Genomic DNA, 130,548 nt, shown 5'->3' on the forward strand with positions numbered 1-130,548 from the left:
GTTGTTTAAAAACACTAATTATACTCTGTCTGTTCCTCCTTTTATCCCTGCTTTAACTGAATCATCTGTGGGAAAAAGCTGTTTTTCAATGGAGTTTAGGAAAAGCAATGAGAGAATACGCAGATTATTCCAAGAACTTACTGTTTCTCGTCCAGCCATAACACTTTATTGGAGCCGTTATATCCCAGATATTCACTGGAAAACTGTTTGGATGATCCCCCATAAATATTTAATTATAAACAAGGTGAAGGAAGTGTCATTTAAAATTCTCCATAAAATTTACCCTGCTAAACATTATATGATAAAATATAAACGCGACATAAACACTAATTGCACTTTCTGTGAGGGCCATCCAGAAACTGTGACACATCTTTTTTGGCTCTGCCCTGTTATACAAAGGTTTTGGTCTGAATTTAGCAGGTTTATTATTGACCATATTTTAAACAATTTTTCTTTATGCTGGGAAAATGTTTTATTTTGTTTCTATAGATTTCATAGAAAGGTTGCTAATCATTTCTTTATAATAAACGTACTAATACTCTTTGCTAAATATTATATTCATAAATGCAAGTTTGCTAATAGGACACCTTGTTTTTCTTTTTTCATTAAAGATATGGCTCTATATGTCAAATCAATAACAGACTCTACAAATCAAAAGGCTCAAAGGACAATCTCGATATGTACGTCTTTGCATGTTCTTATCTAATCACCCCTGGTTGTATTGCTTGAATGTTGTATTGTTCATTATGCTGTTTGTTGTATACTAATTTCCTTTAAAATAAAGTTCATTGGAAAAAAAAAACAAAAAAAAAAAAAACAAAACAGTATTTCTGACATTTTGAATAGAAAAAGCTTCCTGGATGAGAAGAGAAACGTCTTCAAACTTGGAAATTAAGTACAGTGGATTTTTTTTTTTACATTTTTGTCATGACCTGGATGACTGGGAATATTCACCAGCATAATGCAGAAAAAACATTATAAAATGCTAAGGGAACTTTTAAGTTTGTTTTTTGCACTTATTAGAAATATTTGAACATGAAAATAAAGTTTCCTTCTTTAAAAAAAGATGAGTTTTTTTTTTTTGTTTTTTTTTTAAACAGTATCAGATGTCAAATAATCGACCTGATTGACAGAAGACAAAGCAGCCAAAGATGTAATCATCCATCATTCCATTTTATTCACAGCAGGATTGAAAATCACGGCGGTTTGGACTCTCATACGTGCTCCTGGACTCAGGCGTTCCCTCTCCCATGCAGACACACAGTGGTATGGTAGGCACTCGGCTCTGATGCGTGGTCTCTAACAGCCGTTCGTAAAAGAGGCACTTCTGAAGCAAACAGTGACGAGCGTTCATGCTTTCAGCGTCAAACAGGAGACAGATGTGCTCAGATGTTTTCCAGTTCACCGATTTCAAACTGGCAGCGAACGCACAGCAGCACACATCCCCGTCAAATTTTGAGTAGCTTCCTCTCCCTGGATTTCGATGCTTTTGTCTTTGTGGGAGAGCGAAGCGCCTCTATTTTCCCTCTCACTGATTGTTCAGAGGCAGCTGAGGCAGGGAAATGCTCCGCTACTGAACTAAACGCACCGAACCATAAAAATGTGGGGATTTAATCCGACCCCATCAACTGTTTCACAATTTTCCAGTGAAAAGCTGCTAACAGCGGCCGCAGACGGAGTTTTTGTCGGTGTGACAGTTAGCCCTCACCTGTGACTGATTACTCTGCCTTCTTTAAATTTCTGCCAACATTTTAGCCAGAATAGCAGCCGGCTAAAAACCCTGCTGAATGATTGGTTACGCAGCAGAATCCCAACATCACTACACTGTTTTGCTTTGGTAAAAACGGGGCGAAGCTGAGGTTTCTGATGCTTTCACAGTCGAGATGTTTTAACTTCTTCAGGTTTTTCCCCCCCAAAGCTGCTTGTTTGTTAGTATAAAAAGTAAGAAAATCCCCTTTACCGTCACAGCCAGTTAAGAAAAAAGTCAGAAAAATAAATTAGCCCACCATCCATCCTTCCTTCCTCCCATTAACCCGCTCCAATAATTTACTAGTATTTCTGTTGAACTGCACACAGTGGGATGAGGTGGTGATAGTCTGCAGGAGGCTCCAGCCTGCTGCCTCTCCGCTCCTACAATAGTGTTTTTGGTCCCTGCAGGGGGCCTCGTCCACCCCCGCCCGCTCCCGGCCAAGGTCGCCCCTCCGTTCTGGGTGCGGGCGAATTGTTTGATCTGGAGGTTCCGATCCTCCATCACCTCTTCTGCTCCCAGATCTCAGCCATGTTTAGGTCGAGTCTTTCGAGGCTCTTCAGGGCCTGGATGTTCTCGGTGTAGAAGGCCACGTCCACAACAACAAGCCTGCAAACAGTTTACACCAAGATTATTCCAGGAAATCAGGATTTATTTCCAATGAGCTACTGAAAACGCTAGAAATGTTTTTGCACTGAGGCAACGTAAACAGTTTTCTAGCAGACAGACAGACAGAGACCCTTGAGGCTAACGCAGCTGGATGGTCTCAGGCTAGTTTGTCCAAACAGAACCATGGAAAGTTCAGACATGAAAATGGGTCACGGGGGAAAAAGGTGAGAAGGGTAGCTAAGGCGGTAATCACGAAACGCCTGTACCGTTTAGTTTAAGAGCGCTCGTCTAGTTCGCCAATAAAATAAAGATGCTGGACAGGATGATGCAAAATAGTAATACATCAGGGAGGAATTTCTAACCAGTCGCTCCCTTCAAAGGCAAAGAAAATCTTTATCTTAAGACTATATCTGATCTTTTCAGGCTTTCCCTCTTTTTTTATCCTTTTTTTCTCACATTTAATGATAAAATACCCCTCCACCACTTATGGTAAAAATTTTGCCAGGTATAGTCACTTTCTTTTAGTTAATTTATTTCTGGCTGCTGCAACAACTTCAGAACTCCTTGATGTAAGATATGAAAAAAAAAGAAGAGAGCAGTTATTTGAACTCTGGATGAACGAAAAGTAAACTTATTAATCTACTGATTTTGCAGAAAATGTTCATGGTTTTATTACTGTTGAATTGCTTTCTGAGCGAGCAATACTCAACATCAGGCATGAAAACAACAGATCCATTTATTATTCTCCAAGGAGTTACACAAACTTTAACCATAAGTGGACAGCAGCTACGTGTTTCTAGTTTTATAGTATTGGAGATTTTAGATATTCTGATACTCCTCCTTTGGCTGATGTCTGATATCAATATCGGATCAGGAAACCCCTATGAACTTTCTTGAAAAAAAACAAAAAAACATGTAAGCTATGAAAAGAAACAAACTAAACACATCATGAAAATACAAAACATTTACATCTAATTTGATTTAACAGAAATAGAGAAACTATGAGTGAGAATAAGTAGAGGGAGGTCTGTCTTTTTCATATTGGTTTATAATTAAAACTCTACAGTAAAGTAATTAAATATTTTAGATAAACTGCAAGTATTACTTTGGAAGAAATCAAAGTTTTGCATCAATCTTTATGAAGAAAGAAAAGAAAAAAAATCAGAAAATGAGAGGTTGTGAGTTCGAGCCCTATTCACACAGACTGCCACTCTGTGTCTCTGAGCAAAGACCCTTAACCCCACACTGCTCCCCACGGGGAGGGGTTAGATGCAGAGGAAAATTTCTCCAATATGAGATCAAAAGAGTTCAATTATTATTATTATTAAAGCATTTCTCCTTCCTGTCTGGTGGCGTATTTTGTTTGTCAAGAGGCAGGTGCAGAGAACTGAGGTCATAGCTGATGTTAATGAAGCCTTCAGACATTCAGGGCAAAACTACTCCCATGATGAAGGCTGGACTCTAACAACAACCTTTAACAACAGAGGCAGACAGGATGCCATCTCTGAACATACAACCGTGAAGCTGATGAGCTTCAGCAGCAGAGACTCATTCCGCCTGAATCATTGGCTGTTCGGTCTGATGAGTCAATATTAGCTGCTGGATTCAGATCTGATTGTTAAAAAATGCAGGAAAACAAATCAAAACTTAGCATCAGTGGATGGATTCAAAGACTTAAGCATGGTTTATACTCAGAAACCAGGTCGTCTGCGTGTGTGTTGCAGTTAACACACATAACCCCCCCACCACCACACACACACACATCCGCAGACTCTCTGGTGCACCTCCCCAAAATTATAGGTGACTGCAGACAGTGCTGCAGATAGCATAGCAGGGAGGAGATAAAGGGGGCCTCTGATTGGTCAATTCTAAATTCGCTCTACACTATGCGTGTTTCCTGTTTGGTACCTAATGGCAGAAACTCTCAGACACTATCCCACACACCAAGTTTGTAGCTCTGTGCGACGGTCTGTTGGTTTGCATCTGAAGCCAAAACGCGCAGGGCCACGGCCGGTCTTTGGGGAACACTCACGGGTGAACTGTGTGTCGTCCGGCGTTGGATGAAGGGTTGTAGACGGCGAACAAGCTCGTCAAACCGACACACTGACATCCACAATCCTAACTAGTTCATGATTGTCCCTCTTGCATTTTGGGGTGGAATAACATATCGCCACGCTTCAAAATTGGGCATAAATCAAAAATATCTGCATCATACCTGCGACAAGCTACTGCGACACACCGCTGTGGGAGGATAAGCATCACTTTAGAATAGTTAAAGCTGGGTTTGCCTAATAAAGAGGCCAGTTTACTGAGATTCACCTGTAACTGTAAAATATGCTCCAGTTTTAATGGCTAAAGAGAGAGAGAGCAGCTTGGATCTGTCTGACCCGACCAGGTTAGAAGAGTAAAGAAACAAAGATTAGTAATAAGAATAAGGTGAGTTTGTTACCCATGCTGCGGTCCTCCATCATTACTGACCCCGAGTCGAGCCAGCTGCCTCTTCAGGTGCGTTTTAAAACTGGCATTGATCCTCAGAAACAACATCTGTGCAGAAAGCAAAACAAAGATGTCTCCAGGTTACGCCTCGGCTGACTTTCGTTCCTTTAAATGTTTGGGGGAAACATTTAGGATGAACAGAAGCCAAGTCTCACCTGCGTCTGTTCTTCAGGCAGAAGGTCAAAGATGGCTTCATGCATCTTGGCCATCTGCTTGCAGATGTTCCTGAAGCAGACTGATGGCATCGGGGCCTTCACTTCATACTGAGGAAAAAAACAAATACACCTGAGCTTCAGGTTCTTCCACCCAGCAGATCTTTTTTAAATAGCATCTTTGCTCACTCGCAGCAAAGCTCAGTGGGTCTCTGACGATGATAAAGGACATGCTCACTAAATGAGAGGAATTTATACACCAAACAAACATGTTGGAGGATCTGTTGATAGATTCGGGGTTTTGTTTGTAAGCTGCTATAATTCAGAAGGCACCAAGGAGAAACAAAAACAAGAGACTACTTATTACAAAAAAGTTAAAAAAAACAATTCAATGGACTTTATTTCCAAGTTTGAAAACGTTTCGCTTCCCATCTAAGAAGTTTTTTCAATTCAACATGTCAGAAAAAGTGCTGAGTTGCTTTATACAGAAGAATATTAAAAGAATGTCCTTTGTCAATAAGGTGTAGATGTCTACACAGTAGTCTAGTTGTATAAAAAAAAAAAAGAAGGGGGATGGATGAATATTTTTTTGAAGCATACATAGCCAAAATAATATAGTCTATTAACAAAAAGAAATATGCATGGTCTGGTTGTTCCATGTCAGGTACGCCGGTCACTGACCTTTACCAAGTTAGCATGGCTATCGCTGCCCCTACATAGTTAGCATGGCTATCGCTGCCCCTACATAGTTAGCATGGCTATCGCAGCCCCTACATAGTTAGCATGGCTATCGCTGCCCCTACATAGTTAGCATGGCTATCGCTGCCCCTACATAGTTAGCATGGCTATCGCTGCCCCTACATAGTTAGCATGGCTATCGCTGCCCCTACATAGTTAGCATGGCTATCGCTGCCCCTACATAGTTAGCATGGCTATCGCTGCCCCTACATAGTTAGCATGGCTGTCGCAGCCCCTACATAGTTAGCATGGCTGTCGCTGCCCCTACATAGTTAGCATGGCTATCGCTGTCCCTACATAGTTAGCATGGCTATCGCTGCCCCTACATAGTTAGCATGGCTGTCGCAGCCCCTACATAGTTAGCATGGCTGTCGCTGCCCCTACATAGTTAGCATGGCTATCGCTGCCCCTAGATAGTTAGCATGGCTATCACTGCCCCTACATAGTTAGCATGGCTATCACTGCCCCTACATAGTTAGCATGGCTATCACTGCCCCTACATAGTTAGCATGGCTATCGCTGCCCCTACATAGTTAGCATGGCTATCACTGCCCCTACATAGTTAGCATGGCTATCACTGCCCCTAGACAGTTAGCATGGCTATCGCTGCCCCTACATAGTTAGCACGGCTATCGCTGCCCCTACATAGTTAGCATGGCTATCACTGCCCCTACATAGTTAGCATGGCTATCACTGCCCCTACATAGTTAGCATGGCTATCACTGCCCCTACATAGTTAGCATGGCTATCACCGCCCCTACATAGTTAGGGACTCATTTCCCACTGATCAGCTTCATAGTCATGGTCGGACACTTCTTTGATTTTATTTATTTTGCTCAGACTACTTGTAGGCTACTTGTCCGCCTGCCAAACGTCGAAAGGGCAATATTATTGTCATTACTGTTAATATATAGTAGAAATTTTACACATTCAGTGACAAAATATCACAGGGGATGGTATGGGGGAATAGTCATTTAAGAAGGGGGGATGATTTTTAAGAAGGGGATTTCATTCCCCCCTAAACTCGAGTACTGTGTCTAAACCTTATGGACAATGGACATTCTTTTAAGGACAAGAATATTCACATTTTGGACAAAGAAAAAAGGTGGTTTGAGAGGGGCGTGAAGGAAGTCATCTATAATAAGAAGGATAACCCAACCTTAAACAGAGGGGGTTGACTCAAGATTTCAGCTTTCAAAAACCTACAATGCAGCGATGAGTTGATTCCTTCCAGCTATCATCGCAACCCCAAACCCTTTATAGGGGAACACAAGACCTCGCCTATTTTAGCCAGGTCAACAATTCCCTTTAACGACCACCCTTTCAGAGACATAGACAGGTATGGGGCATTGCAGGCTAGCAAAAGAAGCCAAATGACCCCCATTCCAAAGGGGTGGACCCGTTCGTCCGTTTCCATTTGCATGTTTTCTAAGAAAAAACAATGTTTTGTTGGGCTACTGTATAAAGCAACTCAACGCTATTTCTGACATTTTGAACTGAAAAAGCCTTCTGGATGGGAAGCGAAACGTTTTCAAACCTGAAAACAAATGACTGTTGATAATCACCAGGATATAAGACACTACTTATTAATTACCTCATCATAAAAGTTCTTTATTGATGTTGTTAGCTTAGGTTTAAGATAAAAATCTTTCCAGAGAAACTATATCTCACAGGAAAAGTCGTATAGTGGAACTCAGCTGCAGGTAATTAGTTTAGCTTCCTGTTTTTCTGCTTAAGCGTACTTCCCCACTGTGAAAGCCGTTATGTCATCTGATCTCTGACGGAAATTATGTCGTTTATAGAGCACTCTAACACCGACTTCCTTTTAAAACCTCACTGGACATTCACACTAGTGCGTTCACCAACAACCCCAAGAACATCTATATATAAAATCATTCATAAATAAGGCAGTTAGAAAATGTCCCCAATGTTGGAACAAGCTCAATAACAGTGTCTAGGACCAGAGCGATGAAGAGCCGGGGTTAAATGAGCAGTACCTGATCTATCAGATTTCTGTAGGAAAAAACAAAAAAAACAATTGCTGTTGTTACCTTTGATAAAAACTTCTCAAACAAACTGTCCATGATGGCCACCAGCTTTGCAGAGATTTCCGCTATGTGATCGTTGTAGTCCTGCAAAACAATAAACCTCCTCAGATGTCGTTCTTCCTGAGATCTTTGGATCATTAGAACAGCAAAGATTTGGTCTAAATATAATGTGTAACGTTTTGTTACCTTGGTGATGTGGTCAAAGTGTCTGAGGACACTGAACTGTTTGGGCTGCAGTTTGGTCTCAAAATGAGCTCTGATGATGGGAATGTAGTGAACCACCAGCTGTAGACAGCGGGATGCTAATGCTAAAAGCACATAAAGAAAGAAAACTCCTTTAGTCAAAATCGGATAGAAAAGCTTCAGGAGGAGTAAAGGGGAAACTGCAGTGTTAATATGCACCAAGGTTTTTGGTAGTGATGGTTTTGAGGCCGACGACCTGCAGAGCTCCTGCTCCTAGAACCAGCTGGCAGCTGCGGGAGTTAAAGTGCTGAAACAAGACATTCAAATCAGTCACTGATCTACCAAAAATCGTCACGCTCTGTTAAATATGAACGCTAGAAAAAGTAGAAAAACAAAAAACAACTTTCCTCTGGGGTTGTCAAACATATCTACACTCTATAAAGTTTCTTAACTCAAAAACTATCTAAATACAAGACTGATTTGGCCTTCTACTGATAATTAAGTGTTGTTTGCAGATTTTTGCTGCTGTTTATTTTAGATTTCTGAATTATTTGCACATTGAAAGAAAAACACAGTTTTTCTTTTATTTATATATTTTTTTATTTTGCATTCATTTGAACACTTACTTAACCGCTGCCCTTTTCTTATGACGTCATCATATGGAAACTCCACTCAGACAAACTTTATTGCACCGTCTTAAAGATCAGATCCTTTTTTGGAGTCTTAAAGGAATAGTACACCCAAAACATGATTAGCCTTCATTTTCTACTCACCCCCATGCTGAACAACACTCTGGAGTACTTTTTTGATATCTCAAATGCATCTGGAGATCTGGGAGGCTTCTTGCTGTCTGCTGACATTCAAATAATGGAGGTCTATGGCGCCCGAGACAGAAAGGTCCATAAAAGTCCACAAAAAACGGGTCAATATTCCTCCATACTGCTCGTCCAATGTATTCCAAGTGTCCTGAGTGGGTAGCATCCAGAATTTACTCGAAACGAAGTCATTTAGAATGCTTTTAGAGCATAAACAGTAGTGTATAGGATTTCCTGAAAGCGCGCACATGCGCGCTCACGAGTCTACGGAAGCCGGCAGACCAAACCAGATGAAAGTGCGCATTCAGCTCGGCAAAGAACTCATGCTCTTCCTCAACACTGAAGTCCTCAGACATTTTTCTTTCGTTGTTTCTTTCTTTGCACAGGTAAACAGCACATTTCTTCTTCTACGCTTGCATTATTGGCAGAGCAGACGCTGAATGCGCACTTTCATCTGGTTTGGTCTGCCGGCTTCCGTAGCGTCGTGAGCGTGCGATTGCGCGCTTTCAGGAAATCCTATACACTACTGTTTATGCTCTAAAAACATTCTAAATGACTTCGTTTCGAGTAAATTCTGGATGCTACCCACTCAGGACACTTGGAATACATTGGACGAGCAGTATGGAGGAATATTGACACGTTTTTTGTGGACTTTTATGGACCTTTCTGTCTCGGTCACCATAGACCTCCATTATTTGAATGTCAGCAGACAGCAAAAAGCCTCCCAGATCTCCAGATGCATTTGAGATATCAAAAAAGTACTCCAGAGTGTTGTTCAGCATGGGGGTGAGCAGAAAATGAAGGCTAATCATGTTTTGGGTGTACTATTCCTTTAACATATTATTACTTATATTTGCTACTATTTTACATTTCAGCGGCCATCTAAAGTAGCCGAAAATAGAAAACAATCATTGTCAGTCTTGAAGGAAAGTACTGCGTTCTAAGACTGAGCTCTGCTGTTTAAGAAGGTGACAAAAAAAACTCTCAGCTTATTTTTATTCTTTTTATTAAGATCTGAGGGCAGCGGAGGACCAATGGGACACCTTAAAAATTATTTTCGTAGAGATTTTAGACAAATAAAACGTTTATTCTACTTGTAGAAAATGAACGGTTGTTGTTGACACAAAGTTTAAATTAGTGTAGCTTAATATGGCTAACTGACCGAGCTAAAAGAGGCTAACCTGTTAGCTACAGAACAAGCAAGCCACAGCACTCCCCGTTTGTTTTATTGTCATGCAGTTACATGGTTCACAATAAACAGATTTTTTTTTTTTCAGTTTTGTAATCAATCAGGTAAAACTTCATCGGTCATTAGACACGCTAACGCTACAGAAGCTCCCGACTCAGCACACGGACGCTGCGTGATGTTATTATCGTTGTCTGGGCAACCACAATGTTTTATATCATGTGGCAACGTTCAGCCAATCATGTGGCGTAACGTCACTGCCATGAAGCAGGAGCCGAGCAGATCTGGTACCTACAGCGGCATCTCTGAATGAGAGAACATAAAAAAGGGGGAGATGCCTTTAAATATTTGTCATTTTTTCTCCCCATGGTTTCAAAAATGGTTAAATAATCTAAAAATGTTAATGGTATCGATAAGAGTTTGAAATTTTAGCTTCATTACCCTACGTCCCTCCACACCCTCTAATTGCTTTGATTATATTTCTGATATATTTTGTGCGGCTGTATCTCTGATCTCTCTATTTGGTTCTGAAACGTTTGAACCATCTGTACAAACATGCTTGAACGCCACGAGGTCAGGAACCATCCCCGCTTCCACCCGCAGGGTTTGGTGCTTATTACCTTGAGCAGGTCAGACAGACGAGTTAACATGTCTGTGGTGATGGACGGGATGTCGGTCACACACTGACAGTATTCCAGAAAGATCCGGATCAGCAGCAAAACAGTTCTGAAAAAAAAGAAAAGAAGTGTCAGTTGGAAACAAACCAGCGCGTGTTAAAGTCTCCATGGTGTTTACTAACCCTTACCCAACGACAGCATATTTCTGTCCGTTAACGAGCAGAAACTCTGCAGGTTTTTTTTCCTCTTGGCCTGTGGAGTAAAGAGCTCTTAGCCTTGGAGTTTATCTGTATAAGCTAGTTCCTTGGTTTATAGTTTCAGTGTTTGGAGGCAGAGGAAATGTTACAGAGAGAATGGCTTAACGTGTGCCTGGATGGAGCAGACTGTAAACGACTGCAACCAGCTAAACCGACCTGACATTTTGCGCTCAGGTAGGGATATCCTGCCGTCGGCGATGGAGTTAACCAGATCCTGGAACTCTGCTGGAACCTCAGCCTGCTTCCAGCGCTCGTTGTCTAGGAGGAGGCTGCATAACAACGACATTAACCACAAGCCATCAGGAAACCATTCAGAAGCAGCAAACAGAAAGAAATTCAGCACTGGAATAGAACAGCAGTGCAAAAGACATGAGATGCCAAACCTATTCATCTCACTTCTCTAGATGTAATATAAAACTATGCAAGAAATTAAAAGGGAAGTAATCTGGATAAAATTGGGAGGGACGAACAACGGAAAGAGCGAATGAACCAAGGAAGGAAGGAACGAATTAACCAAGGAAGGATGGAAAGAACAAATTAACCAAGGAAGGAAGGAAGGAACGAACGAACAAAAGATGGAAGGAACAAACGATGAAAGGAACAAACAAAAAAGCAAATAAACAAAGGAAGAAACGAACAAAGGAAGGAACAAATGAACAAAGAAAAGAACAAAGGAATGAACAAAGAAAAGAACAAAAGAATGAACCAAGGAAGGAAGGAAGGAATGAACACAGGAAGGAACAAAGGAAGGAAAAAAAAAGGATGGAACAAAGGAACGAACCAAGGAAGGAAGGAACGAACAAAAGATGGAAGGAACAAACAAAGAACAAACAAACAATGAAACGAACAAAGGAAGGAACTAATGAACAAAGAAAGGAACAAAAGAATGAACCAAGGAACGAAGGAACAAAGGAACGAAGGAACAAAGGAAGGAATGAACAAAGGAAAAAAAGAAGGATGGAACAAAGGAACGAACCAAGGAAGGAAGGAAGGAAGAGACTAATTTTAGAAACTGATTTAAGCTTAGAAATATGTTCCACAACTTATCCAGACCCTGAACGTAGCTCACATGTAAAGGCCTGAACACACTGGACACAACTTAGCCTCCAATGTGACTGAAAATCAAATTGAATGATGAGGTCGTACTTAGAGCTCATTGAAAATGTGTAAAACTGGTCAGACTGAACATAATCCTCTGTACCTGTGCTTGAAAAGCTCCAACTGTGGACCCCTGGTCTATTTTAGTAAGATCAACACAGTGGCAAAGTGAAACCCATCCACAGTGGGGAAATACTGAATTAAATCTCTGAATCGCGAGTTAAACCATATTGTTTTAATTTAAGACAACTGTGTGCAGGCTGGTCATGAAGTCGGGAGCTGCTTCCTATTTTTCCTACCATCACAGGTCCACCTATCAATTGGTTATTAATTGCACTGGAGCTTGCAGAGTTGGCCTTGAGGGCAACAAACCCATAAATAAATCAGATTTAGTCATGGTAAACTCACCTGACAGATTTAATATAAAAACCTAATCAGAAACAAAGCTAAAATACAAAGATGAAAAACCAATTCATAAATCCGGAATCGCTGTTTTCAGGTTGGTTCATTTCAGAAAAGAGGTTACATTCGCACCGCAGAAGGAGTACCTTAGTTTGGTCTTTCTCTCTTCATGAAAACGGTTGACAAACCGGTTAGCCTGGCTCTGCAGCGCCCCCCTCAGGGAGACGCTTCGCCTGCCACACAGCTCCTCTGTATCCCTGACGAAGCGCTCCACCGCCCGAGACAGAGACACAAACTCTGCCGAGCTCAGGCGCTCCAGGGAGCCGTCCTGTTAAAGGGAAACGTGAGCAAAGTCGTCGTAAAATGATAAAACCCTCTTCCTGCCAATAACAATGCATGATACATCGTCTGGACGCGGCGTACCTTGGCTCTCGCAGTGAGGACTTTAACGCAGCGGTCGTGGCTGACGTCGGAGGCCATGTGCAGCAGCTCCTGGAGGCCATTGATCAGGCGGTTCAGCTCCGCCTCAGTGGGCATCAAGTTGTCTCCAGATCTGGACAGACAGTCAACATTCACTCTTTTCTTTCCTCTGATCATAGTTCTGTTACCAGTAGTTTAAAGGTAATTTCTGTCTGTGAGTCTAAAGAAACGCTTCTTCCTAAATAAAAAGTAACATACATGAAGCTGTGTTCTCTGCCGGCAGACGTCTCTGTAAATCCCATGGAAGAGTCGCTCTCTGCCGCAGGTTCAGTCCGGTTCTGCTGGAACCTGCAGCCCGCTGCGGAGCGCTGATCCTGACCCGCAGTCGCTGACTCCTGCTGCTGGGCTTCACTTAACGCGTCACTGATGAACAAACCTTCATGGGTGAGATAAGCCAGCTCAGCTTCCCCCTGCGAGCCCAGCGGACCCTGGGAGGCTTCTGGGCCCGCCGACACCAAACTACTTTCTGCAAGGAGTCGATTTTTGTGGTTCGAAGAGAGAATTTGAAGAACTACATTCCTGATCACGTTTAAAGTGTCCTAGCAAACAAAATAAGGAAATAGATTGCTTCACTTTAGTGCATTGACCCAAATGAACAAGAGAAACGGTGAAACTGAGTTTTCCTGACCTTGATTCTCTGCAGGAAGAGAAGGAAACTCTCAAAGATGTTTTCCAGCACCTCGAACCACTGAGGGAATGTCATCTGACGCATCTGGTCAGCTAGCCTTAAACAAAAAGATGACAAAACAGGAAACAGTTTAAGAACTAAGGGATTCGGAGCATATTCAGACAAACAGTTTCAGGTTTTTCTTTCAACATCCAAAAACATTTGATTCCGGTTTTAATGCAACAGACAGAAGCTCCTCATTTATGACAAGTTTTAAATGTTGTTTTTCCTCAAAAAACACAACATCAGGGCGAGTAGAGCTGAACTAAGGCTAGGGTAATAAGCCGAGTTTATTCATTAATCAAATTTTACGTTTAAAAAGATTTATTTCTGGATAATCTGTATTTTTTCCACCTATCCACTCCCTGGGCTTTCATATCTCAGAGTTAGAGCAGTCCATCTCTTTTTGTGTTTAGATGAATATTGATACCTGACAAACCAGCTCGCTGTGTGACACGGCTAACAGAAAACCAATAGTTTGTTTCAGGGTTCCTACAGCATAAGGCAAGTTCAATTCAAGACTTTTTAAGACTTTTTAATGCCACTTGAAATAAAAATTTAAGACCAAATTCACAAGAAAAACCTGATTGCGACAACTTATATATATTAGGGATGGAACGGTTTATGAAATCCATCCGAACCGTTTGGTTCGACTGTCTCGGTTCGGTTTGCGTGTGTTGCGTTCGGTTCATGCGCTGCTCCTTTTTCTCATAGGTGAAGCGTTTACACTCCAGAGCAGAAGGTGGCGGTACTGCGACCAAAGCCAACCATCAGTAGTAAAGAAGACGAAGAAGAAGAAGCGAAGCAGCGGAGCCGGGTGTAGCAGAAAAAAATCAGTTGTGGAGAATTGTGTGGGTATGGCGAGTGGGAAAGAACAGGAGTTGGAAGACGCGCCAGCAGCACTTTATAGGTCTGCTGTATGGGACCACTTTGCATTTAGAGTGACCTACGATGACGGCGGAAAGAAAGTTGTGGATAAAAACAGTGTGCAAACATTGTGCAACACATTTTGTTTATGCTAACAGCAGCATGACCAACATGTCAGGCTAACCTCGAAATCCGCGGATCCGCAGATCATTAAAAATAATTACAATTCATTAGTTTTTTTAGATTTTCTCATTACTTTCATAAATTTTTATTTTTTCATTAATTTTTATTAAAAAAAAATATTTTTCGGTGTAACAACATATACTGAACCGAACACCGTGAACACGATACTGTGAACCGAACTGAACCGAGAAGTTTGTGAACCGTTCCACCCCCAATAATAAATAAAATATATATATATATATATATATATATATATATATATATATATATATATATATATATATAAACACGGCCAAATCCTTCATAATCTTTACCATCGACAGGCTGCAGCCATGTCCCGAATTTCTTCTTTTCCAGCCACTTATCTTAAAATTTGCATTTTCCCATTCTCTAGCTGCTTCTGTTCTGAACATACAGCTTTAGGATCAACCAGGAGCAGTTCCACGCAAACACGTGGAACCAGCTAAATCTGATATATTTGACAAAATTTGTATTGTCAGTCTATACATCACTGAGTGGCTTTGCTCCAAAATGCATTACAGATTGTTGTCAGTGGATCAACAGCCAGACCTTTCAGGTCTTCTGGCTCCAATATCGTCTCCAAACCCAGAACCAGATTCATACATGGAGAAGAAGTCTTTAGTTCTTAGGCTGAAATAAACTCCCAGTGTCCTTTGACTGTGCTATCCAAACATAATTCAACTTTTTAGTGCAACTTTTCCTTTCTTTTTTTAAATCCACAATTATATCTTTTAATAGAATCATCTTATTTTATTTTCCCTTTTTATTCTCTTTATTTACGTTGCCTTAATGCCACTTCATGTTACTTAGGTAAAGGTAAATAAACTCACCTTTACTGTTAAATCCAGAGTTTTACAGATTACTAAGTTGCTCTTATAAAAGATTTGAGCCGTTTATGCAGTAATAAGTTAGACAGCAGTTGCTTAATAGATCTAGAGACATCCAGCTCCAATTTAGGGTCAGTTTAAGCAATTAATTGGGAGAGACGCTAAAAGAATCTTTGCACAGATCAGATGACTTACTTAACGATAACTTCAGTGTCAATTTCCTCCATGTGCACAACACAGTCTGCAACACACTACAAAAATAAAAAATAAAACACAAAAAGCACCAATGAATCAAAGAAAGAAGAACACTTTGGTCTGAGATGCAGTTAGAAACCAGTCATACCTGTGAGACGATGGCCTTAGCAGCTGAGATCATCTCATCGCTGTAGATATCCAGGAAGTCCAGCTTCCTCTGCCGCAGCAGACCCAACGCCAGCGACTCCAGACGCTCCTTTGAATGCAAGAGAGAAGCAGGAGATCCTGAGTCTATAAACGACGAGCAGGACGATGAGAGCGGAGGAGGATGTTTAAATCACCAATACATGCTGGGATTATATTTAAAAGATCAAATTAAATTAAAAATCATTAAATTAGGTGTATTCACCCTTAATTTGAGCAGGAAAATAAGACGATTTGCCAAGGAAGGAAAATTTTTTACCCTTAAAATAAGATAATTAGATATTATGCACTAGAAATAAGAGACTGCAGTTGCTTTTTTCTTATTTTAGATGTAAATTGCCTTGTTCTATTGGCAAAGTGTCTCACTTACCTCCTCAATTACAGAAAAAAAATGCACTTATTTTAAGAAAAGCAATCAGGGGTGTTATGATGAGCACTGGCGCTGCCCTCAGCAGTTAGCTCCACCCACAATGCAAACACTGACAATCATCTTCAAGTACGTTTGATTCGCAAACTTGGAGCCCGATTTCAGCGACACAGGAGATTTATTTCAAGGATTGGAAGAATTTGATTCAACTTATCAGCTCTATGTGTGTGTGTGTGTGTGTATGCGTGTCCCACCTTTTGAGAAGCAGCATTTGATAGATGGACCTGTGACGAGCACAGCATCCATTAAAAACAGAATCAACCTAGTTTTTGAAAACCTTCAAATAATAATAAAAACTAAAGAGCAGAATAAACTAAACAGGCCAGACTAATTTATCAGTTGGAGCGCAGACGCCAGACCTAAAATCCTTCTTTTAGTTTTTATATTTTCAAAGACGACAAGAGAATAAATACATGCTTGGCAGAATTTAAGTGGGAAATTCAGGCGTGAGGGGGGGCCTTGAAACTGAACAGCTACCACAGTGCTGGTACTATTGGACCTCAGGTCAGCATTCGATACTGTCGATCACTCCATCCTGTTAGAACGCCTGGAAAACTGGGTGGGCCTCTCTGGTACAGCTCTCAACTGGTTTAAATCCTACTTAAAGGACAGGGACTTTTTTGTGTCAGTAGGCAACTTTACATCAGAAATGACAAAAATCACATGTGGGGTTCCCCAAGGGTCCATCCTGGGTCCCCTCCTATTCAATATCTACATGCTCCCTCTTGCTCAGTTAATAAAAAACAACATCAGCTACCATAACTATGCAGACGACACACAGCTTTACATCACCATGTCACCAGGTGACTATGAACCAATTCAAGCACTGAGGAAGTGCTTAGAAGAAATCAATGCCTGGATGTGCCAAACTGAAGTAATAATCTTTGGACCAATAGAGGAGAGATCTAAAGTTGGCACACAGCTTCAGTGGCTTCAGCTAATAACCACTGATCAGGCCCGAAGTCTAGGTGTATACTGGATTCAGACTTGAACCTCCAAAAGCATTTAAAGACAATTACAAGGTCTGCTTTCGATCACCTGAAGAACATTTCCAGGATTAAAGGACTAATGTCTCAGCATGATCTGGAAAAACTAATCCATGCGTTTATTTTTAGTCTAATTGATTACTGCAACGGTGTTTTCACAGGTCTGCCTAAAAAGTGGATCAGACAGCTGCAGCTGATCCAGAACGCTGCTGCCTGTGTCCTCACTAAGACTGAGAAAGTAGAGCACATCACCCCAGTTCTAAAGTCCTTCCACTGGCTCCCTGTATCTCAGAGAATAGACTTTAAAATACTTGTGTTAGTCTATAAATCTCTGAATGGCTTAGCACCTAAATACATCCCAGACTTGCTATCAGTGTATCAACCCTCCAGACCACTCAGGTCTTCTGGCTCCAGCCTGCTCTGCAGACCTAGAACCAGAACTAAACATGGAGAAGCAGCATTTGGTTCCTATGCTCCACTTATCTGGAACAAACTTCCAGAAAACTGTAAAAGTGCGGAAAGCCTGAGTTCCTTTAAATCAAGACTAAAAACACATTTGTTTAGGATTGCCTTATTTTTTTATTTGTTTCCTACTTTCTTTGATTCTGTTTTATCTTCCTGTATTTTAATCATGTAAAGCACTTTGCATTGTCTTTGTACTGAATTGTGCTATACAAATAAATTTGCCTTGCCTTGCCTAGCTTTGGTGTCAAGAACGCTGAGCTGCTGTAGGGATAAATGTCAGTTAAAGCAAACAGGCGTTGATGACCGACCTTCTCCAGCACCTGCGGCTCCTCCCTCAGACTGCGGTTCAGGTCGCTGCGTGCATACATGCTGAAGTCCTCCACCATCATCTTGTCGATCAGCTTCTCCAGCTCACACAGCTGGGAGCCCAGATGTCTGAGGGACAAGCACAAGGCAGGGCAGGGCAAGGTTAATACTAATTATTGACTGTTTAAGCTTAAATCTGCAGCTGTAATATAAATAAATCCACGCCTAACGCATAACTAATGAGAAGCTTTCCTACCTGAAGCTGTGGATTCCCTGCAGTTCCTGCTGCAGCACCTCCTTGGTGGTGGAGATGAGCTCCAAAGCTCCCACAAACTCAGAGGTGGAGAGGAGCAGCTGCACGGTGGGCTGCGTTTGATGGACCGCCGCCATCAGCTTCAGTTTGTTGTGCAGCTTCACGCAGTTGTTGCGAGTCAGTGCGGTACGGAGGGCCCGGAGGGGCCCCTGGCACATGACCCGGTCGATCGCCGCCGTCCGGCTCCGCAGGACGGCCACCGCCCGCTGCGTCTCCTGCAGCTGGTCCTGCAGCTCGTGCTGTGAGGACATGGCGTGGAAGAACGCCTCGGAGCGCAGCGAGATCTGCCGGGCGATGCTGACCTCCACTACGTCCAGGTAGTGACTCAGCTGGAGGAGAGGAGAGAGAAAATAAACATCAACATTTAAGAAATCGCTTCAAGACACAAGAAAAAATTCACATATTTGGTAAAATTAAATGATTCTATAATTTCACTAAGGAAATAAAGTTTAACTAAACTTTTAGCATAAAGTCCCAAAACTCTAGACAGGATTGATAGCCTCGGACGGGTGTGTGTGGGTTCACCTTTTCCTGAAGCAGTTTAGAAGAAGCCACGTCTCGGCTTTTCCCCCCCGCGCTGTGAAAGTGTGACCAAGGCAGCACAGTGTTGAAAGTAGCCGGATCCTCCAAAGCAAACTCTGGCCTCATAAAAATCTAAAAAGAAATAAATCCACACATAAAAAACAGAACAACCAATTTATCGTAGATGACTTACTGAATACATATGGCTTCATTTGAGGACTTTTACCTGATTACATTTTAATCTCTCTAAGAAAAGTGTTTTTAAATGGTCATTTTATTGAAATAAATTACTTTAATTTTTTTATTAAAGCATTTTTTATTGTAGGCTTCTAACTTTAACGTTACAGTTTTCTCTGAAAATGGAGTCGATTCTGTAAAGCTTCTCGTTTCCCATCAGGTACTGAGAGCATTTTTTAATGTGGGATGTTTTAGTTGCATGCTTCTTGTGCACAAAGAAGCATGGCGGCCAACAAGTTGCTATACTCCTACTAGCTGTTTCTGAATATGCAGCTAAACAGCCTGAAAGGATCAAAATGGAGGAAGAAGTCAAAACAAGGGCAGCAACTAAAGATTATGTTGCAAATTTATTAAAGTGTCCATTATTTTTTTAATTAATCGATTAATAATTTGATACCCAAAGAGTCTTTTTTATGAAATTAAACCAGGTGAAATTAAAACTTTTCCTCTTGTGGAGTTCTGGATAGAGAATATTAAAGGACAATTTTTTTTTTTATCTTAAATGCAAAAAGTTTATTTTTATTTTATTTATTTTTTACAATCTTGGTATAATTGCTGCTCTACGTGGGTTATTCTATCAGCTAAAGCATGTTTTAGAGTCTCTACATTTACAGTTAACGATTAATCGATTATTAAATTAGTTGACAAATTTTTACATAATTGATTAATCATGATTAATCCGATTGTTTCAGCTCTAGTTGAAAAACAAGAACGACCGAAGAAGGACTCAAATCTGGCTGTAGTCTTCTTAGACAGGAACCTTTTCATTAATTTTATTAGGAGATGTGCAAGTTATCACCTGCATGTGGAGTGAAAGGAAAGTGTCTCAATGGGCGAAGGTTAGGGGCGGGGCTTACTTTGCAGAATCGGGTACAGCGCCTTTAAATAAAACCTTTCCAGAAGCTGGTGAAGATTCTCAGTCATCCAGGTCATAGTAATTCCAAAAAAGTAAAAAATAAAATAAAATAAAATAAACACTGGACTTTGTTTCCAAGTTTAAAGACGAGCCCAACAAAGCTTCGTTTTAGTTTAGAAAAAACATGCAAATCGAAACGGAGGAACGGGTCCCCCCCTTTAGAATGGGGATCGTTTGGCTTCTTTTGTTAGCCTGCAATGCCCCATGCCTGTCTATGTCTCTGAAAGGGGGGCATTTAAGGGAATTGTTGGCCTGCCTGAATAGGCGAGGCCTTCTGCTCTCCTATAGAGGGGTTGGGGTTGTGTTAATAGAAGGTAGGAATCAACTCAATTGCTGCATTGTAGGTTTTTGAAAGCTGAAATCTGAGTCCATCCCCCTCTGTTTAAGGTTGGTTTTTCTTCCCCAACATAGATAGCTTCCTTCACTCCCCTCTCAAACTATTTTCTTTGTCCATAATGTGAACATTCTGGTCCTCAATTTGCAGTTTTTCAAATAAAAAACAAGGCTTTGTTGGGCTGCTGTATAAAGCCTTAAACTCAACGTTATTCCTGACATTTAGAATTGAACAAGCTTCCTGGATGGGAAGCGAAACGTCTTCAAACTTTTTTGGAAAACCTTTCCTTATGTGATAAAAACCTCCCAGAACCAATTTCTTCAGGATTTAAAGGTTAACCTGTCTTTTTTTAAGTTTTAGGTAACAATCAAACACTACAAGATATATTAATAATAAATGAATAAGAAACTAGCTTCTGATCAGGAGGATTTGTTGGTTTAATTTCCACAATGATTGTTCTCCTTCAGAGGATCAAATCATGACAAAAACTGCATATGATTCCAGCACAGTGCTGACATCACACCTTGTAAACTAACAGACAGCTGGGCCAGAAAATAAAAAGGTCAACAACACCTAAAATATGAAACAGTAGCTGATAGTAAAAAAAAAAAAAGGATGTCTGACCTTTGGAACTTGTTCTAGCTCGGCTCTGGATTTTTCTGCAACAAAAACAAAACAATTTATAAGTTACATAATTGCTTTGACAAAAAAAATCATTGGTGTAAAACAGGACTTAATGTAAACCCACAAAATATATATGTACAGACAATTCTCCATTTAACCTAATAAAGATGCTCATCTAGGATGTGCATTTGGTCCCCTGCTGGTTGCATATCTACCGTAAAACTGAACCAACCAATTCAGTTCAAACCTGCTCACTTAGTTAGCAGGTTATACAGAGTTAAAGAACTAATGAGCAACAAAAGATTAAACATTTAAGTAAGTAAGCAAGGAATTGTCCCCACATTTTGTTTCTTTGTTGAAGGTTCGGAAACTTGATGGGAACTTCATAGCACCCTCAATAAAGCAAGCAACCATTTTATAAGTGAATTAATAAGTGTTCATAAAGCATTTCCCAGTAGAAAACAGGTCAAAATGAGATCTACTAAATAAAAGCAGCGTAACATATTTTAGCTGAGTGTTAACAGATTGAGCAATGTTCAGAGCATAGATATCAAAATAATCAAATGGAAAAAAAATATGTCTACCTTAGTCACTGTTAGTAATGTAGAAAACAGACTTTATGCAACAGGAAAATATGACTAGCTAAAACAGATTACAGGGAGAGGTTTTAATTATTTGCTTCTTAATAACATCACCACAACAGCATGCTCTGCTTGTTAAATTGTCAAGATAAGAAATGTTGAAAATGATGCTAATCTGAGCTAATGGCTGCTATTAAGTGAAGCCCAGGCAGCACATTCAGACAGAAGTATTCCCACACGCAGATGATCAGCTCGCTGACAATTACTGATTAATAACCCACGGGGAGGTACTTCATATTTTAAAGTCTTAGAGAAACGGCGTTTCCAACCGTTATATTTCTGAAGTGGTGCCCGACTTTACACGAGTGAATAAAGTGAAGGTGATTGGTCGTTTATCAAGGGGGTGGGATTGTTGTGGCGGAAGGTCAAAAGCTCTAGGGCTGGGTATTTTCGCCAAAGTCCTGAATCGATTCGGTTTTGATTCATACAGTTCTAAATCGATTAATTTCGATTCGATCTGTTTTTACAATAATGAAAGTGGTTCAACTCATGCATTTTATTTTTTCCTGTCACATTAAACACAAAGTGCAAACTTGTAAATCAGACAGTTTAAGCTTGAGACGTGAACAAAACTGTCTCATGAGTGCAAACCTGTTTGTGAAAAGTGAAGCCGCAGTTGTGACACGGCAGAGACACAGCAGACATGCATGAGCTGCATTATCTTCAATGCAAAAACTATATTTGCAGCGTTGTCTGTAACAACTACAGGGTGTTTTCTGGTCAGCCCCCATGTCTTCAGTCAACCTATTGGCTATATTTGCAGCTGTCTGGCTTGAAGCCATCTTGAGAGCATCTTTCCTGTTTATTTGAATGTGAACGTCACGCGGGTCACTATAAAACTAATCGATCTCATTCCCTAGACATCGATTCTGCAAAAATGTAAAGTATTCGATTCAAAATCGATTAAATCTATTTTTTTACCCAGCCCTAGCAAGCTCATTTGGTTGTGGGTTGGTGTCTCGGAACCATCTTGCTAACCAGTTAGCAACTTAGTGCTAGTAGGTTCCCAATGGGAAATTCCATTGGGACCAAGTAGCACTAAACTGGTGACTTAGAAACGACACTGTCAAGGAACGCTATGGACAGCGGAAACATGCAAGAGGAGGAGAGTTTAGTGTCGGAGGTCGTGGATGAGTCTCCTCCTTCATCCATTTTTCTTTTTAAATGGGGGAAATGGGAACCAAGTTGTTGTGGAAGAGGACATATCTCAATAGTAAAGTAGATTATTCTTATTCATTACTTCAACTGTTGCATATATTAGCTGTGACATATGAATCAAGATGCAATGACCAAAAAAATGTGATTGACAGATTACTGTTGATATATGATTGGCCGAATTTAGGTGTTCAGGTTGACGTATAACTAACTGGCCTGCATTATGCTACGTTCACACCGGACGCAGCAGGCGCAGCAGAAGCAGCGAGTTTACATGCAAAGTCAATGGTTGACCACGTCAAGGCGCAGCAAAATGTACCGCATCGTCTGAGCCGCTAAAGCAGCGCGTCAGGCGCATTTAAGCATCTGACGCGCTGCTGCTCGAGATGGAAAAATTTAACTTTTGCTGCTCGACGCGCCGCGCCAACCAATAAGAGAAGCTGATCTGGGAGCTGGCAGAGAGACAAACACATCGCTGATGATACAGAGCGCTGTGATCACTCCTCTGAAACAGTTTATTGATGCATAAATTAACTTCAAATGCAGAAATCTGCCGGCAGAATATGTTCGCTTTTATTATCCTGCTGCCTGCAGTTTGGATTATTTAGATGAAAAACACCTACCAGCCGCCGCGGTGAACCGCGAGGAGGCGACCCGGCCAGAGGCTGCTGATGAAGGGATTCCTACTGACAGCGCACCGCTGGTATGTGGGGGTCTGAGCGTCTCCCACAGAACTAATATTGGAAGGCAGGATGGTAATCTGGATGAACTGACTGCACTGATGAAGTTTTCCGGTGGATTTTCTCACTTTAAAACATATTAAAACTACTTTATTCCCACTGATCACAGCAAGGCAGAGAAAGGATAGTGAAGCTCCGCCCAACGCGCGTTAGACCTACTGCGCAGCCAGAGCAGCAAAGCTGCTTCAGCCGCGCGTCAGAACTAACTGGTACAAGCAGCAAAAGTGAAGCAGCAGACGCGATTTTGCTGCCCTTGCTGCGTCCGGTGTGAACGTAGCATTAGATAACGGAAAAAAAAACACAGATTTTAAGACAGCATTTTTTTAATAAATAGAAATTTTCTAAATTTTGGGAGAATATCATCGGATAAAGAGTACGTTTTTATAGATGTTTAAGCCAGAATGATTTGACATTTAAATATGACTTGCATAAGATTTTAGTCACTATGTGGGTGAAATGGAAAGAGCGTTTAGTCGGTTAGCGATGCTACTTCAGTCCAGCATCCAATGATACTCATGTTTAACACAGCAGTGATGTGCTGATTGGTTTATGGACTATATAATGGGGGCACTGGGCTGCAACAGCAAATTAATAATTCATACCGCTGTTGGATGTGACACTGGAAACTGCATCCACATCGTCTTTATTGGGACAGATCGTCTTGCAGCGGTCGTGGATTCGTTCTCTCTAAAAACAGCAAACAAAGAAAACAGAAAAGGTTATTTATGAGCTCCGATGAGCTAAAGCTGTATGTCGAACGAGATGGGAAAGGAAAATGGATAAACGTCAGCAGCTGTAAAGTCTGAAAGTCGACTTCTCCTTGTGAAACCTGAGGGAGGAAATAAAACAGCGCTACGAGGTTGGCGCAGGGTCATGTGATTCTCTTTTGAACTGCAGGACTTACAGAGACAGAATGTGCAAAAAAAAAAGTAAAAATGAAATTAGAAAATGCCTCACTAAATAGTATCTTTTCCTTTTTATATAGAAAAAAAAAGGTCAAAACTGTTTCCTTATACGCTACATGAAACTTACTAAAAACTTACCTACAAACCTGCTGAATTAGCCAGAAGAAGAAAGCAAGATCCTTTTTAGGTTTCATACTAAACATTATCTGGATGTATGAAGTAAATCTGCTGCTAAAAGACCAGGATTTATTTTCATATCACGAGGCTCTAACTTTAAATAAACCGTTTCTGGAAGGGCCAGCTCACACCATGAATGGGTGGAACAGGTTTGTCAGCATGTTGATTCCTGCTGCTGAAATCCTTTCACAAAGATATAGAACAAGGAAAAAGGAACTCCTTTATATTATACATTACCGAAAAACAGTTAATCAGTCGTATTAGTCTGATACTGCAGCCAAAGTAGTGAAAGTGAATGTTTACATGTTTAACAACCCCCTCTTTGATTTGAAAGCTGATGCTAATTTACAGGCTGGTGCTAACATGCATCCTGCTGACTCAGTTAAAACTTAAAACCAATGAAGCACAACCATATGAAACAGCTTGACTGAACAGTTTCCTTCATGGGGAGGACTAAAACCTTTCTCATATAGAACATCTTCTGATCTACTGAGGGTTCTGTGGCATCCTTTATATAAAATGCTTAAACTACAAAACCTTTCCGATTCTTCACAAACTTTCTACAAACTCTTAATTGTGCAGCTAAAGAGACAGAGAGTAAATACTGTTGGAATGTAGAATAAAAAGTTAATTATCCTGTTTTGTAAAAATGAAATGAGTCATAGGTTCAAACATGGATTTAAGCCTTGTGTAGATGACTTATGAACCGATAAGTCAAAAACGTGACTCATGGAGTCAGCCGCACCATATTAGACTTCCTGAATCAGTGCTTATTCTGAGAAACAGACATTTGCTCTTAGAGATGTAGCTTTAAATTAGGGCTGGGCAATATGGCAAAAATAAAATATCATGATTTTTTGATTATATTATTGTGATCTCAATTTATCCAGCGTTCCTACAGCATAAGGCAAGTTAAATTCAAGACTTTTTAATGCCACTTGAAATAAAAATTTAAGACCAAATTCACAAGAAACAAGAAAAACCTGCTTGCGACAACTTAACCCAAAGGTTTATTTTAACATAAACCACTGCACTAATGTTTCAAATGTTGAAAAGCTTCCCATACAGGAAGCTAAAAACACACAAATGACAGATATATTTTAACAATTATTTAACTGAATTCACAAACTTTGTTTTAGCAGGGAACAAAACAAATCAGTTTTAAAGCCCCAACATAACCAGTGCTAAGTCTTTTTTGCAGCTATTTTTCTTTGTATGGTTTTCTTAGTATGTTTGATTTGGTGATAAGTGGAGGCGTTGCAGAGACAAGGGTGGAACTAAACTGAGAAATACCGGCTGTTTCTCTGTAACTCCATTTTAACGCTTTGTGTTTCGTGCTTCGCATGTGCGACTCCACTGCATTAATTCCCATCGTTCTGAGCTTGAATGACTTCTTGCACTAAATCCACTGAGCCTCATGTATGTTCCCTGGTTTTAGCCATGGAGAAAACTCTTGGCTGGAGACAATTTTGGTTACATTTACACTTGCTCATATTTTCCAGACAATAAGTTAATGGCGCATCTCCCAAATGTCCTGGCAGCAACAACGCTTTATTGGTTCCGCTATTGGGACGGAACCAATAATGGCGAGCCGTTATTTTTTTTAAATAAAAAAAAAAAATTCGTCAATTTTGATGTTTTATTTAGATTACAAAAATAAATCGTAATAAAAATTATCCTATTTATGATGTTTTAAAAATTAAGACCTACGAAAGACTAATTTAAGACATTTTAATACCAATTAAGGCCTTAGTTTTATTTTGAAGAATTCAATGCCTTTTAAGACTTTTTAAGGACCCGCGGGAACCCTGTCATCACGATTTTTTAGATACGACCAACATAACCTCAATGACATGCAAAGAAGGTTAAATAAATTAACAAGTTTATTAAAATTAGAGAATCAAAGCAGTGCTAACAAACTTATTTTTTTAATGTCTATATTGTAAACACACCAAAGAGTATAAAAATGTAATAACTCCTGAGGAAAACAATTACAAATTAGTTACATTTTTCAAGTAACTACAGTCAAAATAAATAAAAAATCTAACTGTATCTTGACTGGTCTAATGAAGATAAAAGAAAGCACACAGAAAGAGTTTTAAAAAAATTATTACATTAAACAATAGATTTGTATAATTTCTAAAGTCTTTAGAAACAAAAACTATTATGGAACTGCAAATATAGTGCAAGTCAAGATGTAATCTGTGCAATCTATGATGATATGATCAGGAAAATAGGCCGCCTGCAGTGTTGCATTACATAGATCCCAGATCAGAGGTCGCTTGTGGTGGCAAAGAAGTGCAAATTTTTTATATTTTGTGAAACTTTCTCTCTGCATTCAGCGTACATACGTTGAAGAGCGGTGTTTGAAAAATAAGTGCGGCTGGGCAACTCAAAGCGAGGATCCAAAACGTTTAACATTTTATTAAATCCTACTCCTTCTACGGTTCGTAGAGGACATAAATCTTTCACCAAGTGAAACATCACCGCTTCTGTCACGCTGTTCCACCATTTACTGCCTTTATCTTAGGGAGCAAGTTTTGTAAATTAATCTGTTAGCGTTTTTAAACTAACGGACGGACGTCAAACCCTCATTATATTCTAGCTGTGAAGGTTTTTTTTTAGTAGAAATACAGCAGCACTGCAGTTCTGGGGATCCTGATAAAACGGTCTCTTAATAATGACAGATCGTAACACGATCTTAAATCGCCATATCGCCCACCCCTACTTTAAATGTGAACATTTTTCCTTTCTGAGAAAAATTAAGCTCTTAAAAATATAGCCTAGAGGTTACCTGACTCATTTCCTGCGAGTATGGCCCGAAGTGTTCCCGGGTGATGTTGGGCAGGTGGAAGGAAGGCATGACTTCGGTCTCTGTGAAGTCCAGCCCCCATGTCTTGGTGAAAAAGTCCGACTCTCGTTTGGCCAGCCTGGGATCATTTAGCGCTGCGGGGAGGTTGACCTTTGAACTGTACACCGTCCATCGGTCGTGTTCCGCCACAACGGAGGGACCGTTGCACAGGCTCCGCCCCTCACCTGCAGAAGGAAAACACCACATTCAATTAATAAACTACTAATCTGTATGTTAAATTGAATGACACCATTTTCATAGAGGAAAAAATTATTACAGTAGGGATGCACGATATTGGGATTTTGGCCGATATCTGATATACCGATGTTAAAGCTGGACAAAAATAAGTAGTCATTGAAAATCGCAGTTTTGTTCTCCATATCTGACACTTTGAAAAATAATATACTCAAATATATTTTCATATGCTGATATCAAATTGATTTTTAAAAACGGGGTATCGATCTATTTTACTTTCAAAATCTCGTGAAATTTCATTGTTCTGTTACAAACTCTCGTGATATTTAGCAAATTCTTGTGAGATTTTGTTAGTAAAATAGATTGATACCGCGTCAATATATCAACATATAAAAATATGGCAAAATTTCGTGAATTTTCGGGGGATTTCGTAGCATAACGATGAAATATAGCAATATTTCATTAGTAAAAGAGATTGATATGGTGTTTTTAAATGGCAATATATCAGCATGTGAAGATATTGTGATATTTTAATGTATCAATATTTTTTCCTTCGTCTTTAGAAGTTTTTAAGTCTGTAAAAAAGAGGTTTTTGAGGAAGAAGAAGAAGTAGTGGTATATATTTTTTTTATAGACTTTAGAAACTCAGAAGCTGATCAAATATCGGGTTAAATATCGGTGGGGTGGCCGATGTCCGATATTCAGTTTTAAGGCCAATACCGATAGGGGGCCGATTATATCGTGCATCTCTAAATTACAGTAAACAGTAACAGTGGACTATTATTTACATTTGCATGAGGAGAAATATCTTGAAATTAATAAAAAAAAAAAAAAAAAGAAATACAAGAAAATAACTAGAGTAATTAGGTGAACTTTGTTGAGTGGATATTTAAACAGACAAAGAAGCAAAAAACATCAATTAGCTCATAACAAAAGAATGTTTGTAGGCTCACAGCATCACACGGTGACTGAAGTGGGAAAATAAACAATTATGCTGCGTTCAGAACGCAAGAGCTGAAAGCAACTTTGTCGCCCCTGAAGCGCGTCCAGTAAACTGTCTCCATCCGATACGTCTGCTGCTGATGTGTTCAATCAATGCAGAGAGCGGCTTTGCTATATTTGCTGTGGTCAGTGGGTAAAAAGTAGTTTAAATATATTTTTAAGTAAGAAAGTCCACCTGAAAATTTCATCTGTGCCGTCAGTTCATCCAGATTACCATCCTGCTTTCATATATTATTTTGCTGTCAGAGCTGCTGAGACCGGCAGTTCTCTGTCACTGTCAGCAACAGCCTCTGGCCTGGTCGGCTATTCACGGTTTTCCGCTACTGTTTGCGGCGGCCAGAAGGCGTTTTTCACGTACGTTATCCAAACTGCAGGCACCAGAAGAATAAAATCAACATATCTTGCCGGCAGTTTTTGACATTTTAAGTTAATTTAGGCATTAATAAAATATTTCAGAGAAGTGATCATAGCGCTCTGCATCAGCAGCGCGTTCTCCGTCTCCCTGCCAGCTCTCAGATCAGCCTCTCTGATTGGTGGATGTGATGCGTCGTGCAGCAAGAGTAAAATCTATCCAACTCCAGCAGCTGTTGCTTTTGCAGCGCATTGCGTGCTCAGAAGCTCATGATATGCTGCTTCAGCTGCTTAGACGTGCTGCAGGACCTTTTGCTGCGCCTTGATGCGCGTCAAGCATTGACTTTGCATGTAAACTACCTGCTTTTGCTGCTCCTGCAGCGTATGGTCTGAACACAGCATTAGGTTTTAGGGAGGCAGGAATTAAGGCTGAAGTTTTTCCCAGTTTCCAAATTACAGACTATTAACACAAGATAAAAGACATGCAGACAGAAATGTAGACCAGGCTGGGAGCAATGAGGAGGGTTTTTTTCTGCTCACCCGTTGGTTCCTTGGGGCAAACGTCCGGTAAGGAGCGAACGGCCCGGCAGCGCAGAGGCGAGGAGCCATGCTCCTTCCGGTGCATCCCATCTCGACCCCCACCTGCAGGGCGAGGCACTGGGGAGGAGCTGTTACTGGAGGCCATGGCATTGGGGCTCGCCTCCCAGGAGGCTAGCTGGAAATCCCAAACAAACACTGAGATGAAGGATTTCAGAGGAAGAAACGATTCTGCAATTTTCAAATCCTACAAATCTTGACCACGGAAAGCAGGTGAGTAGTAGATTCAAGGTAAACCAAACTAAGCATCGTTAGAGTGAAAAGTTCTGGGAAACCTGCAAAAACATTTCTGCTTTACGAAATCTGGCTCTGCAACCCAAAAAGATGAGCTCCAGAGTTTTCCCCTTTACCTGTTTGTATTACTCCTTTGGTCCATCAATATTGTCAATAATGGACAACAGCTAACTTAAAGAAGATCCTGTCCTGTCCTTTTTAAAATGGCAGAGGTCATCCTGACCTGAATAATCCTCCATGGATCACCTTATATCTGAGCTGCCCTTTATCAGGATGTAATAAGAAAAAGTTCATGAAACCCAGCTTAGATCTTGGACTGTTTTTCTACACCAGAACTCCACTGAGACGCTTCACAAATTGTTTGAGATTGTAATGGCAGCGGATAAAGGGACATAGTCAAGAGTCGGTCCTGCTGGATACCAGTGCAGCGTTTAATACTGGTGACTACAAAAACTAAACTATGGGAGAATTATCCTGCCATAATGCAAGAGCACATAATTTCAATCTGAGAAAAGAATTTCATCTTCTTGTACTCAAAACTTATAATGCTCACACTCAAAACATGCGCTCTCTCTCAAATATTTTCTCTTCTCTCTCAAATCTTTGTTTCTTCTCTCAGATTTAATGCTTCTTGCACAGATATTTTCTCCTCTCGCTTGCCTCCTTCTCTTCGCGCACAAACCGCGCTCTGCTCGAGTCTCAGATACGCTCACAAACCCGTAGGCTCTGCTTGCGCATTTTTTTTGCTCTCTCTCGGATTGCAGTCGGATCGTCGCCTAGCAACCTTTCCAGCCAATAGAACGACAGCCTCAGAAAGGGTGCGCTTGTTTAACTCTACTGAGTTTGCCTGTGATAAATCTTACCGACAATAAAATGGCTTTTTAAATTTAAAAGCTATTAAAATAAGAAGCTGAAAAACAACCACGATCAGGAAAATAAAAAAAGGAAATAATAAAGGGCATTTTAAGAATCACCAATGAAAAGTCACTTAATTTCTGCTAGACGCAGCATCTGCCCTGACTAGCAAACTACTAGCAAAACTACTGTAAATAGCAGTTTTAGCTGACGCTCTTATAGTAGCACAGGCACACTCAGTAGGGTTAAACAAGCGCACCCTGTCTGAGGCTGTCGTTCTATTGGCTGGAAAGGTTGCTAGGAGACGATCTGACTGCAATCTGAGAGAGAGCAAAAAAATCTGCAAGCAGAGCCTCAGGTTTGCGAGCATATCTGAGACTCGAGCAGAGCGCGAAGAGAAGGAGGCAAGCAAGAGGAGAAAATATCTGTGCAAGAAGCATTAAATCTGAGAGAAGAAACAAAGATTTGAGAGAGAAGAGAAAATATCTGAGAGAGAGCGCATGTTTTGAGTGTGAGCATTATAAGTTTTTGAGTGCAAGAAGATGAAATTCTTTTCTCAAATTGAAATTATGTGCTCTTGCATTATGGCAGGATAATTCTCCCATACTAAAGGCTCTGACTGGCATCTATGGGTCTATCTATGGTGTCTGGTTCTCTGATCCGACTCTCAGGACATTCTGATCTCTGGGGTTCCACAAGTGTCGCTTCTGGTCCCTTTTCATTTTTACATCCTATTAGCCTGTATAATTCAGGGTTTTGCTGATATTTCTTATCACATGTATGCTGATGACATCACACTGTATGTAGGGCAGCATCAAACAATAGTTTTGCTAATGAATTTTATCTGTTGATAATTTTTTTTCAATCAATCAAATAATAATCAGATAGCAACATACACTATATTGCCAAAAGTATTTGCTCACCCATCCAAATTATTGGAATCAGGTGTTCCAATCACTTCCATGGCCACAGGTGTATAAATTCAAGCACCTAGGCATGCAGACTGTTTTTACAAACATTTGTGAAAGAATGGGTCGCTCTCAGGAGCTCAGTGAATTCCAGCGTGGAACTGTGATAGGATGCCACCTGTGCAACAAATCCAGTCGTGAAATTTCCTCGCTCCTAAATATTCCACAGTCAACTGTCAGCTGTATTATAAGAAAATGGAAGTGTTTGGGAACGACAGCAACTCAGCCACGAAGTGGTAGGCCACGTAAACTGACGGAGCGGGGTCAGCGGATGCTGAAGCGCATAGTGCGAAGAGGTCGCCAACTTTCTGCAGAGTCAATCACTACAGACCTCCGAACTTCATGTGGCCTTCAGATTAGCTCAAGAACAGTGCGCAGAGAGCTTCATGGAATGGGTTTCCATGGTCGAGCAGCTGCATCCAAGCCATACATCACCAAGTGCAATGCAAAGCGTCGGATGCGGTGGTGTAAAGCACGCCGCCACTGGACTCTAGAGCAGTGGAGACGCGTTCTCTGGAGTGACGAATCGCGCTTCTCCATCTGGCAATCTGATGGACGGGTCTGGGTTTGGCGGTTGCCAGGAGAACGGTACTTGTCTGACTGCATTGTGCCAAGTGTAAAGTTTGGTGGAGGGGGGATTATGGTGTGGGGTTGTTTTTCAGGAGCTGGGCTTGGCCCCTTAGTTCCAGTGAAAGGAACTCTGAATGCTTCAGCATACCAAGACATTTTGGACAATTCCATGCTCCCAACTTTGTGGGAACAGTTTGGAGCTGGCCCCTTCCTCTTCCAACATGACTGTGCACCAGTGCACAAAGCAAGGTCCATAAAGACATGGATGACAGAGTCTGGTGTGGATGAACTTGACTGGCCTGCACAGAGTCCTGACCTCAACCCGATAGAACACCTTTGGGATGAATTAGAGCGGAGACTGAGAGCCAGGCCTTCTCGTCCAACATCAGTGTGCGACCTCACAAATGCGCTTCTGGAAGAATGGTCAAAAATTCCCATAAACACACTCCTAAACCTTGTGGACAGCCTTCCCAGAAGAGTTGAAGCTGTTCTAGCTGCAAAGGGTGGACCGACGTCATATTGAACCCTATGGATTAGGAACGGGATGTCACTTAAGCTCATATGTGAGTCAAGGCAGGTGAGCAAATACTTTTGGCAATATAGTGTATGCTTTATAGCAGTTTATACCATCTAAAACTATGCTACTTTAGGAATTCTTATTTACTGTTAAAGAATGTTTTTTTTTTATCTTTAATCAAACTTTACATATATTTTGAACAGTTTTGGCTAATATTTCTCCTTTGATCAGAATCAGAATCAGAAATACTTTAATAATCCCAGAGGGAAATTACTTTTGTTACACGCTCCAGTTACAGTTTTACATGATATATACACACATCCAACTATACAATATAATAAAGATAAAAAATAAGAATAAAAGAGATAAAATATATACACATATAGCTCTTCTGTATATATATATATATCTGTACGTATATCTATGCATATGTAAAAACAAAATCCAAATAAAGTGAAAAGTCCAAGTAAGGTGATAAATCCAAGTAAAGTGATGCGTGGCGTGCAAAAATAGTGCATAAATGTCAATTACGGGGGGGGCTGAATCACTTGAGGGAGGCGTTATATAGATTGATGACGTGATGTGTTCCTTTTTTAGTCTACATACTTCACTTATTGATTAAACGAAAACTGAGTTAATGATTCAATAGTTTATTAATTACGACTCAAATGAAAAATTTTAATGCATTTTTAAGAAATTATTTTTTTTGTATTTTTGTAAGCCTAAATGAAAGACAAAGGTTTCGATTTGTAACTATAATACTATTTATACAGAGGGTGTTTTTTATCACAAAAACATGGTTATGGATGTTTCAGGGCTCTAGAAACTGTAGATTTATTTAAAATAAGAGGAAAAAAAAAATAGTATTTCTATTGGTTATAAGTTGCTGACTCCTGGTCTAGACAGAACCTCAGTTTCACACCTCGAAACTTTCCACAACAAATCAGCCAGACCTCCAACTAAATATAGAAGATTTTTCACATATAACTCCAGTTTCATGCTCCTTGAAAAGGCCGCCATTTTAGTGTTAAATCTAAAACTCTTGTTTGTACCTAAAGGGCTCTAAAGGGGCAGGTTCTAAAATATTTGTATCAGTATTTATTTAAACTCCACTCTGTAGACTTCAATCCTAAGCACCAAACCTCTTAGATGTTATTCATACTCTGTTAAAAACTAAAGGAAGGCCGGGTCTGTGGCTCCTAAAGTATTTGATATTTTACCACTGCTCTCTGTAGAAATGTTTAAAAATCAAACTGAAATCCATTTTTTTCTCCATGTTTTTTATTGTGTTTTTGATTGGATGCATTTTGCTTTTTACAGATGTTTTTTATTTTAGGTTTATGAATGACACTGACCTGTTCAGAGCTTCAGGATTTAATGTCTGCAAAATGCATCTAATAAAAGAACCTTAGTTTAACATTACTAGAATATATTCTCACTTCCACTTGACAGATTCATCATGTAGCTGCAAAGGAAGTGACTGTTGGCGTTTGCTTTTAGGGTGAAGCTTGCATTGATCAAAGCTGCTACATCAGTCACAACTCAACCCAGCATCCACTCAACCCTGGAACATTTTAATAATGTGTAAGAATTAAAAAAAAAAAATACTGCTGCCATCTTTTCACAAATTGTGCCAGAGGGTTCCACTTTAGTCTACTGCAGTTTATTTGGTCCAGAGGCATTTTTTTTTTTTTTACACAAAGTGTGTATTTGTGGGGGTTAATAAGCAGCAGTTTTAATCTGCCTTAGGAGGTGAACGACCATCTGCTGCTAATCTCATCACAGCAATGAAAGGATTACATCAAACACAGCATCAGGACTACTGACTATTAGAAATTAGGATGGGCTTCTGACTGTCAGATGCTTTAAACTTGCTTGTTTCCATCAGATGCTAATTATGAGAAGTACCAGATATAACTGTTTCATTTCTATTTTTAGAAACATATCAAAACTTAGACAGGTAGGGTTATTGCTTTCATTTGGGGAACTTAATGCAACACATTATCTTAAAAAAAAAAAAAAAAAAAAAATCATTTTCAGTCCCAGAACAGGAGTAATACACCAAATTATTGAGAGCAACAGATTACCCAGGAACACACGCTTGAATGGGTTTTCAATAAAAGCTTTAAAAAAAATCATTTCCAATCTAACTGCAACTGTGAAAAATGCAGTTTTCAAATTGAAGAGGCACACATTTTTTTTAATCACAATACATTTAAGAATAGTAAGACACTAAATTACTTCCTCCAGCCCTTAAGGTGTCGCACAGATGGGAGGACAGAGTTGGTGGGGTTTTTTTTGTTGATTCTTTTTTAAAGGACTAAAGCCTCCGTAAATGGGTTGTGTGCGCTAACCACTGTGCCACCAAAGCACATCCAGGAGGACAGAGTAGCAGCAAGCGCCTCGATTAATGCATTATAGTAGAAATAAGAACTTTGTTTGTGCAAGTTTAACAGCAAAGTTTTACAACACTGCACTCTGCACGAGCAGGCTTTCAAGGTCATGAAAAAAACTGAAACCCTGGAGTAAAACATCTGCATGCTTGTGCTTATTGCCGAGGAGAAAGATCGCAACTACATCTCAATCGCAATATTGGTTAAAATTAATTGTAATTAATGTAAATGGAAAGGTGTGTTTTTTTTTATCAATAATGACAAGTTATACTATTTCCATAAACAGCTCTATTCAATACAAACACGAACCTCTAAAGATTATTTCAGCTCATGTTAGTATAGTTTTATATTAGAAATATTGCTGAAATAGTGGCATCTTAATTTTACAACACCTTCTTTTACTTACACACGACATATTTTCTCTACAGCTTAACTATCAGTAAAACTTAAGGGAGCTAACAGTTTAAAAGGAGGATTAGATATTTTTCATTTAAAATGTTCATACTTTCAACCTACAGGCAGTTTGTGCAAAGAAAATGTTATTTTACCTATTACTTTTTGCAGACAGAATTATCTGTTGAGACATAAAATAAAAACAATATTTTTAATAATTGGTCCATATATGACGTATTATGTAGAGATGTGGGGAAATATATAATTAATACAAATTCTATTTTTTAATACAAACAAAAAGCTATTAGATTTATCAGTCAGAAGCTTTACTAGGGCTGCAATTAATGTTTGGTTTTTTTTACAAATCGATTAATCTGTCGCTTTTTTAATAAATATTAATAATGGAATAGCAAAATATATTTTTTATGAAATTAAACCAAACTAAAACATTTCAATTTGAGGAGTTCTGGACAGAACAGATTGATAGAGATTTTCTTCGTGTTTTTGTTTTTGTTTTTGTTTTTTTAATCTTAAATGCAAAATATGTGTGTGTATGTATATATATATATATATATATATATTTTTTTTTTTTTTTTTTTTTTTTTTTTTTTACAATTTTGGTATAATTTCTGCTCCAAGTGGTTCACTCTGAAAGCTTAAGACATATTTTAGCATCTCTATACTCCAGATAACAATCGATTACTAAATTAGTTGACGATTATTTGAATAAGGGATTAATCAGGAATAATCCGATTAGTTGTTTCAGACCTCAACTATACAGTGAGCCAATTAATCAATTAAACACACTAAAATTCAGAGACTTGATATATTATATACCAAAACAAATCATGTATAAAGCAAAATACAAACTTCTATCAAATCATGAACATGTTCAAAATAAAGGAATGTAGGAATTTTATTATTTGATAAACCAAAGACTCAAACTACAGTAAACTATGACTATATTAAGTACGTATTTGGAATAGTTGTGCTGATATTGTTACTTTCAGATGTTGTTGTTGCTATTGAGTTCTGAAGGGCAATCCATTGATTAGTTTGGCATGTCTCTGCCTTTTGGTGTACCTTAATGCAGAAGGAGTAGATGTGTATAATCAGTGGATTTCAGTAACAGAAAGGGTTCAGATTAGAGCTGAGAAATCAGTTTTTACCTTTGAACCGAAATAAAACTCTCTTTCTCATAAAAAGCAGCAACATTCTCATGTTGTAAACAAGCCCCAAATAATAACAGCTATGTATCAGAAACACAACAGATTATTTTTAGATTAATATCCAAACCAAAGCTACTATTTCCCTGCCACAGTATTAGCATTTCAGGTCACCAGAAGGTAAACTGTGACAGGATTCAGCTTGGTCCACAAAAATATATAAATAGTTAATTATAAAACAGCTGGATTTAAATGCAGAACATACAGATACTAATCGTTGAGCGACAATACTGACATGTTTCCTGGTTAAAACTAACTTTTTTATGAGATGTTGTGTAGTCTGGTTGAACTGTCAGTTCATTGTTTAGGCTCCATTAGTGACGGGAGCTAGCCAGCTAGCTTTAGCTCGCTACGCTGTTCACTTGTCATGTTTACTTGTCATATTAAGGTTAGCGCGGCTGACAACGAAGCTAGAACAACATAAAAATGCATAACAGACAAAACCGTGTATCTGTTTGACACCACACGAGAAACGGTGCAGTTTAAATGCTGTCTTTGCTAATAGCCGTGGCTAAAGTTTATGCTGTCAGCTGCGGTTACACGTAGACTGGCTAATGCTAACAGGCTAAAAGAGCAACCATGGAAATATAGAAAAAAGAAACCAATTGTTATGAAAGTGGAACTTTCGACATGTCTTTACCTGACTTGTAAAGCGCTCTGGTCGATATATCTCCTCTTCAACATCACATGAACACTGATGGGACTGTGAGCAGAATAACACACATTCATACCGAGCAGGATAGCACCGGCACAACGACCATCATGCACTGCGGCAGCCAGTACAAATTTATTTTTTTTCTTCATCTTCTCTCTGCCATGTTGTTGCTGCCACCTGCTGGCCACAACTGTCCTTTTTATATGTCTTGTCGTGTTAAAGGAATAGTACACCCAAAACATGATTAGCCTTCATTTTCTACTCACCCCCATGCTGAACAACACTCTGGAGTACTTTTTTGATATCTCAAATGCATCTGGAGATCTGGGAGGCTTCTTGCTGTCTGCTGACATTCAAATAATGGAGGTCTATGGTGACCGAGACAGAAAGGTCCATAAAAGTCCACAAAAAACGTGTCAATATTCCTCCATACTGCTCGTCCAATGTATTCCAAGTGTCCTGAGTGGGTAGCATCCAGAATTTACTCGAAACGAAGTCATTTAGAATGTTTTTAGAGCATAAACAGTAGTGTATAGGATTTCCTGAAAGCGCGCACACGCGCGCTCACGACGCTACGGAAGCCGGCAGACCAAACCAGCGCATTCAGCTCGGCAAAGAACTCATGCTCTTCCTCAACACTGAAGTCCTCAGATATTTTTCTTTCGTTGTTTCTTTCTTTGCACCGGTAAACAGCACATTTCTTCTTCTATGCTTGCATTATTGGAAGATCAGACGCTGAATGCGCACTTTCATCTGGTTTGATCTGCCGGCTTCCGTAGCGTCGTGAGCGCGCGTGTGCGCGCTTTCAGGAAATCCTATACACTACTGTTTATGCTCTAAAAACATTCTAAATGACTTCGTTTCGAGTAAATTCTGGATGCTACCCACTCAGGACACTTGGAATACATTGGACGAGCAGTATGGAGGAATATTGACACGTTTTTTGTGGACTTTTATGGACCTTTCTGTCTCGGGCACCATAGATCTCCATTATTTGAATGTCAGCAGACAGCAAGAAGCCTCCCAGATCTCCAGATGCATTTGAGATATCAAAAAATTACTCCAGAGTGTTGTTCAGCATAGGGGTGAGTAGAAAATGAAGGCTAATCATGTTTTGGGTGTACTATTCCTTTAACTTCGACAAACCCGAAGGAGAAACAACCGAATGGATCCTCAAAAACAGTTTTCAAGCATTTCATGTGGAGATTTTTAAGGTTTTCTTGACCAAAACTGTTCCCCATGGGCAGTTCTAGAAGGAGGCCAACAGGGGCCAGGGCCCCTATGGGGACTTGTCCTGGCCCCCAGTGCTACTCATTTTAAATATAAGTAAATTTTTCTTGAAATTCAATGCAATTCAGCTTATTTTTATTGCACCAATTCACAACACACTTCAACTCAAGGCACTATATAGAGACAATTCAACCAGATCATCCAGTCAAATTGTTTCAAAGTTTTCTATCCAAGGAAAACCAGTTGATTGCATCGACTCATTGACTCGAAGGCAATCCCTCACACTGAGTATGCTTGTGGCAACAGTGGCAAGCATTTAACAGGAAGAAACCTCTAGCAGAATTGGGCTCAGTGTGAGCGGCCATCTGCTGAGGCCGACTGGGGTTCAAGGAGACAGAAGCAGACATAGAAAAAAAAGCATAGATACAAAAGACAACTAACAACCAGGGCCACAGGCGGCCCCGTCTACAGTAGGAAACACACAGCCAGGCAGACGAGCTCCGAGCCAGCTTCCCCGTCAGAGGATGAAGAGAGTACATCCAGCCAAATAGAGGGTCTCAGGTTATCCTGAGCTATCGCTATAGTTATGCTGCTATAGGCTTAGACTGCTGGATGACATAGGGACCCTTTTATCATCATTCTGCCTCATTCCATCTCTATCTCAATTCTGCAGAATCTATTAGTTCAATCTCTAACGTTCTGCTCTCTCTGCTTTTTCTCATATTAGCTTCATCTGGTCTGTTCCTGTTTGGCTGTGACTCCATCCTGGAGAGAAATATCACCTGTGCTGCTGCCATCAACACCTTTGTTTGTAGATGTTGGAGCTTGGCCTGTTTTTCTGTTGTTGTTCCCATTCTATCATAGACATAGCTATGCGCTCAACTTTTACTGTGACTAACTGTATGTGGTCTCTTTCATCCCTTTAAAATGAAAACCGGCTTAGATCTTGAGTCACCAGCAGAGATGGCAAAAGTACTCACTTTCCGTACTTGAGTAAAAGCACAGATACTTGTGTTAAAAAATACTCTGGTAAAAGTGGATGTACTGATTAAACTTCTTTACTCAAGTAAAAGTAACAAAGTACAGGCATGTAAATTTACTAAAAGTAAAAGTAGAAACCACTTTTTTCATGCCGTTGCCTATATTTTAAATGGATGTCTGCCAATAGGACTAGATCTCCGTTGTGTTCATTTTCAATCATCTCGTCGTCCATGCTACTATGCTAACGCCACCGCCACCAAGCTGCAATGATTTGCCGCCAATGAATACCGCCGAATCTGTCGATTCATCTTGTAGTGGTGCGTCAAATGCAACGTAGATTCCCATCCAATTAGATTGAATTTGGTATTGATGACGTGAAAAATAATAACGGTAACTCCATTGAAATGATTCAAAACTAAAGTAACGAGCCAATTTTTTAAAATGTAAGGAGTAGAAAGTACAGATATTTGTGTAAAAATGTAAGGAGTAGAAGTAAAAAGTCGGCATAAAAATAAGTAGTAAAGTAAAGTAAAAATAGAAAAATCTACTTGAGTACAGTAACTAAGTATTTGTACTTCGTTACTTCCCATCTCTGGTCACCAGTGGAGCTCGTTTACTGTTAACCTTTCTAACATAGAAAGTACTTATATATTTGAGCTTCTGTCTCCCTAAACCCCAGTGGGCCTCAGCAGATGGCCGCTCACACTGAGCCCAATTCTGCTGGAGGTTTCTTCCTGTTAAAAGGGAGTTTTCCTCTCCATTGTCTCTGCATGCATGCTTAGTGTGAGTGATTGCTTTCGAGTCAATGATTCGATGCAATCAGCTGGTTTTCCTAAAAAAAATTTGAACCAATCTGCCTGAATCATCTGGTTGAATTTTCTCTGTGCTTTGAGATGACGTGTTGTGGATCGGTAACAGACAAACTGAATTGAACTACTTTAATTTATAAAATGCTAAGATGGTCTCCATACTATTCAATCCTTGGCTAAAGTCTTGTAATTTAAAATATTGCAATATTTAGCAGCAGGTTTGGGCTATTTCATGTTATTTTTGCAATAGAAAAATAAAATCTTTGTTTTGAATTTTAATGTTCCAACCAAAAAACAGAGGCAGCCAGTAAAGAGCATCAGAGTCTTTATTATTTTGGACAGTACAAAAACAGTCAAAAGAACCCAATAAGAACAACGGTGACCAAACATCTATAATGACAAAACATTAGTCATTAGAGTGGTAACAGATTATTCAGAATAAAAACATGTTTTCCCAAAAAGCCTGTAAACTAACTTTTAAAAGAAAACAGATAAGATAGATATAGAAAAGCATTAAAAAGCTAAATAAAACATTTTCTTAGGAGTAGATAAAGCAGATATTTAAAGTTATCTCTTACATTCAAAAAGTGGTAAATTCAGCCACATGGTGGCGCTGCAGAGATAAATGTTGCATATAATTTCAACAATGGTTTGGTAAAACCTTATTGCTCACATTATGTAAAAGTGTAGTTTTACAGTGTCTGAATTAAAGATTTTTGTTTATAAAAAAAAAAAAAATTGCTGCTATAAAGGTCACAGGATCCAGGTTTTTAAGTTTCCCACATGTACATTTGCTTGCATTAAGTTCAAAATATAATTTCTCAAGACAAAGAAGGACTTGCTTGTTTTTAAAGTAAAAATAAAAGATTCCCAGAGTTTTTTTTTTAATCCAGTGTTTTAATAGGAAAACTTGAGGTTAGCTCTAAGGTCACACCTGAGTGCTACTGCAGTTAATCTCTGCTTTAGAAAAACCCACTAAAGAATAAATAGAATAAGGCAACTTAAGCTTTTCACCACCTTCCCAGAGTTTTTCTGAAGCTGCTCCATGAGATAAAACCACCTCTAGAGGAGATTGCTGGCAGACACACATTTAATTTTTAAAACAGTAACTGGAATTTACCCAATAAATGCACTTTGTGTTTAATGAAGTCAGTTTCAGTTTTATAAACTGTTCCCCTCCGTCTTCAAACAGAGGTCAAAGGGGCGTCTAGTCCAGTGGGCTCTGGAAGATGAGTCTGACAAAGCCGGTCTCTCCGCTGAGAGGATGGATGCAGAACGGGCAGGCGGCGTGGAAGGCGTGGGTGCCGTGCGGCAGCGAGATCTGACTCCAGTACGCCGTCGTCTTCTCCGAGCAGACGTGCCCACAGGGGACGAATGCGTGGGTGGGAGGCTCGGCGTCCACGTAGAAGGCCGGCTCACAGCCCAGCCACAGCGGCACGTAGGGTCCCGGAGCTCGACACATGGGACACTCCCTCTCCTGGCACTCCGCTTCCACCTCGGGATCCCGCCGCCCTCCCCAGCAGTGGTAGCCGTGGACATGGCCACAGCGCAGGTACGCCCACGGCTGCTTCTCATCCAAGACGTCCTTTCGGCGCAGGCTGGGGAAGGCCAGGGTGTTGAAGCCCACCGGGCACTGCGGCCGCCCAGCGTTGAAATCCTGCCGCAGCGCCTCCAGGTGTTTGACGGTGGGGGTGCGAGCGAGGCCCTCTGCCGTACGCCACAGGAGGGTGGCCCCACAGAGGTCGATCAAGGAGCCGTCCACAAGCTCGTTGTACTCAGAAACAACCTGCAAAGCAACAACATGCAGCGGGAAAGATTATCCACCCAATCATTTTTTGATTTTTCATTCTTTACTTTTAATTCTATTTAACTGATTATGAGACAGATATAACGTTTAGAATGACGAAAAATCATTAATCTGTTTGTCCTTCTGTCCAACTCTTAATTTTGTGCAGAGCAGGACAGAAAGACACTGAACAAACTGCTGAGAAAGACCACTTCTGTCTTAAAGCTGGTTTATGCTCAGAAACCAGGTCGTCTGCGAGTGTGTCGCAGTTAACGCAGACACTCTCCTGCACCTCTTCAAAACTGTAGGTGACTGCAGACGGTGCCGCAGACAGGAGGCCTCCGATTGGTCAAATCTACATCCGCTCTACTCTAAGCATATTTCCTGTTTGGTACCTTACCAGCTTGTTTTGTTTGTTTGACCGCCATTGTGGAAAACGACTTGTAAAGATGGACCAGCTATAAGAGCGAGATGCGGGAGAACGCTAGGACCCTTTTTCCACCTGGATCCCTGCTCTTTTTCGCCCTCATGTGCCTCCGTTCTCACTAGAGACTGACATTTTTTCGGGAATCCCACGGGTCACGGGATTCCCGTGGGATTCCCATGGGATGGGAGTCAGTATTAGTAACGATCACGGGATTGGGACGGTACAGGATTAAACATTAACGGGAGCAGACGGGAGCGAGAGCAAACCAATAGTAACTAAAAAAAAACTAGGATCGATGCCAACAAATAAAATAAAATAGAAAGATATAATAAATCCAGTACTGCCGCCGCCATTTTGTAGTTTTTTTCCTTGAGGCCTACACTATAATGCGAGTCAAAAAAACTACACGACCCAAAAACCAACAGTGCTTCCGCTCTGAGTTTTTCACCCGCGCTCAAAAACAACAATGGAGGGACCAACAGTTACTACAGTTAGAAACAGGAACTTAACTGACCCTTCATAGAAATCCAGATTCAATGTATTGGCAGAAATCGTATTGAAGACAACTAGAATGGGAGCAGTGCAGGAGTGGGAGTCATTCTGAATGGGAGCGGGATGGGAGTGGGAGTAATTTCACCAGGAGCGGGACGGGACAGGAGTGAAAATCCACTCCCGTGTCAGTCTCTAGTTCTCACACGAACTTGCCCCCACTTTCTCACCGCCTCGACTGTATCTAGACCCACAGCTAGTTCGTGAATAACAGCGCAGACCACGCTTTAAAATTGGCATAAATCAGAAATACCTGCAACAAGCTCACTGCGACACACTGCTGCAGGAGGATAACCAGCCCTTAAGGCAGGGTTTTGGACTCAGTGGAGGAAGTGACTGAGGAGAAAGCTGTCCAAGCTTCCATCCATTATGGACAACACCATCCACCCTCTGCTTTACTGAAAGACTTTTACACCCAGTTTGGTATAAGGAGCGCTACCGCAGGTCATTCATCCCTGCTGAAACCAGACTCCACAATGCGACTCTACAACGGTAATAACTTGTGCAATGTTTAATATGCAATTACCATTTAATACCTTGTGCACTAACCTGTTTCTTTATATTTGATGCCCAGTGCAATATATATAAATAAATACTCATGTAAACACCCTGTGCAATAACACTGGACAATGATCCTACTAAAAAAAGCTTTCATATGTGGACACACTGTCTATATCCCATGCACCTTTTTCTTCTTTGGCACCTTCTTCTTTTTCTTTTTCTTTTTTTGACTATTTGAGCTGATGTAACAAGTACATTTCTGCACTCTGAGATAAATAAAGTCAATCAATCATTTATTTATTTATTTTTTAAAGGTCAATAAAAAATTTTTTTAAATGCCACCTCAACAAACTTTGAGCAATTTGTGATTCCAGTCTCAACTTTGACAAACAGATCAGCTCTGTACTGAAAAGATTAGTTTTTAAAACTTGTTATCTAAAGTTTAGCTGTATTTTATGGTTTTAGCCAGGCTAGCCTCTCATAATTGCAGGTGGTTTCAAACGCTGCAAAAAATAACAACATAATCATAACTAAGCTCCTCCATTCTTTTTATTTATTGACTGTGCAATATTCTTTGCAATATGCTGAATGTGCAATATTTCTACACCTGTATATAAGCCATCCGGATTGTACATATTTTTATTTCTCATTTTTTTATTTCTTATTTTTATTTTGTTTTTCATTGTGTGCGATACATGTACACTTGCACCTTAATCCTATTTATCTTGATATACTGTATATACCTGGATATACTGTATGTTTATTGCTTATTCTTAATGCACCTTTTTCCTCCCTGTTTGCACCTTCTGTAACTTCTATGCCAATATGTGACGGGTGAATTTCTCCGCTGTGAGATCAATAAAGCTCATCTAATCTAATCTACTTCCTGATCGTTTAAGAATCGATGTCTGATCTCCAGCAGCCTCATGTGTGATCTAGCTGCCATTGATCTACAGACTTAATGATCACTCATCTCTGCTTAGCTGCCCCAATGTCCAGGTTGGTTTGTCTCGATATGGTCGGGCCTTTTCAGTTCCAGCCTGGAATCTGCTCCTGCTTCATATTACATGGCTTGAACTTTTTATGCTTATAAATTACTTCTTACAACTTAAATCTTTGCACAAACTGACTTTTAATACAATGTGATTCATCCGTTGACTTTTTTTATGTTTCTATTTCAATGTTATCCTCTGTATTTACTCTGATTTTGGAATTACTGTCACTTCCTGTGTAAAGCACTTTGGTCAAAGAGGAAAGTATATAAAAAAACCTTTTCTTGTACTTTTTGTTTTTAACCACTAGATGGGGCTGTTTGACCTTCGGATGTTTCTTTTTTTTGTTTTACCTGAATTGCTAAAGAATAACACACACACACACACACAAAATAAATACATATTGAGTGCACTAGGAAGGAAAAAAAGAACTTTAAAGTCCACAGAGGTTCCTTTTAAATACTATAAAGTCATATTCAGTGAATTAGAAAACGCACAGAGACACATTTGTCAGATTAAAACTACCTTAAACAGGTATTAACATACTTTCCATTAAACCCACATTTTTAAATACAGGGCTGCCAACTTAGTTTTAACAGGCCACAGATGTCAGGGTTAGACTGAAAGGCTATGAGGATGGGTGCAGCTATAGGTTGTAGGTTTTCAGATGATTTTACTAAAACTAAGTGGCAAAATGTGGAATTTTCTTACAGCACAGTAAATGTTACTGAATAACAATAAGTGGTCTGTAGTTATGTGGAAAATGTTTCACACAATATAAATTATTTTCTATATTCTGGTGATTTTCAGAGAATTTAAAGGGGTCGTAGAATGAAAAACCGAGTTTCCATTGTCATCGATGAATAGTGATAGTTCAGTGGTTGAAATGGACGTGCAGGGAAGTTCAAACCCCATCACCTCCTTTCTCTGCAAATCTCACAATTCTAAACTTCCACCATAAAACGGGTGAATCCAAATGAAGCACCGAGTTGACGTAAGCTCGGGGATGTTGCCTTATTTGGTTCTGGCCTGTACTTTTGTCACGCCCCAAAAATGACATACAGACCAGCCCACTGGTTCACGGCCCAAGAACATGAATAGAGGTAGATGGAAGACAGCAGTTTAGCTGTTTAGCCTACAGTTGGGTTTACTTCTACAAGAATTACAAAGCAGGCAGTTTCTTTACTGAAAATGAGCCAGAAACACGGGCGGAAATGCAGTGTTCCAGGCTGACCAGTGAAAGGGGAACATTTTCACAGTCTTCTCAAGGATCCGAAGACTTGACAGGCGTGGATTATTTTTGTGTATCAGAAGATCCCTGCAAAGTTTGATGCTCAGCTGTTCATTTGCTCCAAGCATTTTACCGAAGACAACTTTCAAAATCTTGGACAGTTCAAAGCAGGATTTGCTAAACTTCTTTTACTGAAACGAGAGGCTGTTCCGACCGAATGGCGATCACAACCGCAAGCTGGAAGTAGCATCAAAAAGGTATGAAAAGTAGGACATGTCCGGGAAAAAGAGGACGTCTGGTCACCCTACCATATCAGCAATTTCATTTTCCAGTGAGGCCCCGTCCACACGAAGTCAAAACGAACACGAAACGCTAATATTTTCCAGAACGTTTGTCTTAAAAACGGAGACGTAAAATAAATGTGATCGTCCACACGAATGCATGAAAACGCTGCAGAATGTATGCAAGGCCTGTAAGTGGCGCTGTGGTGCCAAAGCAAAAATAGGCGAAAACAGGAAACGAAATGTTGGGCATGCGCACTAATATTTATACATGGTTGCCCTGCGGGTCCATTTTCGTGGCTCAGTCAAATTCAGGTGCTGAACTATGAAGTCGATATTGCTCTGTTCTTCCTGGAGATATTCCAGAAGAAGAAGATTCTGTTGTAAGCCCGACAGCAGGGTGAGTAGCATGAGCAGCAACCATTCAACACAGTACGGCGCTACGATCTTTTTTTTATTCAGCCTTCAGAGTGGGAAGATTTTGAAACGCCGTTTTCGCGTTTCCATCTTTAAGGTCTGACCGCATTTTTTTTTCTTACACGCATGCGTCATAGCGTCGCCTCTAAACACGCATGCGTGTAAGAAAAAAAAATTCGGTCAGACCTTAAAGATGGAAACGCGAAAACGGTGTTTCAAAATCTTCCCACTCTGAAGGCTGAATAAAAAAAAGGTCGTTTACAGACCCCCGAAACGCCGGCTTCATATGGATGAGAGGCTGGTTTGGGGAAAAATTTGTGCGTTTAGGCCAGGGTTTGACTTCGTGTGGACGGGGCCTGAGTGAGCGCTTGTTGCTATGATGCATCTTTGCTCAGCAGCTTCACTCGTTGTAAACCAACCAATCAGCTCATCTAAAAAAACTGTTGTTTCATTCTAGGGCTTTTAACCAGGCTGCATTAGGGCTCATAGAACAGCAAATATCCCATTTTCAGCCCAACCAATGTTACACACCCTATTCAGAGACCTGAAGGACCAGATACCCTATAGAATCGTTCTATGACCCCTTTAACTAAAGAAGAATGGGCCCTACTAAAATACTTGCATCTTAAATATACTGTAAACTAAGAATTTCACAACTTTGTTTAGTTATTATTCTATACAGTTCAAGTAAAATAAACAATGGGGAACCAATAAGTTATTACTGGCACTAATACAGGCACCGATGCAATCGAATCACGTGCAAAGCACACTGTGTATGAATATCTGGTAATAGGCTAAGGATTAAAAAGCTTAACCCTTTGATACGGGCTGTCAGGTCCCTGTATGACCGGTGTCAGAGTCTGGTCCGCATTGCCGGCAGTAAGTCGGGCTCGTTTCCAGTGAGAGTTGGACTCCGCCAGGGCTGCCCTTTGTCACCGATTCTGTTCATTACCTTCATGGACAGAATTTCTAGGCGCAGCCAAGGTGTTGAGGCGATCCGTTTTGGTGGCCTTAGGATTGCGTCTCTGCTTTTTGCAGATGATGTGGTCCTATTGGCTTCATCAGGTCGTGATCTGCAGCTCTCGCTGGATCGGTTCGCAGCCGAGTGTGAAGCGGCCGGGATGGGGATCAGTGCCTCCAAATCCGAGGCCATGGTCTTGAGCCGGAAAAGGGTAGAGTGCCTTCTCCGGGTCAGGGGGGGTGTCCTGCCCCAAGTGGAGGAGTTTAAGTATCTTGGGATCTTGTTCACGAATGAGGGAAGAAGGGAGCGGGAGGTCGACAGGCGGATTGGTGCAGCGTCTGCCATGAAGCGGGCGCTGTACCGGTCCGTCGTGGTGAAGAGAGAGCTGAGTCAAAAAGCGAAGCTCTCGATTTACCGGTCGATCTACGTTCCTACCCTCATCTATGGTCATGAACTCTGGGTCATGACCGAAAGAACGAGATCGCGGATACAAGCGGCCGAAATGGGTTTCCTCCGTAGGGTGGCTGGGCTCTCCCTTAGAGATAGGGTGAGAAGCTCGGTCATCCGGGAGGGACTCGGAGTAGAGCCGCTGCTCCTCCACGTCGAGAGGAGCCAGTTGAGGTGGCTTGGGCATCTGTTTAGGATGCCTCCTGGACGCGTCCCTGGTGAGGTGTTCCGGGCACGTCCCACCGGGGGGAGGCCCCGGGGAAGACCCAGGACACGCTGGAGAGACTATGTTTCTCGGCTGGCCTGGGAACGCCTTGGGGTTCCTACTGAAGAGCTGGAAGAAGTGGCTGGGGAGAGGGAAGTCTGGGCCTCCCTTCTTAAGCTGCTGCCCCCACGACCCGACCCCGGATAAGCGGAGGAAGATGGATGGATGGATGGAACTCATTACCTTAATTGACAAAACAGCTAAACAAGTCAGACCTTCTAGGAGGCTGTAGATTCTATAAAGACAGGACTTCTCTGGATGTCTCATTTTGGAAAATGTGGATATGAAGTTTTTAAACATATTCAATGGACCAAAATAAAGATAAATGAATAAGTAATACATAATAAATAATACTAGAATGAGAACATCCCTCTGGTTCCTCCGCTATTCTTGTGTTGAAAACGTGGACTGGATTTTTATCAGCATGGTATTTCTTTGATGTAAATAAGTGGAATGGAGTTAAGTTTTTGTTATTTTTTAGCGTGAAAAATAACCGATAATGAGCGAGTTGACAGTCCTGGAAATATGTTTCTGTTCAGGTCTTATGCAGTATTTTAATCCTAAATGTGTTTTTGCTGTAGGCAGAAAATCATCATAATTGACAAAAATAACGGTTTTAAAATGTGCGAAATTAAACCATTAGTACTGTGTAACTGAAAAAAAAAAGCATCCATTCAGTTGTTTTCTAATTTACTGAATAATTCTGTAAATCAAGAAGCAAATAAAATCAGATCATGTAAAAAAAAAAGTTGCCCACCATTTTGCCTCTCTGCTGAGCAGACCTGGTTTCTCGCAGCATGAAGACGTTTCCGCAGACAGAGATTTCCCTCCACACACCAGGTCTGGAGCCCTTGGTGAAACCCTGCTGCGGATGCATCACCAGAACGCCGTTTGTGGTCAGTCCGTCCATCTGACCATCTTGCATTCTCCATTTGGCTGCCTTCTCCTGCACAGAGATCAGCATGCCATTCTTGAAAACTCAATGAAGAACAACAGAGTTACTAAATCTTTGCACTAAATAGATCTAGCTATAGAGGCTGGTGAATCCTACCCCGAGGAAGATGTTTTTGGAGGAGTCGAAGCCGGCGGCGTAGATTCGCGCAGAGTAAGGCGGGTGCCTTTGGCAGATGATGCGACAGGCGAAGCGGGAGATGGTGCTCTGAATGGTCTGACCATCGGCGACGCTCTGGCCAGCAGGAACCGTGTCGGTGACCACAAAGTCGATGGGGCTCTCTGTGGAACGGCCAATCTGTAACCAGGTATGGAAACACAACGGGAAGATTTAGAAAGAACATGAGATTATTCCTCTCCGTTTCATCTTTTTATGTTCGATATCTACTGCCTACTGAAGATAGTCCAACACCCTCGACACTGGTGTCTTTTTTGTTACAAGCAGTAGTCCATCACAATCGCTGCTCTTTAATGTGTCTCTACCAGCTTTACCAAGCTCAGTCCAGAGCATAGAAAGGTCTGCAAAGAGCCATTCTCAAGACTCAAGTTAAACTAGGTTTAAACTTTGACTGGGCCACAGTCACACAGGATCTGAACCAGTATTTTCCTTTATTTTATCCAACCCTGGTTCTCAGGACACACTGCGCTGCATGTTTTAGATGTACTCATCTAAACTGAATGCCTTAAAGGTGCAATAAATCTTTTCTGACGCATTTTTTACCATGTGGCTTAAAGATCTCCCCACAGCCGCTTAGGAAACCGTGAAATAGAAGGTCTGGAAGGGAAACTAAAATAAATGCTCCCTGCTACAGTGAGAAATCAATGGATAACCCCAACCAATCACAAAAGACGGTCCGTTGTAGATGATTTGTCGTCTGCTATGTACGCATACCCTGACACATAAACGAATTGACCCCCCAATGCTCGCGCAGGACGCCATGGCTGGAAGCTAGCCACTATTATGCTATGTTCACACCTAAAGAAGCAAGAGCAGCAAAAATGCATGTGCTGCTTCTTTTTTGATGCTTGTACAAGTTTAGTTCTGATGCTCGGCTGAAGCGTCTTTGCTGCTGTAGCTGCGTGGTGGTGAAGTGGGTTTGATTCGCGCTGGGCGGAGCTACCCTGTAGCTCTCTTCACGCACCACAGACACAGGTCGATTCTTTGAAACGGGCGTTTATTCATTGAAGCCCATGCAGAGACAGCCTCCTCATACCATAACATCATGGGACATCGTGCCTCAGGATGCCGTAAGAACTTTAAGTGAACAGAGAGGACATGAAAATACATTTCACCAAAATGTAAAGGAAAATATGAGGACTACATGTCCAACCAGCTTTAGTTCTGATAAGCCACACTAAACGTACCTCATTGGCTGCTTGTCATGAAAAGAGGTAAAGTTCTTTAAAGGAATAGTACACCCAAAACATGATTAGCCTTCATTTTCTACTCACCCCCATGCTGAACAACACTCTGGAGTACTTTTTTGACATCTCAAATGCATCTGGAGATCTGGGAGGCTTCTTGCTGTCTGCTGACATTCAAATAATGGAGGTCTATGGCGCCCGAGGCAGAAAGGTCCATAAAAGTCCACAAAAAACGTGTCAATATTCCTCCATACTGCTCGTCCAATGTATTCCAAGTGTCCTGAGTGGGTAGCGTCCATAATTTACTTGAAACTAAGTCATTTAGAATGTTTTTAGAGCATAAACAGTAGTGTATAGGATTTCCTGAAAGCGCGTTCACGAGTCTACGGAAACCGCGGCAGACCAAACCAGATGAAAGTGCGCATTCAGCGTCTGCTCTGCCGATAATGCAAGCGTAGAAGAAGAAATGTGCTGTTTACCTGTGCAAAGAAAGAAACAACGAAAGAAAAATGTCTGAGGACTTCAGTGTTGAGGAAGAGCATGAGTTCTTTGTCGAGCTGAATGCGCACTTTCGTCTGGTTTGGTCTGCCGCGGTTTCCGTAGACTCGTGAACGCGCTTTTAGGAAATCCTATAAACTACTGTTTATGCTCTAAAAACATTATAAATGACTTTGTTTCGAGTAAATTATGGACGCTACCCACTCAGGACACTTGGAATACATTGGACGAGCAGTATGGAGGAATATTGACACGTTTTTTGTGGACTTTTATGGACCTTTCTGCCTCGGGCGCCATAGACCTCCATTATTTGAATGTCAGCAGACAGCAAGAAGCCTCCCAGATCTCCAGATGCATTTGCGATATCAAAAAAGTACTCCAGAGTGTTGTTCAGCATGGGGGTGAGTAGAAAATGAAGGCTAATCATGTTTTGGGTGTACTATTCCTTTAAGACTGCTCTGGTTCAGTTTCTTAGTCTTCAGCACCCTTCAGGTTCACCTTTACAGTAATAATCCCGCTGCATATTTCCTTAGTAACAGTCAGTTATTTTTTGTTCGCCAACCGCTATAAAACACAAGAAGAAGAAGACGAAGAAGGAGGGAATAAAGCAAATCAAAATGGTGGCGCCCGTCACATTCAGAAAGTTATGCTTGATTATTATTGCTGTACTTCGGCGCTATTATTTAAAATGTTGCGTGGAGAAGATTTCGATTGTTGTTTATAGTTATTCGTCTTCTGTTTTGTGTTGGTTGGCAAGCAAATTCCGGAGGGGCATTACCGCCAACTACTGGAATGGAGTGTGAATCAGGATGTGCAGCCAGACGGAGATAACGCGTTCTGCTCATGCGCTCTTGTTATCAGAGAACCGAGCCAGGCCCACCTCTGGAACTGGTCTGCAGTTAGCTCGGTCCAGTTGTGTCTAGCTCGGTTCGGTTCAGTTTGCTTTCCATTTACACACGATAAGTTATCTCAGTTACTGAGCTCGGACCGGTCTCGGCACAGTTTTTCAAGGGTAGTGTAAATGGGGTACAAGTTAAGAAAAACATCAAACCAGAGAAAAGCTTTGCCATCTAGAAATCGGTCTTTATTGAATCTCAGAGCTGATATAACCCCCCCCCATCAGAAAACCTCAGTAGGGAGGAGAAAAATCGACGCTACCCACCTGAAACATGTCTGTGTCGCTGTCATGGGTGTACTCCACCACTACGGTCTGCGCCCTAGACAGCGTGTAGGATATGCTGTGCTGCTCCTTGTTGCTGACAGCCTTTAAGAAAAACAGGAGCGGTTACAAACATCTAAAGCTTAAAGGATTCGTCAAAAAACTTTAAAAGCATTCAGTTCAAAAATCCTGAAGGGAAATTAGAAGTTGTAATTTTGCTGGAGACATGAGGATGAGAAAAGAAAGAGTGGAGGTGTGCTCTCTCATTTCCATAGTTATGTTAGTATCAGGGCCTTTAATCAGTGAGATGCAAATAACGTGTGTGAACTGTCACCTTGGCGGCCTGAGGCGTGCAGGATGTGTGAACGGTGCTGGGTTTCACTCCATTCGCCTTGTTTCTGCGACACAGAGAAAAGCGGCTTTTTCTCCTCCCCTTCTCAGACGGCAAAGAGCCGTTACACCTGGAACCAAAGAGAACAGGAGCCCGTCAGCTCATCGTGAAAAAAGATGGAGAGCTTTCATTGATTTCCTCGACCAATGGAGCCGCGTCTGTTCAGGTGTACAGAGTCGACTTGCTCAGTATTTTGGTATCATTCCCGTTTCTCAGATTTGGTTTATTCGCAGTGTTGGGCACGTTACATTGAAAAAGTAATTAGTTATAGTTACTAGTTACTTCTCCCAAAAACAAACTGAGTTACTCCACAATAAAAGTAACTAGTTTGTAGTAAAAGTAACTATCGCGTTACTTTTGCGTTTCTCGGCCCCGTAACCCTCATCACCCGGCCCCCAACTTCTCGCGGTGTGTTGAGTTTTGAATTTATTGCATCTCAACATAAATGACATCATGGGGGAACGCTATCTGATGGGGTATATATATATATATCAAAAATAAAACCAGTAGATTAATATTTTAACTTTTACAGCAGTATTGGTGTGTTTTATAATGTTTTATGGTAATACTTAAAAGGATAGTGGCAATTAGAGGCGATAAAAGGTGGTGATTGAACAATCAATTCAAATTTCTAAAATCAATTAGATTCTAATTCTCAAGATTTAAAGCAAATTTTATTCCCAAACTGATCTCAAATAGGATTTTTGTTTTAAAAAGAAATTAACATGCAAATATATTTTATCTGATTTTGTAGTTACGCAATATATAGATATTAGTATTAAATTAACAATGATTAATGATTAAAACAACAAAATAAAAAACTCCTCTTTGGTTCTTTAAAAATATAAAAATTGATTTACAATCGTAATACTTTTTTTTTTTCCTTTTAACAGAGTAGGGCTGCAACAACGAATCGATAAAATCGATAAAAATCGACTTTTAAAAGCGTTGGCAACGAATTTCATCATCGATTAGTTGTGTCGCGCGATTAATGCGTCATCCGCCGCGCCGTCATCACATCCACTTGACTGAAGCGGGGGGAAAAAAAAAATACAGCAGAGCGAGCCAGCGGCGCTGGTGCAGTGTTGCCAACTCAGCAACTTTTCAGACCCCTCCAGCGACTATTTTTCAAAAAAGCGACTAGCGACAAATCTGGCGACTTTTTACGGTGTCACTGGCGGCTTTTGGAGACTCTTACGTGAAAGCATGTATCGTTCTTACTCTGCCGTGGGGCGCCTCCCCCATCCCAGCCCCATTCTCCCGCAGGAGTCCCTCTCAGCGCTGCAGTCAGAGCCTCAGCGTCCAGACTGCAAATGAAGCGCGCATGCACCGGGATGGACGGCGCAAATTGATCACAATAATTAAAATAGCCTGCGCTTTGTAAAGCGAAAAAAGTGATAACATGCAACTTTTGTCAAAACAAATTAACATGGCACGGAAGCACCATGTTTGTTTGGTTTTAAAGTGGGGAAACGTAACGTTAGTTTCTCAGGTAGCTCATCTGATGCTTTCCTTACCGTGTTAGTAGGTTACAGACAGGGATAAGGTTGGCTACTTATTTTACTTTTAATTTCATTTGAATTAGCTTAAGCAGCGTTTACATTTACTTTATAAATAAATTAACTTGCAAATTATGAGGGCAAGGCTTTTAAAGTTTAAATCTTTTGGCAAAGATAAAGTAAAGAAGATCCTGCAATTTATGGAAGTAAAGCAGAATAAAATCCAGTAAGATCAGTAATATGTCAATTAATTATCTGCCACATTCCCATGTAAATATCTGTCTTTGGAGGATGTGTTTTTTAGCACCCCTAGTTCTCTCATTTTTATTCCAAATACAATTTATAATTTGAATCACAGGGCTATTTTTATCTCTATGGTTCAGTATTTTCTCAAGTAGCAACTTTAACTGCTATACTTTCCTGTCTTAAAAGGCAGAACTCTTCTAGTCTAAAAAAAACTCATTTGTTGAAATGGGGGGGCCTATTGTTTGAACCCCTTAGGGGCTTTAAAAAAAAAAAAAAAGTATTTTTTTGCACTTTATGAAACAAAGAAGCCTATATTTTGTGGATGTACAGCTACATTTCTCATGTAAGTTTGCGTAGTTTTAACACAAACATTTATTTTTCATATTACACCAGTACAGTTAATGAGCAACCTGTACTTGTGTGCTTGTTTGTTCTGTCTAAAATGTTTATTTTGGAATAAAGAGTATAAAATATAAAAAATATTTTTTGTCCGATTCATCGATTAATCGAAAAAATAATCGGCCGATTCATCGATTTTTAAAATAATCGTTAGTTGCAGCCCTATAACAGAGCCTTTACAAACTGGTATTTATCAGCTGAAAATGATGCAAGAAGAAAACACAAAACATTTTGGCCAGAAAAAGTCTTTCTATTCTATATTTAAATTAGCGTTAGATGCCACAATTTCATTTTAACTCCCAGTATTTCATTGGAAGAGAAACAGGCCCGCAGTATCACGCATCATCCACCATGCTAGACAGATAAGAAAGGCTACTCTAAATCATTATGATTTCCATTTTTAATGTATAATTAATTTCATATATATTTCTATTTATTTTAATAGCGGCCTATTTCTTTCTGTCTCTAATGTAAGGGTGAAAACTTTCAAGCACAACTGTACTGATGGTTCTGATCAGAGGCGCCGCATGTGGAAGGAAGGAGCAGCCAGAGCAGACTGCCTGCGTCAGCGCAGACAAAATGAAGACGAAGCAATGGAGAGAAATCCTGATAAAACTGATCTCTCACAAAACTATCACCCCCTTCATTGCTCTCCATGTTTTATAACCCCAAACCACACACAGTCCTCACCCATCTCCATCAGGTTTGATTTTAATCACCATCTTTCAGCTGAAGTAAGGTTCTGGTATCGGTTGAGATGATTTTTAAGGTTATATTTGTCAATTTTTTTTTATTTTAAATTTAACCTTGAGAACACATCTGTTGCAGAGGCTTCCCATGAATGCGTTGGTGTCAGAAGCAAACTTAAATCTGGACAGAGGATTGGATTAGGGCTGCAACTGATGGTTATTTTGCAAATCGATGAATCTGTCGATTATTTTTTCAATTAATAATCAGATAGCGAAAGATTCCTTAAAGAAGATTGTTTTTTTTAACAAAGTTAAACCAGGTGAAACTAAAACAAATTATGAGCATATTGAGAGAAGAAAACTTTTTTTTTTTATCTTAAATTCAAAATGTTTATATAGGTTTTCAGAATGTTGATATAATTACTGCTCTAAGCGGGTTTCTCTGTCGACTTAAGGAATGTTTTAGAGTCTCTATATTCCATTTAACAATTAACAGATTACAAAATTAGTGGGTTATTATTTCAATAATCGATTCATCACAATTAATCCAAAAATGTTCAGCCCTAGACTGGAAAATAATGTGAAAATATAAAGTCTGCAAAAAAAAATAAAAATCTCCACCTAACCGAAACTTATAGTTAAAACTGTTGTCAGCATATCCGTTTCTTTCTGCTGCTTTTTTTGATCTTTTAGAAGCAATTTCTTCATGGTTAAGTCAGAAACATCCCCACTCTGTTGCTTTAGGAGGGGAAGAAATAAATACTTTCTATCCTCATTCGTAATCTGACCACTAAAACCATCCAAACACCAAACAAAACCAACTTTAATTAGTTGGTTTAACACCATGAAGAAGATTACCGTGATGAAGAACTCCATGACATCTGGGATGATGGAGGCTCTCATTAAAAAGCCTGTTTAGTCAGAAGTTATCGTCGGAACCGAACTTTTAGCCGCAGGTCAAGTAAACAGGAGTTGAATGAAGCAATCTTTTAATGCATAATGCACACTTCCTGCAATTCAGATCCAGAAACACCTCCCTCCTTTCTAAGACAAGGTCCCCCCCCGCCTCCTTTCTAATGTGGCTCCAACGCATGACACAATACTCAGCTTCTGTTTGCATAAACTATATGGCTCTTTAAAACGGAGCCTTATGAGCAGAATAATTGCCGGGTTGCACAGCCTGCCAGACTGTTTAATTTCATATGTGGACACCACGATGCAAAAGCAAACAAAAGGGCCGACGCCGCAGCAGCCCCGACTTTCCCGACCTGCTTGCACCACAGGCTGCCTCTTGCGTCCGCGGCGAACGGCTCAGAGTCAGGAAGTCAGCTGAAATTCTTCCCTGTGGTCGAGTTTCCCAACACTTAGCTGGATTTAATCCGAGTTATGCAGCAGCTGAACAATAAACGGAGGGCCGAGCTAAAACCCGGTCCTGCCAGTTATGATTAGATGAGTGTTTTCATAAACACTGCGTGTCAACACAGCTTTTTTTGTCTGCAGGATGCTCTTGTCTCCCAAACATATCTAAGAAAGATTAGGTTTGAGCGGAACTGGTTGATAACCAGAACATCAGATTTCTATTTTAAAGTTTTAAAAACCACATTGACAACTTATTTTCCCAACATTAAATCTAGCATTAGGCAAAAACTAAACAATCTAAACTTGATAAATCTAAACACATTTTTGCGAATCCTATGGTTCAATAATTGATTTAGAAATGAGTTACCAAGAGTCCTCAAGAGGATTTTCTCCAAACATAAAATCCCAGTACATTTCAAACCTAACGATACCCTTAAACAGAGACTAGTGCATAAAGACAAAACCCCCAGACCAATCCCCTCCCTCCTCAAGTTGGCAATCCAACGACCAACCCGTCCGTGGAGGATCAGGAATCGCAAAGGTACCCGATGTATTCCAGCATCCAGCTGCCATGCACTTGGGCATTTGTCAGTTTCACTATAGCTCTGGTGAATTTCAATGGTGAAGTCCTCTGGAAATCTTGAATAATTGTTGTTGATTGCAGATGTGTCTAGTAGTTCCCATTGATTTAGCTTGGAAAGCGGGGAGAATGGCGCTACGCTTACCGCACCGTGACATCACTGCCGGAAGATGGCAGGAGGGAGGGGCTACTATATTTGGGCAAAAATGGCCGCTCCCAGACTCCATGATTGCAATGAAAAATTATTATGATTTTTTTTTTTTTTTACATAATTACACTAAATTCATTAAATCACCGCTAACGTATTAGTTACACTGGAAAAAAATCGAAATCTAGATAAGCTGTTTTTTCTTAAAATAAGTGTATTTGTTCTTGGATTTAGTAGGTAAAAGAGAGATTTTGCCAGTTGAACAATACAATTTACACTTACAATAAGAAAACACAATTGCATTGTCTTATTTGAGGTGCATTTTATCTAATTTTCTTATTTTAAGAGCAAAAATACTCATTCCACTGGCAAACTATCTCATTTACCTACTCAAATTAAGCGTAAATACACTTAATTTAAGACATTTCTACTTATTTTTTTATCCTTTTTCCAGTGTATAGATAATGATCCGAGAGGTGCCAGTTTGCATAATTGGGACACATGTTTCCTGATTTTTATGCCTATAATTGGAGTTTATGAACAGCCCCATATTAGCATCAAACCTCTTACCCCAGCACGATGAGCTCTCCATATCGGACTGGTCCTTTGGTGGAAGCAGTGGAGGAGAAGTTTTCCTGACCCAATGAAAACATCTGTGCGACGTTCTGAGGCGGGACGTTCGACGACTTTCCCACTTTCACTTACAGCTTCAAACAATGTCAGAGCAGCTCCATCAGCAGAAATTATCTAGAGACAAAAATAACAGAAATGCCCTTAAAGCCAATCATTAACTGAACACACATTCAGAATAATAAAACCAAAACACATTCATGTAAAATGCGGCAGCTCTCTCTGCTACAATACACCCCCATACGCCGACATGGTCTTTGTACTCGGAGCAACAATGCATGTATTCTCCCCAGCACACTGAGTAGGGTTGTTAGGTGTAAAATGGAGGCCGATTGCGTCTGCAGCAGGGTGACTCACTTAGCCTCACGCTGGTATTGATGTAAAAAATGCTTTGTGTCAAGTAAATGAAAAGAAACAATCTCAGCATTCACTCCTAAAGCTTATTCATGATGTTGTGACCCACAGAGGATGAACAAGCAAGCTACACTGCTGGCTAATGGGTCAAATTCTGCTATCAGAAAAAAATAAAAAAAGACTAGCTGCTTCTTCTGGAGATTTCTCAACTTAAGGAGTCAAAGATGTTCATGTTTGCAAAGCTTAAAAGTTGAAGCAAGAGTCCAAACAATATCTTCATGGTCACGACTTTCACTATATCAGTCAGTCGATTTTTAGGCACAAATACTCTGGTATATCAGAGAGAAGAACTGTTTTTATTCAGACAGAGTTTTCTGGGTTTCTACCCACTGTAGAAGTCATTAGCTGGTATTTTACTCATATTACTTTCTTTAAATTAATGTTTAATCATTTCTAGAAGAAAAAATGTTTAAATAGATCTCAATTGGACCCCCATTCGTACCCAGTAGATCAGGGGTGTTCCAACGTTTTCCAGGCCAAGGTCCTCCAAACTAAGATGGAGCGGGGACCACTTAAGGCAATGCAAGGTTAATTTATTTGTATGGCACAATTCAGTACAAAGACAATGCAAAGTGCTTTACATGATTAAAATATAGGAAAATAAAACAGAATCAAGCCAAGTAGGAAAAAAAAAAAAAAAAAAAAAGCAGAAACAAAAAAAGAATATTAAAATCAGTTTGACTAAAGAAAATACTAATGATGTTTTAGTTGAACTGTTTAACTAGAACAGTGGAAGGCAATCCTAAACAAATGTGTTTTTAGTCTTGATTTAAAGGAACTCAGGCTTTCCGCACTTTTACAGTTTTCTGGAAGTTTGTTCCAGATAAGTGGAGCATAGGAACTAAATGCTGCTTCTCCATGTTTAGTTCTGGTTCTAGGTATGTAGAGCAGGCTGGAGCCAGAAGACCTGAGTGGTCTGGAGGGTTGATACACTGATAGCAAGTCTGTGATGTATTTAGGTGCTAAGCCATTCAGAGATTTATAGACTAACAGAAGTATTTTAAAGTCTATTCTCTGAGATACAGGGAGCCAGTGGAAGGACTTTAGAACTGGGGTGATGTGCTCTACTTTCTTAGTCTTAGTGAGGACACGGGCAGCAGCGTTCTGGATCAGCTGCAGCTGTCTGATCCACTTTTTAGGCAGACCTGTGAAAACACTGTTGCAGTAATAAATTCGACTAAAAATAAACGCATGGATTAGTTTTTCCAGATCATGCTGAGACATTAGTCCTTTAATCCTGGAAATGTTCTTCAGGTGATAGAAAGCAGACCTTGTAATTGTCTTTAAATGCTTTTGGAGGTTCAAGTCTGAATCCAGCACTACACCTAGATTTCGGGCCTGATCTTAATTATATATATTATATGGATTGTGTTCTATCAAACTGGTCCTATAGTCTCTCTATTACAGATGGAGTAATGTAACGAAAGTAATTTAACCCTGGCATTAATAAATTATTTCTGATTCTGATTCCTGGTTGATGGGACAGGTGTTGTGAATGAAACGGTGCCCAGCTTGAAAGAGCAGACAATATGTGAATGCGTTAGTCCGCCTACCAATTCCTATCCACTAGTAAATTATTTTTTTTTCTATTAACGTTCCTGTTTTGTTTAAATGGAGACTTGTGTAACATTTATTATTTTTATTATGCAGGAAGAAAAGCAGTATCATTATAAAAATATTTAAAAAAATAAAAATCAGCAGCACATATTCAGGAATGAGACTGATGTCAATAATCTGTATCAACACTGGCATTTAAAAAAAAAACTTTTCAGTCTAATACTAAAACTAATGATTACTTTGTTTATCCGTTAATCCTTCAATTAATTGATTAATAATCAGATTGCAAAAAGCATCCTTAAAGGTTTTAGACAGAATTTAAACCAGGTGAAGCCAGTTCTGGAACAGAGTTTTTTATTTTATCTTAAATGCAAGTTTTTTTTACATTTTTAGTACAATACTGATGTGGGTTTTTCTAATTTATAATGGCTAGTTTTATAGTGTGCTCCAGTTAATGAATAATCAATTAGTTAATTGGTTGATAATTATAATTAAGACTCGATTAATTCTGATTAATCAAATTAATTGTTGCAGCCCTATTTCAGTCAGTCTCCAATTTGACGGCATGTTTCTTCCAACTAGAAGCACCATTCAAGTTCAGGAGTCATCCTATAAACTCCAGACATATAAGCTGCTAAAAAAGTAAAAATTAAACATGTAAACAAGACAATATAACTCCAATTAAATCAATCTTCTCTGAAATCAAATTGTCAACTTAGGAAGCAACTGACTGACAATTTCCCATGTTAATGTGCAAACTGAATAGACAATAGGTGGTAAATATTAGCAATTAGCAAAGCACACTCAATAAAGGAGAAGTTCCGCAGGTGAAGGCCACAAACCACTTCTCAGTACCTATAATTTCTGGCTGATGTTTTGGTCACTTTTTGGTAGTGTTGTTTCCAAACTCATGGTAGCATGAAACAGACTCTACAACCCACACAAATGATCAGGTAGTGCAGCTTATCCAGGATGACACATCAATGAGATCTGCGGCAAGAAGGAGGCACTACCAGGAAACAGGCCAGTGCACAAGGAGATGTGGAGGGGAACAGGAGGAGCACTGCCATAGCCCTGCAAAATTACCCTCAGCAGGCCACCAATGTGCATGTGTCTGCACAAGCAGTTATAAACCGACTCCATGAGGATGGTATGAGGGTCCCATTTCCACAGATGGGGTTATGCTCACAACCCAACACCATGCCGGATGTTTGGCATTTCACAGAGAACACCAGGATTGCCAAGCAGGTTCACACTAGGCACATGTGACAGAGTCAGCATACACAGTGGAGAGCGATCTGCTGCCTGCAACATCTTTCTGCTTGACCGGTGTGTTAGTGGGTCTAATGGTGTGGGTGGCATTTCTATGAAGGCCCACACAGCCCTCCAAAGAAATTAGGGGTGGGTATTGCCAAAGAAGTCACGATTCGATTCGAATCACGATTCATAGGCCACGATGCGATTCTATCATGATGCATCACGATACTTGAATTATTGCGATGCATTGCAATATTTTCTTCTCCATGTTTTGTTTTTGAATGCCTCGGCGCAGTATCCCGCGGCCGGAAATGCTTGTGACACAAGGCAGCGTGCGTCAACACATCCGCAGCAACATCTACTGGACTGGAAGTTGTATTACACTTGTTTTTGGCTGATGTTCGCCAACCATTCATGCAATTTTATTCGTTTTTTTAAATTAATAATCGATACTTGGCGTCAAGAATCGATGCAGTAGATCATGAAAATTAGAATCACGATGCATCATCATGACGATTATTTTGCACACCCCTAAAAGAAATGTCATTAGGTACCGAGATGAAATCCTCAGACCCCTTTTGAGACCATATGCTGGTGCCGTTGGCCCTGGGTTCCTCCTAATGCAGGACAATGCTAGACCTCATGTGGCTGGAGAAAGTCAGCAGTTCCTGTAAGATGAAGGCAATGAAGCTATGGACTGGGCCGCCTGTTCCCCAGACCTGAATCCAATTGAGCACATGCGGGACATCATGTCTCGATCCATTCAACATCACATAAGCATTTTTTTTAAGTCAGAGCTGTGATTTTAATACTTTTTTTTTTTTTTTATCTGAGCTAACAACAAGCATGTAGATGTTTCACTTCAGTGTTTTATTGCATTAATTTGTCTTGACTTTAGGGGTGTAAATGATAATCGTTTTGTATCGATCCAACAGCAGACGATCCAATGAATCAATACGCCTGCAAGAGTATCTATTCATGTTTTTGTTCCCTCTGGTCTCTTTTTATCCACTTGCTCCTGGACGTAATTCTGACTCCTGTGCTGCGGTGGCGCTAAACCTATTTTGCCCTCCTACCTCGCTTCCTTTAGCCACTACCCTCTTTCCGCGTGCACACACACAGTCGCGTAAACGGTAAACAAGACAGACATGAAGGAGAAAAAAGAAGATGGTGTATTCTTGAGTATCTAAAATAATCGAATCGTTGGGTCAAGAAATCGATACTGAATTGAATCGTGATTTACACCCCTACTTGACTTTCTGAATTTTTTGGGTTATGAATTGTCTTTTATTGGGCACCAAATTACTGGTGGCGCCCCTGGCTAAATTTACCAGAAATTTCAACCAAGTTAAATTTAAAAAAGCAACCAGTTGTAATAAATAAGTGTTAATCAATTGATTGACTGCAAATATATATATATATATATATATATATATATATATATAGAGTTCAAAATGTAAATAAACTACACACTCCTGTAAAAGCACCAGGGGAGAACCTGCGTTTAACCCTGCAGCCAGCCTGCTTTTTTGTAGTTGCTGAGCATCAAATTTCAACATCTGCAAAGGAAAAAATAAATAAAAAGCTTATTTTAGGACTCTGTAACAGCCAACTCGACAGATGTAACGCGGTGGAAGGTTTCATCCTCTAAATTATTTATCCATAGAGGCAGCAAACAACTTGGCAGAATGGAGCTTCAGCCCCCGGATCAATTATCTGCATGACTACGCCGCTAAAAAGCTGAGTCATCCAAAACAATCCTGACCGGATGCGCGTCATGTAAACCCACTTTAAAACATTAAACAGATAAATGTTTTAAGAATTTCTTTGGATCCACATTCTAAAACGGTCATTTTATGTAGTAAGAAAAAAAGTAATATTTATTCATCCCATAATCTGTGCTTTTTCACCAGGCCTCACTATTAAATCCAGGAAGCGATTTGGCCAAAATATGACAAACCGCAAAATGTAATGAGAACTGTAATGAATGAGAAGCAGAGCATGTGAGCGGAGCGCTGCGCAATTCCCGCTCCCCAGTCAGGTGGATAATCAGCCATTTGCTCCGTCGCTTAAAGTTGCGCCAGGACACTCAGCTCAAAATCCGCTTCGCGCTCACCTTAAATTTCCTGCTGATCTGGGGAAATCGCTCCACGATCGCTCAAATTTTCAGGAGAAGGCATTTTCTGACATTTTTCCTTCCTGTCATTATGCCAGGTCCCTGGGACACACGGCGTTTGAGTTAATGTCTATTGTCTTATTTAAATGACTGTTCAATTATCGCTTCCCAGCTGTGAACGTAACACCTCGCTCCATTCATGTTGCCCTTTGTTTCCTATTTAACTATTAATTTATTTTACTAGACTACATTAAAAAAGGTCACTTTGCATCCCATTGCAAATTAGATAACAGCATATAATGCATGTATGCGATCCATTTTCAAAAACAGGCTCTTACCACAACAATCATTTTATGTAAACCCACTCTGTATTAAGTATATATATTAGGGATGGAACGGTTTATGAAAACCGTCCGAACCGTTCGGTTCGACTGTCTCGGTTCGATTCGCGTGTGTTTCGTTCGGTTCATGCGCTGCTCCTTTTTCTCATAGGCGAAGCGTTTACACTCCAGAGCAGAAGGTGGCGGTACTGCGACCAAAGCCAACCACCAGTAGTAAACAAGAAGAAGAAGAAGCAAAGCAGCGTAGCCGGGTGTAGCAGAAAAAAATCAGTAGTTGTGGAGAATTGTGTGGGTATGGCGAGTGGGAAAGAACAGGAGTTGGAAGACGCGCCAGCAGCACTTTATAGGTCTGCTGTATGGGACCACTTTGCATTTAGAGTGACCTACGATGACGGCGGAAAGAAAGTTGTGGATAAAAACAGTGTGCAAGCATTGTGCAACACGTTTTGTTTATGCTAACAGCAACACGACCAACATGTCAGGCTAACAATCAACATATACCGAACCGAAAACCGTGACCACGAAACCGTGAACCGAACCGTGGATTTTGTGAACCGTTCCACCCCTAATATTTATTGTATTTTTTTTATGATATTTTATCCCACTTTTTATCAAACAATATGCAATCCTCGTCTCAGCGATTCCGTGGTAAAGTTGAAACATACACTATATTGCCAAAAGTATTTGCTCACCTGCCTTGACTCACATATGAGCTTAAGTGACATCCCGTTCCTAATCCATAGGGTTCAATATGACGTCGGTCCACCCTTTGCAGCTAGAACAGCTTCAACTCTTCTGGGAAGGCTGTCCACAAGGTTTAGGAGTGTGTTTATGGGAATTTTTGACCATTCTTCCAGAAGCGCATTTGTGAGGTCGCACACTGATGTTGGACGAGAAGGCCTGGCTCTCAGTCTCCGCTCTAATTCATCCCAAAGGTGTTCTATCGGGTTGAGGTCAGGACTCTGTGCAGGCCAGTCAAGTTCATCCACACCAGACTCTGTCATCCATGTCTTTATGGACCTTGCTTTGTGCACTGGTGCACAGTCATGTTGGAAGAGGAAGGGGCCAGCTCCAAACTGTTCCCACAAAGTTGGGAGCATGGAATTGTCCAAAATGTCTTGGTATGCTGAAGCATTCAGAGTTCCTTTCACTGGAACTAAGGGGCCAAGCCCAGCTCCTGAAAAACAACCTCACACCATAATCCCCCCTCCACCAAACTTTACACTTGGCACAATGCAGTCAGACAAGTACCGTTCTCCTGGCAACCGCCAAACCCAGACCCGTCCATCAGATTGCCAGATGGAGAAGCGTGATTCGTCACTCCAGAGAACGCGTCTCCACTGCTCTAGAGTCCAGTGGCGGCGTGCTTTACACCACCGCATCCGACGCTTTGCATTGCACTTGGTGATGTATGGCTTGGATGCAGCTGCTCGACCATGGAAACCCATTCCATGAAGCTCTCTGCGCACTGTTCTTGAGCTAATCTGAAGGCCACATGAAGTTTGGAGGTCTGTAGGGATTGACTCTGCAGAAAGTTGGCGACCTCTTCGCACTATGCGCGTCAGCATCCGCTGACCCCGCTCCGTCAGTTTACGTGGCCTACCTCTTCGTGGCTGAGTTGCTGTCGTTCCCAAACACTTCCATTTTCTTATAATACAGCTGACAGTTGACTGTGGAATATTTAGGAGCGAGGAAATTTCACGACTGGATTTGTTGCACAGGTGGCATCCTATCACAGTTCCACGCTGGAATTCACTGAGCTCCTGAGAGCGACCCATTCTTTCACAAATGTTTGTAAAAACAGTCTGCATGCCTAGGTGCTTGAATTTATACACCTGTGGCCATGGAAGTGATTGGAACACCTGATTCCAATAATTTGGATGGGTGAGCAAATACTTTTGGCAATATAGTGTAGACTATAACAGATTATAGGCACAGACTACAGCATAGGCATTGGCCTAGGTTTTAGGTCAAACAGGAATTTAAATGAAGTTGGAGCGAACTGGAGCAGAGCGAAATCCTCGCTCTAACCTTTGAATTGAAAACCGCTCTACGCTCCGCCATATTTCTTCCGCTCTGCTCACATGCTCTGATGAGAATGATGATAGAATTTCTAAACTGGGATATAAAATATAGCTGGACAGTAAGCTGCATTTGAAAAATATAATTTCCAAATCTGAAAGACATTTGATATTTTCTTCAACTAGGTGCACAATATGGCGGCTACTAACTTCCGGTCACAGGTTGTGACGTTTGGAACTTCCTGTTGCTTCCCGGTCCTGCCAATCAACCTGGAATGTTGACGGATAAAGCTAGCGAGCAGAGAGAAAATGAGTTTGTTTGGTGTCAAAAAGAGATTGGCTTATAAATGGGTTTGAGGATCATCAGTCTAAGCAGGGACACCTGATTATGCAGCAAGCATTTTTTTACCCTATGATATTGTTTTTACACCACGGGGTAAAAGGCTGCTAAAAAAGCTGGCTGCTCCTGTTCTTTTTGCTCGGGGTCAAATCGTGCAGCTGCAGCGCACGCTTTGACGGCTCAGATGACTAAATCTGCCGCCAAACCAGGTAGGTTTGTATTTTATATTCTCTATATAGCTATAATCATATGTGCATGTAATATTCCGAGTTAAAGGAATAGTACACCCAAAACATGATTAGCCTTCATTTTCTACTCACCCCCATGCTGAACAACACTCTGGAGTACTTTTTTGATATCTCAAATGCATCTGGAGATCTGGGAGGCTTCTTGCTGTCTGCTGGCATTCAAATAATGGAGGTCTATGGTGCCCGAGACAGAAAGGTCCATAAAAGTCCACAAAAAACGTGTCAATATTCCTCCATACTGCTCGTCCAATGTATTCCAAGTGTCCTGAGTGGGTAGCATCCAGAATTTACTCGAAACGAAGTCATTTAGAATGTTTTTAGAGCATAAACAGTAGTGTATAGGATTTCCTAAAAGCGCGTTCACAAGTCTATGGAAACTGCGGCAGACCAAACCAGATGAAAGTGCGCATTCAGCGTCTGCTCTGCCGATAATGCAAGCGTAGAAGAAGAAATGTGCTGTTTACCTGTGCAAAGAAAGAAACAACGAAAGAAAAATGTCTGAGGACTTCAGTGTTGAGGAAGAGCATGAGTTCTTTGTCGAGCTGAATGCGCTGGTTTGGTCTGCCACGGTTTCCGTAGCGTCGTGAACGCGCTTTTAGGAAATCCTATAAACTACTGTTTATGCTCTAAAAACATTCTAAATGACTTAGTTTCGAGTAAATTCTGGATGCTACCCACTCAGGACACTTGGAATACATTGGACGAGCAGTATGGAGGAATATTGACACGTTTTTTGTGGACTTTTATGGACCTTTCTGCCTCGGGCGCCATAGACCTCCATTATTTGAATGTCAGCAGACAGCAAGAAGCCTCCCAGATCTCCAGATGCATTTGAGATATCAAAAAAGTACTCCAGAGTGTTGTTCAGCATGGGGGTGAGTAGAAAATGAAGGCTAATCATGTTTTGGGTGTACTATTCCTTTAAGTCAGTGTTTCAACCAAAACAATGCTTAAAAAATGCATATTTTGTTTTGTTTGTGTTTTTTTTTTTTTTTTTTTTTTTTGCATGATGCGCCCACAGTTCAGTTGCTAGGTTCTTCACGGGTGCGCGTTTCATTAAAATTAAGAGTTTAAAATCTTTATTTTTTATTTTTTAGTTAAAGCCAGTTGCTTGTTGTTTGGAGAGGAATAGGCTGCCATGAAACGGGGTATAAGAGAGGGGGAGAGACATGCAGCAAAGGATCTGTCTCCTTGAACCCCAGTCGGCCTCAGCAGATGGCCGCTCACACTGAGCCTGGTTCTGCTGGAGGTTTCTTCCTGTTCAAAGGGAGTTTTTCCTCTCCACTGTCACTACAAGCATGCTTAGTGTGAGGGATTGCTGAAGAGTCAATGCAATCAACTGGTTTTACTTAGATAGAAAGAATCAATCTGACTTGATGATCTGGTGAGCTGTAGAGCCTTGAGATGACATGTGTTGTGAATTGGAGCTATAGAAATAAAGTGAATTGAAGTAAATTAAAGCATTTCTCCGATGGGTTGACATGTCTATGGGCTTTTGATATGACAGGGACAGTTGGGACAAAAAGGGCAGAGATCCAAGTTATAAATGGGGAACAAAAGCAGCGTCTGCCGGGGCAGATGCAGTGGTAGTGGGATGCTGCATGCTAATCAGTTTGTGCTGCTGAACAAAGAAATGCCAGCTGGTCAGTTTGAATGAGACAGACCAGTGGTGTCAACCAGAACCACTGAAGGGGACACAATTGATGAAGTCAAGTTCAGCCATCGCCACAGGCTACTTAAAGGACCCGTGGTGAATTTAAAAGTCTTTGCAAATTCATCTCAACCCAAAGGAGTGTTTTATGCAGCCTGTAATTAAAGGGTCGGATCATCATTTCCAGTTACTCTGGATCAAAAGCAAAAGTGTTGAAATGAAAACCAACAAAAAGTGTGAGCTGGTTAAAAAACTGAGAGATTAAACTTTTTTTTTTTAAATAAAGGTGACAGAAAACAAGTGGGAGGTTAATGCAAAGAGCTAAAAGTCTAGACAGGTGTTTAAATTTATCCTAAAGCTGAAGTTTTAAAATGTTAATGCTAACAATGTTCACAGTTTACAACAAGCAGCTAGCTGAAAAGGCTAGTTGCCGTTTAGAATAACTCCTGCTAGCTATTAAAAGTTTGTTTTGTCAGGGTTAAACTTAAGCAGCTGTTTGTTTAGAAACACGTAGCTTGAAAGAATGAGGAAAAACTGCTCCTTAAAAAGTAAACTCACCAAAGTTAGACTCGTGGATCCTCTCTCTACGGATGGTTTTGTTCCAAAACCGAAAGATGTTCTACGAAAAAGAAGACAAAGCTGACTTTAAATTAATAAATGTAGGAAAACGATGCTTTCCTCCGGTAGATAAATTAGTTTCTAAACTTTGGAGAGCATGGAGGGGAAAAAAGAAAAGCTCCTAGAGGTCTCGCTACGTCTCTAAAACTATCTCTGGCTGCGTTTTGACGAAACAAGTAGTCAAAAAAAAAAGATCTACATCCGGTGAGGATTTCAAAATAAAACCGGAAATTACTCCTTGCATTCTTTTTTTTTATTTTTATTTTTTATTTTTTTATTATTTTATTTTTTTAATGTTTTATTGGCAATTCCGTGTAACATTACAGAATAACTCAAAAATCAAGCACAGATATACAACAGTTGGTGACATAACTTTAAGAAAAACGAGACATAGAAGGTAAAAAAATAAATAAAAATAAAACAAGGGAAACAAACAAACAAATAAATAAGATAAACATAAAATTATAATAGCTAGGGGTTTACATTGAGTTTACGGTAATTTACAAATGTGTATAGTTTTATACCATTTTTCTTCTTTATAAATTGAAGTGATTGAAAATACAAACAAAAGTTCTTTAAGAAAAATGTTGACGCTTGGCTTGGTCCTCATGTATTTGTTTTGTGAATGTAAAATATTCCCATCATGAGTATAACTCCTTGCATTCTATCGAATAGATTTGCATTGGGTAGAGTATTTAAAGAGGTATACGGAAGAGGATTAGGGCCACTGAAAAAAAAAAGTTAACCAATTTTTTTATTTTACTTCAGTTTAACATGGGAAAAAAGTCAGAATTCTGACTTTTTCTAATAATTCCCAGAATTCTAACTTTAATCTCAAAATACTGACTTTAATCTGAGAATTGAGTTTTTTTTCCTCAGAATTCTGACTTTTTTCTCAGAATTCTGACTTTAATCTCAGAATTCTGACTTTTTTTTCAGAATTCTGACTTTAATCTCAGAATTCTGACTTTTTTCTCAGAATTCTGACTTTAATCTCAGAATTCTGACTTTTTTTTCTCAGAATTGACTTTAATCTCAGAATTCTGACTTTAACGTCAGATTTCAGAATTCTATTTTTTTTATATAAATTATAATAAAACAACAAAAATAAGTAAATCAAGTCATAAAAATACCAATTTACTATTTATAACATAAAACTTTTTTAAACAAGTAACTTTAATGACAATACTTACTTCTTCCTGTAAACTAAAATGACCTTGAAATGTCATGGTAGGAGCAAATAAAAGAAGACGTTGACATAAACATCAACAGTGTGGCTTTTTCTGGAGCACTTAAAAACAACGCAAAAGCTTGTTTGTTATTCAATGAAGTAGGCAAACAATTTACTTAAGCAAAATAGTGATATTACTCAAGTAAGGGTAAAAAGTAAAAAGTTCAGGGCAGTAAAACTACTGTAAAAATTATTCAGTAACTGTAATTGAGTAAATCAAACTAGTTCCTGCCAACCTCTGAAGTTAATGCATGTCTATGAGTCACTTTGCATGAATTTATTTTCATATGAAAACTGTTTTTTTTTATAGAAAAATTCTTGGGTTCTTAGGTAAATATCTCCTTAAGAGTGGGAATAGATTTACTCTATTTCTACGGGTTAACATGTATAAATCCGCCATACACAGAGATCATTCACACATTTCCATGATCCATCCTTTACTACATATTCATCAGGTTCAAGGGAAGCTGGTGTCTATCAAGAGCAGTTTTGGAAAAAACCATGACCATGTAATTCCAGAACAGGTTTCCAGTCCATCAAAAGGCAACACAGAGACAAACAACTAGGCACACACACCTAAGGGCAATTTAGTGCTACCAGCTGAACTAGTCATGTTTTTGGACCCATGCACTCACAGAGAAACATGCAAACTCTGCTAAAGATCCTAGTCCAGAAATTAAATCCAAGACCTTTTTGCTGTAAGACAAAAGGGCCACAAACTGCACCACTGCGCAGCCCTATAACAAATACAACAGAATTTAAATTCATTTTCACTTTTCCCATTCAGGAAACTGCTTTTATTTTCCGATCTATGTATAAAGTAAGCCGCATCGATACTTCCAAAGAAAAGTATCTTCATACAACAATAATGACTAAGAGTCGCCTTGGGGCAAACTTGCTGGAGTGCTGAGCAGGAAGGACCAGACAGAAAATGTATGAGTCATTTTTTGCACATTACATGTTCCAGATAAGTTAGCTGCATGTTAACTGGAAAGCAAAGTTAGTTTCTATTTCAGTTATTATCACAAAACTGATCCTCTCCTTTTTTCAGACATTCTGTGGTAGATTTGCTTCGTGTTTACGGTCAGTTTCCTGTTCTCTGACCCCATTTCAGTCATGCTCCAGCTGTTACACAAACAGCTTGACATTTGTCTTGTTGTAAGAACAAGTTAGTAGACACTCAGAGACTGCAAGGTGTTTACTTCCCAAATTGTCAACCCACCATGATTGACAGGTGTTATGCAATGTTTTTGCTGATCATTTGCATCCTTCAACTTCCCCTTTATATTCTTTCTAAGGCTGGTGAACAGCAATACCTTCTACAGTCATTGCTGGTAGTGTCAGGAACACAAGTTCACCATTAGTGATTAGCAGAGATGGGAAGTAACGAAGTCAAAATACTTCGTTACTGTACTCAAGTAGATTTTTCTGATATTTTTACTTTACTTTACTACTTATTTTTATGGCGACTTTTTACTTCTACTCCTTACATTTTTACACAAATATCTGTACTTTCTACTCCTTACATTTTAGAAAATTGGCTCGTTACTTTAGTTTTGAATCATTTCAATGGAGTTACCATTATTATTTTTCACGTCATCAATAACAAATTCAATCTAATTGGATGGAATCTACGTTGCATTTGACGCACCACTACACGATGAATCGACAGATTCGGCGGTATTCATTGGCGGCAAATCATTGCAGCTTGGTGGCGGTGGCGTTAGCATAGTAGCATGGACGACGAGATGATTGAAAATGAACACAACGGAGATCTAGTCCTATTGGCAGACATCCATTTAAAATGTAGGCAACGGCATGAAAAAAGTGGTTTCTACTTTTACTTTTATACTTTAAGTAAATTTACAAGCCTGTACTTTGTTACTTTTACTTGAGTAAAGAAGTTTAATCAGTACTTCCACTTTTACCAGAGTATTTGTTAACACAAGTATCTGTACTTTTACTCAAGTACGGAAAGTGAGTACTTTTGCCATCTCTGGTGATTAGCCTTCTGAACTGTTTACTCTAAACATACAATGTCACAAGCTTTCTGTTTACAGAGGTGATGATAGCAGAGCGCCATCAAGTGTTCATACTAAGAAACCACACTTTAGTTCTGCATTATTCAGCTCCAAACAGCGATTAAACAGTGGAATGTGCAATTTCACTGGTTCAAACAACACAAAGTAACGTGGGGAAAGAACCCGGATTGTGAAAGAGGACGTGGCCCTAAAGGAACTGGTAGACCTCTAAAAATATCAAGCAGCATAGGGTCTCCCAATTAAAAGTACATAGGTAGGTCTGGCTTAAAATGATCAAACAGAACTACTGTACAAAATATATTTTATTTTTACATTCTTTTACAATTAAAAATATACTTTATTATTCTTATTTAAAACCCAATAAGGTACAGGAACCCGTGACAACACTAGAAACAATCTGAGAATTTAAAAGTACACTGCAAACTAAATTAGTAGCAACACACGTTAATAACACAAAATAATGTTAAACCACAGAGCTGTTCCAAATCAGCTAAAAAAGGTTTTCCCCTTTAATCTCTGAGTTTTTCTTTTTAGTCCTACCACTCCGACAGGAAGATGAATGCCAGGAAAAGGTCACCTTCAGTCCAAATCCTCCTCTTGAGTCCGAATCCAGATGTTCAAACGGTTGGCTCGCCATCTCCCTTCTAGGAGAGAATCCAGAATCCAGGGTAAACCCAGCCGGGAATGGGATTTCTTTCGCTTCACAAAACCACTCTTAAAACGGAAATAAACCTCTGGGATAAAATAAATTAATTAAATAAAGGATGAAATAAGGACAACAATTATTAATTAAATGAAAATTATACTCAGACCCAGAGTGGCAGTCTGTGGGAGTGGGGCTCGGACTCAGAATCTCAGGATTTCTCCAAAATAGCTTCAACTATGCCGAGCTGAAAAAAAATAAGAATCATGTTTGCTTGAAGCAAGGAAGGAAAAAAGTAACTAATTTAAAAAATATATCTAATGGTTATAATTCACTGTGTTTTTTTTTTAAGTTAGATTGTTAGATTAGAAAGAATACAATCTGTAAGGACAAAAATATGTACTTTTTTTTATATCCAAACAGTTTGGTAATGAACCCATGTGGAATATTAAAAAGCCACCCATTAAAGAGATATTAACTGTTTTAAGGTATACTCTGAACTGCCAGAAAATATTGGCAGTATAATTCTTTACTCTTACTTTTACTTAAAGAAGAGTAGAAGGTAGTCCTCCAACAAATTACTCAAGCAGTAGTAAAACAAGTAGTTTGTAAAATGGTTACCTAACTACATATAGATAACATGATTACAAAATAATTTCTAGCTCTCATGAAAAGTCAGCTGAGTACAAAACATAGAGAGGAAAACAAGAAGAAAAGGGACAAAACCTAGAACAAATAATGTTTGTCTATTCTATTAACATTTCTCTATCTGTATAATGGGTCTGTTTTATGTGTTGTCTTCTCAATTCATAGGCCTAGGGCCCCAAATTTCCTAACTCCGCCCCTGTGTGGCGCACCACGGAAGTCAGTGTACAGGTGCGCACTCACCTGTCCTACTAATGAGAGTCAGGGTGGGGCTTCTGTAAATTTATTTAACCGCTTCATTTCACCTTTTTTTTTTTTTGTATTTATTCATTTTCTATTTTAATCAACTGGTTTCATTTGTTCGCTATATGGAGCGGCGCTGTCATTACTTGTGTTTGTGATAATAAACCAAACAAAAAGCGTCCTAGATGTCAGATTATCCGAAATAAATCCCTAAGAGCGATACAAAAAGGGCAACAACCGAGGACCAGACTCAACTCTCAGCGGCTAAAAGGATCTGGTTGGAAGCAGCAACAGTTTTGTCAAACAAAAAAATACTTTTTATGGAAATAATATTCATCTTCATCATCATCGCGCACACGCGCAAATAGACTTCTGTTCTTCCGGAGCAGTGAAGCCACAGCTGAGTGCCACATCATACGTTTGATTCACCTGGAAACAGGTAGAGCTGAACCTGTTGGCTTCTGGATGAAGGAATCTGCTTTGATCGATTTCTGGCAAATCAGAATAATTCATGGAATGGACGCTCCGTTGGATACATTGGCGCACTGATGATGGTGTAAGTTCTCCGTGTTTTTTTACCTGATGACTTGGAGGCATAAACTATGTGGTGGATTCCTGCTCATATTGGTACGGAAGAGGATTTGGGCCAATGGAAAAAAAAAGTTAAGTAAGTTTTTAATTTAATTTCAGTATGAAATTAGAAAAAACTCAGAATTCTGACTTTTTTTTCCTCCCAATTCTGACTTTAATCTCAGAATTATGACTTTAATCTCAGAATTCGGACTTTTTTTCCTCCCAATTCTGCCTTAAATCTCAGTATTATGACTTTTTTTCTCCCAATTCTGCCTTAAATCTCAGAATTATGACTTTTTTTCTCCCAATTCTGCCTTAAATCTCAGAATTATGACTTTTTTTTCTCCCAATTCTGCCTTAAATCTCAGTATTATGACTTTTTTTCTCCCAATTCTGCCTTAAATCTCAGAATTATGACTTTTTTTCCTCCCAATTATGACTTAAATCTCAGAATTCTGACTTTAATCTCAGAATTATTACTTTTTTTTCTCCCAATTCTGACTTTAATCTCAGAATTATGACTTTAATCTCAGAATTATTACTTTTTTTTCTCCCAATTCTGACTTTAATCTCAGAATTCGGACTTTTTTTCTCCCGATTCTGCCTTAAATCTCAGTATTATGACTTTTTTTCTCCCAATTCTGCCTTAAATCTCAGAATTATGACTTTTTTTCCTCCCAGTTATGACTTAAATCTCAGAATTCTGACTTAAATCTCAGAATTCTGACTTTAATCTCAGAATTATGACTTTAATCTCCCAATTCTGCCTTAAATCTCAGTATTATGACTTTTTTTCTCCCAATTCTGCCTTAAATCTCAGAATTATGACTTTTTTCCCCTCCCAATTCTGCCTTAAATCTCAGTATTATGACTTTTTTTCTCCCAATTCTGCCTTAAATCTCAGAATTATGACTTTTTTTCTCCCAATTCTGCCTTAAATCTCAGAATTATGACTTTTTTTCCTCCCAATTATGACTTAAATCTCAGAATTCTGACTTTAATCTCAGAATTATTACTTGTTTTTTCTCCCAATTCTGACTTTAATCTCAGAATTATGACTTTAATCTCAGAATTCGGACTTTTTTTCTCCCGATTCTGCCTTAAATCTCACTATTATGACTTTTTTTCTCCCAATTCTGCCTTAAATCTCAGAATTATGACTTTTTTTCCTCCCAATTATGACTTAAATCTCAGAATTCTGACTTAAATCTCAGAATTCTGACTTTAATCTCAGAATTATGACTTTAATCTCCCAATTCTGCCTTAAATCTCAGAATTATGACTTTTTTTCTCCCAATTCTGACTTTAACCTCAGAATTAGGACTTTTTTTTTCCTCCCAATTATGACTTAAATCTCAGTATTATGACTTTTTTTCTCCCAATTCTGCCTTAAATCTCAGAATTATGACTTTTTTCCCCTCCCAATTCTGCCTTAAATCTCAGTATTATGACTTTTTTTCTCCCAATTCTGCCTTAAATCTCAGTATTATGACTTTTTTTCTCCCAATTCTGCCTTAAATCTCAGAATTATGACTTTTTTTCCTCCCAATTATGACTTAAATCTCAGAATTATGACTTTTTTCCCCTCCCAATTCTGCCTTAAATCTCAGTATTATGACTTTTTTTCTCCCAATTCTGCCTTAAATCTCAGTATTATGACTTTTTTTCTCCCAATTCTGCCTTAAATCTCAGTATTATGACTTTTTTTCTCCCAATTCTGCCTTAAATCTCAGAATTATGACTTTTTTTCCTCCCAATTATGACTTAAATCTCAGAATTCTGACTTTAATCTCAGAATTATTACTTTTTTTTCTCCCAATTCTGACTTTAATCTCAGAATTATGACTTTAATCTCAGAATTCAGACTTTTTTTCTCCCGATTCTGCCTTAAATCTCACTATTATGACTTTTTTTCTCCCAATTCTGCCTTAAATCTCAGAATTATGACTTTTTTTCCTCCCAATTATGACTTAAATCTCAGAATTCTGACTTAAATCTCAGAATTCTGACTTTAATCTCAGAATTATGACTTTAATCTCCCAATTCTGCCTTAAATCTCAGAATTATGACTTTTTTTCTCCCAATTCTGACTTTAACCTCAGAATTAGGACTTTTTTTTTTCTCCCAATTATGACTTAAATCTCAGAATTATGACTTTTTTTTCTCCCAATTCTGCCTTAAATCTCAGTATTATGACTTTTTTTTTCTCCCAATTCTGCCTTAAATCTCAGAATTAGGACTTTTTTTCTCCCAATTCTGACTTTAACCTCAGAATTAGGACTTTTTTTTTTCTCCCAATTATGACTTAAATCTCAGAATTATGACTTTTTTTTCTCCCAATTCTGACTTTAATCTCAGAATTGTGACTTTTTTTCTCCCAATTCTGACTTTAATCTCAGAATTCTAAATTAATTCTGACAGCTAACAAACGTGTTAGCATCAAGTCGTAGACATGTTTGTGTTAGAGACTAAACTAGCTCTCTTGTTTTAATCACCTTTTGCTCTTCCATTAACGAAATAGCATCACTTTTTACATGCCCTCGCCTAATTCCATAATAAATGTGTCACTGTTCCTCCCAAACAACTCACATCTTTGTCAGTGAAGCTGAGTGCTCCACATCTCCTCCTTCATGATGCCCATCTACATTAAAATCCAAAATTCTGAGATTCAAGTCAAAAGTTTGAGGAAAAAAGTCAGAACTCTGACTTTTTTTCCCCATATTAAACTGTAATAATATTTAAAAACAAATCTAATCTAATCCTGTTTAATTTGAAACTAAATACTTTGAACCATCTGTAAAATAATAGCAATTCTTAATTCTGTCATTTAGAAAACATACCCAGTTATTATCATTATTAATCTGCATATCTTTACAAACCGATCAACATTCAAATATGGAAAGAACCAAAAAGGTGTAACTGGATAAGGCGCCGCAGCACAGTATCCCTTTCCCTGCACACCTATTTCCCTAATGACTTTATGTGCTGCCCATGCAAAACAATCTATTTTAGCTTTTCTACTCTCCCAGCAACGTCTCTGGATTCTTACTGTTGGATTATTCTCCTCCTCATGTCCCTGTAAACTTCCCCAATAATTCAGCATAATTTGTTTTTGTTTTAAATATAAAGGAATCTCCCCAGTTTCCACCTGCATCGCAAAGAGGAAGATATCTTCATAAATGGAAATGTTTTGCACAATGTGCCTGGTTAGGAATGTGTGTTGTGGAGACTCAAATGGAGGTGGGTGCGTGCACCACGGAAGTAAGTGTGCTTCGTTTCACTTTGTTTTTCAGTATTCATTCATGTTCTACATATTAATCAAGTGATCTCACATCATTTGCTTTATTCAGCTGTGCTGTCATAAGTTGTGTTGGTGCTAATAAGCCAAACAAAAGGCCTTCTGGATGTCAGATTATCTGTGATAATCTATTAAGAGCGTCACAAATAGGGCAACAAACGAGGACAGACTCAACTCTCAGCGGCTAAAAGGATCTGGTTGGAAGCAGCAATAGCACGCATGTTAGAAAAGGATAAAAAAATGTAGCAGTAGTGATACTCTCAGAAGAATATAACTTAAATACATGTAAAAAGTACACCTCAGAAAATTAAAATTTGTTCAAAAAATTAATCAAGTAAATGTAACAAAGTAAATATACCATAGCCAAAGGCACATCTCTTCACCTATAAGAAAAGTTAATATAGGAAAACAATCCTCAGCAAAACAATCTGGCTTTTATGAGCAACTTTGTACACGGGTCAGTATAGTTTGGGACTGTTGCATCATTACAGCTAACTTAACAAATGAAAAGATAAATAAATATATAGATGGTCTATACACAAACGGACTAAATTATTGCTACTCCTTGTTTAACAGAAGAAAAACCCACAATGGTCACAGAAACATAAACTGAATCTGACAAAGGTAATAATAAATAAAACTTCTATGAAAATAAAGAAAAGAAACAAAATCAGACATCCCTGCTCATTGCTTTGCTGTTTGTGGATAAACATCATCCCATGCTGCTGAGTTCTTATTATATTGTGGCATTTTCAAACTATTTTGTCAAGAACAAGTGGCGCTGCTGTAGCCACACGAAATTCTGCAGGCAAGGGTTTGGAAAGCTCAGTGACAGCAGCAGGGGGTATTTCATCATAAACCCGCCAAATTATTTCTTGCTGGGAGGAAAAAAAAAGATTAGGTGTTTTGCATGGATTATTAGTAAAATAACACAAAAATTTCAAATACACAATTTAGAAATAAGTTCAATGTTACCTTTATCACTTTTTACACCCTATATTTTACTAGAAGTAAAGGTAGATAAATTAATAGAAAACTGATAAGAGACATTGTATTTAAGTATGGCATAAACAAACGCTGGAGAAAAAGTGATAGAAAAGGTGGGATAGAGGAAGTATAGGAGGAGAAATTAAGAAGAAATGGAAAGGAATGATTAATTACAATATTAAGATTTGGACATACAGGAGTTAACTCCACACTCTTTATGGAAGGGTGAATACTGTGGAGAGCAGGAACAAATTAAACATGTTATATTGAGATGTCAGAAATATGAGCAAGAAAGAAGAGTCAAGGGGAGAGCCTTTGGAAAAAATAAAGATAGGTTTATAAAGATTAGATTAAAATTACTTGATGATGAGTGACACTCCATTCCTATGGCAGCTGATGGTGGTTGTATCCGTCCGATGCTTTTTCATGGTGGTTATCTCCAGAAAATCTGTTAATTTTCTCATTATCTAAAGATAAGAAGAGCTGTTTTCTCATGATAAGAGTAAGAACTGATTACATCGTTCAATACCTCAGCAGTGGGAGAGGATTTATAAGTATAAGTCATGGCAGTCTGTGTGTAATTCTGTGAATAATCCAGTGTTTAACTTTTAGGAAATGAGAAGACGTTGTTGGTTTGATGATTTGTTCCATTTCTGATTCATAAGCAATTAGACCCATGCCTCTGGCGCCTTAGCGCCGGGTGTTTTCTGAACAGCCCCGGTGTCACATAACGGGCGCCGTTTGTAAAGTTAAGCAGTCAAAAATAAGGAAACAATGTTTATGGTTATTTAGCGTATTTAAAATGAAAAATGGGGGGGGGGGGGTATTTTTTTTTTCCCGAAGTCATTTTTTGACTTTGTCTTTTATTTATAAAAAAAATCTTACTTTGTTAAATAAATATTTAGTTTTGAGCTAAATATTTAGTTTATAAATTAAACATTTAGTTTGTTAAATAAATGTTTAGTTCCAAACTGAATATTTAGTTTGTTAAATAGATATTTAGATTATTAAATAAATATTTTGTTTGAAGCTAAATATTAAGTTTGCAAATTAAATATTGAATTTGTTAAATAAATATTTAGTTCAAAACTGAATATTTAGTTTGTTAAATAGATATTTAGATTATTAAATAAATATTTTGTTTGAAGCTAAATATTAAGTTTGCAAATTAAATATTGAATTTGTTAAATAAATATTTAGTTCAAAACTGAATATTTAGTTTGTTAAATAGATATTTAGATTATTAAATAAATATTTTGTTTGAAGCTAAATATTAAGTTTGCAAATTAAATATTGAATTTGTTAAATATTTAGTTCAAAACTGAATATTTAGTTTGTTAAATAAATATTTAGATTGAAGCTAAATATTTAGTTTGAAAATTAAATATTTAGTTTGTTAAATATTTAGTTCCAAACTAAGTTTGTTAAATATTTAGTTTGAAGCTAAATATTTAGTTTGCAAATTAAATATTTAGTTTGTTAAATATTTAGCTTGAAGCTAAATATTTAGTTTGCAAATTAAATATTTAGTTTGTTAAATATTTAGCTCAAAATAAAATATTTAACAAACTAAATATGTAGCTAGCTTGGTGCTAGCTACATATTTTGTTTGTTAAATATTTAGTTTAAAGTTAAATATTTAGTTTGCAAATTAAATATTTAGCTCAAAATATTTAACAAACTAAATATGTAGCTAGCTTGGTGCTAGCTACATATTTAGTTTGTTAAATATTTAGTTCCAAACTAAGTTTGTTAAATATTTAGTTTAAAGCTAAATATTTTGTTTGCAAATTAAATATTTAGTTTGTTAAATAAATATTTAGTTTGTTAAATAAATATTTAGTTCCAAACTAAGTTTGTTAAATATTTAGTTTGAAGCTAAATATTTATTTTGCAAATTAAATATTTAGTCTGTTAAATATTTAGCTCAAAATAAAATATTAAACAAACTAAATATGTAGCTATCTTGGTGCTAGCTAAATATTTAGCGCGGAGGTCTTCAACAGGGGGTCCATGACCCCTAGGGGGTCCACGGAGGTACTGCATGGGGGTCGTGAAAGTTTTGGTTGATTGGCTTTTTTTTGTTTTCATATTCCCCCCTGCAATTTTTTCCACTAATTGAAATGACTTTAAAAACACATTAACATAAATTCTACACATTGAAGTAAACAGATAAATGGAGGCAGAAGATGTTCTTCAGTTGTCAATGCTCACATTCAGCGACACAGGAGCTCTTTCAAGCTGGGCACCGTTTCAATCACAACACCAATCCCATCAACCAGGAATCAGAATCAAAAACACTTTAATAATCCCAATAATCGTTACATTACTCCATCTGTAATAGAGTGACTACAGGACCAGTTTGATATAACACAATTTCATACAATATATACTGTATATTTAGGGGGTCCCCACTCAATCTCACCATCAGTTTGGGGGTCCTTGGCCTGGAAAATGTTGAAGACCCCTGATTTAGCGTGTATGCAAATTCCCTTACTGAAAAGCAAAATGTGAACTGCCAAAGTAAAAGCCTGTGAATCTCTATACATCTCTCTCGGCATCTTCGTCACACTGACAGAAAATCAAAAGGTAGTACATGAAAAATTCCATAAAGGATGGTCCTATTTAAAATCCTTTTATTTGACCTCACACATTTGTTTTAAGAAAGATGCAAAATGTTTAAAGTTATGTTAACCTGCGCCACAGAGCTGCAGCCACGCACGGGGCGTCAGTGCGTTGCCATAGCAACGACTGCTTTCCCTTTCTGTTGGAGGGATAAAGTCGTCCCATTCTCGTTCAATCAAGGTGCTTTCACAACTGCGAGTGAGACTTCATTGGGAGCAGAGATGGGAAGTAACGAAGTACAAATACTTTGTTACTGTACTCAAGTAGATTTTTCTGATATTTTTACTTTACTTTACTACTTATTTTTATGGCAACTTTTTACTTCTACTCCTTACATTTTTACACAAATATCTGTACTTTCTACTCTTTAAAAAATTGGCTCGTTACTTTAGTTTTGAATCATTTCAATGGAGTTACCGTTATTATTTTTCACGTCATCAATACCAAATTCAATCTAATTGGATGGGAATCTACGTTGCATTTGACGCACCACTACAAGATGAATCGACAGATTCGGCGGTATTCATTGGCGGCAAATCATTGCAGCTTGGTGGCGGTGGCGTTAGCATAGTAGCATGGACGACGAGATGATTGAAAATGAACACAACGGAGATCTAGTCCTATTGGCAGACATCCATTTAAAATGTAGGCAACGGCATGAAAAAAGTGGTTTCTACTTTTACTTTTATACTTTAAGTAAATTTACAAGCCTGTACTTTGTTACTTTTACTTGAGTAAAGAAGTTTAATCAGTACTTCCACTTTTACCAGAGTATTTTTTAACACGTATCTGTACTTTTACTCAAGTACAGAAAGTGAGTACTTTTGCCATCTCTGATTGGGAGTGACAGTCGAAAGTTAAGGATTAATGCTTAGGGGGTGATTTGAGATTCAACCGACGACAGAAAAGTGACTAAAGATAAATCAGTCTCTTGTCTGGAGCCGCAGGAGTTGCATAGAGATTCACAGGCTTTTACTTTGGTAGTTCACTTTCGGTAAGGGAATTTGCATATGCGCTAAACATTTAGTTTGTTAAACAAATATTTTATTTGGAGCTAAATATTTATTTAACAAATTAAATATTTAGATTGGAGCTAAACATTTGTTTAACAAACTAAAAATTTAATTTGCAAACGAAATATTTATTTAACAAAGTAAGATTTTTATAAATGAATGAATCACTGGAAGCCTCATTCATTACTCAGAGGTTAATTGTCTCATTATCTCAAGAAATCAATAACTGTTTTATTTACGTGATAACGAGATAATTATCTTATCTCGAGAGAAAACAATTAATGGTTTAACTGGATAGTCATCATCTTGAAGATTTACACTCACCGGCCAGTTTATTAGGTACCCCATGCTAGTAATGGGTTGGACCCCCTTTTGCCTTCAGAACTGCCTCAATTCTTGGTGGCATAGATTCAACAAGGTGCTGGAAGCATTCCTCAGGGAGTTTGGTCCATATTGACATGATGGCATCACACAGTTGCCGCAGATTTGTCGGCTGCACATCCATGATGCGAATCTCCCGTTCCACCACATCCCAAAGATGCTCTATTGGATTGAGATCTGGTGACTGTGGAGGCCATTTGAGTACAGTGAACTCATTGTCATGTTCAAGAAACCAGTCTGAGATGATTCCAGCTTTATGACATGGCGCATTATCCTGCTGAAAGTAGCCATCAGAAGTTGGGTACATTGTGGTCATAAAGGGATGGACATGGTCAGCAACAATACTCAGGTAGGCTGTGGCGTTGCAACGATGCTCAATTGGTACCAAGGGGCCCAAAGAGTGCCAAGAAAATATTCCCCACACCATGACGCCACCACCACCAGCCTGAACCATTGATACAAGGCAGGATGGATCCATGCTTTCATGTTGTAGACGCCAAATTCTGACCCTACCATCCGAATGTCGCAGCAGAAATCGAGACTCATCAGACCAGGCAACGTTTTTCCAATCTTCTATTGTCCAATTTCGATGAGCTTGTGCAAATTGTAGCCTCAGTTTCCTGTTCTTAGCTGAAAGGAGTGGCACCCGGTGTGGTCTTCTGCTGCTGTAGCCCATCTGCCTCAAAGTTCAACGTACTGTGCGTTCAGAGATGCTCTTCTGCCCACCTTGGTTGTAACGGGTGGTTATTTGAGTCACTGTTGCCCTTCTATCAGCTCGAACCAGTCTGGCCATTCTCCTCTGACCTCTGGCATCAACAAGGCATTTCCGCCCACAGAACTGCCGCTCACTGGATGTTTTTTCTTTTTCGGACCATTCTCTGTAAACCCTAGAGATGGTTGTGCGTGAAAATCCCAGTAGATCAGCAGTTTCTGAAATACTCAGACCAGCCCTTCTGGCACCAACAATCATTCCACGTTCAAAGTCACTCAAATCAGCTTTCTTCCCCATACTGATGCTCTGTTTGAACTGCAGGAGATTGTCTTGACCATGTCTACATGCCTAAATGCACTGAGTTGCCGCCATGTGATTGGCTGCTTAGAAATTAAGTGTTAACGAGCAGTTGGACAGGTGTACCTAATAAAGTGGCCGGTGAGTGTATATATATGTTACAGTAGTCCATACCACGCTCCACACCAGTAAGTGGCGGTAATGCTACTAAAAGTTTGTTGCCAACCGCCAATAAATCCAAGAAGAAGAACAAACAAACAAAAAAAAAACAACTCACAATTGTAGCCTATTATATTACTAACTGTAGTTATGCACCTAACCTACCAGCAGGTGGCGACATGGCCACATGAAGCTGGATGAACGGTGGGGATTGTTGAAACCCACACGGGGCTCTCGGCTCGTACTTCCACATGATGGCGGAAGTGAACACTTTCCTCCACCCGCCAAAAGAAACGCTTCATTCAGTTCTTGGCGGGTCCAGGTCTTCTCTAGACCACCGACTGAAAACAGGAGCTCCTCATCCATCCTCAGGTAAGCTGCTTCTCTGTCATTATAACATTTATTTGAGGTATTAGAATGAAGGGGTGTCCATGATCACAACTTAAAACTTCATCAATCCTTCATTTTTTTTCTATTTGTCTTTTGTACGCGCTGTTATTAAAAGAAATATATAACCAAACACAAATATTTAACAGATTTAGACATTTTTAACTAATTTTAAGCGTTAACCGGCTTCAAATCAATTTGATTTAATCTTTAACTACATTTTCCTCTACATTTATAAATAATTTGTGACAAATATAAAAAAAATATTTTTTTCCTTTTGACTTGAGAAACGTTTTTTAATCTAGACGGGCAGTTTTTAGGCTGCTGATTGAAATAAAATCTCATTTAAAGACTTTTTCCCTAATAACCACGTGTAGATTAGTCAACTTCCTGTTTTCTTTGTATTTTTTTAGGCGGTTAAATACAAACAGCCCGCTTCTATCACAGTCTGTTCAGACAGGAAGGATGGTTGTTGGGGAAAATATGAACATATATGTTTCCTCCTGGTCCAAATGCTGTTTATTTAGCTCCAATTGAAGCAAAAACCTCCCTGTTTATTTGTCAGGTTATTATTTAAAGAAAACCCCAATAAAATGCTGTATAAAATTGTTACAGTGCACAGAATTATCTATTAAAACTATGTATATGATAATAAATATATGCTTTCTTTGTTTTACTTTTACTTTGTTTTGTTTTAATATTTCAGTGCATTTCACTGCATAGTTACCTGATAGTGGAAGGCTTTATTCTATCCTGAATCAAGTTAGTGTCTATTAAAAAAAATTATAAAAGGATAGACAGACAGACAGCCTTTATTCTGGACTCATGGTCCAATAAATATATAAGATAAAAATAAAACAATACAGGTAGAAAAGTACAACACAAGAACAAGTTACAATTAGGAGATTTAAGGAGACAGGAATAAGAGTGTCTCCACAGCTTAGTATTGGATTACACTACGTTTGGTGTCACTAAGTGACAAGATAATATCGCTGCCAGATGCATTTAACCTACAGATAAAATTATACATCGACTTTCGTAAAACAGCATGTAAGGTATTGACCCGCAGTAGTCCATCTTGGCCATTTCAAAAGTAGCTGCAAAGCATCATTATAGGCCGCCTGCAGCCTTTGCAGGCTGGATTTCTTTATATAGAGACCACAGATGAGCGGTGTACAGAGATACAATATGCATTAAAATGAAAGAAATGTTGATACAGAAAAAAGAGGACCTTTTTCCTTCATGGTATTAATTTTGACTGTGATTAAAAGAAAACATATTTTCTTTATTATTCTGTATATATTTTATTAACCTAGAGAAGAAGCAGTTATGTTTGTAAACATCATTAGTAGAGAAAGGGATGGGATTTTGGAGAAAGATCATTTGTATGTGCTTGTCTTGGGAAAAACGATAAAGTCAACTATTCAGCCCAGTTAAATAAATGAAGATCGATGGATTTCACTCAGTCTGCATTTTATTTGTATATTTGCAAAGATGGAACAGTTCATCATTGGTAATCAGCCCTGTTCTGATCTGAGCAGCGTTCGTTCCTCCTTACTTACAATAATGGAAAGCAGTCAGAGTCAAAACAAATTACAGACACTTTGGTTAAACAGTAACATGTTATGAATAAACCTGGCTTGTTATGGGAATAATTATGTCCTGTCTGCTAACACCCCTCATTCAGGCATTGTTTGGCCTTGCAGGTGAAACAGACTGCAATGAAAAAAATAAATAGCATACATCAGTATATGAAATAATAAAAATCTAAATTTTCTGATCACAGTGCTGTACTTTTGTTTTTACTTGATATTTTTTTATAAGTTGAAATTGTTGAAAATAAGGATGACTGCAGGGAAAATAAAACAATGAAAGCAATATTTTTATTTACATGGAAAGTCTGATAAAATGTATGTTTGGACCCCAGATTGATTTAGGATTTTTCACAGTGGAAAGGCTTCCATTTCAGTCGATGCAGTCCTGGAGTTATGCTGGGATGGCATCTCCCTTTTTAAATGATCCCCCCCATACCATCCCCTTGACATTTTATTACTGACTGTTTAACATCTCTACTATATATTAACAGTAATGGCGTTAATATTCAACTATCAACATTTGGTGGGCTGAGCAAAATAAATCAAATCAATAAAATTAAGGCCTTAATTGGCATAAAAATAAAACAGTCATGGGTACTTGTTGATGGCCTTTAAAGTTATTTTTAAGAGCATTAAATTTCAGCTACTCATTCCTGTATACCATGCATAGTGCTTTAGGTTAAGCATCCCTCCCCCTTTTTTTTTTAACACCTAGACAGGTGAAATAATTAATAACTAGAGTAGGGATGCACAATATTGGGATTTTGGCCGATATCCAATATGCCGATATTTTAAAACTCATATCGCCGATAACCGATATCGATACCGATGTTAAAGCTGGACAAAAATAAGTAGTCATTGAAAATAGCAGTTTTGTTATCCATTTCTGACACTTTGAAAAATAATATACTCAAATATATTTTCATATGCTGATATCAAATTGATTTTTAAAAACGCTGTATCGATCTATTTTACTTTCAAAATCTCGTGAAATTTCATGTTTCTGTTACAAACTCTCGTGATATTTTGCAAATTCTTGTGAGATTTTGTTAGTAAAATAGATTGATACCGCGTCAATATATCAACATATAAAAATATGGCAACATTTCGTGAATTTTCGGGGGATTTCGTAGCATAACGATGACATATAGCAATATTTCATTAGTAAAAGAGATTGATATGGTGTTTTTAAATGGCAATATATCAGCAGATGAAGATATTGGGATATTTTAATGGATCAATATTTTTTCCCTCGTCTTTAGAAGTTTTTAAGTCTGTAAAAAAATAAGTTTTTGAGGAAGAAGAAGTAGTAGTTATTTTTTTTTAGACTTTAGAAACTCAGAAGCTGATCAAATATCGGGTTAAATATCGGTGGGGTGGCCGATGTCCGATATTCAGTTTTAAGGCCGATACCGATAGGGGGCCGATTATATTGTGCATCCCTAAACTAGAGTGGAAGTAATAAACTGATTAAAGAAAAATATTTTATTTATTTATTATTATTTTTGTACAGTAATCAGAGCTGATTAAGGACAAATTTGCTGTTTTTTTCAGCCTCTGAATGATTTCTACTTCTCTATAAATGACATTAATTGAACAGCAGTGGATGTTTGGCTGCTTTATAGTATAGAGTTGGAAAAGTACAAACTAATAGTGAATATTTCTATATTTATGTTTTTCTTATTTTTACCAGCTCCTCATATGTTATAATCAATAGAGGATGATCCAGACATATAACCAGCAAATTGGCTCTAAATGCACAATAATATTTCACTTCTGAATTGTCTTCATGCAGTAGAGAGACAGAAGCAGCAAAATGTGGAATGAAAAGAAACAGAGTCCACCTTCTGATCGGTGAGGAAGACATCTTGTTTCTATCGATAAACCTTCGATAAAACGATCCCCTCACTGAGATTTTTATTTTATTTTTTCATCTGCAGCAGCCATGCGGTCGCCGTCATCATCTTTATTCTGGGTGTGGGAACTCTGCTGCCCTGGAACTTCTTCATCACCGCCTCACAGGTGCTTTTTATTCCTTTAATCAAAGCTAAGGAAAAATGCACATAAAGCATTTAAAATGTAAATAATTTTTTCTTTCAGTACTTTAATGAGCGCCTCAACGTTACCGACGGCACGGCTGACGATGTGCAGAAAGACTACAACTATGACAGCTGGATGTCTCTGCTCTCCCAGCTTCCTCTGCTCCTCTTCGCTCTGCTCAACTCTTTCCTCTATCAGTGGTGAGTGGAAAAACACAAACGTCTCGCTCATATTTCAGGAAATAATTCTGTCGTATCGTGTTGTTCCTCGCCCTGCTTACGCGCTAACCATGCGCTGATCGCCTGCAGGGTGAAGGAGCGTCTCCGCGTGGCCGTCAGCATGGTCGTCATCTTCCTCCTCTTCGTCCTAACAGCCGCCCTGGTCAAAGTCGACATGCGGCCAGACACCTTCTTTTCGGTCACCATGGCAACCATATGGTTCATCAACAGTACGTTCCTGTAACCGTGTTTCTTTAACCGTCTGGGTCCAGATCCAGATGTGTGCTCATAGAAACTTTTTAATTTGATGTCATGTCAAAGAAAATCTATTTTTCACTGGAAAAAAAAAAAAAAAAAAAAGTTTTGATCTAGACTGGCAGGTTTTGTAGGCTACTGATTGAAATCAAATCACATTTAAAGACTTTTTCCTTAATAACCAGATGCACGCTCGTAGAGCTTTTTGTTCTGGGAAGGTTTTGCATGAAACTTCTGCTTTGTTCTCAATCCAGGATTCCCATGAATCCGTAAAATCCTTGAAAGTTTGTGAGTTAGAAACAATAAGTTAAAGGCCCTGGAAAAGTTCTGTTATAAATAAGGGTGGGTATTGGCAAAGAAGTCGCGATTTACATGCCACGATGCGATTCTATCACGATGCATCATTATACTTGAAATATTGCGATGCATCGCGATATTTTCACTGAACACTGTAGGAAAAAGATCCAGCCCTTACCAGTGGCTGACTGGCTGGGTGTGATCTGGATCGTGTCTTCAACTGATACATAACTGAAAGCAACTGAATTCATACATAGCTGTATTTATTGAAACGACTTTTGGAGGTGTTGCCATGAAAACAAATACTGGACAGAAATGTTACTACCGGTATTACTGGCGTGGACACACTGACAAAAAGATCTTAGGATTCGTCAAACTTAAAATAACAAAATATGGATAATCATTCCCGTTTACATGGCCTCAGTGGTCCTTTAAACCAATGAAACGAAAACATTCAGATGTATATTTCCCCTTTTGGAAATGATCAATTTCATTTTTACCTTCTTTGTTTTTAAAGCCAAAATGCATCCAAGCATCTGACTTGAAATGTGATGGAACCACGGGGCGAATTTTCATAGTGTCCTCCATGTTTAATTTCATGACTCGTCTCAGTATCCGGAAATGCTTGTGACACAAAGCAGCGGGCGTCAACTCATCCGCAGCGACATCTGCTGGACTGGAAGTTGTATTCCACTTGGTTTGGCTGATGTGCGCCAACCATTCATGTATTTTATTTGTTCTTTTTTTTATTTTATTTTTTAATAATCGATTCTTGCCTTCAAGAATCGATGCAGTAGATCACAAAAATTAGAATCGTGATGCATCGTCATGATGATTATTTTGCACACCCTTAGTTATAAAAGACAGTAGGGGTGTGATCTGACATGGATCACCATATAATTTATCCCAAAAAACCAAGATGGTGCATTGCGATTTTTAGTGATGATGTAGCTCTGGAAAAGCTCACGACATCTTGTTGCTCTGCTGTGGCCGATGTGGCTGTTTGACGTGTGCGTCACACCGCATACATTGATCTGCACTCCTTAAAGGGAAACGCCATTTTTTTTTTTACATTGGCCTCTTGATTTAACGTTATTACATCTTTTTCTACTCACCCATCTGAGTTTTGTGTCATTTGGAGCCGTTCTAAAGATATTCCGTTAGGTTATATCCAAGTAACGTCTTCCTATGGGCAACGACTTGAAGGCACAAACTAAACTGTTAATTTATTTTTTATGATACACCAGCATTCATAACATGTAGGCGAATCACTGTCCCCCAGACATCCGCCGTTATATTTTTCATGTTTATATTGTTTTTAAAACAAAGCGACGCATGTATGACGCTGCAAGGTACAGCAAGTGAGAGATAGTGAAAGCTACACTAAAAGATGTTCGATTGTTTGAACCATCAACACAACAGACTCAGGAGACAGGAAGAAGTTTGAAAGGTTAAAAAGAAAAGCAACAGTTATGACTGAAGAAGGACCAGGTTCAGGATTACACCACGGAAGATGAAGTTTCCCCTGGAATGAAAGGAGGTGCATGAGTGAGGAAAGGAGTAAGGAGAAGGATGAAGATGATGATGATGATGCTAGGGAGGGTTCAGCCAGGGCTCGGGATGAACAGAGGAAAGTTGGAGGCAGGCAGGTTGAAGGAAGGGTGGATCACACTCTACATAGGTTGTTTTTTCTTGCAATAAGTGCATTTTTTTCTTGAATTGGGGAGATAATTGAGACACTTTGCCAATAGAACAAGACAATTTAAATTTAAAATAAGAAAACACAATTGCATTGTCTTATTTCAAGTGCAAATTATCTAATTATCTTATTTTAAGACTAAAAATACTAATTCCATTGGCAAATTATCCCATTTACTTACTCAAATTAATGGTAAATACACTTAATTTAAGGCATATTTTCTCATTTTTATATGGTTTTTGCAGTGCAGAAAGACTGTCAGCTGATGAAGGAGCATTCAGATATTGAGATGGTTGAGAATAAATGAGAATGAGGTCAGGAACATAGAGGTTGGTTCTAGAAAGTTTGCAGGAGAGCCGTCACTACCCGATCCGTCCCGGAAGCACGATCCGTTTCGGCTCATTCGCTCATCCAGATATACATCCTCAATTTTATTTTGTTTAGAATACCTAATTTGACGTTTTCCCTCCCCAAAAAATGGTAAACATACTAAAATATAATTTTTAAAGGTTAATAATGTATTTCCTGAGAAAATAAATGCCTTAAAATCCTTTCATCACTCGTCTCTGCCGGATCTGCACCGGAAACGGGATCCTACGCTACTTCCGGAGGCTAACTTTTTCGATTTAGTTTTATGTTTTCGTTTTAACCTTATGGTATATAGTGCGTAACCTAAAGAAAGAAACAACCAAAATACAGATTAAGATGGTTTAATCATATTTTGCCGGACTGATCTGAGCATGTCCCATGATGACGCCAGAGAAGCAGTTTAACTGAGAAAATGTAAAAAGCATCAAAATTGTCTCACAAAAGTCATAAAACATTTTTAAAAATGTATGTTAGCATTCTTTAATGAGTTAAGGATAGGAATAAGTAATTTTAGTACCAGAATTACATTCTTTATGGCAACCCGGAAGTAACCCTGTGTACCAGCGACCTCTAGTGGAGGAAAAAGGCAGTGCATATGCAAAAAACAAAAAACAAAAAAAAACCCCAGAACTTTGACAACTAGTGTTGATAAAACTCCTTCATAGGTGCAGGTTTGAATGGTTCAAACAGAATCATCACTTTTATTTAGTTTAGCAAATCCCCACGTTTAAAAAATGCTCAATAAAACTATCCTAACTTAGACTTAGACAACTTTTATTCTCATTTTGTTATACACAGTGTACACAGAACGAAATTTCGTTTTGAACATCTCTCATGACATTTCCATTTTTTAAAGTTCAGCAGTCATCAGATGTATACAACAAAAACAAAGCAATGATATGGTAGTTCAGATCATTAAATATATTTGGTGCAATTCTGCAGTGTTTTGGTTTGGTGTTGTCACTAACGATCAATGATTCATTCTCTTGTTGTTGTCTCTCATGTGTCTGTGTGCAGTGTTCGGGGCCGTGCTGCAGGGCAGCCTCTTCGGCGTGGTCGGCATGTTTCCTCCTCGCTACAGCACGCTGTTCATGAGCGGTCAGGGTCTGGCTGGGATCTTCGCTGCCGTCGCCATGCTGTGCTCCATCATGAGTAAGAACAGAAATACAGCAAACAAATACATCAAAGTTTCAATAAAACGTTATAATTATTATATGACCTTTTTTGCAATAATTAAATCTGATTTTGTTATCTTTTAAGGGAAATAAAAATAATGAAATACTTCTTTTTAGCTACAACATTGTTGAATGAGTAACATTCCAAAACACTGCAAAGATTAGGAATTTCTCTATCTTCATCCCTAAAAATCTACATTCGCAAGTGGAAAGAGGGTAGTGGCTAAAAGAAGCAAGATAGGAGGGGGGGGGGAGAACATGATCGATACTCTTGCAGACATGTCGATGCATTAGATCGTCGGCTGTTGGATCAATGCATCGACACAAAACGATTGTTAATAAAACCACTAATAGCAGCTAGCTGTTAGCTATTTTCTGCCATTAGTGATGCAAAAATGTGAGTTGGTTTGAGATTTGTAAGGATCCTCAGCTGGTCATGATGCCTACCATGGATCAATTTCCTAATTCCAGTAAAATCACAAGGATGTTAGCTAGTTATGCTGAGATGACAAAACTAAAACTCAACACAAAACAAAAAAAAAACAAAAAACAAACACTTGTTTCTCTGCAGGCAAAACTGACACACAGTCTGCTGCCTTGGGATACTTTGTCACTCCATGTGTGGCCACGTTGGGGACTCTACTCTGCTACCTGCTGCTGCCACACCTGGTGAGTCCTCAGATCTAAAGAGCATTTATCTGCACTTAAAGGGCATTCTATTAAAGATACGTCTATGCTTTTGCTTGTCCGTCCTCTTTCTCTTGCAGGAATTTGCTAATTATTATCTAAACAGAAATCAGGCTGATAAACTGGATCTGTCTAATAAGCTCATGAGCAGCACAGGTTGGTTTAACTTAGACTGACTTAAAGTCATGTCAGCTGGTTTAACATTACTGTTGTTTAGGATGTGAGTGATCTTTGAAATATTTTGTTTTTTTTCCTCTGTAGACAAAATTGCCTTGAATGGCAACGTTAAAGACCTTGAAGCTAAAGGAGTCCCAGAGGACAGTGGTGAACGTTCTTCTGTCTTTGCCGTCTTTAGGAAGGTAAACTTGTCTCCTAAGAGCTTTACAGTTTAACCTTGGATGAGTTGACCCTGATTAAACGTCTCACTGTTCTGATTATGGCGAGGGAAACCTATTTTTCTGAGTTTAAAAGTCCTTTGTTGCCTGGTGCGTCTCATTTAGCAGCTGTTTCCTGTCTGACAGATCTGGGTGATGGCTCTGTGCGTGACGTTGGTGTTCGCCATCACGCTGTCGGTGTTTCCTGTTATCACCGTCCGAGTGAAGACCGTCTACCCGGAGAACAGAGACTGGGGTGAGACGACATTCATCAAACAAAGGAAACGGACGTTATTATTTTAGGTCCCATACACCCTTAGGCGATGATATTATAATAAAAATACATTTTTTAACTGAAAAGGGTTTCCGCGGATCATTAAAAATGATTAAAAGTCATTAAATTATTATTACTTAAATTAAGGGAATTAAAACTAATTGAATGCGATTATTAAATGTGGCATTTAAAATGCCTATTTAAAAATAAAAAATAAATGTTTATAAAAAACTATTTTGTCAGATATATCATATGGAGGGAATATTTTGCAAAAATATTTTGTTAAAAAAAAAATAGCATGTTGTACACAATGTTTTGGCATTAAAATTGGTTCTAAGAGCGTTAAAAAGCAGCATTCAATTGGATTTAATCATTCCCATATAAACCCTGATGAATTAAGTTGCTAGTTAATTCACTTTAGAATTTACATATAGTTGTTTTTATATTTTTCAATTTTGAGCTTTTATGAAACATTACATAATAATTGTTTACATTTTGGATTATGACCATGATTTTTGGGTAGTTTTAATATGTAATTTATTAAATGACTATTAGCAGGACAATAATTTGGTCATTTTTTAACAATTAAACATAATAAATCAATTAAACAGATGATGAATCAAGTAAAATACAGTTGGGATAAGCTTTACCTGATATATCATATAATTTCTTTCTAAGAAGTTTATTGATTTTAAAATTGAAGTGTTAGTTACCTAGAAGGTAATTAATGTTAAACCTAACTTATTTTGGGTCTAGTTCTAAGATGAAAAAGCTGCTACCTGACATGCTATCTATCAAGGCTAACTGTGATTAGCATTAGACGCTAATAATGTATTTTTCTCTGCTCTTTCTACTTTAACTCTGTAGCTAAAGTCTCTAAAATGAGATTACATTACTTAAAAACCTTTTTTTTAAATTAAAGCTGTTTATCAGAAGCCTCAAACTGAAGCTGCGGTTCTTATAAGCTATCGCTAGGTTTAGCCAAGGCGGCCATATTGGATTCCAATTTATGAATGATGTCTGAAAGTAAGAGTCCAAAACAGATTAAACTTAGGTCTTCATCTACCTCAGGGATATTTTCAAAGCTTTAGTAAAATAAATATATGTAAATATGTCGTATTTACCGCATGATCTAAATATTAAACTTTCAAATATGTCTTTCACTGTAAATTGATATTATTACTGCAACAACAGTTATATTAAATCAAATGAAACTGTAAAGCCTCTTGGTTTTATTCAAGATTTACAGGCTTTTTTTGAACAAAACTATTTAAAAAAATGATAACCGTAGACCATTTTAACTTTAAGTAAATTTTTATGTTCGAAAACAAAGATGAAATAAGTTTTTTGGAAATCAGGACTACGTGTGAAATTGGCGTTTGCTGACGTCGTGATAAGGTTTAGACTGAAAAATATAAAATTATATTTAGAGTTTATGGTTTAGACTTAATAATAAATTATATTTAGAGGTTTTTAACTGGGAAATGTGAACTTCTGAGAAATAAACAAGGAAAAATTAATTTCCAATATATTTTATTTAACCACCCAGAGCAGAATATTTTCTTTCTTTTGCTTCAGGGATGCAACACATCAACCTTATTTAAAATGTACTCTGGAGTGGTAAATATATACCCATTTAATAAGAATATTATTAAAAAAAAGGTTTTCATATAATGTATGATTGTTTTTTGGAAAAGGTGCTTTTAATTTGTGCCTGAGCTACTGAATAATACTGTATAACATGTTGGCAAACTACTGTGCTAAATCAGTTTAAAAAATATTTTTTTGTGTATTTATTGTCCTAAAATCTAACACTGGCTGATTTCTTTCTTGGATGCGTTTCTACAGAAGCCCAGAGGAGACAAACCAAACCTAGATGGTTCCATGAGACTAGGTTGTGATTTTTTTGTCTTTTTTTTTTGGGTGTCTTTCAGACAAAGTGTTTACCTGTGTGTGCTGTTTTATCGTCTTCAACCTGATGGATTTAGCCGGCCGCAGCGCCCCGTCGCTCGTTCAGTGGGTGAGTTTCAGACTTGCTTCTAGGATGTTCCTCCTTTCTATCCAACAGCTGAGGCTGCAGCATATGTAGACTGCTGTCGAAAACAGTGAAGTGTTTGAGAGGATCCTTTGAGGGAAAATTTTTACATAAAATTTTAAATTTAAGAAAACGGTTTTGAAAAAAAAAAAAAAAAATTCATTGGTAGAATTCTCTTATGACAGAAAAAAGGCCACGATTCACACCATTTTATCATCCGGAGGGGGGAAACATTAAATTACTAAACCAAATTCATACAGCTGTCTTAAACACTTCATACATTCAGCAATGCAATGTCACAATTCCGTTATCCCCCACCTTCAGTCCATTCTAGGCGGCATTTATACTTTCCACATCGCGCTGTGCGGATGCACGTGCACGACTGGACGCTCTTCCTGGAAATCTCTTAGCTTATGACCTGATTACGTGCGAGTCAGCCAGTAAGAACCCTGTTTTTGCCAAGATTCGTACGTGACTTCCAGTATGTAGACTCCCTGTTTACATGCTGCCAGATATTTATATTCTATAGTTTCTTGATGCAAGCTAGACAGTTTATTAAAGCGTCGAACTGATTTCTGACTGAATCCACCGATGCTTTTGCAGCCGTCCAAAGAGAGCCGTCTGTTTCCTGTCGCCGTTCTGTCCCGCCTGATCTTCGTCCCACTACTTTTGATGTGCAACATCCAAACCTCAAAGCTCACCTTCCTCAAGCACGACTGTTACTTTGTTGTCATCATGGCGCTCTTCTCCTTCTCCAATGGCTACCTGGCGAGCCTCTGCATGTCCTACGCTCCACAGTGAGTACTACGCATCATAAGAGCCTCCCTTTTTCTCTCTGAGAGCTTTAGAAATGGCAGCACTGAACAAAAATATGTATGAAAAAGCAGATAAATGAAGCTTTGGGATTTAGGAACAGGCTACTTACTATTATTGAGGTGTACAAGGTTTTTAAAAGGTGATAACAAGAAGGACAGATTTACAGAAATATTCATGCTCTCAAAATAAAAAGTCTTTTAAGGCAGTCATGACAGGAAGACTAAAGGTTCTGTTTTAAAACTGTCTGTAAAGGAGCAGAATATAGGCTAGCTGACTATTTGCGCAGGTAATTTCGGCCTTATGTCCTTCTGTTACTCTATAAATTATCCTTGAATGCACATTTTTGTGCAATAAACACTTTGCTAGATTAAGAAGGTTTTAGTGCAAAAAGTTTGCGTGTCTGTGTATCAAAATCAAAAGAATAGCGTTAACATTCATATAGCTATAGTAATCTGTATGTATTTTAACAACACTGAGAATAGTTTTTGATTTTCTGATAAGTTTAAAATAAATTAGTAATGTTTTTAAAAAAGTTTAGAACTAGGGCCGTGCATCTTTGGGATTCCCATGATTCGATTTTTCCCCCCGATTCTTTTAAATCCAAACGATTCGATTCAGAAAAGATTAATTTACGATTCAAAACGATTCTCAGGATCTATTCCAGTCTGCTGGCATGAAAGAAGAGTACATCTATAAAGAAATTATCATTTTAAATGTTTTATTTACCTATTGCAATAATGTAAACACCGTAAGGTAAATTCTACCAACAACTCTGGGTGACGTCTTTCGAGATAAGAACGGGGATTTGAAGTATTGAAGTATAATACTTCACTTTACCATTGCAATCTGTGCAAATCGCATGAGTCATGTCAAGCCCATTCTTACCCGGGCCGGGTTGAAGGTAAAATCCAGTGTTTCCAAATGGTTGCTTTTAAAGACCGCAGAGGCGGTTTAATTTTTCTTTTTCTTCGTCCTCCGTACTTTAGCGGCAACAAACACAGTAGCTCACACAACACTACCCACCCCTCTGTTGCCTGCTAGGCTAACAGTTGCATGCCTGTGCATAGCTCACGCTGCTCATTGGTTTCGCCAAACACTACGGTGCCTGATAAGGCACATCTGCACACACAAAAAAAATCATTTAAAAAAAAAAAAATGAGAATTTTAGAAACGTGATTTCAGCTCAAATCGATTTTTTTCTTCCCTAACCATAGTTATAACACCTAAAGAATGTCTTGCCACCCTAAACAGACCAGTTTTTATGTGAAATTTAATTTCATATAAAATATTTCACAATTTTGTTGCTTTTTTGCTCTGTAAGGAAAAAAAGTTAAAACAAGACGACATGAGGACGTTAATTAATCTACTGGAAACACAAAGTAGGGCGGGAACAATTACTGAAATGATCCAAAACTAATTCAGTAATTAATATAATTAATATTTAGTAATTAATTAACTAGAGTAAAGAGACTATAGTTCATGACATTGAATGAAGGTTCAACGTGCAAAAAATAAAATACTTTGCATTTAGATAAAAAATTGTCTTTAATCTAAGCTTTATTCAGAACTCCTCAGGTTACATATTTTTAACGTCACCTAATTTAAATTCTGTATGAACATCTTTTAGGCACCTTTGGCTGTTCAATTATTAATCAGTTATTAAATAAAATCTCCGGCAGATAAATCAGTTAGCAAAAATAATCCTTTGTTTCATCCCTAGTTAAGCACAGGATGCATAGAAACTAGTTTTTGGTTTCCATTTGCTCTACAGAGCTGATAAGACATTTATCAGTCTAAAAGGGCTTTAAATGCTATTGACTAAGGGATGTATTCTTAGATAATTTGTAAATTTGCTTGTTTAGTGCTGATGTGACCAGCCCACACCTAAACTTTTCTAAAACCTGATGTTGGAAACCTAAAACTATTAGACAGATAATAAAGAGCTCACTATGAGAACCCAGCTGCACTAAAAGATAACAGTGAAAGGCTGCTAAATAAATAAATAAATAAATAAAAAATTCCTATAAAAACTTTTCTTAAAATCTCCCAAATGTTGTTTAAAGCTTCCCAAATTTCAGTATCCATTCAAATAGATTTTCCCAAAGTGTTTAAAATAAGCATAATCCGGTGGAACTTTTCCAAGCTGTTGTGTGATATTTTTGATCCACTGGCGCCACCTGCTGTACAACATGAAAATGATCAATATTGGAGCAAACAAGCTGTCAAAGTCAGTCAGCTTCATGTTGGCTTTGCTGATCAGACTCTTCTTCTGTTGGTAGGTTGGTGAGGAGCAGAGACTGCGAGACGGCCGGCTCTCTGATGAGCTTCTTCCTGTTTCTGGGACTGGCTGTGGGAGCATCTTTTTCATTTCTGCTAGGAGGACTAGTTTAGACTCAGGGAACTTGGACATCCAAGAAAAGCACTTAAACGGCTCTCTGCTTGTATTTCTCCTGTTTGCATATTAATGTCTTAATTGTCCTGTCAGATTTTAAAGGTGCATAGTCACATTATATGCCTTTACAAAAACGACGAAAAACCATTTGATGATGATGAAATGGTTTTGTATTCACCAATCGTCCATCCTGATGGTGTCCAGTCCTGTTTGACCGGAAATCAAGTTCCTGCAATGTGGGATGAGCAGGCATGAACAAACGTGACGCCATCTGCTGGCAGTACAGCAGAACTAAAGTTGGTGTAGACTAAAGCCGGGCATACACTGTACGATTTATCTTTTAGGGCCGATTCTCCAGTCTGGCGAGAATTTTTTCGATCGGGCCGAGTTTCCGCTCGTGTGTCCTGTGTCACGTAGTGTACAGGCGGGAACGAGAGATGATCAGCCTGTCATGACCACCCCCTTATCAGGAATCGTAAAGTCGGGAGAAAATCAAACATGTTTGAAATTCAGTCGGCCGTCATGAGCTGTTCGTGCACAAATCCTTCTGTTGAGGCGGAGCTACAGGCCAATTTACCAGAACCTCGACCACTGCTCATGAGCAAACAAGGGAGTTCTTCTTCTTCCAGGTTGGCGAGTCAGACCACAGGGTTTCTTAAAAAGTCTTAAAAGGCATTGAATTCTTCTAAATAAAACTAAGGCCTTAATTTGTATTAAGATGTCTTAAATCAGTCTTTCGTAGGTCTTAATTTTTAAAACATAAATAGGATTATTTTTATTATGATTTATTTTTGTAATCTAAATAAAACATTAAAAAATGATGGCTCGCCATTATTGGTTCCGTCCCGATAGCGGAACCAATAAAGCGTTGTTGCGGCCGGGACATTTGGGAGATGCACCATTAACTTTTTGTCTGGAAAATATGAGCAAGTGTAAATGGAACCAAAATTGTTTCCAGCCAAGAGTTTTCTCCATGGCTAAAACCAGGGAACATACATGAGGCTCAGTGGATTCAGTGCAAGAAGTCATTCAAGCTCAGAACGATGGGAATTAAGGCAGTGGAGTCACACATGCGAAGCACGAAACACAAAGCGTCAAAATGGAGTTAGAGAGAAACAGCCGGTATTTCTCAGTTTAGTTCCACCCTTGTCTCTGCAACGCCTCCACTTATCACCAAATCAAACATACTAAGAAAACCATACAAAGAAAAATAGCTGCAAAAAAGACTTAGCACTGGTTATGTTGGGGCTTTAAAACTGATTTGTTTTGTTCCCTGCTAAAACAAAGTTTGTGAATTCAGTTAAATAATTGTTCAAATATATCTGTCATTTGTGTGTTTTTAGCTTTCTTCCTGTATGGGAAGCTTTTCAACATTAGAAACATTAGTGCAGTGGTTTATGTTAAAATAAACCTTTGGGTTAAGTTGTCGCAAGCAGGTTTTTCTTATGTTTCTTGTGAATTTGGTCTTAAATGTTTATTTCAAGTGGCATTAAAAAGTCTTGAATTTAACTGGCCTTATGCTGTAGGAACCCTGGACCAGCGCCATCTCTCGGTGTTCAGTCCAAAGTGTGGTTTTTAGACGTACAGTGTGAGCAGGTCGATCGCATCAGAGCGTCGGTTCTCACACTGAGCTATGAACTTTTAAACCCTGCGGTTTGGTTGTACAGTTTGAGCTGAAGCTGCGTGCATAGATTGAAAATATATCGCAGTGTACGCCCGGCTTAAGATTAGCATCGCTGTCACTAGTGCCAGTATTGATGAGGGTTTTTACTCTCGTTTCCACCGACTCTGCAGCCACATCTGAACGCCTCAACAGCATTAGCTCCTGCTTTAATGAACACAGTGATCAGAATGTATTGTTCCAGTTTTTACCTCTTGGAATCAAGTATTATGTTTTGTTTAAACTTGAGTTTATTTCCACACCTCACTGGAAGGAGCTACTTTGCTCAGCAGCAGTTAGATACTTCCTCGCTTAAATCCTGCACACATGAACAGTATCATACTTCCTTTGTTATTGAAAATATACACAAAGGCCTTTTATTTATTAAAAAACTAAGCAAAAAAATCGAATTCAAAGTGTTAAACACAAACATAAGTATATGCCACCAGGGTGCGCTAATCTTTTAGAAATAATTGTTTTTTTTATCATAAAAATAATGTGACTATGCATCTTTTAACATCATAGTTTTGTTTACTGAAATGCTGTAAAGTTTAAAGCTTGTTTTCTTTAATCGAGGAAGTTCATATTCATGGATGCAGCTAAACGTGATTATTACCTGACTGTATAACAAAGGTGCTCCAGGGTCTACAACCATCTTTCGTTTTTTTTTTATTAATATTTATCATTTAATACACTGAATTATTTTTTTATAGCTTTTTTTAAAGGGATTTTTGTATCATGCGAAGGGAATTGATTTCTATTTTATGTGAAGGGAATTGTTTTTTTAGGGGAATTGCTTTAGTAGATTTTCTATTTGTTTTTTGAGTTTGTATGTACTTTTTTTTTGTACTGTAAAACAATTTTTTGCTATATATATTTATTAAAAACATTTTGTAAAACCCACTTTCTGGAGATCATTTCACAAAGAAGAATTCTTTTTAAAGGGAAGAAAATTGTAACCTGACTCCGCCAGATGGATTTGCTCCGCATATCCATCTGGAAAACTTCTGTAGAAGTAATTTTAGGAAGGGGCAAAAATACTGGTTAGCTGATTGGCCTATGTTGGTGATAGACGGGCCAAATAAACCAATCAGATCAACGAAGCATATGACGTACTAACAGAGCGACGGCGAAGAGGAGCCAATTGATAGATCAAACTTGCTGAAACCAGTCGGGAGAAGAGCAAAAACATCTTTTCCTCTGAGAAAAGCCTCCAGAGCAGTGTTTTGCTCTTCTTTGAGTGAAGAAATACTCTGTAATTCCGATAAAACTTGCTCGATAGCCACGCTAACGCTAGTTTCATCGGCTGAAGCCGCCATGTTCTTTAGACTGAACTGTCGCACTTCTCGTTGCGTCACACCTCAACCCGCCTCAAAGCCAACGCTGATTGGACGTTCGTTTGGTGAACGGCTCCAAATTTTCTTCAACGGAGAGTCTCCAGACTGATCTGCGAGTGAAACCTTGAAAGCTCGCGAGATCAGGATGATCTCACGAGGCTAAGAAAATTGTGGATACCGTATTTTTGCGACTATAAGGCGCGCCCTATAGTGCGGTGCGCCCTGTGTGTGTTGTTACTGCAGACGTTGTTGAGACCGCCATGAGAACGTTAAAGGGGGAAGTGTGGGCGTGGCTTGTGTATAAAAGAACAGTTATGTGCTTTATGCAGAACATTGTCTTAACAACCCTGAAAATGGCAAAGAGACTCGCCTATGAAGCACAGTTTAAAAAGAAGGCTATCAGCTACGCAGAGGAACATGGAAATTGAGCAGCCGCGCCCGCGAGAGAATTCAAGATTATTGAATCGATGGTTCGCAAGTGAAGGAAGACGGGAAACCGAACTCCGACAGGTGAAGAAGACGCAGTTGAGTTTCCGCGGACATAAGGCGAGGTGGCCCGAGTTGGAGGAAAGACTCGAGCGGTGGATCATCGAGCAAAGAACGAGTGGGGCCAGCGTGTCACTTTTCGACTAAAAACAGTAATGCTAGCGGAAGAAATGCTGGGCAAGTTACGCCACAGTTTGCGGATGGATTGTAGATGCTTGGGCTAACGTGTCTGCTGGCACTGTTGTTCGAGCTTTCGCAAAAGCCGGCATCATTTCCGAGGAGCCGCGCTGCACGGAAAGTGACTCTGACAGCGAAGAAGGGGAAATTAGCATGTCTGATTTAGCCCAGCTGTTTAATTCAGAAACGGAGGATGATGACTTTGATGGGTTTGATTAATACTTTGTAATAAATACATGAATAAAGCACAAACATACTCAGTTTTGCTCCCGCTCTATTTTTAAATACGCAGTAGAGGTATTTAAACGTAGTAGAGGATATGTACCGATATATAAAACCCGCGCCCTATAATCCGGTGCGCCCTATGTGTGTGTTAAATACAGTAATGGCACACATAACTGAGACTGCGCCTTTTAGTACGGTGCGCCTTATGGTCGTGAAAATACGGTTAATAAAAATCATCTTTGTATCCAATTGTTACGGCCAGTGGCCTTTTCTGTGTTTGTGTTTATTTTATTTTTTTTCAGAGGCCTGATCAAATTGACTGCACCTGGAAGCGGATGTTTTCCTGTGACACACCTTGGGGCCTACCGTGATTGGATCACCAATTGCCGGCTCCACCAATCATTGTTGAGGCCTCCATTTAAAACCAAAGGACTTCCTAGGGGAAGGCGCGGCCGATCCTTTGTTCAGACAGCTTGCCATTTTGTGGGGTGTAGGTTTGACTGCTGTAAAACTTGTGTTAGCTTTGATAGCTTAGTCCGCTCTAACAAATTTTGTTAACCTTGATTTCTTGTGTAACTCACTTTGTCCCGGTGGGGGGAACTTTGAAACGCCGTTAGAGATTTGTATTTTAGTTTTTGTTTAACTTGTTTTGAGAGATCATTTTTGTTTGGTTAAGTTCTTTGATTTACACATCTGTTTTGTGGATTTTGTTTTAGTGAATACTCTGTTTTTGAGAGTCCCTACATTTTGATTAATAATTGTTACCTTTTTTTGTTTATTTTGAAAAAACTCCAAACAATAAATCCTTAAATTGTTAAAACCTTACCACCAGGGTTTCTTTAATGTTGCTTCCTTTTTCCCTGGCTGAGCCGGGTCGTAACACCAGTAATATCCCAAACCCTAAAAGGGGAACCAATTAGACATCAGAAGACCTGAACCAGAAACTGCCAACATTTACCCCATCGGCTGTTTGTAGTCAAAACAAAGTGTACCGACATCATTTTCTAATACTGTATATACATATATATATATATAATTTTCTGTTGTTTTCAACACCCTAGGCTACGGTAGAGGATTAGGGCCAGTGGAAAAACAAACAAACTGATTTTTCAATTTGATTTCAGTTTAGTATGGGGAAAAAGTCAGAATTCTGAGATTAAAGTCAAAATTCTAAGAAAAAAGTCAGAATTCTGAGATTAAAGTCAGAATTCAGACTTTTTTCCCAGAATTCTGACTTTTTTTCTCAGAATTCTGACTTATTTCTCAGAATTCTGACTGAATTCTGACAATAAAAAAGTCAGAATTCTGACTTTTTTCCCCAAGTTAAACGGAAATAAAATTAAAAAATCAGTTAACTTTATTTTTTTTTTTTCAGCGGCCCTAATCCTTTTTCTTACTAGGCTGATAAGGGTCACCTTGTCGTCACAGTCGTCGCTGCTGCATTTGAACATCCCACTGCGTTTGATGACGGCTGTGCTGTAAAACCAGGGCTGCTTCCTCTCCCAGAAGTTCGGCCCTTTCCTTTGACCAAAGGACCCCTGACTTCCTCCCATTCTTTTGCTCTGTATGGAAAATGAAAAGATTTCAATGAGCGCTTCTGACTTTCACTAAGACACAATAAGAATGAAGCCTTTTGACCACAAATAGAATATTTTGTTCCTTTATGCCCTTTTCTTCTCTTCTGACCACTTGGTGAGTACGTCTGGGATGTAGATCACATTTATCTATTAGTCTGCAGATCCAACTTGCTGCACTGTTTCCTCTGACGTTTACGGCTTAATTTTTGCCTAATTTATGTTGCTTTTGATGCAAACAGACATTCCTGTGAGATGCTATAGAAGTTATAAATTGAACTCCTTGAGTAAAACCAAGAATAAGGCTAATTAAAGTATATGGTGCACTGGAAAAAAATCGAAATCTAGATAAGTCACTTTCTTAAAATAAATGCATTTATTCTTGGATTGAGGAGGTAAAAAAGAAATTCTGCCAATGGAACAAGGCAATTTACATTTAAAATAAGAAAAAAAAGAATTACATTGTCTTATTTCAAGTGCATATTACCTAATTATCTTATTTTAAGAGTAAAAACACTAATTTTTCTGCTCAAATTAAGGGTAAATACACTTAATTTAAGATATTTTTACTTATTTCTAGATGGTTTTTTCAGTGTGCATTATGGATCTTGTAATTTCATTCAACATTTTTCTTTTTTTTTTTAATAGGTCTTGCTATATTCTCTTTCGGGTTTTGCCAGTTGAAGTTTGCCATATAATTGCATGTCCTAATACCCTTTTATTGTCAGGTTTATTACGTTTATCATCTCTTGTTTATTTTCTATTTTGCTGCCTCTGTTGTACTTAAATTAGTCTTTATTTTTGCTCTTCAAATAAACAGCATGTTAGACAAAGGTGAGTGTTCTAACAAGACTATGATCCCAAACTGGAAGAAGGCCAACATTACATTTACCTCTGAAAAAGGAGATTTTTCTTTACTTAAAACTTTAGTTGGTTCTTAGAACAGGCCCAGCTTACCATGATGAAATGAGTTCTGACATTTCTGATAGGGTCCAAACTGGGGCCATAACTGCTTTAAAGACTTTGACAAAATATATTTAACCCTTTAAAGCCAGATCCAAGAATTAAAAAAACAGAAAATCACTTATTTTTGGTTTGAAGTCCTTATTTGGTCTTTTAACAAAATATGTAAAAAGAAAAAACAGAAATACATTTTTGATATTAATAATTTATTACTATGCGATAAGTCAAGATTATTTTTTGTGTAGTCTTCTACTGGCTGTTATCAGGTATATCTGATTGTGTACAATAGGATTTTGAGCAAAGTTTTTACCATTAAATTATGCAAAAGGTGTCAGACGCAAAACATTTCAGAAACCGTATGAATCAAATACGATACATTTGGCATTATAGGGTTAAAAAGGTGTCAAAATTACTAATATTTAATACTCCACTAGAAGGTATAAATCCTGCTGTTTAAAAACACTTTTGTTGAAGTTAGAGGATCAACTTAATTGCCCCAGTAAAAGTATAAAAGTAAAATTTTTAAAACTACTTACAGTATAAAATTAAAAGTAATGCAGGAAAAATAATGAGAGAAGCTTTTTAAAGGAGTATTACACTCAATATAATTCTGGAAGATAACTTCCTTTACTTAATTTTCTTAGTTTTATAACTAATGACAGTGTTAAATTTAACTTTGCATCATCTTGAAAAAACTGATTAGTATGTGGTGAACAACAAGTTGGGGCAGCACCGAGTCCAACCACAAATAAATTAATTGTACTGATGAAAAAAATTATTTTGATGGATTTTATTTTCTCTTAAATACCAACAAGCTTTAATAAAAATAAGCTTAAATGAAACAAAACTGACAAGTCTATTTTTAAAAGTTAAGGATTAGAAGTAAAAAGACTAAAAAATAAGTATTCCAGTAAAGTATAGATGGCCAAAATACTAATCTACTTAAGTATGGTAATGAAGTATTTATTTGACAGATCTGATATTTGTGGGGGTGTATTAAAATATTACAGCCTCTATGTATAACTTGAATTAGAAACAATATCATGTTTTAGCTTAATTTTCAGACCAACAATTAGAAGCAGCCATTAGGATCCATAACAGATTTATTTCAAAGCCTTTATTTACAGAGTAGTTCAGTAAACCGGCTTCTCCTTTATACAATGTCTAAGGAGGAGTGGAGAAGACATTATGGCCGATAAGATGGGATTTTTGTGCTGGTTCTGGAGGAGTAGAGGATAGTGAGGGAACTCCTGATTGTCCGGTGGAAGCTTAAAGTGCTCTGTGGCTTTAACAGGAGACAACTGGGGGCTGTAGAGAATGAGTACAGTAGCAGCCATTGAAAAAGGCCCTTCCCAGCCGAATGGCGGCCTACTTCGCGGCAAATCCCAGCCACTGGAGTGTAATATTTTTTTTTACTTTGACTCCACCCTTTCACTGAATTAGAGGGCCTGAACAGGAGATGACTCTTCTTTTTAGGTCTCATTGTCCACAAATCATGAGAGGAATAATATTTTTGTACAAATATTTATGTTTAAAAGGGAATTGTAGGGGACCATCCTGATCTCGCGAGCTTTCAAGGTTTCACTCGCAGATCAGTCTGGAGACTCTCCGTTAAAGAAAATTTGGAGCCGTTCACCAAACGAACGTCCAATCAGCGTTGGCTTTGAGGCGGGTTGAGGTGTGACGCAACGAGAAGCGCGACAGTTCAGTCTAAAGAACATGGCGGCTTCAGCCGGTGAAACTAGCGTTAGCGTGGCTATCGAGCAAGTTTTATCGGAATTACAGAGTATTTCTTCAGTGAAAGAAGAGCAAAACACTGCTCTGGAGGCTTTTCTCAGAGGAAAAGATGTTTTTGCTCTTCTCCCGACTGGTTTCGCCAAGAGTTTGATCTATCAATTGGCTCCTCTTCGTCGTCGCTCTGTTAGTACGTCATATGCGTCGTTGATCTGATTGGTTTATTTGGCCCGTCTATCACCAACATAGGCCAATCAGCTAACCAGTATTTTCGCCCCTTCACAAAATTACTTCAACGGAAGGTTTCCAGATGGATATGCGGAGCAAATCCATCTGGCGGGGTCAGGTTACCAGCCAAGGGCCCATCAATGAAAGTGGGGCCATTTTGAATGCCTGCTACTGTAGAAGCAGGCAAGAGAGCAGAGGACATATGAAGTGAGATGAGTCACTGTTTTTTTTCAGCTTTATTGTCATTACACTGTCACAAGTATAGCACAACAAAATGAACTCTGCATTTAACCCATCCCCTTGGGGAACAGTGGGCTGCCATTGTGCGGTGCCCGTTGAGCAGTGTGGGGTTAAGGGTCTTTCCTCAGGGACTCAGAGTGGCAGTCTGTGGGAGTGGGGCTCAAACTCAAAACCTCAGGATTCTAAGCTCTACGCCCTATCCACTAGGCCGCCACTCCCCCAGTAAAGGGTCTGGCAGCTGCCTCAATCCTCAGCCGACTGATGAGGGAACTTCAGACAGGCTCACCATGCTGGGAAATACCTTCAGCCAGGAACATCCATCCATTATCTAACATGCTTGTCCCAAGTGGGGTCGCGAGGGGTGCTGGTGCCTATCTCCAGAAGTTAATGGGCGAGAGGCGGCGTACACCATGGACAGGTTGCCAGTCCATCCCAGGGCAACGCAGAGACAAACAGGACAACCATTCACGCAGACCTAAGGAGAATTTAGACAAGTCAATTAACCTAACATTAATGTTTTTGGACTGTGGGAGGAAGCTGGAGTACCCAGAGAGAACCCACGCATGCTCAGGGAGAACATGCAAACTCTCAGCCAGGAACAAATCAAAGAAAAAAACACCAGAATTACAGCAAAAAAAATAAATAAATAAATAAACTTGTGCATTTAATTCTTGTTTTTAAAAATCTCTTTAGTTGTTTAAGCATTTAGCTCTGAAAAAATGAACTCTAAATAAGCCTTTAAAGCCCAAAATAAGAACAACCTTCATGTCCAGGAGAATCAGAAACGTGTCTTACTTGTTTGCGGATCATCTGTAGCTTTTATACAACACAACATCAAGCAGAGAGCAGTTTTATTTATTAGTAAAGTATAAAAGGTTCAATTGTGTTCCACTATGAGAGCCTGAGGAGGAGGTAGAAGCTCACAATGAGTGTGTTTGTTATTGACCTGGCAGAGAAAGGCATGTGGGGGCAGCTGATTATCAGAGCTGCACTGTGTGTGTGTGTGTGTGTGTGTGTGTGCTGCAGGGTAATCAGGCAGGTTGAAGCTTTCCGTCAGCGTTGATTTGGCAAAAAGACGAGACGTCACAGGCAGACTAACTGGATCTGCAGCTTATTGCTCTCCTGTTTGCTTCCTGCAGACAAAAAAAAAAAAATGGCTGAATCACACAGGCTGACAACGCAGGGCAGGAAGGTAAGTTTACACACCTGGCAAACAAGAAGCAGTTAACAGCTAACCAGAACACACACACAGGCTCAGGAACTGTCCTGTAATCAGTGTTAGAAATGTAAATAGAGTTCCCTGGGGACAGTCAGGACTTTAGCTTTCTAGTTTTTTAGCTTTTAAATAAAGGGGGTGTGAACCTGTTTTAGGCTCAGCTTGTTTAAAGTTATCTAGAAAACACAAAGGATCCTTTGAAAGCTACCAAAATAAAAGCACTTCTATCTCCTGTGGAGCAGGACAGCTTTATTTAAACCAATAAAATGGAAAATTACTTTTGGTTAAAGGTTTTTTGTGATGACCGAGGAAACTGCTAAAACTTGATTGATTTTTTTTTGTCTGTTTTATTGAGGCCTGAGGGTCAGGGGCGGATTTAGGAAATTTGGGGCCCTAGGCAAAGACAGGCAGGGGGCCCTCTGAATGGAGAAGACAACACATAAAACAGCCCCATTCTACAGATAGAGAAATGTTAATAGAATAGACATCCATTATCTGTTCTAGGTTGTGTCCCTCTCTTCTTGTCCCTTTTCTTCTTGTTTTCCTCTCTATGTTTTGTACTCAGCTGACTTTTCATGCTGTCTCTAAAGGAATGAAAGATTTTTTCCAAGCACTAAGCTCACTTAGCTGATTGCTCCTTCCTGTGTTTCCAAAAAGGCCAAAGTAAATAACCCAGTCCTTCTTTTCACTGTAGACAAGCCATGATCTGCTTATCTGTTCTCCATTTTTCATTTGGATGAAATAATAGCTGCATGAATCATGACAGCAGACAAGATAGAGGAGAGCAGGAGGCGGGGTTACCAATCTACTCGCTCTGGAGAGCAGAGTTCGCTGCTTTTAGATGTTGTCTCCAAAGTCTCCAGTAGCAGAAAAAAGTCTCTATATTTGGCGCAAGAAGCTTTTGAAATCAAAGTGCTAGAGGGGTCTGAAAAGTGGCTAAATATAGCGACTAAAGCGCTAAGTTGGCAACACTGCTCTTTGCATAGTTTGTTTTTAAATGGTTTGCTGCTGTCTGTTTGGAACTTTCTGAACATGTGCAGCAAATGGACTGATCCAATATGGTGGACACTGAAGGGGGGGCTGAGACACACTTAATATTATAAGCATTCTGATGGCATTTTAGCCAAAGGAATTTTATCAAAAACATAACTAATGTGCACAAATATAAATACAAAATAAGAGTTTTTATGTATTTTATGTAGCGAACTTGGGGCCCTAGAATGAGTGTCTGATGCTCCAGAAACTGCCTGTAACAGTTAATTTGCTCGTAATGCTCGTATGTCTTAAACTCTGATGTCTGCATCTGCCACATTAGCATCTGCTCGAAAACATACATCTTTTTACTTTCAAATAACTCCCTGAAAAGGTTGGCACAAAAGCTTTTATTTTGAATTCTGAGCCAATATAATCCAACTTCCTGTTTCACTGAGGCTCGAATTTAGGCACATGCTTGTCACAGGACAGGAGGTGTTACGTCACTCTGTGAACTTAGTACCCTACCAGCAAAAAAACAGAGACTGAAAACATTTACATTCTTTCCCTCACACATATTTGTCCCTGAATGCAACACTTAAAGTCAATAAACCAGAGTTCTAACATATGTATTTCCTTCCTGTCAGAGATGGAGTTTACCACAGAGACATGAGACGGATCAGAACAAGTCAGGTCCTCGATGCCTGGATGGAGAAGCTGAGAAAAAACTGGTAAAAATGATTAAGGCATCTTTTTTTGTGCATATCTAAGCAAGTAAATCAATTTTTAAGAATAAAAAGATTTAGATTTTATTAAAAAATACTTACAAATACTTTAGAAACAAATTAAGGGATAATCATTTTTGTAGACATTTGAGATAAAAATAGTGTTTTTCTTTCAAAACATTTCAGTTTAGGTTACATAGCCCTACAGAAAGTTACACTTTGGGAGCATAAGTTGTTTTTATTAGCTCGTTACTGATGTCTTTCTTCTTCACATTGTTTTGAAACACACTTAAAAAGGCTAAAAAAAAAAAACTGTCCAAACCATCTGTTTATAACCCTAGCATCTTAGCTCCTGTAGAAGCAATAAAGGTTATAGCTGAATAATATTTTAGTATCAGATTTTTTGGACCAAATCGATTGTTTTTAAAATCTAACAATCGGACATGTGCTGATTCGCGGTTCTGATGTTATTGTTTTGTCAGAGTTCATGATGTTTTATCACCGACCAATTTAAATCAAACTTCCAAAAATTCAGTTCAGTTTATTTCTATAGCACAAATTCACATCATGTCATCTCAAGGCACTTTCCAGTTCACCAGATCATCCAGTCAGATTGATTCAAAGTTTTCTATCTAAGGAAAATCAGTTGATTGCATCGACTTATTGACTCGAAGGCAATCCCTCACGCTAAGCATGCTTGTAGCGACAGTGGAGAGGAAAAACTCCCTTTTAACTGGAAGAAACCTCCAGCAGAACCAGGCTCAGTGTGAGCGGCCATCTGCTGAGGCCCACTGGGGTTCAAGGAGACAGAAGCAGAGATAGAAAAAGAAGCAGAGAAACAAAAAGCAGTCAGAGAGTCACAGTCAGAGAAACAGGACTACACTGAAAAACAGGCCGAGCTCCAACATCTAGAAAAAAAAGGTGTTGATGGCAGCAGCACAGCTGATATTTCTCTCCAGGATGGAGTCACAGCCAAACAGGAACAGACCAGATTAAGCTACTATGAGAAAAAGCAGAGAGAGCAGAATGTTAGATGAAAACAAAATGATGAAAAAAGGGTCCCTATGTCCTCCAGCAGTCTAAGCCTATAGCAAAAAATGTATTATTTTATGTGAAGAATATTTTTTGTGACGATTTATTTGAAGAAAAGCAGCCTGCATTGATTTATAGCTCATTGATAATTAATAAATCGGGTCTTCACGCTCAGGTGACAGCTTACAGCTGTGAAAAGGTGGCTGCTCTTTGTGCAACATGCAAAAAAAATCCTGGCCAGTCTCTGGCTTCTCATAAATGGGTTCTGCTCAGTAAAACGTAATTATTTAGTAACTTATTCTTCTTTACAACTCTGGTATACTTGTTTTCATTCGATGTTCTTGTAAAATTAATGAAGAATTTGGGATTATTTTAATTTTACTCCTTCTAATTCTTAAGAAATCTGAAACCTAAACTCAAAGCAGTCTAAATGTATTTATTGCCATGGAAATGTTTGTGCATGCAGGCTGTCCCTTTCAGAGGTCACATCTCAGGAGGACTGCAGCCAGGAAAGAAGGTGATAGTGGTTGGGATGGTGGACCCCAGGCCGGATCGGTAAGAATATGATCCTGTAATCCATCCTATTGTTTGTTTATAGGGTATAACAAGCCTCTGCACAAAACAGCAGGTTTATTTATTTATTACTCTGACAGGAAGTTTAAGAAGTGTTCTGTTCACTTATTGAACAGAATTAGGTTCATCTACAAGTTCTGCTTATAACCTTGTTAGGGTTGTTAAGTTTCCCCAGAGATGGGAAGTAACGAAGTACAAATACTTCGTTACTGTACTCAAGTAGATTTTTCTGATATTTTTACTTTACTTTACTACTTATTTTTATGGCAACTTTTTACTTCTACTCCTTACATTTTTACACAAATATCTGTACTTTCTACTCCTTACATTTTAAAAAATTGGCTCGTTACTTTAGTTTTGAATCATTTCAATGGAGTTACCGTTATTATTTTTCACGTCATCAATACCAAATTCAATCTAATTGGATGGGAATCTACGTTGCATTTGACGCACCACTACAAGATGAATCGACAGATTCGGCGGTATTCATTGGCGGCAAATCATTGCAGCTTGGTGGCGGTGGCGTTAGCATAGTAGCATGGACGACGAGATGATTGAAAATGAACACAACGGAGATCTAGTCCTATTGGCAGACATCCATTTAAAATGTAGGCAACGGCATGAAAAAAGTGGTTTCTACTTTTACTTTTATACTTTAAGTACATTTACAAGCCTGTACTTTGTTACTTTTACTTGAGTAAAGAAGTTTAATCAGTACTTCCACTTTTACCAGAGTATTTTTTAACACAAGTATCTGTACTTTTACTCAAGTACGGAAAGTGAGTACTTTTGCCATCTCTGAGTTTCCCCAACTTTAACCTATAAAGAATGAAACAAAGACAGTGTAAGATTTTTCCTGACCTTGCTTTGCAAAGGGAAGATATACAGAGCTTTAGGATTACTCTGTGCATCTTCGTCTTGCTCTACGCTTGCAGGCTTTATTTATTGAACATTCAACACATTACAACAGCAGGCGTTAGTTTCGATTACGCAATCTCTTAGACATAGCATGAACTTTTAAGATAGGGAAAATGTCTGGTTTCAGTATACGCTTTTAAAAAAGGTGTTGAGGGTCATAAACTTTTAACTTCTGTGCTTCTCAAATGAAAAACAGGAAGTGTTTATACTGTAATAATACGTGTTATCTGGCTGCCATCCTTCTCCTTTCTGCTAGATTCTACGTTGCTTTGACGTGTGGCCGTGGGACATCCAAGGAGCCTCCCCCTAATGTAGCCCTGGAGCTCTGTGTTCGCTTTAAGGACCGACAAGTCCTGCGAAGAGCCTGCATGTCGGGTTCCTGGGGCGAGGTGGAGAGAGCGGTCCCGTTTTTTCCCTTCATCAAGGATCAGCCCTTTAAGGTACCAGAACCTATGAGGAAAAATTTGGCTGCAGTACCTGGATGCAGTTATGGATTCGTGAACTGGAACTGAATTGTTTTCTGTCCCCCAGATGGAGTTCCACTGCGAACAGAGCAGACTTCGAGTGTTTGTAGACGGACAGAAGCTGTTTGACTTCACCCACAGAGTGCTGCCCCTCAGTGACATCGACACTTTATGGATCAAAGGAAGCCTAACCATCACAAAACTGGCTTAAAACTAAATTATTCCGTTCTGGATTTCTATATGCCACTTGAAAACACCACAAAATGTATATATTTATTTAAAAAAGATTTTTATTGCCTATGTTTATAAAATGGTTATAGTTTTTTTTTTTTTTTTTTTGGTCAGTCCAGTTATGACTATAATTAACACTTTACTGCTCACGTTAATCATACTTTTATTGGTAGATGATTTAAGCAATGAAACTTGTATTTTCTCTAAATCAATGAAGTTTTAATAATTTTTTATTATTCTATCTGTGTCTAATTCCAACCATTTGTCTCGTTTGAAACTTGACAGTTAATATAAAAACCCTTTTGGGGTTACTACCTCAGTCCACGGCTAATGAAGTCCAGTTTTCAGGAGTTCATTTAAAAATGCAAACTCTATTTTTTTATATTATTATTATAAAAAGTTAATCCTAATATTGTTTTGTAAGAGAATCAGGAGAAAGCTACTTTTCTTTGTGCATATTTTTACTGAATGTATATTATGCTTTAGTCATTTTTTTTAAATAAAGGTATAGAATACTGCATTTTTCTATTTATAATCCCTCTGTTTTTTATACCATTTTACGAAGAATTATTAAACATATATAGATGATGCACAGTGGCACAATGTGTTTGGCTGCAAAAATGCATTAAGAGCAACATATTTCTGACTTTATACAGATAATCCGTCATACTAAAGACAGAATGCTGTTGGAGAATGAATCAAACGCGAATTAACTTTTATCTTTGTAAAAGTATGATCCTAAAAATCCACCAGCGTGTTCAGCATTTAGCTAACTTTCAAGCCACTTTCCAAGCCTGCAACCCGACTGTTAATCCATAATCTGGCATCTCAAGCCTGCCTCCAGCCTATCACCAGCATGTTCAGCCATTATCTGCAGTGGTGTCAAAACTAAACACATTTGTCACTTAAGTAGAAGTATAGATACTGCAGTTTAAAAACACTCTGGTAAAAGTTGAAGCATCAACTTGACCTCTTTAAAAAAAAAAAACAGCCAGATGCAACTATATGAATTAAAAGCTCAATTTTTCGAATATTTCTATAAATTCTTAGAGATAGGGCCAAGGATGAGGGATGTCTTGTTGGTCTCCGTCTCCCGATACGCTCTCTCCTGTGTCCGACCTTTCAGACATTTCAACATCTTTTTCTGAATCCCACATTGTAGCATGGCATAGACAATTCAGGTTTAAAGTTTGAAGAACACCTGCTAGCTTCTGATGGTTTCCTTTAGCTAACCAATGAGTGTTTGCGTTATACGACTCATCCAATCACACTAGTTTTCACTAGATGTGGGCAGAGCCAATGATCTGCATTGGATGGAGCACATGACGGGAAATAAATATTTATAAACATTAAACCGAAGCCAAGAGTAACGAGTAACGTTTGCTTTAGAAATGTAAGGAATAGAAAGTACAGATACTTGTGTGAAAATGTAATGAGTAGAAGTCAGAAGTAGTATTTGAACTTCGTTACTTGACCCCCAGCCTGCCGCCATCCTGTTCAGCCAATATCTGCCTTTAAATTGTAATTGGTGGATGGGTTTTATCTTGTGCTGGAAACTGTCAGATTTGACTGTTCTGCACGCTTCTCTCCAAAACATGTTTTTAATGTTTTTATTGACTTGTTGAGATCATCATCAGATGACATCACTAAATTATGTTGGTTAATTAATTATTGTTCATTGTTCAGTGGTTAACAGTAAAGTTCTGTCTTTCTTTTGTTTTGCTTTTCTCAACATCTAAGGAGAATTAATTTTAGCACACTGTCAATGACCTCGCAAAATCTGAATTGATTTCTTGGAATAACATTTCAAACGTACTACCTAAAAACCTTCACATTTAAAACATGCATTTATTTTATACAAAATGCGTATATAATCTTTGAGTGTGTAATCAGTGGATAGCATTGCTGCCTTGCAGCAAGAAGGTTCCGGGTTTGATTCCCGGTCCTGGGTCTTTCTGCATGGAGTTTGCATGTTCTCCCAGTGCATGACTGGGTTCTCTCCGGGTACTCCGGCTTCCTCCCACAGTCCAAAAACATGACTGTTAGGTTAATTGGCTTCTCTAAATTCTTCTTAGGTGTGAGTGTGTGTGAATGGTTGTTTGTCTCTGTGTTTCCCTGCGATGGACTGGAGACCTGTCCAGGGTGGACCCCGCCTCTCGCCCGTAGACAGATGGAGATATTCTCAGACATAGTTTCGTCCATCTTAAATAGATTTTATACTGTCCTCAGCTGCTGAAAAGGAAGATATGCTATGATATGCGACCTTTAAATGTGCTGAAATCTATTTCTAAAGCAACATTTTCATAATTTATCACCACTTGGGAGTTTTTTTTTTTTAACATGTCAGCTTTAGCAAAGTTTCTACGACTGAATTATTTTTTACACAACAGGAAATAAACGACTTAAACCGAGAAAATGGTATGCAATAAAATATGTTAGCATGAAATCAAACTAAGTTTCAGTCTGTAACAAACTGAACACCTCCTCAGTACACCAGTTGGACCAGCAGGTGGCAGCACTTATGCACCTTTGTACACTACCTGAGATTGTTACCATGTGAAAAATGTAAACCTGAATAATGAGGAAACTTTAACTATTTATGTTTTTTTTCTGAACTAGTATTAATGAGAAAGCATTGCTATTTTATTTTAGCATTTAAATTTAACACCAGGTTAAAACATTTAAGTTTTTTTTTTGGTTACAAAATGTATTAGACCAATCAGTCTGTGACAGATTTGTTAAGCTCTCATGGGTTTTTATTAAGTCGTTCAGAATAATCAGAAGTCGTAAGATGCCTTTTTATTAATTTGGCTAATTTGGCTTCTTATATCCTATAACCTAACCTAAAACCTCTGAGATTAAATGCAAACAAATATACATTTACAACTTTGACTCATGTTATTTATCTGGACCTTTTTTATATCTATCACCAGACAAAAACTATATATAGAAGCAAAAATATTTTAAAATATATAATGAATCGTTTCTGAAAAAGTTGATCTACATCCTTTCATAAAACAAACTCTTTAATCTCATGTGCCGTTCTGCCTCCTTTAAAAAAAAAGAGAAACACCCAACCCTGGTAAACCTATAGCCTGACCTTAATATGTCACAAAAGTGGTGCCAAATGAAGGGAAATCTAGTTAATAAAGGATTCTCATCCAAAAAGGCTGATCAGCTGTTTGTTGTGTGTGATCAGGGTGAGTAATGACCGAGTTTAGACGCTCTGCAGCCTCGTCTTCTTCAGTTTCATGGAGATGCTCCTCTATTATCACCCCCTGTCTCCTCTCATCCATAATACATCACAGTCACAGTTCACTGACCTGCTATACGGACCCATCAGCTCTTCATCGGCACTGAGTGAGTGTGTGTGTGTGTGTGTGTGTGTGATCATACTTGTATTACTTGCTCTACGAGGGTGCGGGTTTGTTCACAAAAGGACAATTTGGGACGAGTCATCTTCCTTTCAGGGGAAACTGAAGTATATTCACTGTTCAGGGAGCAGTTGGTTAAAGTTCAAGGATTGGGTTCGGTAGATTATTGTCATGGTTGATGAAAGACTGCATGGAAAAGGTGTAGATGTGGAATATTTGAACTTTACTTGTTGATTAATCACAGCTTTGATTAATTAACAATATCCTGTGATGATGCTTGAGTCTGGGCCTGGAATATCTGCTTAAAGGCTTTAAAGTCCGGTTCAATTATATACACTTCAAACTGTATAAAGACTCCACTACTCCTTAAACAGATGATAGAATTAAAGAAAAAGCATTAAGACATGTTAGCCCTTTATAGGGCGTTTTTGTTCACTTGCATACCCCTTACAAATGGAGTCCCCCCAGTCCCTCAGTGACATCTAAAAGCATAAGATCTATATCAGCCATTCAGCAAAGATGCTGCTACATGGCTGTTCACCTTAATTTGGCATTTAACCAATTAGATGAGCCCTTTAATGATATATTACGTACTAGAAATTAATTTGAAGAAAAAAAAATAATACCGTAAGTCAAGAAAAAAAGGTAAAAACCTAATTGAAAAGCTAAAAAGTAAAGTTAAAAAGTTATTAAGCCTAGTTAACAATTATATTTAGGTTTATAAACTAAAAGATGTAAGTGCCAGTATCAGCATTAATGCCTCTAAGGTAATGTTTATAAAAAAAATTTGTTTATTTCACTCTCAGAGTGTTCTTCGTGTATTTCTTATTGAAGCACTTTTTTTTTTATTTTTCTTAATATATTTGGGCAAGCTGGCGTTTCCTGTTATTAAATTGACACACTGCAAAAAACTGAAATCTACATAAGTCGTTTTTTCTTGCAATAAGTGCATTTTTTCTTGAATTGAGGAGTTAATTGAGACACTTTGCCAATGGAACAAGACAATTTACGTTTAAAATAAGAAAACACAATTGCATTGTCTTATTTCAAGTGCATATTATCTAATTATCTTATTTTAAGACTAAAAAAATACTAATTCCATTGGCAAATTATCCCATTTACTTACTCAAATTAATGGTAAATACACTTCATTTAAGGCATATTTTCTCATTTTTAGATGGTTTTTGCAGTGCAATAATTTTTACGATCAAAATATCCATACTTTTTAAATGTTAAAAAGGTAATAAGGTGTTGTCCTGGATTCCAATAACACTATTGGCTTGAATTTTTGATTTTCAAAGTATTTCACTGAGTTCCCTATAAAGGGTTAAACCTCAGTTGTTGTTTTTCCTATTTGTTTCAAATACATTAAGTTCTAGTTTTATTGATTGTTGTTGTTTGTTTTCCAGTACTGACAGTAGCTTTCAGTCTTTTAATAGTCACCGTGTGTTAAAGGATAACTTTGTATTTACAAAAAAATTAAAACACTAAATTAAAATAATGTTGCCAGTTTATGTGCATGCCTACACCTGTAAAAACTTGCTTATAAGGTGTGCTCACAGTAGATTTGGGTTGGTCATTGCACATGACTTGCACCTCCAGTTTAAAGCTCCTCTGAGCTTCTACCTTGTGGAGACCAACATTAAAAGGAAAAGGTAGGTTTTTGTGGTTTGATAATGTGAGGGATTTACCCGCTTCACTAATTGGTGTTGCAAACAGGCATTTAATGTTGAGTTATTGGAGGAAGCCTTAAGTCTTTGTCTTTATTTATGTAACTTATTATTTGTGTTGTAACCACTCTTTTTCTTTGAGGTCACCTGGTCAGGTGTTGCCATGGAAGCGCGCCTATGAACAGTTCTGACAAGGACTCGGTTTTTCTATTAAGCCTCATAAGAGAAATCCACACTGACTGAGAGGGAGGGGAGATACTTTGGGTTTTGTATGGGTTTTGAGTTTTGTTTATCTTCTAGTTAATTGTAAATGTTATTTTTTTCCTCTAGAGGTTTAATCTAGTTGATTGCCTCCCAAACAGAGAACGTAAATGTTATCAAAGTTTCCACCCCTTTTATTAGAGATGGTACAGGCTGATAACCTGACTCCGCCAGATGGATGTGCTCCGCATATCCATCTGGAAACCTTCCGTTGAAGTAATTTTGGGAAGGAGCGAAAATACTAGACGGGCCAAATAAACCATTCAGAGCAACGAAGCATATGACGTACTAACAGAGCGATGACGAAGAGGAGCCAATTGATAGATCAAACTCTTGCCGAAACCAGTCGGGAGAAGAGCAAAAACATCTTTTCCTCTGAGAAAAGCCTCCAGAGCAGTGTTTTGCTCTTCTTTCAGTGAAGAAATATTCTGTAATTCCAATAAAACTTGCTCAATAGCTACGCTAACGCTAGTTTCATGTTCTTTAGACTGAACTGTCGCGCTTCTCGTTGCGTCACACCTCAACCCGCCTCAAAGCCAACACTGATTGGACGTTCGTTTGGTGAACGGCTCCAAATTTTCTTTAAAGCTACAGTGTGTAATAATTACAGGGATATACAGTCAGAAATGTAATATATCATACATAACTATGTTATTTATCATCATCTACGAGCTCAGCCTCTTAACCTTAATATTTGCGTTGCCTTAGAATTCGTTATTTATAATTACATAGGAGCGGGTCTCGCAGCCATGGAGGCAGACATCTTTGCGCTACGGCAGCGCAGAGCCAACAAACTAGCGATTGCGAGATCGCCCATTACGCTCGAAAGTAACTACGTCAAGTTGAGAGAGATGAACTGAGACGGTACTGAACAATAGATGGCAGTATTAAAATTATCTATGTAAACAAACCTCATCACTTGAGAAGGTAGGTGATGCGGACGTCGTGGAAGACATTTTGTCCCGTAACCCCTTGCTCACACTGGCTCCGGTGCAGTTACCGAGCCGACGGAGACCGTAACTCCCACACACCCCCTCTCACACCGCCCTTTTGACTACGGTGCGGTGGGGCTCTGCAGCTCCGGCAACAGGTCCGGAGATTTAACTCGCTAGAACAGAAGTTCACTTGTTTCACGTAACTTCACGCGATAACACGGCCCAAATAAGGACATTTGCGAAGGCTTGTTGCAGAGGGCTCCGGCACGCCGCAAGGATAGCTTTCTTGCGGAATTTTCTGCAGCGCCGGAGTGTCTCGGTAACCGCAGCCGGACAGCTCAGCAGCCGGTGAGAGAGGTTTACGTATTTTTAATGACTTGGAATCACTGCGGCGCCGCACCCACCGCACCGCAACGGTAAGACCGGAGTCGGTGTGAGCCTGGGGTAACGCTTGCCGTACTGTTGGGGGGGAGAAGCGGTGGGGGGGGAGATGTTCATGTTGCTGCGGTCTGCAGTCTGAACGTTAAATGTCGCTAAAAATTACACACTGTAGCTTTAACGGAGAGTCTCCAGACTGATCTGCGAGTGAGACCTTGAAAGCTCACGAGATCAGGATGGTCTCACGAGGCTAACAGGCTGATGCTTTAGAAAGCTGGGTTGCTTAAATGTAGGTGCGTCTTTTTTCCAGGTGCTTCTGCTGTGATTGAAAAAAGTGGAACCCCTGCTTCTCTGCTTTGAAATGTAAAAAGTTTTTTTTTTTTTTTTTGCAAATATATATATAAAAAAACAGAGCTCTACAATTTTTTGGATCCAGTCTGATTTTTTTCTCTTGGTGTTTTTCTGTGCCACACAAGCCTTTTTAATTCCACATGGTTTCTGCTTTTGTCTGTAAAGCTTACAGATAAATTGAGAAAACAAACATTTGAACCTCCCCCCTCTGGTGGGTTTTTGATTTTCAGTCGCAGATACTCCTGTTTGCTGAAACTGTCGTCTGAAGGCAGCTCATTGAATCCCTGATGGCCGTGCCCCACCGCAACCAACACCTTTTTTAGTGCGTTAAGTAGGGCGTGACCTCTCCACACCTTCAAGGTTTCGCCTGATATCTCAGCTAATGAAATATTTAAATGTCAACAAGGCATCCCGTCTGGTTTTGTGTCTCTTCTGCCGTTGTTTTGTGTTTCCTTCACTGACACTGAGAGGCATCAACCATGAAGAAAGAAACGTTCACGCTAATGCCTTTTAGCAGGGCGACATTATTCAGAGCTTCAACAGCGGCTAAAGATAAACTGATATGAGGAACAAGAAGAATGAAGTCGGGTTCTTGACGTGCTTTGGAAAGATAATTACATTTTCGTTGTCTTGAAACAAAACAATGTGTTTTTATTTTAAATGAGATTCACAATTTTAACATTTACAACAAATACAATTACAAAAACTGATTCAAAATCCCCATTTGTATACTTTTTAATGCCTACCGAATTTTACATCAGATTTTATGCTATATTTAAAACTATTATGACAGAAAAAATATAAAAATACATTAAAAAAAAACCTTTGCTGTGGACAGTCCTCAAAGTGATATGTTTAAGTTCATATAGACTTTAAAAAGTTGTCATAATAGGAGGTAATAAACAGCAATAACTGGTAAATATTAGGCTCTAGATTTAACCAACTTAGGAGCTCAGATATATTAAACAAGGTGATTATCTTTTCTTAGCATAGTTAAAAAAAATATTTTACTAACAGGGAAATTTAACAACATGGGTTACAATAATGCTGCCAGGGTTTGTCACTTGTTTAAATGTTCTGTCGATCTGCCGATGAACCACTAGGGTCATCTATGGGGCCACATTGCTCTCCGGTTTCTCAAAGCTGACATTTTATGATAAACTGGATTGATTCAAAGCTTTCTCAGAAACTAAAACCCAGTAGGAAGGAAATCTCTATGACCTCCATCCTGTCAGCAGGCACAGCTTTACGTACTGCAATAAAATGTCTGTTTTGTTCTTGTGGATCTCATGAGGCTTTTAGGTTCTAGAAAGATTTCCATCGAATGGCAGACAATATTGTGTGGACGAAGTAAAGGAGAGTTGCTGTATAGGAGAAAACCTGAAAAAAAAGAAAACATTTGTTCAGACTGTTGTCTTTGTTTGCTGGTTTTTATTGTTAGTATTTGAAAAGATTATTTCAGATTGTGAAGCAAAAGTGTCTGATTTTTATGTTTATAACTGCATAGTAAGAAGAGGATGAACAGCCTTAAGCTAAATGTCCTTGAAGTGGTGAAAAGCTAAGCTAACAAGAAGTGCGCCACTTTAACAAACTAGAAAAGTTAAAACCTAAATCTCACATGCTTGTCTGGGATGTATTAACTTTACACTGAGCTTGTAATTGTTGTTTATCTACTAATCTTATCAATAAAACTTTACAGAAACTTAAAAAAGCTAAACTAATCCTTTAAGTTGACATTAAGCTAGCTCTTCTTGCTACTGTTGTCATGCTAACGCTGAAACTTTGAATCCGAGGGTTTGGAAAGGGATCTGCTCAACACATTAGAAAAAGAAAATGTAAAACATACGGAACATTTTTAAATGTTATCTGACATGAATCATTTTAGCTAACTTGTGAGCCGGTTTTAGGATTTAAAATAGGCCTAAATCAAGATTTTCGAGAATAAAGTCTTAATATGATGAGAATAATGTCATAAAATTACGAGAATAAAGTCATAATATAATGAGAATAAAATCATGAAATTAGGAGAATAAAGACCTAACTTTACCAGAATGAAGTCACAACATTATGCGAATAAAATCGTAAAATTAGGAGAAGAAAGTCGTAACATTATGAGAATAAAATAGTAAAATCAGGAGATTAAAGTCGGAACATAACAACAATTTGTAATATTATGAGAATAAAGTCATTAAATTAGGAGAATAAAGTCATAACTTTAAGAGAATAAAGTTGTAATATTATGAGAATAAAATCATAAAATTAAGAGATTAAAATCGTAACATTACGAGAATTAACTCGTAATATTATGAGAATAAAATCATAAAATTAGGAGATTAGAATCGTAACATTACGAAAATTAACTCATAATATTATGAGAAAAAAATCGTAAAATTAGAAGAATAAAATCGTAGCATTATGAGAATAAAGTCATAAATTTACGAGAATAAAGTCGTAATACTGTGAGAATAAAATCATAAAATTAGGAGATTAAAATCGTAACATTACGAAAATTAACTCATAATATCATGAGAAAAAAATCGTAAAATTAGAAGCATAAAATCGTAACATTATGGGAATAAAGTCATAAATTCACCAGAATAAAGTCGTAATATTGTGAGAATAAAATCATAAAATTAGGAGAATAAAGTCGTAACATTATGAGAATAAACTCAAAATATTATGAGAATAAAATCTTAAAATTAGGAGAATAAAGATGTTACATTACAAGAATAAAGTCCCTATATTACAAGAATAAAGTTGTATTTTATGACAACTTTTACAAGAATAATAATATTACGACTTCATTCTCGAAATAAAATAAAAAAATCTCTAGCCTGGCCTTAATACTCCATCGTACCATCTTAACTCCATTTATGCAACTTTATAGACCTCACATTAATCATCTATACCACACTGTCCCCCATAAAGCAACCATACTTACAACTGCAGAGATATCCAGCTTGTAGTTTAGACTGGGTGGGTCTGTTTTCATGTCCATGGTCACTTTAGCCAAGGCTACTGAGGCACTGAGGTAGAAGAAGGCAGCAATGCCATGATACATAAAGTCCTGATGGAGGAAGATAGAAGACAGAGACAGATGTCAATAACTGATAAATGCTGCAGAAAATCAAACATTCACAAACGTTGATCTATTGTTTGGAACATTTGAGATTATTTTTTTCCTCTGGCTGTTGAACCGGATATAACATAAAAAAATGCAACAACAAAAAACCATGGTATAAAGGGAAAAATGAAAAAGCTGTTGTATTAACAGGTTGGACCTGCTTCTGTCATTAAAACTGACTCATCTGCTCACTCCATAGATCCAAACGGTGAAACATTCTCTAACAGATATTATTTCTCATTCAACAACAGCCTAAAGCCTTTCTATTGTATTTAGATCTGACAAATGAGGCGGCCATTAGAGTACAAAAAAAAGTCATTGAGATGCTTAAGAGTTCATATTAGCATTTTTATTTTTATCTTAAAAGCAAATGGCATCTACAACAACGCCATGTAGAATCTGTCTGCAGTTTTTAACATCTAAACACTTCTCTTTGAGTCAGAACTTACTGCAGCTGCCCAGCCGCTGGAGTTGCGGTGACTCCCGCAGGCGAACACCACCAACCAGACGAAGGTCATGATGAAGCAGAAGAGAGAGACAAACATGACCCAGCCCTGAGGGTTGTGCGGCACAACGTAGGTGCAGGCCACCAGGATCCACACCAGACCGCCGAAGATCTGCAGGGACAGCAGAGAACGTTGAACCATCAGCTCTTACTGCTGCAGAGGAAGACTTCCTTATTCATGTCATATTTTTATCAAAGATGGCATGTAGTCTGAACAACAGACACCGACCACAGAAGATTGCATAAAAAGACTTCCTTTAACAATGGAAACATTGTAAGATGAGACATCGTGTAAATCATTTTTGAATACTTTCTACCTTTTAGTGGGTAATTAAAGTGGAATAACTTTAAACCATCATGTTTGTTGAAGATTCTCAGTCATCAAGGTCATAGTCATTCCAAAAAAAAGAAGAAAGTTAAAAACAATCCACTGGATTTTGTTTTCAAGTTTGAAGACGTTTCGCTTCCCATCCAGGAAGCTTTTTCAATTCAAACCATCATGAAAAGATTTGAGTTGCAGGTTTTATACAGTAGCCTGACAAATCCATGCAAACATGCAAATAGAAACCGACGAAAGGGTCCACCCCTTTGGAATGGGGGTCATTTGGCCTCTTTTGTTAGCCCTATTCCTGACATTATGAATTGAAAAAGCTTGGAAAAAAAGTCCAGTGGATTGTTTTTAACGTTCTTTTTTTGGAATTTAAACCATCAGGTTATTATTTGGCAACAGTCTTTGTAGGAGCCAATAATCTTTCGGTAATAATTAACTAAGTTTTTTTATTTTTGTGGATAATCTAAGTTTATTTATTCTACTTTATTGTTTAATATCTGTTTGGAGATTAAGATTTTTGGTTATTTAGTTATGTTTCGTTGTTTCAGGTAAGTTATGAATAATTTGGGTGAAGGAAGTTTACAAACAGGCTGTCAATGGTAGGACCAGCATGCATCTGGGTGGGAGTACAGTTTTTTACCAGCATGGAGTTTGTTTCTTTTTGTTTGCTTGGCTGATGAAAAAAAACAAAAACAGGAAAACTGATGGAGTTTGCCTGGATTTTTTTTCCTTTTGCTTAAATGACTCCTCAGAGTAGCTTTGCCTCGTCTGTTCCTGTTTGGCTGTGACGTCATCCTGGAAAAAAACATCAGCTGTGCTGCTTCTATCAACACCCTTGTTAATAGATGTTGGAGATCGGCCTGTTTTCCAGTGTGGTCCTGTTTCTCTGACCGTGACTGAGTGGATGTGCTCTCTTCGTCCTCTGGCATGGGAGCTGCCTTGGAGCTCGTCTGCCTGGCTGTGTGTTTCCTGGACGGGGCCGCCTTTTACAGCTGCTTTTTGTATCTCTGCTTCTGTCTCCTTGAACCCCAGTCGGCCTCGGCAGATGGCCGCTCACACTGAGCCTGGTTCTGCTGGAGGTTTCTTCCTGTTAAAAGGGAGTTTTTCCTCTCCACTGTCGCTACAAGCATGCTTAGTGTGGGGGATTGTATTTGAGTCAATGAGTCAATGCAATCAACTGGTTTTCCTTAGATAGAAAACTTTGTATCAATTTGACTGTATGATCTGGTTGAACTCTAAAGTGCCTTGAGATGACATGTGTTGTGAATTTGGCGCTATATAAATAAACTGAATTGAATTGAATTGAATTGAACTTGTCCAGGGTGCATCTGTGGTCTTTGTGGATTTTTTTGTGTCATCAAAGCAGGGCCACAACAGTTTTAATAATTTCTTGTCATGCTGTGATGCCGAGACACATGAACATCACTTGTTCTGATTATTTTGATGAAAATCTATCAATCTATAGAAAATCAATTAATAGAAAAGTTCCATAAAACCTTGAGGCTAGATGACGAGGCTCAGTTAAGTTTAGTTTCCTGAGGCGTCTCTTAAAGGATCCTCAGCTTTTGTCCGCTCAGTGTTTCCAGCTCGGTCCACAGCAGGGAGCCGGGTGTCTCTGCCTGCGTTTATTCTACACCTTCACTGATTGACAGGCTGCATTATTCATGGAGGCCGACCCTCCTCCACCTGCTGCCATCACTGTCCAGCTCCACCTGCTGCCACCACTGTCCAACTCCACCTGCTTGTTCGCTCTGTTTTCTGTGTTTCTATGTGAGTTCATGCTCCATTTAACACCAGCGCGTCAGCAGCATTCCACAACGTCACTTCCTTCACACTGAACCTTTCTTTCTATACCTCTTTTCTGTTCTGCAGGCTCATTTTGGCAAATATATCGTTTATTTTATTGTTTCTCTTTTTTTTTTTACCCCTGTTGTTTAATTTGATTAGTGAATAAACTGATTAGATTCACTCTGTAACAGATTTTCAGTTTTCAGCTAAACAGATGAAGCTGGAGAGATTGAGGGGAAAGCTGGATTTAAACCCACAACTGTCCAAGGATGATTGCTCTATCCATTCAGATACATTTACTTTGAGACAGAATCTTCCCACAAAATGTGATAAACTTAGCTTTTAAACTTTTAAAAAACTTTTTAAGGTACCGTACTGTTTTTATAACACCAGGAATGATATTTGATAGCAGGTTGGCCACATCAGCAGAAAACCTGATTAAATTAAACCTATTATGCTCTCATTGTAACTCTATGAAGAGCAAAACACCCAAAACTAATATTAAAACACTAATTAATATTAAAAAAATTTGAATTCTATTGTTTATCACGTTTATGTACAGACTTTATCTTTTTTTGCGATAACTGGCTCTCGATTTTACCCCATAAATTACTAAAATATCTATCAACCAATTAAATGACATCATAATTGAGTCTAACATCAACCTTCTCTTAATTCTTTTCTTGCCAGAGATGCTTTACTTTACATTTATAACTATCCTATAAAGGATCAATTTAACTAAGTTTAAATAGAAGCCTTTAACATTTATAAACGCTGAAAGGTAACAAAGGTCAAGGAGGTTTAGAGCAAATGTTTTCAGGACCAAAAATACTGAAACATTGTTTTATGGCTTCTAAGTGATGGAAGGTGACTCCCCATAGAGTCAGACTCACCATCCCTGTTTTTACTAAATATATTTGCTTTTCTTTTTAGTTTTTTTCTGCTCTTTAACAATGTTTTTTTTAAGGAAGCAAAAATAGCCACTGAAAAACAAAAACTGGTCAGACTTGTTTAAAGGAGTGAGAGTAAACGTGGCTTTCAATTTGAAGCACATGAAAGGTAAATGCGAGAAAAGGAATAATTATTTTTTATTTTTTTTGTCATGTTTTTAGAACAGACCAAATTCTAATAAAGTTTTTTTTTTTTTTTTTTTTTTTTTGAGGAGCGCGGGAGGTTTGGTCCGTGCGTAAAAGCTGCGTGTGTCCATCTATCTGTGCGCCCTTTGCATCCTAATGAAAAACAATGCGGAATAAAATAACAGAAATAAAACACGCGCTCCTCTGGAACTCGCTGTTAAATCCTCAGCTGAAGCGCTTTCTTACCAGTTCTGGCACGTAGAGGATGTCCGGGATGGTGGTGCATATCCCCACGCCGCTGGGCAGGTGGCCCATCATGGCTGTGTTTGAGGCCATTACTTCGGATCGGCTGCTGAAGTGAGACTGAGGAGGATTCAGACCTGATGGGCTTTAAAACCAGGAGGAGCTGACTGGAAAAACCGGAATCCCCATCAGCCGAGCGCAGACACGCCCGGCGTCCTGCTCAGCGGGGAGGATCTGAGGTCCTGACAGAGACTGAGGAGGGAAACTCTTCTAATGTTTGATAGAGGCTGCTTCATCACCATGGAAACCCAAGTCTGCTGCAAAACACCAGAACAAGGGCAGTGTGACACCTTTCTAATTTAATTTTAATTAAAATGTCCTAATATCTAAAAGCCTCTGGCTTACAGATAAAGAAAATGTGTGCTGTTGTTGTCATAATATTAATTGAACTTTATTGATCTCACATTGGAGAAATTAACTCCCTGCATGTAACCCATCCCCTTGGGGAGCAGTGGGCTGCCATTGTGCGGCGCCCAGGTAGCAGTGTGGGGTTCAGGGTCTTTGCTCAGGAACCGACAGTGGCAGTCTGTGGGAGAGGGGCGTGAACTCAGAACCTCAGGATTCCAAGCTCTTTGCCCTAACCACTAGACCTCCACTCCCCACACTCCACCATAAATAAGCTATAATGTGGGAGAACTCAGTCCCACAGAGGAAGACTTTGTAGAGCCACCTTTTGGTTTACATTTCAGCTAAAAGTCTTTCTTCATTTAGAAACTGTTTTACTTAATTACCTTATTTAGAATAGTGGAAAACATCCAATAGGGCTTGGTCGTCGTGACGTAAGCACTTTGCGTCGCCGCCATGTTGAATGCCTCTTTTACAGCTGCTCAGACTACTGCCTATGACTACCGCGTACTGTACTCCCTCTCAGCCGTGTTTTAATTTGATTAATTTCACCTTAACTTGATTTCAACCATGATAAACCGTAGCTGTATTGTGGGCTGTAACAGCTCAACACATGATCGCCATGGGAAAAACATAGAAAATGGGTTAACTTTCCACCGCTTTCCTGCCTGGAGGCGTAACCATGGAGACCAAGCGTCAGAGATAAAGAGTCGTCGGCTAGCTTGGATTAAGGCTGTAAGACGACCGAACATAACTTTCCACAGTATTCCAATGTCATTGAGAGTGTGTTCCCTGCATTTTCATTCTGGTAAGTTAAAGATGCACGGTTTTATTTTATAGTCTACATCGTTTCTTTCCTTCAAAGTTGGGATCTTTTACGGGAAAATAATAAAAACGGCAGTGGGAAAAGGCTCAAATACGTGAGAAACCCGGAGGGTTGGCAGTTAACGTTACTAACTACACCTTTGAAACACATAGCAGCTAGTTAAAAGTACATTACATGCGTGAGTGGTTGTTAGCATTAGCGGTTAGCGGTTGCTAAACTAGCAGGTTCCAGAGCCCGTCTGATCACAGCTTACCTTCGTACGGATTACTGTGTTCCCACTGTTTGCTGGCTTTATGATCTGCAGCTCCTGAACCCATCCATTCATGAACTGCACATGAGACTCCAAGGACTTGTAGATTGGGAACTGTTTTGAAGTATAGGCGCTCACTCATCGGGGCTCCACTCATTGTTTGGAACTTCATATGGATCCAAATTATTAATAATGCTGATTTTGTCAACATACCGGTCCCTGGCTTCTCTATTTAATGTGTCCCGGTAAATTCCAGATCCTTTTCGGGATTTTAACATCTTTTTTCTCTCTACTTCTATGTCTCTTCTTTCAACAACAACGTTGTATCAGAGCTATGTTTACGTTTGCGTAGCCCTCAATATGGCCGCCACGTCCAACAATGCAACGTGGATCCCGAGCCCAATAATGATCATTTTTAAAGGGGAACGCCGTTTTTTTTACATTGGGCTCTTGATTTTACGTTATTACATCATGTTCTACTAACCCATATTAGTTTTGTGTCATTTGGATATCCAAGTAGCGTCTTCTTATGGGCAACGAGTTGAAGGCTCACACAAAGTGGCGCGTGTATGACGTCATCTGCATGCGCCGGCTATGGTTCATTCTTCCTGTCCTGAACTGCTGCTAGTTTTCCTCCCATGCTTGGAAGATGTCTAGTGCTGCTACCACAGATGATCTCGCTCTCCAAATGGAATTGAATGATTCAGATAAGCTAGCCGAATGAATATAAGGGGTAGAGCGTAGCCGCCTGTGGCCCGGGCGGCCTGTCACAACTCCAGTCCTGCTCGCGGATGATGTCATACACACTCAGCTTTGCTTTAAAAATATATAAATATAAAAAACATAACCACGGAAGTCTGGGCGACAGTGATTCGCCTACATGTTATGAATGCTGGCGTACCATAAAGAATAAATTATGGACAGTTTAGTTTGTGCCTTCAAGTCGTTGCCCATAGGAAGACGTTACTTGGAACGGAATATCTGCAGAACGGCTCCAAATGACACAAAATTCATATGGGTGAGTGGAACATGATGTAATTACGTAAAATCAAGGGGCCAATGTGAAAAATAATGATAATTTCTAAGTCTTGCCAAGGATTTTCTATCCTGGTTGTAGGTATTGGACTTTGACTAGACCACACTGTGAAGTAAATTTCTCCACTCGAGATCAATCAATCAATCAATCAATCAATCAATCAATCAATCAATCAATCAATCAATCAATCAATCAATCAATCAATCAATCAATCAATCAATGTCTTAATCTCCAGCCCTCCCCTGTAGCTATGGCTGGATGTTTAGAGTAGCTGTTCTGAAGGAAGGTGAACCTCTGCTGTAGTCCCAGGTTTTTTACAGCTTCTGAAAGAATTTCGCACAGAAAAAAAAAACATCCTCACTATCACTGTAATTTACTATGGAGTGAACAGAGACCCTTACATCTGGAGCCAGTGTGATGCAAAAAATTTAAATCTAAATAAGTAATTTTTTCTTAAAATAAGTGCATTTGTTCTTGAATTGAGAAACTAAAAGAGACATTTTGCCAATGGAACAAGACAATTTACACTTAAAATAAGAAAACACAAATGCATTGTCTTATTTCAAGTGCATATTACCTAATAATCTTATTTTAAGACTAAAAATACTCATTCCATTGGAAAACTATCTCATTTACCTGCTCAAATTAAGGGTAAATACACTTAATTTAAGAAATTTTTTACTTATTTCTAGATCGTTTTTGCAGTGCAGCCATTCAGCAAAGATTGCTGCCGTAGATTAAGTTAAAAAGTGAAGTGAAGAAATAAAAAAATCTGTGCCTGTATCAACATTAATGGTCAGGTGACCGCTTCTGGTTATTATTTTAATTCAATTCAGTTTATTTCTATAGCGCAAATTCACAAAACATGTAATCTCAAGGCACTTTACAGTTCAACCAGATCATACCGTCAAATTCATTTTAAGTTTTCTACCCAATGAAAACCAGTTGATTACATCGACTCATTGACTCGAAGGCAATCCCTCACACTAGGCAAGGCAAGGCAAGAAAAGGCAAATTTATTTGTATAGCACAATACAGTACAAAGACAATACAAAGTGCTTTACATGATTAAAATAC

The 130,548-nt window shown here is 38.8% G+C and overlaps 5 protein-coding genes and 1 long non-coding RNA gene across 7 annotated transcripts; 3 read left to right on the top strand and 3 right to left on the bottom strand.

The window, feature by feature from the left end:
• Nucleotides 1-1,152: 1,152 nt before the first annotated feature.
• On the bottom strand, nt 1,153-37,464 carry vps54 (VPS54 subunit of GARP complex). 2 transcript variants are annotated; one of them, XM_038278019.1, is made up of 24 exons: nt 37,333-37,464; nt 29,480-29,654; nt 27,335-27,576; nt 24,061-24,145; nt 20,923-20,957; nt 18,815-18,943; nt 18,233-18,618; nt 17,979-18,105; nt 16,414-16,443; nt 15,737-15,844; nt 15,589-15,644; nt 13,457-13,553; nt 13,027-13,367; nt 12,772-12,901; nt 12,495-12,676; nt 11,005-11,117; nt 10,780-10,843; nt 10,595-10,700; nt 8,193-8,280; nt 7,977-8,098; nt 7,794-7,874; nt 5,008-5,115; nt 4,806-4,900; nt 1,153-2,356 (listed from the first exon to the last, which is right to left on the bottom strand). In XM_038278019.1, the coding sequence occupies exons 2-24, from the start codon at nt 29,622-29,624 to the stop codon at nt 2,251-2,253; spliced, it is 2,976 nt and encodes a 991-aa protein (XP_038133947.1). In that variant the 5' UTR covers nt 29,625-29,654; nt 37,333-37,464; the 3' UTR covers nt 1,153-2,250. The 2 variants fall into 2 exon arrangements, with proteins under 2 accessions (XP_038133947.1, XP_038133948.1); XM_038278020.1 differs by lacking the exon at nt 16,414-16,443.
• Nucleotides 37,465-40,675: 3,211 nt separating this feature from the next.
• LOC119778671 (E3 ubiquitin-protein ligase pellino homolog 1-like) lies at nt 40,676-68,883 on the bottom strand. The gene is made up of 7 exons (XM_038278021.1): nt 68,642-68,883; nt 58,079-58,255; nt 52,532-52,658; nt 52,201-52,302; nt 49,276-49,473; nt 48,982-49,170; nt 40,676-42,153 (listed from the first exon to the last, which is right to left on the bottom strand). The coding sequence occupies exons 2-7, from the start codon at nt 58,159-58,161 to the stop codon at nt 41,575-41,577; spliced, it is 1,278 nt and encodes a 425-aa protein (XP_038133949.1). The 5' UTR covers nt 58,162-58,255; nt 68,642-68,883; the 3' UTR covers nt 40,676-41,574.
• A 4,717-nt stretch (nt 68,884-73,600) lies between these two features.
• On the top strand, nt 73,601-77,669 carry LOC119778673. The gene is made up of 3 exons (XR_005280103.1): nt 73,601-74,061; nt 77,208-77,339; nt 77,429-77,669. It is a non-coding gene; the product is annotated as an uncharacterized LOC119778673 (long non-coding RNA).
• A 6,097-nt stretch (nt 77,670-83,766) lies between these two features.
• On the top strand, nt 83,767-98,205 carry LOC119778672 (equilibrative nucleoside transporter 2-like). Its single transcript, XM_038278022.1, has 13 exons — nt 83,767-83,922; nt 87,328-87,386; nt 87,473-87,554; nt 87,633-87,772; nt 87,881-88,020; nt 91,428-91,562; nt 92,157-92,254; nt 92,353-92,428; nt 92,534-92,631; nt 92,794-92,902; nt 94,855-94,940; nt 95,559-95,752; nt 98,051-98,205. Exons 2-13 carry the CDS (start codon nt 87,349-87,351, stop codon nt 98,160-98,162), a joined length of 1,308 nt encoding a protein of 435 aa, XP_038133950.1. The 5' UTR covers nt 83,767-83,922; nt 87,328-87,348; the 3' UTR covers nt 98,163-98,205.
• A 5,433-nt stretch (nt 98,206-103,638) lies between these two features.
• On the top strand, nt 103,639-113,436 carry LOC119778693 (galectin-related protein-like). The gene is made up of 6 exons (XM_038278042.1): nt 103,639-103,740; nt 107,931-107,979; nt 109,623-109,706; nt 111,199-111,287; nt 112,480-112,663; nt 112,755-113,436. The coding sequence occupies exons 2-6, from the start codon at nt 107,941-107,943 to the stop codon at nt 112,896-112,898; spliced, it is 540 nt and encodes a 179-aa protein (XP_038133970.1). The 5' UTR covers nt 103,639-103,740; nt 107,931-107,940; the 3' UTR covers nt 112,899-113,436.
• Nucleotides 113,437-120,517: 7,081 nt separating this feature from the next.
• Nucleotides 120,518-127,147, bottom strand: LOC119778674 (myelin and lymphocyte protein-like). Its single transcript, XM_038278023.1, has 4 exons — nt 126,958-127,147; nt 123,461-123,628; nt 122,829-122,954; nt 120,518-121,267 (listed from the first exon to the last, which is right to left on the bottom strand). Exons 1-4 carry the CDS (start codon nt 127,045-127,047, stop codon nt 121,193-121,195), a joined length of 459 nt encoding a protein of 152 aa, XP_038133951.1. The 5' UTR covers nt 127,048-127,147; the 3' UTR covers nt 120,518-121,192.
• Between the last annotated feature and the right edge of the window lie 3,401 nt (nt 127,148-130,548).

This window comes from Cyprinodon tularosa, unplaced genomic scaffold, assembly GCF_016077235.1.
Source record: "Cyprinodon tularosa strain WSP-4 unplaced genomic scaffold, ASM1607723v1 ctg137, whole genome shotgun sequence".
Taxonomy (NCBI): Eukaryota; Metazoa; Chordata; class Actinopteri; order Cyprinodontiformes; family Cyprinodontidae; genus Cyprinodon; species Cyprinodon tularosa.

Coding starts and splice junctions, on each gene's coding strand:
- vps54 (XM_038278019.1), bottom strand. CDS start 29,624: ATGGCCTCCAGTAACAGCTCCTCCCCAGTGCCTCGCCCTGCAGGTGGG. Junction 15,845..16,413: donor CAAATGCTGCTTCTCAAAAG/GTGGGACACGCA, acceptor TTGCATTCAAAG/GAGCGTCTGGAGTCGCTGGC. Junction 12,677..12,771: donor TCCTCACTGCGAGAGCCAAG/GTACGCCGCGTC, acceptor TCCCTTTAACAG/GACGGCTCCCTGGAGCGCCT.
- LOC119778671 (XM_038278021.1), bottom strand. CDS start 58,161: ATGTTTTCATTGGGTCAGGAAAACTTCTCCTCCACTGCTTCCACCAAA. Junction 52,659..58,078: donor GGAGAGCTCATCGTGCTGGG/GTAAGAGGTTTG, acceptor CTTTGGTTCCAG/GTGTAACGGCTCTTTGCCGT. Junction 42,154..48,981: donor CTCAGCAGAGAGGCAAAATG/GTGGGCAACTTT, acceptor GTTGCTTTGCAG/GTTGTTTCTGAGTACAACGA.
- LOC119778672 (XM_038278022.1), top strand. CDS start 87,349: ATGTGGAATGAAAAGAAACAGAGTCCACCTTCTGATCG. Junction 87,555..87,632: donor TCTTCATCACCGCCTCACAG/GTGCTTTTTATT, acceptor TTTTTCTTTCAG/TACTTTAATGAGCGCCTCAA. Junction 88,021..91,427: donor AACCATATGGTTCATCAACA/GTACGTTCCTGT, acceptor GTCTGTGTGCAG/TGTTCGGGGCCGTGCTGCAG.
- LOC119778693 (XM_038278042.1), top strand. CDS start 107,941: ATGGCTGAATCACACAGGCTGACAACGCAGGGCAGGAAG. Junction 107,980..109,622: donor TGACAACGCAGGGCAGGAAG/GTAAGTTTACAC, acceptor CCTTCCTGTCAG/AGATGGAGTTTACCACAGAG. Junction 111,288..112,479: donor GTGGACCCCAGGCCGGATCG/GTAAGAATATGA, acceptor CCTTTCTGCTAG/ATTCTACGTTGCTTTGACGT.
- LOC119778674 (XM_038278023.1), bottom strand. CDS start 127,047: ATGGCCTCAAACACAGCCATGATGGGCCACCTGCCCAGCGGCGTGGGG. Junction 123,629..126,957: donor TCCTCTACGTGCCAGAACTG/GTAAGAAAGCGC, acceptor CTGTCCCTGCAG/ATCTTCGGCGGTCTGGTGTG. Junction 122,955..123,460: donor CCAGCGGCTGGGCAGCTGCA/GTAAGTTCTGAC, acceptor TTCCTCCATCAG/GACTTTATGTATCATGGCAT.